The sequence below is a fragment of the Miscanthus floridulus genome, chromosome 3 (genome assembly GCF_019320115.1).
Source record: "Miscanthus floridulus cultivar M001 chromosome 3, ASM1932011v1, whole genome shotgun sequence".
NCBI lineage: Eukaryota > Viridiplantae > Streptophyta > Magnoliopsida > Poales > Poaceae > Miscanthus > Miscanthus floridulus.
In genome coordinates, this window is record NC_089582.1 from 147048704 (window position 1) to 147188679 (window position 139976).

General features: G+C 49.1%; 9 protein-coding genes and 5 pseudogenes across 14 annotated transcripts; 6 read left to right on the forward strand and 8 right to left on the reverse strand.

The window, feature by feature from the left end:
- Nucleotides 1–1308: 1308 nt before the first annotated feature.
- LOC136544658 (uncharacterized) lies at nt 1309–19679 on the reverse strand (annotated as a pseudogene).
- A 2881-nt stretch (nt 19680–22560) lies between these two features.
- Nucleotides 22561–27127, forward strand: LOC136542784 (probable serine/threonine-protein kinase At1g54610). Its single transcript, XM_066535381.1, has 7 exons — nt 22561–23111; nt 23231–23515; nt 23606–23923; nt 24648–24875; nt 25591–25691; nt 26218–26335; nt 26449–27127. Exons 1-7 carry the CDS (start codon nt 22710–22712, stop codon nt 26704–26706), a joined length of 1710 nt encoding a protein of 569 aa, XP_066391478.1. The 5' UTR covers nt 22561–22709; the 3' UTR covers nt 26707–27127.
- A 1923-nt stretch (nt 27128–29050) lies between these two features.
- Nucleotides 29051–33956, reverse strand: LOC136544659 (uncharacterized; annotated as a pseudogene).
- A 589-nt stretch (nt 33957–34545) lies between these two features.
- On the reverse strand, nt 34546–41323 carry LOC136547431 (uncharacterized). The gene is made up of 11 exons (XM_066539380.1): nt 41020–41323; nt 40231–40344; nt 39516–39667; nt 38906–38999; nt 37973–38043; nt 37790–37896; nt 37280–37401; nt 36875–36963; nt 36508–36567; nt 36080–36184; nt 34546–35573 (listed from the first exon to the last, which is right to left on the reverse strand). The coding sequence occupies exons 1-11, from the start codon at nt 41225–41227 to the stop codon at nt 35454–35456; spliced, it is 1242 nt and encodes a 413-aa protein (XP_066395477.1). The 5' UTR covers nt 41228–41323; the 3' UTR covers nt 34546–35453.
- Nucleotides 41324–41540: 217 nt separating this feature from the next.
- LOC136547432 (GDSL esterase/lipase At2g23540-like) lies at nt 41541–43254 on the reverse strand (annotated as a pseudogene).
- Nucleotides 43255–46155: 2901 nt separating this feature from the next.
- On the reverse strand, nt 46156–49441 carry LOC136544660 (cysteine-rich receptor-like protein kinase 19). Its single transcript, XM_066536740.1, has 7 exons — nt 48580–49441; nt 48097–48198; nt 47800–47981; nt 47445–47658; nt 46931–47168; nt 46647–46800; nt 46156–46516 (listed from the first exon to the last, which is right to left on the reverse strand). Exons 1-7 carry the CDS (start codon nt 49439–49441, stop codon nt 46226–46228), a joined length of 2043 nt encoding a protein of 680 aa, XP_066392837.1. The 3' UTR covers nt 46156–46225.
- A 3580-nt stretch (nt 49442–53021) lies between these two features.
- LOC136547433 (desmethyl-deoxy-podophyllotoxin synthase-like) lies at nt 53022–54646 on the forward strand. The gene is made up of 2 exons (XM_066539381.1): nt 53022–53948; nt 54020–54646. The coding sequence occupies exons 1-2, from the start codon at nt 53022–53024 to the stop codon at nt 54644–54646; spliced, it is 1554 nt and encodes a 517-aa protein (XP_066395478.1).
- Nucleotides 54647–54659: 13 nt separating this feature from the next.
- Nucleotides 54660–69187, forward strand: LOC136544661 (zinc finger CCCH domain-containing protein 2-like; annotated as a pseudogene).
- Nucleotides 69188–69513: 326 nt separating this feature from the next.
- On the reverse strand, nt 69514–70488 carry LOC136547434 (zinc finger CCCH domain-containing protein 2-like). The gene has a single exon (XM_066539382.1). The coding sequence runs from the start codon at nt 70486–70488 to the stop codon at nt 69514–69516; it is 975 nt and encodes a 324-aa protein (XP_066395479.1).
- Nucleotides 70489–93967: 23479 nt separating this feature from the next.
- Nucleotides 93968–95046, reverse strand: LOC136544662 (protein ENHANCED PSEUDOMONAS SUSCEPTIBILITY 1-like; annotated as a pseudogene).
- A 13877-nt stretch (nt 95047–108923) lies between these two features.
- On the forward strand, nt 108924–112979 carry LOC136542785 (secreted mono- and diacylglycerol lipase 1-like). 4 transcript variants are annotated; one of them, XM_066535383.1, is made up of 7 exons: nt 108924–109317; nt 109592–109706; nt 110368–110447; nt 110570–110635; nt 111930–112124; nt 112259–112335; nt 112425–112979. In XM_066535383.1, exons 2-7 carry the CDS (start codon nt 109634–109636, stop codon nt 112642–112644), a joined length of 711 nt encoding a protein of 236 aa, XP_066391480.1. In that variant the 5' UTR covers nt 108924–109317; nt 109592–109633; the 3' UTR covers nt 112645–112979. The 4 variants fall into 4 exon arrangements, with proteins under 4 accessions (XP_066391480.1, XP_066391479.1, XP_066391482.1 ...); XM_066535382.1 differs by having other exon boundaries at nt 108925–109317; nt 109624–109706; XM_066535385.1 differs by lacking the exon at nt 108924–109317 and adding an exon at nt 109328–109385 and having other exon boundaries at nt 109624–109706.
- A 769-nt stretch (nt 112980–113748) lies between these two features.
- Nucleotides 113749–118891, reverse strand: LOC136547435 (probable serine/threonine-protein kinase PBL7). The gene is made up of 5 exons (XM_066539384.1): nt 118580–118891; nt 116123–116316; nt 115777–115966; nt 115105–115493; nt 113749–114999 (listed from the first exon to the last, which is right to left on the reverse strand). The coding sequence occupies exons 1-5, from the start codon at nt 118674–118676 to the stop codon at nt 114484–114486; spliced, it is 1386 nt and encodes a 461-aa protein (XP_066395481.1). The 5' UTR covers nt 118677–118891; the 3' UTR covers nt 113749–114483.
- A 7173-nt stretch (nt 118892–126064) lies between these two features.
- Nucleotides 126065–130706, forward strand: LOC136547436 (probable E3 ubiquitin-protein ligase BAH1-like 1). 3 transcript variants are annotated; one of them, XM_066539385.1, is made up of 5 exons: nt 126065–126257; nt 126362–126444; nt 129672–129809; nt 130132–130190; nt 130297–130706. In XM_066539385.1, exons 1-5 carry the CDS (start codon nt 126122–126124, stop codon nt 130328–130330), a joined length of 450 nt encoding a protein of 149 aa, XP_066395482.1. In that variant the 5' UTR covers nt 126065–126121; the 3' UTR covers nt 130331–130706. The 3 variants fall into 3 exon arrangements, 1 of the variants encoding a protein (XP_066395482.1); XR_010781563.1 differs by lacking the exons at nt 126065–126257; nt 126362–126444 and adding exons at nt 126625–126714; nt 127113–127170; XR_010781564.1 differs by lacking the exons at nt 126065–126257; nt 126362–126444 and adding an exon at nt 126625–126714.
- Nucleotides 130707–132343: 1637 nt separating this feature from the next.
- On the forward strand, nt 132344–136155 carry LOC136547437 (probable GTP-binding protein OBGC1, chloroplastic). Its single transcript, XM_066539386.1, has 7 exons — nt 132344–133734; nt 134112–134385; nt 134523–134814; nt 134946–135105; nt 135182–135290; nt 135419–135552; nt 135763–136155. Exons 1-6 carry the CDS (start codon nt 132410–132412, stop codon nt 135512–135514), a joined length of 2256 nt encoding a protein of 751 aa, XP_066395483.1. The 5' UTR covers nt 132344–132409; the 3' UTR covers nt 135515–135552; nt 135763–136155.
- The last annotated feature ends 3821 nt before the right edge of the window (nt 136156–139976 follow it).

Sequence of the window (139976 nt, forward strand, 5' to 3'; positions counted from 1 at the left end):
GTATGGGCTTATTTGAAAATATAGGGCGCGTTTGTTTTTGTGCAGCCCACGGGCCACTGCATCATGCGGGCCAACTTCTGCTGTTTGTTTACTGGATAGAGATATGGATCAGGCCCGCAAACCCTAAAGCACCCAAAAAGCTAGTTCCAAGGAAACGAAATTCGACTCTGTTTCTCCTCAGCCAGGCTTGCATCCTGCAGCCCTGGCCCATGTGAGATAACTGTTGTGAGAGTAAAAAGGCTAGGACCCACCTCTAGTGCAACGGGAAAGGTTGCACCTATTGGCCATGTCTCCATCTAACCAGATCCATCTTAGATGAATGAGCTTCCCCTCTGCAGGGAAATGAGCGTGTTCATATAGACACAATGTAGGGGTGAAGTATAAGATGCTGGATTGCAATAAAGAATTCAGTCTCGCGAACTAAGTCTAGCTTAGCTGGTTAGGTTCTTTACGGTGGAACATACCCACCCGGATTTAAGTCCTCGACTTGGCACGGGTGCTCGTATTTTTCTAGATTTATTCAGGATTTAACGGAGTTATGCTTTCAGTGGTAGGCGACGTTCCCGTCGACAGCGATGCGTCTATGGTGACTTCGTCAATCCCGAGATGTGCTGGCACAGTCTTTTGAAGGTGCTCATATGAGTAGAGTTTGCGTATGTGTGTTCATAGGAGTGAGTGTGCGTGCGTGTTGAACGTCTGTGTTTGTACCTGTGTAATTCGCAAAAAAAAAAGAATTCAGTCTCATCCAGAGATAAATTGTAAAATCTATCGGCTGAAGTCTACTGTTAGTCAAAAACTCCAAACCACAGCCTTGTATGCTTATGTTCTTTTTTACAGTACTAGATCTTGCTATCAATGGTAAATGGTTTCTGCGATCTTTAAAGTCTTGTATAATACGTATATGAGTGTTTGTAGGAGCCTCTCTCTTAATTTCGTTTCAAAGCGATTTTTAAGTTTTGAGGGAACGACTGAACGAACAAAATAACTAATTCGTTCTCGATGTACTCTTATTGTTTATAGAAATTGTTTTGTGTTGGGTTATCCCTTTATACTCTCTCCGTTTCAAATTATAAGTTGTTTTAATTTTTTTTTTACATTCATCGATATATATATAGAGAGAGAGGTAGAGGTAGAGAGAGAGAGGACGAGCTAGCGTGGCGCCCAGTCGTCGGAATAGAATTTTTCTCTCACACAAACCAGTCAGCGGTACTTCTTCACGAACCAGCAACGATACGAACCAGCCAACCGAACAGGCCGAGAATTTTCTTCCCGCCCTCGCCCTCGCCCTGATTCCTCCTCCCATATATGCTAGCGTGGCGGCCAGTGCAGCCGGCCTTCTAGAGCCACGGGCGTCGTCCTCAACGAGTTAGCTGTGTTTAGTTAGGTGAAATTTGGGAATTTGGCTACTGTAGCACTTTCGTTTTTATTTGACAATCAGTATTCAATCATGGACTAATTAGGCTCAAAACGTTTGTCTTGCGATTTCCAACCAAACTGTGCAATTAGTTTTTTTCGTCTACATTTAATGCTCCATGCACGTATCGCAAGATTCGATGTGATAACTACTGTAACACTTTTTGGAAAAAGTTTTTGGAACTAAACAAGGCCTTGGTTATCCCCATCGTCTCGGGAAGGTCGGCGTGCAGGTCCACCTCCCGAGCTCGGCGGCGCCCGGTGGAGAGGATGAACCACGTGTAAAATGTGAGGGAACGAGATGACCTTTTGGGTCTCTCGGCTGCATGTTAATATATGTGAGGAACCGCCACTCACGTGGCTTACAAGATTAGATTACAAATGAGTCAAGGTTGTTGCAACTAACCGGCTATACATGCTCTAACTTAACAACAACATGCTAACAACCTTGAGGATACACCATGTGTCTAGATACAAGGTAGCATCACAAGCCGAGTCAATCTACATCTTTAACACTTCCCCTCAATCTTAGCCACTAACAAGGCCAAGATTGCTTCTAAATTGCTTCAACTTGACAGCAGGTACTGCTTTGGTGAAACCATCAACAAGTTGATCAACAGAATTTATAAATCGAATATCGAGCAACTTGTTTGTCACCCGTTCACGAACAAAATGAAAATCAATCTCTATATGTTTTGTTCGAGCATGAAAGATAGGGTTTGCTGACAAGTACTTTGCACCAAGGTTGTCGCACCATAATCTTGCTGCTGAAGGATGCTGAATCCGCAACTCTGTCAGCAATTTTTGCACCCACATCATCTCAACAGTTGCATTTGCTAATGCCTTGTACTCGGCCTCAGTGCTGGACCGTGAGACAGTCGCTTGCTTCCTTGCCATCCATGAGATGAGGTTGCCACCCAAGAAGACAGCAAAGCCACCTGTAGACCGGCGGTCATCCACACACCCCGCCCAATCGGCATCAGAGAATGCACTGACCAGTGTAGAGTTGGAGCGCTTAATCTTGAGTCCAAGCTTAATGGTACCACTCACATACCGCAAGATTCTTTTGACAGCACTCCAATGAACTGTGGTCGGGGCATGAAGATATTGGCACACTTTATTGACAGCAAAGGAGATATCAGGCCGGGTAAGAGTGAGGTACTGCAAAGCACCAACCACACTTCTATACCGTGTTGAATCATCAGGACCAAGTGGGTCACCAGCAGTAAGGCTAAGCTTCTCTATAGAGGAAAGAGGCGTGTCAACTGCCTTAGCTTTATCCATACCTGAACGGGACAAAACATCAGCTGCATAGCGCCCTTGAGAGAGAACAAGTCCATCCAATACTTGCTTGACCTCAATTCCCAAAAAATAGTGCAAATTGCCCAAGTCCTTGAGAGCAAAGTCTCGCTGCAGATCCTTGAGAAGCGCCTCGGTTGCTTGAGAAGAGGAGCTAGCAACAATAATATCGTCAACATAGACAAGAACAAACATACTGTATCCACCACGATTATAGAAAATAGTGAGGTGTCTGCCTTGGATGCCACAAAACCAAGTGATTCCAATCTTTGACACAACCTAGCATACCAAGCTCGTGGAGCCTGTTTTAAACCATAGAGTGCTTTATCAAGTTTGCAAACATATGTAGGATGACTAGAATCTGCATACCCTGGGGGCTGTTGCAGGTAGACTTCCTCCTCCAAGAGACCATGGAGGAAAGCATTTTGTACATCGAGTTGTCGAAGTGACCATCCCTTGGACACGACAATAGAGAGGATAAGTCGAATGGTTGTAGCTTTGACAACTGGACTAAACGTCTCTTCATAGTCTATGCCATATTGTTGCTTGAACCCCTTTGCTACTAACCATGCCTTGTAATGATCAACAGTCCCATCTGCCTTGCGCTTGATCTTATAGACCCACTTGCAACCGACAATATTTTTCCCTTTGGGACATGGTACAAGATGCCACGTTTTATTTTTCATCAACGCTTGGTATTCTGCATCCATAGCCGTGACCCAATGCTTGTGACTTAGTGCCTCATCTACAGTTGTTGGTTCACCTGTTGGGACCTTGGCATGCATACACCATCGAACAGTTCCATCAGTACGTGATTTAGGTTTTGAAATACCTTGAGAAAGGCGTGTAGACGGACGCTCAGAAACGGTCTTAGGAGCAGCAGCCGCAGCGGATCCCGTGGAGAGGATCTCGGTCAGTGCAGCTGTCCCCCCGGTGGGATCCGTCTATGGCTTGACATGTGGTAGTGGAGAGACGCGTGGCGCGGAAGAAGGCGCAGATGATCTGGAGCTACTTCCGGAGGATAGAGAATGCGACGGCGGATTGGTGGACTCCGATCCTAGAGACGATGCGTCGGGGCCAGTTGACGTGGAATCCAACGCATGCAGATCATTCTCGAGGCGAGCGCTAACTCCTGCCGGGGAACACATGAAATGGCCCGGTAATATGGTGGTGATACGCTACGTGTCTTCACGATTGGAGCTAGGATTTTCACCTGCAGATTCTGCAGCATCAAGAGAACTTGAAGATTTGTTAGTGGAGGCAGGAGAAGGCGTATGTTGGTGTAGCAAAGTTACGTTCCTGAGGCTAGTAGATGATGAAGAAAAAAGATCGGGTAAAAGCTCAATCTCTTTGCGGAGTCTTGCACCGGCATTAGGGTGAAGAGATGCAAAAGGGAAAACATGCTCATCAAACACCACATCGTGAGAGATGTACACACGGCCATCCTTGGGATCAAGGCATTTATAGCCTTTGTGAAGGAAACTATAGCCAATGAAAACACACTGCTTGGAACGAAAGGCTAATTTTCAAGAGTTGTAGGGCCTGAGATTCGGCCATACAGCGCACCCAAAAGTGCGAAGAAAATTGTAGTCAGGTTTTTGTTTGAACAACCATGAAAAAGGAGATTCATCCTCAATAACCTTAGAGGGTGGTCTATTAATGAGATAGACTACAGTGGAAACCACCTCATCCTAGAATTTTAGTGGCATAGATGCATGAGCAAGAAGAGTGAGGGCCATTTCGACTATGTGACGGTGTTTGCGCTCAGCAGAGCCATTTTGTTGGTGAGCATGGGGGCAATATACTTGGTGAGTGATGCCTACATGCTTGAAAAAGGAGTGCAAAGCTTGATACTCCCCACCCCAATCAGTTTGGATGGTTTGTATCTGGCGGCCAAATTGCCTTTCGACAAGGCTTTGAAATTCATGAAAAATAGAGAAAACTTCAAATTTGTGCCGCAATAAATAAAGCCAAGTAAATTTACTATGGTCATCAATGAAACTAACATAGTATGAATATCATCCAACAGAACTAGGAGTAGGCCCCCATACATCTGAAAAGACTAGGTCCATAGGACTAGCCGACACACTTTTGGACTTGGGATAAGGCAACTGATGACTCTTGCCTTGTTGGCAAGCATCACACACTCTATCATTATTGGAATCATGAAAAAAGGACAGCTTATGGCAATCTAGGATTTGCTTGACAACGCGTGAAGAAGCATGACCCAAGCGATGATGCCATAGGGACACTGGGGACTTGGAGATGCCAGGAGCTTGTTTATTGGGTGGAGACGATGATGATGATTGCAACGGGTAGAGCCCTCCTCTACATCTGCCTCTGTGGAGGGTTCTCCTCGTCCCCTGTTCCTTAATCAAGAAATGATCCGGATGAAACTCAAGATATACATTATTGTCTTTGGCAAGGCGATTAACGGAACAAAGACTTGTATGCGCTTGAGGAACATGAAGGATATTATTAAGATGGAGAGATCTACTAGGGGAACATAAAATGCCATGACCAACATTAGCGATCTCCATACCTGTGCCATCGGCAGCATGAATCTGGTCACCGCCGTGGTACTTGTTGCGCATAGTCAGGTGTTCCAGCTCGCCTGTAATATGATCAGTAGCACTAGAGTCCATATACCAGTTCATATCTACACCGTACGAACTAGAGGTAGCAGAGGACGCACTTTTCTATGGTGGACTGTTGTAGTTGGAGTCGAACCGCTTGAAGCAGCGATGAGCAGGATGCCCCTCCTTGCCATAGATCTGGCAGTAGACGCCTGGCTGGAAGTTGCGGCCATGACCGCTCCCCCCATTGTTGTTGCCACCACGACCACGGCCTCCACCGCCATGGCCACGGGAGTTGTTGAAGGAGGAACTGGGGAGGCCGTTCTTGGTGGCAGAGTTGGCGGAGTGGCCACCGGTCGTCATGTTGAGCCCCTTGCGCTGCTCATGAGCAATGAGTTGCGCGTAAAGCTCTGGGATGGTGATGGGTTCCACCCTGGTGGCGATGGACGTGACAACGTTCTCAAGGTCTTCATCGAGGCCGGTGAGAATGTAGGTGGTGAGGTCGTCATCGTCCAGCTTCTTGCCCACCGCAGCCATGTCGTCCGCCAGCCCTTTCATCTTGCCGAAGTACTCGGCGACAGAGGAGGCCCCCTTGGACGCCGTAGCAAGGGCCATGCGGGTGGAGATGATCCGGGCGCGGGACTGGCTAGCATGGTGCTCCTAGATCGCCACCCAAAGCTCGGAGGCGGTGATGGCCGATGAGACTTGGGAGAACACCTCCTTGGACAGCGACAAGAAGAGGTAGCTAAGGACCTACTGGTCCTGGGTGACCCACGTCTCATATGTGGGATTGGGCTAGGGCTCGCCCTTCTTACCAGAGGTGGCATCGATAGCGCCCTCAATGTATGCCACCGGAGGAGTAGCATCAGGGCGGATGTACTTGCCGAACTGCGCGCCTTTGATGGTGGAGGAGACCTGGGCGAACCACATGTTGTAGTTGCCGTGGGTTAGCTTCTTAGAAACTGGAGGGAGGAAGCCAAAGGTGAAGGCTGGCGAGCCGGCGATGGTAGCACTGGAAGTGGCCATTTGGATCTACTCCATGAGGGAAAAAAAGCTCTGGTACCATGTAAAATGTGAGGGAATGAGATGACCTTTTGGGTCTCTCGGCTGCATGTTAATATATGTGAAGAACCGCCCCTCACGTGGCTTACAAGATTAGATTACAAATGAGTCAAGGTTGTTGCAACTAACCGGCTATACATGCTCTAACTTAACAACAACATGCTAACAACCTTGAGGATACACCATGTGTCTAGATACAAGGTAGCAACACAAGCCGAGTCAATCTACATCTTTAACACCATGAACTGCGCTGACGGCGCAACAGGAGCCGGTACCCACCGGATGGTTCATGGTAGTAGAAGGCGTACTCATCAATATAATCGAAGACAAACTTAGGAGCCTGAGGAAGTCGTGGGAACTCAGCCCACTGCCTCATCATGAGGTTGTAGAGGAGGTAGGTATAGTCAGAGATAGCAGAAGATTTAAAACCTTGGTCACACGACGTGTGGAACAGCAACACGCCGTTGCATGAGGCAAGCAGGAGGAAGGCGACCTCCTTGTCCTTGGGTAGCGCATGAGGCGCTACCGGGCCGCCTCGTCGTCGGAGGAGGTCCAACGCTAGCTCGTCCTTGAAGTACCCTTGCCGGAGGTCTTTGCACCGTGGCGAGAACTTATATGTGTATAGGACAACATCGGTCGGCTGAAGGCACGCGTGCTCGGTGAGAAAGCTGGTGTTGGTGGTGATGCGGTGCCATGCCTTACAGACGGCGCCGGCACAGAGGATGAATTTGGCCGGCAAGCGGAGGAGGATGTTTGTTATGTTGGCGTTGGAAAGGCGACTAATGGACGTCGCTTCTGTTCCTGTCTCTGTTCGTTTCCTGCCTCATCCATCCTAGTTCATATCCCTATTCGGCTATTAAAAAATGGGAAATGCCTCTCATTCATCAACCTTCCATATTCTTGTCCCTCGTTTCTTCTTAACAAACAAATATCTCAACCTATAAATGTTCCAAGCGAAAATTGTTATTGCTACTAAGGAATGCCTTGTGTCTCAAACTCTATAGAGTTTACCATTCAAAAAGAGAGGACAAAGAATTGAAGTTCTACAAAAATCCCAAAACTACTACTCATTCTTATAAACTTCTAAAACTCTTTCTCCTTGTTTTCTGTCTCACATTGAATTTCATCTTCCTTATTTGCTTATCAAGGTGCTTAACCACATATAGCTTGATGATCCACACCACCCTTCTTCTCCAATCTCCAGCGGCTTCTACCACCAGATCCATGACATCACCTTACCGCCACGCTAGTTCCTCTTGGACCGATGCCCCTGCTTGATCTTGCCACTAGTCATGCTTTGCTACTTTACCCAGTCGAGTCGTCCCATCGATCAACGACCTCTACCACCACACCAAGCTCCCCCTTTTTATCTCTAACAACTCCTATCACCATATCCATAACATCACCTAGCCGCCAAACTAATCCCTCTTAGCTTGGATTGATGCTCCCACACTGATCTTGCTACTAGTTGTCCTCTGCTATTCTAACCGGCGCCGTCTTCTCACCCGCCTTTAGCCGCTACCATGCACCCCATCCCTCTTTCATCTTTGACAACCCCATCACCCCCGTCACCATGCTAATCCATCTTGGATTGATGCCCCCTAGGGTGGGTCGCCTCACCTACAACCTCTAGCACCATGCTCATCCTCCATACCTGGCCCATCCTCGTAGATTTCCTTATTTGGATAGATTTATTTGAAATTCCAAGCCCCCAAACCACAAGCCCAAATCCCTATCCCTAGCCCAAATTGTGAGAGAATAGGGAGGCCAAAGAAATTTGTGTGTTGTAGGGTGTAGAAATACTTGATTTGAGGATGCAACCCCCCTAGAAAATAGAACAATTAGAACTTGAGTTTGACTTACCTCCTTCCTTCTGGCAATTGTCCCGTTCGGCTGGTAGAATTTTGGCTGAAACTGGCTGAAAAACACTTTTCTGGCTGAATTGTTGTAAGAGAAAAACACTGTTCTGACTGAAAAAGAAGTCGAATAAGCCAAATATGGGGTAAGCCGAATATGGGGTAAGCCGAATAGTGCTACAACCCATCCCTTTTGTGGCAACAAAAATGGAGCTTCAGGAGATCTAGAGGCTTTAGATGAGCTTGCCTCGGAATCGAGGTATATGAATCAGATAAGGAGATGGGGAGTGGGATAGGAAAGGGACTTAGAGCCCAATCTATAGCATTAGTGAGAAGAAGGGTGTTCACTAGAAATTAATTGATGCCAGCTATTTCATATCATATAAGTCACACAAGGTTCCATGCATGACATCAGGGAAGGCGTGGGGCCCATTGCAACTCAATTCCTGACAGTGGTCTTCAGTGGAGTGTGCAACAAAGGTGAACTTTTTGGTACATCAAATCTGCTATGTATCTAGACATAACTTATGTCTAGATTCATAGCAAATTCGATGTACAAAAAAGTCAAAGTGACTTATAATTTGGAACAAAGGGAGTACATTTTATCTTTAGGGGCATGGTAACTACCTAGTGAAAGGATCTAATTGATGGTTACTGAATCTATCAAAACCAGCCCTAGATTTCCTATAGACACTACATAAATTGGCCTAGATAGTTTCCACAATTGTTCTGGTGTTTTTTTTCAGAAAAACCTAAACAAAGAGTTACAATTCCCCATGCTTCTTCTATCATGAGCCAAACTTGATATGTTGCTTCTTTAGGTGTTCCTTTAATAGGTTCATAAAGCCCTTGTAGTTACAAATAAACACAAACAAGTAGACCTAAATGGAAGCTCAAATATGTACCAGTGAACCAACTAACAAGTACTTGTAACATAGGTACCATCATCAACATCCAAACACAACTTCCAAGAAGATTAAAACCCTACCCAACTTATATCAATTAGATAGGGGCCTAGGGGTTAAACACATCGGGTGCACTCTGGCAGGCTAAGGACCTCCCATATGACTGGTTGGAAGGCGCTCTAACTAGAAAGTCATTCTCAATCACAGGATCTGGCCCCTTGACCATGCAATGCCTCGCGAAAGGGTTTGACCGGATAGCCGTGTGGTCTAGCACACCTGTTGCTTCCTAAGGCAACGAAAGCATGAGTCAAAGTCGTACATAGCAGAACAAGGAACAAGGTGTGCCATACCTCGAACCGTGACTATACCCTATACAAAATAGGTGACAATAATGACAATTGTTGGTGCATGTGGTGGTTCTACTCTGTCACCTCAACGTGGGGTGGACCATTGTGGCGGATCCCTCCTTGCATCAGTGGATCTAGCGTGATAGGAATGGACCCGCATAGGATGATTATAATGGTGGCTAAAGTGGTGGGCAGTGGCGGAGCCAAACAAGTTAGAGAAGGGGTGGTGGACTAGAGAAGGGATGCTGAATTGATTGAAAATCAGATTCAATTGTAAGTTCTAGACTCATTTTCTCTAGAATTGGTTTTTTTGACATATATGTCTCTTATAGATCTACTGGCAAGGTTGGTGCTACAGCCCGAGCAACATCGACCCTTCCTTCTCCCCTAGCGGTGGGTATCGCCAAATAATGTCAACAGGTCGATTGACATGTGGGACCCAACACTACTTGTAATCCCTCCCTTCTGGCTATATAAGGTGAGGTAGAGGGCCCTCTCTCTGGTTGGAATATCTAGCATTCCACTCGAACCCTTATACATGTTTCACCTTCTTCCACCTCATGAACCTTATTTCCTCTCTCTAGTTCCATCTTGATTGTAATTACCCCCTACAGACTTTGATCTTCGATGCTTAGGAACACAACCAACCCATAATGGACATAGGGTGCACTGCATAAACCAATTTAGACCTAGAATATCTAAATGCTAGTCCATCTAATCGTACGTGTAGCGCTAAATTCACTTTTTGGTGACACAAAATACTGATAGAATGTGAGGCAAACCAAATCAAGAGATGTAATGATTTGTTTTCTAAAGTTTAGGTCCTCCACTTGGACCCTATGCGTCCATTGAGGAGCCATTGGGTGCCCCCAAAGGTTAAGCTCATGTCGGGTCTCTTTTGACCACTTCCTTTGATTCCACTATTTGATTTTTTTCTCTTAACGAAGCAAGATCGTAGCCCTCACATATAGTCCCATGACACTTGAAAGGTCCTAAATGGCTAGAGGGGGTGAATAGCCTAATAAAATTTCTACAAAACCACTAGAGCAGCTAATTAGTCAATTAGAAAGCGAAGCTTTTTGCTCTAGCTCTACAAAGAGTTACAAGCCACCTATCCCAACAATTCTAGTTAATTAATGTCTCTAGATCAATCAATGGCTAAGTCACTACTCACTAAAAGCTCTCAAACACGCTACACTAAAGAGCTTTACTAAATGAGCTACTCAACTAACAAGCACGCTCTCAAACTAGCTACACTAAAGAGCTTGCTATACAATTATATATCAATGTAAATACAAGAGAGTGAGAAGGATGATTATACCGCCATGGGAAGAGAGATGAACCAATCACAATATGAATACCAAGTGAATCACTGGGAGAATTCCAATCATAATAGACACAAGATTTTTCTCCCGAGATTCACATGCTTACCGGCACGCTAGTTCCCGTTGTGTCGACCAACACTTGGTGGTTTGACGGCTAATAGATATTTCACAAACCTAGCCCAACAAATGGGCGCCGTAAGAACCTACCCATAAGTGAGATAACTCAATGATACGAGCAATTTACTAGAGTGGCTTTTGGCACTTCGCTAGGGAATAAGCCCAAGAACCCCTCACAAATAATCCTTGATTGGGGGTGGACACAATCACCAAATCTCCTCACCAATCAACAAATCACCATCCATCTAGGTGACGACAATCACCAAGAGTAACAAGAATTCCACAATCACAATCACCACCTAGTGCCACCAAATGCGATCTCAAATGCACACACTAGGGTTTCCCCCAAATCCTCTCAAGAATGAGCACCAAGCTTAGGAAAGGAGAGGAGAGGGAGGAGATGCTCTTGAAGCTCTCAAGGTTAACACTAGAGCTCGATCTCTCACTTGAATGGAGCACAAATCCTTGGGAGTGAGAGAGGAAAGAGGAGAGAGCTTTGTTCTTCTCTTAGGGTTCTTGCAAGAATGAGGAATGGTTAGAGGAGGAAGAAAGGGAGGGGAGAGACCCTGCCTTATCCCTAGCTAGCTAGCCTCTTGATCGTTCTGTGCAGGTGCCCATTCTCGCACTGGAAATTCTAGGTAGTGGCCCGGAATTTCTCGGCCGACGCTCCTCTCCAAATCATTGGCCTCCCACACTAGAAATTCCAATTCAGGCAGGAAAAATTCCCAGGCGAACGCGCTTTTGACAGTTGGCGTGGGAGGACTCCAGCATTGGAAATTCTAGCTCGGGCGCAATGAATTTCTAGTTAATTACACCAAACAAACAGAGCACCTCTAACTGGAATAATTAGCACTATGAGCAAGAAATTCCAGTTAGACTTCACAACATACCCAAAATAAGTGTTATCTCTTCCCAAAAAGCACCAAACCAAATTTAGCACTTGAGATAGCTTTTCACGAAGAAAATTTTTGGGCTTTCTCATGCATCTCACCACGTTACTAAGTGCAATGTATATGCAAATGAGACTCACACTTAGTGGCACTAGATAACCATTGCAATTAAAGATTTCCCATGGGTTTGTGCTCCGTCTCGCCCGACCCCGAGGCCCCGGGCTCCGTCTCGCTCGACGGAGACCCATACCATCGCCAACCACTCTAGGTCCAAGCATATGGGTCTGGGTCAAAACTCTGACACCAAGGAAGAGACCGGCAAGCCCTGATGTAACCCGTGGCCATGACGGGCCATACCTAAGGATTCACATCAAGAATAGCGTTGGACGTGCCAGTGTTGTTCTGCCTAACTCTTGTACGAACGCTGACAGGTGCGTCAGTTCACCACGACGCCCGTCGGGACGGAATGGGGCGCCATGACCGACAGACGATGCCTGCGCATGGCGTCTGTAACGAATAGGACCACGACGTGAAGCCGTCCCTGTTGACGTCTACAGGATCGGTGGGATCCGCATGAAGGAGAAGAAGGATCTGGCGGTCCTGGCAACCTTATTCTCTCTCTCGTTCCTCTTCTTTTCCTCTGTTGTAACCCGTAATTTCCCTTGGCCTATAAAAGGGAAAGCAGGGCGTCCCATAAAGGAGATCGACTGATCAAACCATCGAGACCCGATCAGATCCAGATCCGCACAAGAGCACACACGAGCACACGGCTGAGCAGCGATTGAGCTCTTAGCACCCATCTACTTCTTCCATCAGAGACTTAGGATCCGTTCTCTCTCTTACCTGTTTGTAACCCCTACTACAAACTTTTAGTGCTAGTAACACGAGCAGCAGTGATGGACTCGACGTAGGGACTTTCTGCTCGAACCAGTATAAACTTCGTGTCCTCTAAGCACACCTTCGAGCCAGACGTGCAATAATACAAATTTACTCGTCGGTGGTAACTCGAAACACCAACATTAGTATACTTAGGTTTTATCAATTAATCAAAACCAAACTAGGGCTTTCAACACTCTACAACCTTAGTTGCTCGCTGGTGACGCCTAGTTGTATAAGAGCAAAGCTCCAAGAGTAACAAATGCTTCAAAGATTACTTAATAAAGCAACAAAGTGATAACAAAATATTGGTTTACCTCCCAGCCTCCTTTCAACCCTAATATGAGTGGCAATGGTGTTTGATGCCACCCTAGACGGTGGCCACCCAGATTGGTCATCGGACTAAGCAACGTGGCACTACCACAAAAATGATTTTTAGCACACAACCTCTCTAACAGTTGCGGTCACATCTATATACCACCTTCATAAATGGCCAGATGGCCTCCATACAAAAGTCTATCTCTGTTAATCATTTACAGATGTAGACATCCGCATGTGTTAATCATTGATTTACAAAGGCGATTATCTTCAAATGTACGCCTTTGTAGATCGATTTTCAGAGACAGACATCTTAATAAGCCCGCCTTGAAAACCCCTATTAATAGAGGTGATCATTATAAGTGTCTGTCTCTAAAAAATCGATTATAAAGGCGACCACCTTAAGATACCCGTCTTTAGAAATAGTTGCATAAAAAACCATATTTTTTTCTTATGAAGTCGGATGGGAACAACTTTAAAAGTTTTTATGTTTAAAACTATGTAGAGTCCCAAAATATTAATTTAAGTTCATAGATTTTGAAATTTAAAATTTAAATATCTCAAATAGCCTCAGATGTTGACATGGCGTATATCAAAGTTGTAGTTCTCAGTAGAATCTACTACCTTGTAGTTGAAATTTGTTGCTTCATCAAGCAATCCAGTGACCAAAACTCGATTGCCCGTAGCTCTTCACTGGACTACCAGTTTACCTCCCAGTGAGAGTATTCATAGTTTGTAAGATTGAATGGCCTTAAGGGTACGTACAACGCCTGTTTCGGCATCATCTGTTGTAAAATTTGCAAAAAGAACTTTAACGGATGCGTGAAACCGTAAGAAGGTCATCGTCTCACGAAAGGATGGCCCTCCTCGTCCTCCTACACCTACAGACATCGATCTTCATCACGCCTTATATGAGAACCGTAAACCACGCGCGCACCCCACGGATCCACTGTGCGCGTGCGTCGGAGTCCTACGCGCGCCAGCGCGGTCACGGCGCTGCGGCCAGCCATAGTGGCCGCCAATTTCATCTAATTTGTTCCAGCATACAAAACGAAGTGGAGGGTTCTAGCTGAAAAAATGTAATAAAATATAAGAGAAATAAATAGTGAGGGTTTAGAGTTCCCAAAACAAAGTGGTTTATTAGATTTTTTTTTCAAAAAAGGACAAATCGACTGGAACTTTTAAAAGTAAAACCCATATATTGAAATCAAATCTAAAAATTATGATTCATATTTTGTTAGGCTCCTTTCAACTATAAATGATAAAACACATGTTACACTTTGAATGTACATTGTATATTTTATTTTGTGGAACATTTAGTGTATTTATGTAGAAAATTGTTGTGCTCAATAAATCCTGTAAAATTTACTGTAAGTTATATCAATGTGACATTAAAGTAAAAGTTTCACCACCAACAAAGTTTCTGTTAGGGAGTTAAAAGTGACTTAGTGTTTATGCCGTGACATTTTTGTAGGTTGTGTATGAGCTCCAAAAATTATGAAATTTTGTATAGTAAGCTGACGTAGTACATGATTTCTTGCATCATCTCTGATGTTCCATAATAAAGTATGCATGATGCAAAATCAGAGACCCGACCCCATCTCTATCTCTATATAGGAATCCTGCTTCTAAAAGCGTGTCAGTGGATCGGGCCACATCGCCCGATAACCTGTAAACCGTTCGATACGGCGACAAAGCCATGTGAGCCGTCTGATTGCGGGTCTGTGCGGGTGTCGAACCGACAGCTCGCGAACCATCCCGAGGGGTTACCCGTCGTGCAGAGGAGAGAGAGCCGCCCAAGACCGCGCGGCGCAACCGCGCTCGACCTAGCTGCCCTCGCACCTCCCTCCTCCTCCCTGCACGTCGTTCCCGACCATCCCTGCGTGGGTGGGGTGCGGACGCGGCGACCCCGGCCGCTCCGATCTCGGACATCCCGGCACGGGCAGGGCCCCTGCGACCCTAGCACGGCCAGCGGTGCGGGCGTGGCCGCTCCGGCCACCCCAAAGCGGGCGCAGGCACGGTGATTGCGGCCAACCCGGCGTAGGCGTGAAGGTCAAGCGCTGCAGCCCCGGGCGATGGAGTGCTCGGCCCTCGCAATGAAGATCTCGCCATCTGTTCACATGCATCATGGAACACGGCGGAGGAATTTCTACACTCCTCTCGAACCGCTGCGCACTCGCACTAGCTCAGAAAAACATCGTGCTCCTCCGTGCTCGCTTTCGGATGCCCGAGCTCTTCCCTCTCACGGCGCCACGGCAGCGTCTAGGGCCGGAGCAGAGCACATTGCCGAAAGGCAACCATGCTGATATGGTTGCGGGCTTGGCCGCCTCCAAGTCGCTAGCGCATCCGCGTGCATGGCAGCTACCCCCATCCTCTCTCCTCGTTCCTGTGTGCCACTTGCATCGGCTCGAGACGGAAGATGAGATACATCAGAGGCCCGATGGGAATAGCAGAAGACCCGGCGGTGGCGTGCTATCCCTAGCTCCCCTATGCCATCGCCGCTATTCTATCTAGCTAAGCTCTCTCATGTCAACTATCATAGCAGAGGAGAGCATGCAGGCAAGGTGCATGACGAAATGTCACTGTAGGTGCAGCAGCTGACTGCTAGACTAAGGGCGGCCTCAAGGTTGCTGCTACGAGAAAGAAGATTACATTGCAACAAAACTGCATGTCTTGAGCATTAATCTACTGCCTTTCTCCTTTGATTTATTATGACAGTAAGCACTCAAAGGTTTGCATCCTTATATTGCTTCAAAATTCTTCACAAAGAAATTAATGGCTTGATCACCTAAGTACTTATTTTCATAAGTGAATCGTGTCTTGTTGCTAATATGTTGCATTTCAGCTTCATAGGTACAATAAGTTCAATTATGCCATCTGCCCAACCCATAGCCATATACTAATGAAAATTTCTTTGACACTTTACTGATCTTAATATAGAGGAGGCATCATTTAATATTTGAATTATCATTATGGAGTTCAAGAGCTCTGAATTTGATGGAGAATCGTAATTTGAGATTGCTCAAACAAACTATATTATCCCCGTATCAGTTTCTAAGTGGTACAGGATTGTTTTTGGTACATCAACTTTTATATCATTCCTGAATCAGAGCTTTTCAAGAGAAGTGAACAAAAAAAACAAGAAGTTGGACAAATCGGTTTGCGTCGGCAACTCCATAGCCATCAGAAGGTTAGAACTAGAATAAAAAAATGCACCATACGCTTGTATATTACTCCATATCTTCTATCAGTACTTCACTAATGGGTGTGGTAACCAAGCCGTGGAACATGGAGTGGTCAGAGAACATATGTATGAGATGGAAACTGAATCATCAGAGAACATTCCCATGAGTCATGTTGCTCAGCCAAAAAAATGGAAGAGGATTTTTCGTATTAAATTGGTACCTCGCAGGTTTCGTCTCCCATAGAAATATTATAATGGTCTCTCTCATGCCCCTTGATACATACCACAAACATGATTTCCTTGCTGCTCAACTACATACTATGCTTTTCCTGGTACCGATATAGTGCATTCAATCGAGAAAAGGATCAACTTGCATCATCTTCAAATGTTTAGCATTAGCGATTTAGTTTCTCCCTCTATATCCATTTCACATGTTGAATTATTTTAATCATTTACTTTCATATATTCATACTCCCAATCTCAGTTAGCATCTGTATAATATTTGACAAACTAGATCAAGCAATGCCACCGGTTAAATCCAGGCATGTGCTTGTAGTCTTAAATAACCACGTCTATGACTGTTGTTGCCCATTTTCAAAATTTCAAATAAACTATATGAAACTTGGAGATTCTGGAGTTTATATGATATTGTTTATATGACTAACACAATACCATGGAATTACCTTGCCTTTCTGCTGATTGTATACTCATGTTAATTTTTGTTTGCAACATACGAAAGCTTTGCTAAATCATCACTTTCACTATATGCCATCTCATATTTTATTGGGTCACCTTTGTATGTTCCTATAGTACTAATGCTGAGATCAGTACTTTTGTGTTTCTCTAGAAGGATATCTTAAATTTTATCAAATTATGATGGTGTTTACCTTTTTGTTATTTCCCAATTTTGACTATGCAGGTAATTCGGTTGATTGTTCCAGACTCCAGAGGCACGGTAGAATTAAAACTGGGTTTTGATGGCAAGCTAAATTACAATATGACTACTACAACGATACTAATTATTAGAACATAGTACTATCTTTGCTGAATATATTCTCTAATTGTTAGAACATAGTAATGTCTTTGCTCAATATATCCTCCTGTCTTATTTTTTCATGATTTTTCTTGGGCCAATAGTTGTTTTACAGGGAGACTATGTTTCACATGTGATTTCTCATATTATAACTTCATGTTTTGTGGACCTTCTTTTGTTTGAATCATGATCTGTGAATGGCTAGCAACCTAGCTAAGGCCATAAGTTTGCTTTTACATAGAAATTACTCAACGTTGATAATGGAAAATGATTTAACTATGCCTGAATATGAGTAATTAATGTAAATGAATCTTATATCTTCTTATTATTGAACAAACTGCTATCATACTTTCGATCTTGGTTTCATGCAAGTATGCGCCAAACAAGATATCATCAGCTTATTTCGAACGTGACAAATATCCATGGGTCAGTTTGCTCCAACTCGTTGAGGCATGAGGCTAGGCAACACACTGATCATGTTCAGATGGACTCACATATCACAGGCTGGCCTGACACAGGGAGGCGCGCGGCAACGCCGTGCCTGTTTTCTAGTGGGAAATTATAAAGTAGTTATGGTCAACTTCAATCTGATGAACTTTAAGTTCAACCTATCCAATCAGAGGTGCACCTGATCCACACACTAAAAAATGTTGCCCGGTGGCTGGATCATACAGCAAGTCAAACGGGACATCAAGCATGCATGACCGATACTAATCCATGATAGCCTACTGCACCTGAATACTCCTACTAGATCTTTCAGTCTTAGCAGTTGAGCACTGCAACTACTCCATGATGCAATCCTACTCCTACAATAACCTGCGCTTGGGCTTTGATTGATTTGTCTTGCTGTGCTAGCTTGTCAACGTGTGCGTACGTGCCAAGAACAGTTAGCCTGACAGAGCCCTTTTGTTGTAGTAGTTGGCCTGAAAGGAAGCCCAAGGAAATGAAAATTCCCAGGGAAAGAAGAAGAAGAGTAGTCAACCGTAGGATCAAGGTTGCCAATGAAAGGTGCTGCTGGGGCACATCGTCAGAGCCTCATAGTGAGTGGTAGGAGCAGCATGCTAGCACGTGCCACGTTTGTGAGTGCGTGTGTGCGCACGTGCCACGTTTGTGAGTGCGTGTGTGCGTGGGACCAGCATGTCAGTCACTGTGCTGGTAGTTCACAGTTCACACCTTGGCAAGATTGGCTGAAGGCGCCATAGAATATACCCGAGGGAAGAAAGGGATAGAGAAGAGGACGACGAACAGCACTAACGCACTATCATTCACTCATACTCCGTGGCAGGAAAAATTTATACTGCTGATAATACCAGTGAATCCATCTTCAATCATGCACAGACGCAGAAGGATGACACGACACAATATTTATCCCCTCACCAGTTTTTTTATTAATTATCAAAACCGAACTTTGTAATTGGAAACTGTTACAAACTTTGTAACCAAGGAATTTCTAGAGGATCTGGAATTTTACATAAAAAAATTTCTATGAAGTCATTTGGAACAAAGGATTTGGTCGTTACAAATCTTACGGGGTTACTATAGGATGGTTTGGAGGAATTCTACAAGAGGTTGAACCTTGTAGAAAGTTTCCTTTGGATTTGTTTGGCACCGCTCCGAGTGGCTTTGGCTCATGCGCATGCATGCTGTAGCCATGTACCGCGAAACAAAATGGCTCTGGCTTCGACAAAATATATATAATTGGTAAAGGGGAGAAACAAGAGGAGCCAATGTTTTGGATTTGGACAGCTCCGCTGCTCCAGTGGTGGAACTAGAACCCGCTAGAGCCCCTCCAAATTGAGCCTGTGTATCATCTTCTCTTATCGAAATCTTGTGCTTTTACCCCACTCTATCTTCTCATCGAAATCTTGTGCTTTTACCGCACTCCATCTGTGTATCACCTTTTCTCATCGAAATCTTGTGCTTTTACCGTGCTTCATCTATCCATAGGATTTAAAAGGATGTCAGAGCATCTCCAAAAATTCCCTAAACATCCTTCTAATCCTTATGTTTTAGAAAGATGGGAAAAAAAAATCTTATCCAACAACTCATAATATTTACTCCTAATCTTTTAGGACTTGGGAAATTCCTCCCCCTTTCGCGTAACTTTACGCGGACGAAGCCACGCTCGGAAACGCCGTTCGAGTAGTCGTCCAGGTCGTACTCGAGGAACTCCCGGCTCGGCACCCGGTGGCCCGACGAGCCCATGGTCACCGCGAAGACGAAGACGTCGAGGCAGGCCAGCGCCACGACGACGACAAACATGGTCACGAGGTCGGCGAGGAGCCACGGCAGGCGCCAGAAGGCGGCCACGAAGCCCGCGAGGACAGCCACGCCGAGGGCAATCACTGGCCACTGGAGGATCTGGACGCAGGCGTTGTCGGCCTGCGTCGACAGCCAGATGCCGGCGGCGATCACGGGGATGGACAGCAGCGCGGGCACGACGTTGATGGCGGCGACGCCCATGTAGTTGAGCCCCATGGCTTAGCTACCGCTCCTAGTCCTAGCAGCTCAGAATGAAATATGACAATACATACATACATACTACAAAGTGTGGCCGGCCGGCCAGCCTCCTTTGCGGACGGTACCAACACATACATACAGGGCCTATACATGCCCGTTGCCGTGTGGTAACACTTGTTCACCACGCCATAAATCGATCAAGTAGAACGTGCCAATCAAGCTTCACAGCAACATACTGTTGGAAACCAGAATCCTCATCCAAGTCCATCAAGGTCTTGTTTAGATGCCATCTAAATTCCAAGTTTTTTCACTCTCTCTCCATCACATCAATATTTAGCCGCTTGTATGGAGTATTAAATGTAGATAAAAAAATAACTAATTACACAGTTTAGTTGAAAATCACGAGATGAATCTTTTGAGCCTAGTTGGTCCACGATTGGACAATATTTGCCAAATAAGACGAAAGTGGTACTATTCATCGAGTTGAAATTTTTTCGCAATCTAAACGAGGCCCAAATCAAAATGCACACCTGGGACTGGGAGGCGGCGGCGGCGGCGTGCCGCAGCGGAAGAGTAGGAGCGAAGGGAAGAAGAGCAGCAGTAGGCGGCGGCGGCGTGAGTATGTGCGGCGATGAAGAGGTTTGCGTGGAAAAAAAAGAAGACTGAAGAAAAAAAAGTCAAATAGGACCTGCATTTGATTTTTTAGAAGTCAAATATTAGGAACTATTGGAGATTAACTTTTTTTTTTCCTAAAATCTTTTTAGGAGTTGGTAAACGTAGATTTTTTAGGAGAAATATTTATGGAACTCTTGGAGATGCTCTTATTAAGCTGTTCATACTTAAAACATTTCTTCTACCAAGAAGAAGAAGAAGAAAAAATCACGACACATGCATCTAGGCCGGGCCAGGGCCAGGCCATTCCTTGGATTCAGGCGCCGTGTTCCTCTACCACCTCCTGTGCAAATGCAGTGTACTGTACGTGCAACGCAGTAACTCCGAGAGGTGGGCAGGTGGCGCCGTACGGCCGGTACGGGTATGGGCGAGGGCGAGGAGCAGCACGCAGCAGCCCGGCGGACGGGTGGGTGGGTGTCCCCCGGCGTAGTGCAGACATGTCCGTCTCTTCCAAGGCATCTCCACATCCCCTCTCCTCCTCGGGATTCACCCATGACAAAGTTTCAGTCTTTCAGAGATGGATACTGGACTGAAAGAAAGAGAGACATCACGGACACGGTGAGTTGGTGACCTTCTGCTGCTCGTCGTTTTCTCTTGGATCTTTCTGGCAAGTAGTAGCCACAGGGCGCTAGTAGTACTAAACATTTGCCCAGTTCGCTTCAACTTATCAGCCATATTTATTAATTATGGTACCGTATTTTTCTTTCACAGTAAAACAACATTAGTCAGCTTATGAGCCGCAGAAACCATGAGTCGAACATGCTAATGAATTTTTTGTTGTCGTCGAGTCAATTCGCATCCTCTTTTGTTGTCGTCAATAAACAATATTGTGTCGAGAGCGACTGTTGCGTGTCAAAGGGAGATTAGCATTGCTTCCAGGCTTTCATTCAGCTGTCCTCCATTATTTAGCAAGAAATGATACAGCAGAGTAGCACACATACACACACAACGTAAGGAAGATGGTGAAATTCTTTCTTTTACGTGGAAAAGGGCTTTGATTCCAATTTTCTGTTGAAAAGAGGGCATGTGCATGATTGAAAGCACATACATACATAACCCTGCTTGTTATTGCCCTTTTGTTTGTTCCCTTTTGCAGTTGATAATCCCATGCATGCATAATAATGCATTATAGGCACCCTGTCTGCCTGTGTCTCCTTCCCCATGAGACAAAAACCCCAAGGGCCCTCCGGTGCCTGCCCCTCAGCTTTTATTCTTTTCATGGCTGTGGTCATATCCCTAGGGAAAATATAAATAAAACGCCTCTCAAGAGCCCAACATGCATATATAGAAAGAAAAGAAAAAAAAAGAGTGCACAAAAGCTACCAAAACAAATCATCACTTCCTCTGGATAAGCAAAACATCAAACGAAAAAAAGGCACTGTTTTTTCTAGATGCTCAATTAGCATACAAGCTCTTTTTGTTTCTCAACTCTGAATTTATTTACCATCATACATTTATATATACTCCCTCGAGTCTCGACTCTCGAATACTCAAGCTTAAAGACAAACTTGACAGTTGGACCTTCATAATTAGCGAACGCCGAACTCAGGGGATATATAATATACTTGACAGTCTCGAGATTGTACCTAATGTCTCTTGGCTACTAATAACAATGTAATTCCCTAATTTGCTGGGACAGCAGGGCCACAAAAAGCAATATATTTGGAGGTGGGGATCCTCCCTCCCCTAGCAATTTATCAAAGGAAAAAAGAGTACTTACTACTTCGTAGGATTGCACTTCGGTGTGTGAGTGATAAAATACTAAGAACAAATACATTTACACTTCTCTTTTAGTTATACAAATACATTTACACTTCTCTTTTAGTTATTTAGGAAATATATAATTTTATAATTGTTTGACTATAAAAAAATATAAAATCCCTTATGCATTATTTTTTAATTATACTAGTTAGCTGTTTAATATTATTGTTCAAAAATTCAGCCACCTAGAAAACAGCAAGCCTCGTGAATTAATTTTCAGTTTCTGCTCCCTGCTACTAGTAAATTACCCTCCTGTCCTTGGTGAATTTGTGCATAGGGCTTGGTCGTCCTCCTACCGGCGTAGGCACATCGAAGAGGAAGAGGACAGCATGGTGGTGCAGATCCATCAGAGTCAAAGCGTTACGTCCCGTTCCGTTCCGTTCCACTGGCCACCAGCCCCGTGCCCGTGCCGTTCCCTCACTCGCCCAAGCTTTACTTTACTCGCCCCCACCACCACCACCACCTCCAACCCCGCCTTCCGCTTCCCACCCGCCCGCCTGCCTCCCCGCGCCGCCGCCTCCGGATCGCGACCGGACCTCCCTCCTGCGGCGAAGCTTCGCGCGCTAGCCCCGGCCCATGCCCGGCCGTCGGTGACCAGCGCCCCCACGGCCGGCCATGGGCTGCGTGCACGGCCGCCCCACCACCTCCAGCCCCGCGCCCGTCGCCACCTCCTCCCGCCGCCGGGACCATCCCGCGGTCACCCAGCCGCAGCAGGAAGGGGTCGATTCCTCCGACGCCGCCGCAACGGTGCCGCCGGCGGACGCCGCGGCGCCGGACCAGCAGGCGGCCGAGAAGCCCGAGAAGGTCAAGCGGGAGCGGCGGTCGCGGTCGTCACGCTCCGCAGCCGCCGCCGCGGCAGCGGCGCACGCCGAGGTGCGCCTGGGAGGGAGCTTCGCCAACAAGGCGCGCGGCGAGCAGGTCGCCGCCGGCTGGCCTGCCTGGCTCTCCGCCGTCGCCGGCGAGGCCATCGGTGGCTGGACCCCTCGCCGCGCCGACTCCTTCGAGAAGATCGACAAGGTGCGCCCTTTCCTCCGCCTCCCTAGCTCCGTGATCCGTGCAGCGCGAACGCCGAGGTGAAAAAATTGCATTTTTTTTTTCTCCCCCTCACCCTCTCCCTCTCTTCCTGTCTCTCTCAGATCGGCCAGGGCACGTACAGCAATGTGTACAAGGCGCGGGACTCGCTGAGCGGCAAGATCGTGGCGCTCAAGAAGGTGCGCTTCGACAACCTGGAGCCCGAGAGCGTGCGGTTCATGGCGCGCGAGATCCTCATCCTGCGCCGCCTCGACCACCCCAATGTCATCAAGCTCGACGGGCTCGTCACCTCCCGCATGTCGTGCAGCCTCTACCTCGTCTTCGACTACATGGTCCACGATCTCGCCGGCCTCGCCGCCAGCCCCGACATCAAGTTCACGCTGCCCCAGGTCAAGATCCCATTCCACTGACAGCCTGACACAGCATCGCGCTCAATTATGTGAAATGCGACTGATTGAGAGGTGTTTATATGGGGGCAGGTCAAGTGCTATGTGCATCAGCTGTTGTCAGGGCTCGAGCACTGCCACAACCTGGGAGTGCTACATCGCGACATCAAGGGATCAAATCTGCTTTTGGACAACAACGGTGTGCTGAAGATTGGTGATTTCGGTCTGGCGTCCTTCTTCGACCCCAACCATAAACAGCCAATGACGAGTCGGGTGGTGACACTCTGGTACCGCCCTCCAGAGTTGCTGCTGGGTGCGACGGATTATGGAGTTGGCGTCGACTTGTGGAGTGCAGGATGTATACTGGCTGAATTGCTGGCTGGAAAGCCTATTATGCCTGGACGGACTGAGGTTAGCTACAGAATGCTTCACTGTTGCATTATATTGTCCCTGAAATACCGTCTGGCTATTACTAGCACTCGCCATTTAAGGATTCTGTTTACCAAGGCTGTGAAATTTTCGTTACCAAGAGAATCGTAGTGTATTTTATTTAGTTGTGATCCTGCTGCAGTACTGCACTACTTCTCATGTGGAAGCAAACCTCCGAATTTTCAATTTCTTACCCAATCTATATTAGTTTTGTTATCTTGTTAGATAATTGAGCAATAGCTTAACCTATTCTAACTCTGGGTGTCATACAAAATGTCCTTGTTGATGAAAATCATATTTCATTTTTTTAGCAAAATCATATAAAAAAATGACCTTTCTGATGATTAAAAAGGACATGTTTTCATCAGGGTTAATAGTTTTACTACAAATGTACTTTCTTGACAATGCAGACCTGTACCTGATTTATTGGAATAAAGAACATATCAGTCATCTGAAAATCTTTATCTGCTTAGTGTCTCTTGCCACCTTTGTTACACGGTAGACCCTGAATCACATGCCTTTCTTCAGAGCTCTGATGCTGAATTATTGTTCGCACCAAACAATTCAATGAAATAATTTGGAAATGCAACTGTTTTTTTTTTAAATTCAGACAGTTTAGTGATGGTCATATGTTCAGTCACAATTTTTATTTTCATCCATTGCTTTCCATGATATTTCCTTTTTTGATTGGGTGTCTGTCTTTCAGGTGGAACAGCTGCATAAAATTTTTAAGCTATGTGGCTCTCCGACGGAAGAATATTGGAAAAAATCAAAGTTGCCTCATGCAACTATATTTAAGCCTCAACAGCCATATAAAAGGCGAATAGCGGATACATTCAAAGATTTCCCTCAAACAGCAATTCGACTGATTGAGACACTACTTGCAATTGATCCAGCTGATCGGTTAACAGCAACTTCTGCATTAAACAGTGACGTAAGTTGTCTGAGTTCTTATCATTCTGTTCTTATTTTCTTTACCAGAGAAAACACCGACTTTGCTTTATGGATTAATTACCTTCCCTGATGTCATTAACGACAGCATACTAGTTCACCAGGAATATTAGCACCCAATGGTTGACGGTAATAACCACTTTGGTTTCTCAAATCGATTTTCAGAAGAGATTAGATAGAAGCTAGTTTAGTGCTCCATGTTAGTCCTTGAAAAAAATGTTCCTTTTTCCAGATTTTCATAGGGTTATCGATAGTTCAATTTTTACTGGACATAGAAGTATACGACTTGTTGACCACTTTGGTTTCTCAAATCGAATTTTGGAACGGATTATAGACAAGCTAGTTAACAGGTCATTACTTTATGATAGTCCTTGAAAAAAAGGTGTTCATTGTTTCCAGATTTCTAGAGGACAACAATAGTTCAATTTTTACGGGACATGGAAGTATAATGACTTGTAGCCATAACAACTTAAAATTGTTACCTATGTATTGATCAAGATATTTCTGTTTAGTTAAACCACCTTGATTCTTAAAATTTAGTTCAGATTTATGAAGGCCCCTTGGTACCTGAGTCCAAATGTTATTCCTTTTAAATACAATATTACTGGTCTTATTTGAATTTATGTCAGTAATTTATGCGTTGTTACTGTGAACAATTCTTTTCAAAAGCAAGACCCTTACTTTCACTATACATGCAGTTCTTTGCAACAGAGCCTTATGCGTGTGAACCATCAAGTCTGCCCCAATACCCACCAAGCAAAGAGATGGATGCGAAACGAAGAGACGAACAAGCTAGACGGTTTGTTGCCCTAACACACAATTTTCCATCTATGTTTTGCATTTGTTGTTCTGGATGCTCTATATTGTCATCTATGCAAAACAATGCGTAGTGATATGAAATCTGTAGTTGATACTTTGCCTACATCCGCATCTTCCATGTGCGATAAAACTTGTGGCAACAGTGCTCATGCTGATGACCGGAAGACAAAACATGACAAAAATGTGTTCAGCTTACGAAAATTTTATTTCTTGTCTCAAAAGTAACTTTGGTCCACTGCTAGGACATGTTCCGATCTAGGAGTATACTAAAGTGGGAGTCTTGGCTGTCGTGCCAAGATTCCAGGATTTCTTGGAACTTGTTGAGAATAATGCTTAGACATCATCATGGAATACTGGTTACACATCATGATGAGTCATGAAACAATTTGTCCTCCCGTCTTTTCTGTTGTATATTGTCCTTGTTAGATGCAGTTGTCTTACTACACTTTATCTTAACATTCTGGTTGCTCTTTGGCTGACTGGCTTATTTATTGGACGGACAACAGCTTAAGGGCTGCTGGTGGTAGAGCTAATGGAGATGGAACAAGGAAAACAAGGACACGGGATCGGCCTAGGGCTGTTCCAGCTCCAGAGGCAAACGCCGAACTGCAAGCAAATATTGATGTATGTTAATTCCTTATTTTTTGAGGGTTCATTGGCATGAACCTGTTTGCATAGCATCTGGAAGGGTGCCAAATTTAGTCTGATGGCTAACATAATTCTCTTTTTATCTACAGAAAAGAAGGTTAATAACTCATGCAAATGCGAAGAGCAAGAGTGAGAAGTTCCCACCACCGCACCAGGATGGTGCGCTTGGATTTCCCTTGGGCTGTTCGAATCACATGGAACCTTCATTTGAGCCCCCAGACCCTTCTTCCTTCAGCACCATATTTCCTTATGACAAAAGTGCAGTGCCTACCTGGTCCGGACCATTGGCAGACTCTGCAGCTAGCAACCAGAAGCGGAAACACCCAGCAACTGCCCGTGCTAGATGATACATCATGTCATGCTTAGTGCAGATGAAGTCTTCAATACCCCCAAAAAGGAAAAATACTTTGCAGTGGTTCCAACAAACTGGGATATCTTATTCGGAATGAGCTACAACAATGAATTGTTTTTTTTTTCTCGGATCCATTCATGTAAGGATTTTTTTTTCCGAACATCGGTCAATGTATAGGCTGGAGAGGGAGCTGGATTAGTCAATTATGTACATTAGGTTCTCTTTTCCATTCTTACAAGCAGCAACATGTCATGTTAGATTAATTAGTTTGAGTGAGGAATGGAACTGTTAGGTCAACTTAGCAAGTCATCACTCTACATAGATTACTTCCAATCAATTGAATATTTTTTTACCTGCTATTTTGTCAGTAAGTTACATCATCAGTTTTCCTTTGTTTCATCTACAAGATCTTCAAACAGAATCAAAAGCGTCGCAAAACTCAAATGCTTTCTGCTGTTATGTTCTACAGCCCAGATCTGACATTTGACAAGTTCTATGCCAGAAATGTTGTAATCTGTGTGCTACAAGCGCGGCCTAATGCGTGGCCGAAGGTTGTATGTATCTCCTTGAGTCTTCTAATATGGTGATGGAAAATTTTCGCAGCTTTCTTGCAGCAAGACGCCGTTTTGGGGGCGAATTCCTTGGGGCCGCACAAAGTCCGGGTCGATCCTGCTGTCCAGTTCGTCCTGCAGCTCGTGGAAGACCCAGGAGTAGCTGCCAAGGCTTCCGTCACCCTCTGAACTGTATGGATCACACAACACGCCATGTCTCCTGGACCAGGGAAGCTCGGTCAGATCTGTACCGGTATGTGACAGTTACACAGTGCTTAGTTGCAAAACACACATGAAATGAAAAGGTTAGGATAATTTGGTCAATTTGTGTACTAGTCATTTGGTCAAGTAAGAATTACATTCAGGCCCCCTTTGGAACAAAGAAAAAAAATGGAGGAATTAGAGGATTGGAATACTATAGGAAAATTTCCTATGAACCCTTTTGAAACAAAAGATTTGGTTCCTAGGAATCCTATGGAATTGGCTTGTTTCATAGGAATTTTGGAATTTCCTTTGTGTCACTCTCTCTCATCGAATTCTTGTGTTTTTCTTGCACTCCATCCAAACGTCTTATGTTTTCCTATGTTTTCTCAATACATAGTATTCAAAATGTCAGGGCATTCTATTCCTAGTTTTTTGTATTATTGTGTTTTTAGAATCCTGTGTTCTAAAGAGGCCGAAATTTTGACTTGTCGGGAATTGAGAATTATTTTTTTAGGATGGGAAGTAATTAATGCACGTCACACTCTGCAGTGTGGCATGCGCAGGTTCCCCAATGCGTGGAGTAATTGATTGCGAAAGAATGTAATTTGTTTCATGAGTAATCAATAAAGCTCTCTCCTTTTTCTCAAAAAAAACTATCTGTTATCCCTATTAGTCAGTCTTTTTGGATCCCAATTAAACAATTTTAGCTGATCATTAATTATTGTAATCCCAATAGGATCCAAACAGACCCTTACAATGGGCAGGTGGAGCTTTGTTAACACTACCTCCGTCCTAAAAAAAATGCAACTATAAGTTACGTGCCACGAAAAGCAGTTTACGTTTGACCAAGTTTTTAATAAATAATATTTACAGTTATATCTTTAAATTAATTTATTATGAAAATACATTTCATAATTAATTTGATATTATAAACATAATACTTTTTTATTTATAATTGGTCAGACTTACCAAAACGTGACGATGCGTTAGAATTGCGTTCTTTTGGGTAGGAAGGTAGTTGAACTGTTGGGCCGGGCGTTCGTTCATTGACAGTTGGTCGTGTAGTTAATTGGGTGGCGCGTCCGTTGGGTAGGTTCCGCAGGCTGCCTCGATGGCTCGATCGTGGGCCAAAGCAGTTGGGAACGTACGGCTGCCATGCGCGTTCCCGGCAAGGAAGGAGACGGAGCGACGACGGTCCTAGTCCTAGCTTCTGCTTCGTCTTCGGTTGAGGCCACCGGGGACCGGGGTGCTATCCCGGCGGGCAGGCCCACCTGCCACGGACTCAAGTGCAGGAGGAAACCAACTACAGAGGCTGGCGGATGCGTTCTCACCGCCCTAGAGGCTGGAAGGCTGGAGAGACGCCGCCGGTTCGCCATAGGGCATTCACGCGTCGCCGGCAGGCAAACACGCGGTAGGAGGAAGCTTAGTATTCTTTTTTCCGTTCTCATATGTTCTGTCCCTCTCTCTCTGAGCTCTCCGTTCATATGTATACAGGTCTTGGGCCACGGCGTGAATCACACAGGCGCAACTGTGTCTGCCTATGATTCACGCCCACTCACGCTCACTGAGCCGCACGCTGGCGCGTTAGACCCGATTGCTTTTCCTTGGCTCAGGCCCGGTCTGGTCCGTGGCGCCCGTGACGCTCCCAGGTTCCTCGTTTTCCTCTTGGTTGGTGGCTGACTGAGGTCCGGCTCCTCTGGCGACGCTGACATCCTCTCCCCAACGAAGACCTGCTTGTCCCCAAGCAGGAGCGCGAGGAAATCTTTGCCGGAGAGCTTCAGTGTCTTCCCAGGTTGCCAGTGATCTTGGTAGATTGGACCATTGCACCAGCACCTGGGGTACGACGTCGTGGTCAGTGGTGTGGATGCGCCGCTGAAGGATCTTGAGTGGAATTTGCAGCCCGTCGAGAGTGTGGGGAAGATCAGCGACGGAGTGAGACGTAGGGACCGCCGTCTTGAGCTGGGACACATGGAAGATGGGATGAATAGTTGAATTCTCTGGAAGCTTGAGCTTGTACGCGACGTCACCCACACGTCTGATGACCTGAAACAGGGCCAAAGAATTTGAAAGCTAGCTTTTGATTAGCGCGCGGAGCCAAAGAGGTTTGGACATAAGGCTGCAGTTTGAGGTACACACAGTCGCCAACTGTAAATTGGCGTTCGGAGCGAGACTTGTCAGCTTGTGTCTTCATGCGCTTCTGAGCCCGAATAAGGTGCTGCTGAATGAGTGTGTTCATCATGGACTTTTCCTTCATCCAATCATCAAGATGAACTGAGGAGACTGAACTGTCAGCAGAGATGCCCAAAGTGTTGAGGGTGATGACCATAGAGCACAAAAAATGGTGAATGGCGCAGTGAAGAATGCCATGTGGTGTTGTACCAATACTCAGCCTAGAAAAATCCAATCGAGCCACTTAGCTGGACAGGAACTGACAAAGCAGCGCAAGAATGTCTCCAAGCATTGATTCACGCGCTCCGGTTTGGCCGTCGGTTTGAGGATGGTAAGCTAACGACATCTGGAGAGTGACTTCCGGCCAAACGGAAAAAGCTCTTGCCATAGCTGACTGGTGAAGATCTTGTCTCGATCGGATACAATCGACAATGGCAGACCGTGCAGGCGGTATACATTGGTGATAAATGTCTTGGCCACTGTAAGAGCAGTAAATGGATGAGCCATTGGAATGAAGTGTGCATACTTGAAAAAACGATCCACAATCACCATGATACAATTTTTGCCGCCAGATAGTGGAAGGCCCTCCACAAAGTCCATTGAAATGCTTTGCCAGGCCATACTGGGAACCGGTAAAGGCTGAAGTAGACCTGGGTACTTGGCGCGATCGGGCTTGGCTTGCTGACAAGTAGGACAAGCAGTGACAAACTGATGATTTCAGACCCGTCCAGGCAAAGAGATGCGGCAAAGAGATGCTTTGATTCGTCTGTAGGTGGCAGGAAATCCCGAATGACCACCCACTGGTGAAGAATGGAAAGCCGTGATAATCATTTGTTGAAGAATGACATCGGGACCTACCCAAATATGACCCTTGTATCGAAGGAGCCCTTGGTGCAGAGAGAAGTTTGGTTCAGAGGTGGCAGAGACAGCTAACTTAGTCATCAGTTCTTGAGCCCGAGCATCAGAAGCATAACTGTGGATGATGGCATCGAGCCAGGAAGGTACTGGTGCTGAAACGGCAGACAGCTCCTCTGGGTGGCCTATGCGAGACAGTGCATCTGCAACTCGATTGTCAGTGCCCGGTTTATAAACTATTCTGTATTGCAAGCCCAACAACTTAGTGAAAACCTTCTGTTGCCATGCAGTGTGAAGGCGCTGATCACTCAGATGAATGAGGCTTTTGTGATCGGTGAAAATGACAAACTCACCCAGCTGCAGATATGAACGCCACTGATCAACAAGCAATGATGATAGCCATGTACTCTTTCTCGTAGGCTGACAACCCTTGATTCTTGGGTCCCAGAGCTCGACTGAGGAACGCAAGGGGATGCCCCTCCTGAAGGAGTACCGCACCGACCCCATAGTGAGAAGCATCTGTCTCAATATAGAATTGCCGCTTGAAATCAGGTAGTGCCAGCACTAGAGCAGAACTCAAACATTTCTTCAGAGATTGGAATGCTGTCTCATGTTCAGTCGACCATACAAACAGCGAATGCTTCTTCAACAACGTTGTCAGCGGCTTGGAAATGACTGCATAATGTCGGACGAAACGGCGGTAGAAACCGGCGAATCCAAGAAAGCTACGAAGTTCCTTGACCGTAGTCAGCATTGGCCAAGAAACCACTGCCTCAATTTTAGCCGGGTCTGTAGCTACACCGTTAGCACGGATGGCATGGCCCAAATAAGAAATCTCAGTTTGCGCAAACTTGCATTTGGATAGCTTGATGTGCCACTGATCTTGGGCTAGCAAGGAAAAAAACAGACGCAGATGGTTGAGATGCTCCTCAAAAGACTTGCTGTAAATGAGTACATCATCAAAGAAAACAATAGCACACCGGCGGAGGCAAGGTTTCAAAGTACTGTTCATGGCGCCTTGGAAAGTGCCTGGCGCACCAGAAAGTCCAAAGGCGACAACCTTGAATTCATAATGACCCACATGAGTGGAGAACGCTGTTTTATGCTCTTCACCTTCACGTAACCGTATCTGGTGATAGCTTGACAGGAGGTCCAGAGTAGAGAAATACCGAGCACCGACAAGCTCATCCATGAGTTGCTCAAACATTGGAATAGGAAATGCAGTCTTGACAGTAAGTGCATTGAGGTAGCGATAGTCCACACAGAATCTCCAGGAACCATCTTTTTTGCGTACCAGCAATACATGTGAATTGAATGGTGAAGTACTAGGTTGGATTATGCCCTGTTGCAGCATAGAGTCAACCTGAGCTTCAATTTCATCCTTGAGGGCTGGTGGGTAACAGTATGGCCGAACTGTGATAGGCCTAGCCCCTTCAATCAACGGTATCACATGATCACATGCTCTCTTAGGTGGTAGTTGGTCAGGTGGAGAAACAACTGAATGAAATTCATTCAGTAAGACACTGATGGCTGGAGGTAACTGAACCTCTATGGCAGTGGGTTGTGGAGTGATACTGAATATCTGTACCAACAACTCATCATCCCTAGGAGCCTCTAATAATGGATTGCCTTGTAACCTGACAGTTGTACCTTTATAAGGAATGACCAACCAGGGATGCAACCAATCCACCTTCATTGGACTGAAGAGTTGTAGCCAATCCATGCCAAGGATCATGTCATAGTGTGTGATGGGCAAAACCTTGAAATCATGAGTAAACTGGTAATGTTGAATACTCCATACTACTGCTGGCAATTGTGCAGAACACTGCATGAACTCTCCATTGGCTACTTTAACAGCTAGTGAAGGACACTTAACTAGAACGACGGACAGCTGAGATAGTAAATTCTGGCTGATAAATGATGTGGAGCTACCTGAGTCCAGGAGGATCAGGACCGGCTGCTGCTGAAACATGCCTTGGAATTGCAAGGTCTTTACCCCCGGTTGTGCTATAGTGTCAGAAGATAGGCAGTAATAGGTTTCTTCTGGCTCTGGTCCTTCATTGCTCTCTATTGTCGGAACAATCTACTGGTTCTTCGGAGAAAAGAGCGTAGAGCTCGTCCAAGACATGGAGTCCCACTTGCTGCGCACACTTGTGTTCACGATTCCACTTCTCTCCGCAGTGATCACACAAACCACGGGCACGCCGGTAAGCCTTGAGATCGACCAGCTTCTTGTCCAGTGGTTTCTGATTCAACAAAGGCTTGTCCACTGTGCCAACTTGCAAACTGTCTTGTCGAGGAGGAAGGGGATAGCCGGCCTTCTGATGCCATGGCTTGAACTCACGTTTCCGTGATGACTCCACAACCTCTTCCTGCAACAACGCCAAAGTATACGCAGTATCCTAGGGAATCGGGGCGCTGAACAAGAATGACAGTACGAATGTCTGAATGTAAGCCATCTAGGAAACGAGTGATGTAATGTAGAGCATTTGTGGAGGAATCATAGGCTGTGAGCTGGTCAACAAGTTCAGAGAAACTGATCAACATAATCTTGCACAGAAGAAGTTTGGCGAATGCGGTTCATCTTGCGAAGGAGGTATTCATGTTGATCGCGATCAAAGCGGGTATGCAAGGCTTGACAAAATTCAGACCAGGTCATGGTTTTCAGTTTGTCAGTAACTGATTGGATCCAACGTTTGGCAGGGCCAAGGAATTGCATGCGTGAGCACTGAATCCAGACTAAAGGATCAACAGAGTACATGTCAAAGTAATCTTCAGCGCAAGTTATCCAGAGTTTGAGGTCAGTGCCATCAAAGGTTGGGAAGGACATTTTGGAAGCTTGCCGGTGGGGTTACGGTGGGTCTCAGGTGGGTGATTGTGGGATAACACTAAGTCATATGCAGTGCCATGAAACTTAGGGGGATTTGCAGAGTTGTCCATACCCGTGACCGGGGAATGAGTATAGGTTGTGACAACCCCAAACTCATTCTCCCGGTGGTGAGGATCGACGCCGTGCCCGTTGGGCCGAGCAGCCTTGTAGCCAGCAGATGCAGATGCGGCGTGCTGCTCTCACTTGACTGGTGGCTCAGTGAAGATAGCCGGCTCGAGGTGAGCGGCGGCGGACTCAATCACAGATCGGTTCCAGTACTTGTCGAGTTTGCCGATGCGAAGACGGAGGTCGTCGACGATGCCTTCGTGTTCCTGGCGCCATGAGGTGAGATCTGAAGCGGTCTTCTCAATGGAGCTGAGGCGTGCGTCCTGGCGAAGCTCGGAGTCGATGATCTGCTGCTCGACCGCCGCATCAGCCTCCCGGAAGCGCTTGTCCAGGACTTCATCCGCTTCGCTGAATCGTCGCTCGAGGAGATCCGTCTGCTCGGCGATTTGCTTCTAGGTGACGGCTTGCGCGGTGGCGAGTTTTTGGAACTCCGCCAACAGTAGCTGGATATCCGGATTCATGGCGCCCCGACGTTTGGTGGAACGAGTATAGTGGAATCGAATCGGAGGCTTTGGTGGTGGTGGCGGTGGTGATGGATCCAGGTCGCATGTTCTCGGCTCGATTCGCGGATCCGGGGATTTGCAGGAAATCAATTGCACTACAGCAGGTAACTGCGACGCGATGAAATCTACTAACCACGGCAAATTGCGAATCAGAGTAGAGAAAGAGAACGCGAAGGAGAATCGGAAGGCTCTGGATACCAATTGTTAGCATTAGAGAAGGGAAGGATTTGAAATGAAGAGAGGAAGGAAGGAGAACACGCCAGATGACGGTAGGAGGAAGCTTAGTATTCCGTTTTCCTGTTCTCATATCTTCTGTCCCCTCTCTCTGAGCTCTCCGTTCATATGTATACAGGCCTTGGGCCACGGCGTGAATCACACGGCGCATCTGTGTCTGCCTATGATTCACGCCCACTCACGCTCACTGAGCCGCACGCTAGGCGCGTCGGACCCGACTGCTTCTCCTTGGCTCAGGCCCGGTCAGGTCCGTGGCGCCCGTGATGCGCCCAGGTTCCTCGTTTTCCTCTTGGTTGGTGGCTGACTGAGGTCCGGCTCCTCTGGCGACGCTGACAGCGCGTTCCCGGCAAGGAAGGAGACGGAGCGACGACGGTTAGTCCTAGCTTCTGCTTCGTCTTCGGTTGAGGCCACCGGGGACCGGGGTGCTGTGCCGGCGGGCAGGCCCACCTGCCACGGACTCAAGTGCAGGAGGAAACCAACTACAGAGGACTAGAGGAGAGTCATGTGTCGGGTCGGGCGGATGCGTTCTCACCGCCCTAGAGGCTGGAAGGCTGGAGAGACGCCGCCGGTTCGCCATAGGGCATTCACGCGTCGCCGGCAGGCATGGCCATCAGGCCATGGTTTGCCAGCTCGTCGCCCCTGCCTGCGCTTCTCTTCTCGCATGGAGGTCACAACTCACAACTCATGTCTGAGTGGCCAACGGCTGGCCGCAATGCCCTGCAGGCCTGCATGCTCGTCAGGCAACGCGCAACCGTAGGACTGCACTGCACAGGCGTTGGTTTGGTTCTACTACTACTGACAAGTGACAACTGCACTTTTGAATATCATCACCTCAAGTATGTAGTGCTGTTGATTAGCACGTACAAATTCAAAGTAATCAGTGCGGTAACAACACAATGCCAGGATACGACGGCATTTCCTTCTCAGAAACAAATAAAAAAAACATGTTATTATATCTATCACAAATCCTCAACGGCCAACGCACAACAGAAACAGGGCACGCCAACTAGGACGGCACGGGCATACACATGTTACATGTTATTATCTCCACTCCAGAAGCTGAGCGAACGCTACAACTACGCTTATACCAATCAAAACAAATGGGATCAAAATGGCTGCGCGCTCAATCTGCGCTGCCTGCCTGCATCAGGGCCAAAATGCATGCTGTTCCTCGAGACGAAGTCTGTTCCAGTTGTAACATCATCTGGCGAGCCGTGCGGGTCTTCTTTTACTAAGCCACTTGGAGCTGTGGGGTGGCAAGCTTGTCCAGAACCACAGGGATGTCGAGGCCGGACTTTGTCAGGCAGTCGACCATCGTAGGGATGTCCTTGATCAAAGCTTCCTCCAACGCCTGATAGATGGAGAGATATTTTGTTACTAGACAGGTTCGTATATAACAAACAGATACGAGGAACACGGAGTGCAGCAGTATTGTACACTTTGAAGGACCCTGCTCAGAGATCGTGGTGATTTAGCGTATAGTCTGGATGTTTGCTGTCTTTGATAGGGCGCGTTGGACAATAGGCTTGGTAATGCGTAGTTTTTTCTTGTAATCTGAAGGGCTCAGTCAGTTTTCTTTCTTTAAAACTGGAAACCCCAGTATGTACAACTGTTATTGGCTTTCTTAAAAGCCGAGGTAATCTCCTTTCAAAAAAAAGTGCAGCAGTATTGATTCTTGAAAAGCAGCAAAAGTTGCTCAACATAATAAATAATGAAAAAGGCACTCCCCACTCCCCAGTCAAATTAATACCAAGACGTAGTGTCACAAGGAGAAAGTGTAATTCTGCCGGGCTGGGGAATACAAGACTAACAAATGCTTGATTGTGTAGGAACCAAACCAAAGATCAAGTATCTCACCTTCCTATTATCTTTCTTCTGCCTTTTTACCACCTCCGTAGGCCATTCAGCAATAAGTTTCTCGAGTTCATCTTTCACAAATGGTTTCTTCTGATCAGGCAAATGCTGTGCCCAACCATAAATTCTCATCAGGTGAACACGCCAATTCAAGGTTTTATATGTAAAAATCATCTCTATCAAACTATTTTAGCTTAAGGACTCTGTAAAATAGTGAAATGTATCATTTTAACATTCAAAATGCCAAACAAAAAAAAATAGCTTGAGTTTGATATGCTTGAGCAGCATGGCCAGCAAAGATGCAGCAGGATATTCAGAGTAAGGAAAAAATATCTGTTATCCAGAAATATTTTGGAATATGCTGCTGGCATGAAGCAAATCCAGTATTTTAGTAATACAGGTCTGATGGCAATAATAATCCTGTGCCAAACCTTGTAAAGGAGTTTAATCATGGCAGCGGCATTTTCTGGCTTCCGATCAAGCAGAGACCCCTGCAACAAGACAAATAACAAGCCTGAGAACAGAAACCTGAAGGAGTGCACACAACTGAACAAATCACCAACAGTGCCTATGTAGCTATGTTTCACAAAAAGGCCAAAGTGCTAACTACAGACTATGGATCATGAATTAGTATGATATGCTACAGAACCACTTAATGTACTATTGCAACTTAACATGGCACGTTGGAGAATAGATTTAGATTGGTTAGTTCAATTTGACACAAAAATAAAACAAAAAGGAAGAAATACTGTAATTTATTGCTTCTTGTGTAATAATGTCCATGCCAGGTACAATTACCTTTGCACATGCAAAACCTGATGCAAGAGTATAATGTTTGACAGACCTGCCTCTTAGACTATTAATGTTCCAAATAGATTGAGAATCCCCTGCAGAAGCATGGTTTAATACATTAACAACAATGTTATAGAGAAACTAAGATTTAACTACCAAACAAAAAAACTACTATTTCATAAATAAAATGAACATCACAAACCCTCCTGGATTTCATCATGCAGGTAAGGTAAGTAGGTAACTGCCCCTGGTCCGAACCCATACCGCTTGAAACGAGCAATGAAAGATGTTCAGTTCATCCATAACTAATTTGGCTGCAGTTGCAATGGCAATGCACCTCCAATGCTGGCTTTAGGTTCAGGTCAGCTGTCATATTTAGCTGAGATCAGTAAGAAGAATCAAACTGCTTACCAACTTTGGCAGCAAAGTCCATCCAAATGTCAAATGCAGCACGGTGCAGTTTGACACCTGCCTTAACAAATCTCTCCGCGTATTTTGAGAGTAAATCCCATCTATCAGCATTATAGCAGATGCTGCACAAGACAATATAAATCCATGAAATCAATAATTGAAAAGAGCATGAAATCTTGGAAGGAAAGAACGAGTCAAGAAAAAATAAAATACAAATCAACCACAACAAATTCTCGAGGTTACCATTTCTGCTAAATTCACATAATTGCTAATTAGACATATCACGGAAATGTTGACTTATTAAGATACCTAATTAGTAGTGTATCATAATAATATTTCGAGTCTTTATTTTGTTACAAGGCTAATGTGAGTCCGAACTATATTGCAAAAAGATAGGACTAATATGATGCAATGAAACATTGAAATCAATTTTATAGAGGCTAGGTCATGGTGTACAGTAATATGAAAACAACAAATGAAAATAACAACTGAGAACAGACAATGACATACCTGAAGACTATATCAGCTGTGCCTGGTTGCAGCAGTAAGAAATTTCTCAATAGGACATGAATTACGTTTTCCATTAGTTTGGTGTCATTTTGCTCTTTAGCATGTTGCTGCAAAAGGAGAGAATCATAACCAAGTAACTAGGAAAAATGGATACCAGAAGACTTTTTCTCTTGAACAGAATACCAGTAGATAATGAACAGAACCAATTGTTGGTGTTATTCCATAGACATTATGCTTCCATAAAGCCTTCAACCCTGCATTCATCACATTACCGTAACCAAACGGAATTACTGAATTATTTTTGTCATGATTTGTTGTGGGTGGGTGGGGGTGGTGTGTGTGTGTGTGGGGGGGGGGGGGGGGGGGGTGTCTAATTTAGTAAGGGGCCGTTTGGATCCCTTCATTTTGGAGGAATTGAAATCTACATAATGGATTAGGCTATTTGGCTTGGAATTTGACATTCCATAACATTCCTAAGCTCATAAATAAGCCTATCTCAAATTCATAGGGTGGGAGATGGAAATGGATTCTATAGATCACTATGCTATAATTCTATTCTCCAACTTATAGCACACTCTTCAACTCACTTCCCTACAATAGAAATGCAACATATAAGTATGTCCCTTGTATGCCTAACAATAAATATACAAATATATTCCATATATAACTATATTACCTTAATTAATCTATGCCTAAATTGTAATTATTAGAATGAATTCAATTCCAAGGATCCAAACGGGCCCTAATAGTTATTATAGAATACACAAAACTGAGAAGTGACACGACATCAAAGTTAATGCCTTTATGAACCAGAATAGATGTCCCTTTACCATTTCAACCTTATCTAATATTATCATCTTAAATAATGAACTTGATAACTCATGCAAAGATTATTAAAAAAAGTAATGTCTTCAATATATCATATCATTAGCAGAAAAAATAGATGCAGCATTCTTTTCATTAAGATGCAAGGCACAAGTTTCTCTCAGGAAATCCTAAATCTATACATAGAAAATCCATTAGAAACCAGATTGAACAGAAATGGTTAAAAAATGGAAACATGCACTCAGCCTGTATCAGATAAAAAATCTCGTTGGTGTTTAAAAGGGACTTTACCATAATCGATGGCGCCTACACGAGCACAAGCCTCAGTTACTTTCCTGCAGAGATTCTCATTGAAGTTTGCGCTGATTCGAAGATTTGATAGTCTCTGGATCGATAATAAGTGTCAATTTAAGATAGCTTATAGTAGTAACAGAACAAAATTTAGGGAAAAAAACAACATACTTTCTCATCTATGTCCAGATTCCAGAGAACAACAATTACATTGAAAGAAAGCTACTAAGTCCAAAGTTCAAGGAATAAAAAAGACAGACATAGAAACCATTTATCTTTCTTATCCTGCGTCACCAATTTAAAAGGACCATGATGATTCAGTCAACATCACAATTCCAGACCACATACCCTTATTCCATACGTGTGTTGAAATTTATCAATACGGCTAAATGTAATAGAAACTCTGTTAACTCAGCTGAATGAACACTTCTTTGCAAATAAATAAAGAAAATAACTCTAGAGATCAAGATTAGATATCTGTAGCCGTCACCACAAGAGGGATGATGATACCAACAAATTCACATATGCACTCATAATTGGTACTGAAACTTGGTAGACAAAATATACAATGAACCATTCTACATGTATGAGGAATATGAAGGAGACTTACAAATACTCTGAGTTTCTGCAAAATTTGAAAAAGAAGTTTGATGTCCTCCTTAATGGAGCAGCTATCAATCATCGACCACAACCAGGCATTTGGAGGCATGGTCTTAGCTTCAACAGATTTCAACATTTTCTGGTACATCTCCTCTACAGCTTCTGTGGTGAACCATGACATGGACAAATGGTAGTATCGAACTTCAGGAAATCCATTCTATGAATAATTATAGAAATCATGCAGAAAAATGTACATGAAAAGAAATACATAATAAAATTCAACCGAATATCTCAAAGATTTAATAACTCTGTATTTGTTGGATTTATCTGCAACAATGTAACTTTACACAAATGAAAACATCTAGAAACAAAAACAAAATGTCACTTCATGGATCTAGCAAGAGCCAACTGGGGCAAATTAGAAGATCATACATAAACTTCAATTAGCATTAGGGTCAGAAAAAAAAAACACTGCATTTTCTGGATTACAATAATGTATGACTGCATGAGAAAATCTTGATTCAAAGATATTACAAAGATAACAAGCAAGATGGTAAAGTAGATTGATGAGTCTACATCTAAACGTCCAGTTAGCAGATGGTTGCTGGTTAGATAATTCCTATGCAAGGGATCTTTTGTTGCTAACTTAGCAATGGTATGGAAAAGCTGCTACTTATCTCGATAGTGGACCTTCTTTGAATAAACTGAATAAGTTAATAGATAACCTGTAGGGTGGTCCTTGTCACTTGCTTCCGTTGAGAAGCGTGCTGTTGTCATGTGATAGTTTACTGATTTCTCACTCAACCATCGAGAAGCTATGGTCGGCGATAGGAGGTTACCTAAATTAATTAAAAAAATAGTCAGCATGGTTTAATGAATCAAAACTAATCTAATCATGGACAAAAAATGGTCATTAGTGAAACATTTCACTGCAATAGCTAAAGTCACTTAAAGGTTCAGATGCTTTGCAGAGTGTTTGCAACACCCTCTTTTCTTTAAGGAAAGTTCAATGTAATCCAAAGCAAGCAAAATGGACAAGAGACCACGGAACGTTAGAAGTGAAGGGACAGAAGCATATATCAGTACAAGGAAATGAAGCAAATTAGAGTGCCATATAAGGCAATAGCCGACTCATGCTCGTTCCATCAAAAAACTTAACTCTCATCAAACCCAGACTTCAACTGCAAACCACAAACACATCAGCTAATCCCCAAGGAACCTACTAATGGATCACACGCATCTAAAACTATCACATAGTCACAAGCGCTAGCAGAATGATGCTCTGCCGAACATCTCCGCTGCTCAAAACCTTGACCATTCCCACTCGGGACATGAAAAATTAAATCCAAGCGAAAGCGAGAGCCCTTCGAGATTCGAGGCCGTACGGTGGGCATGCCACTCCGCGCGCCCACCACCAGTTTGACGAAATGCAGCGCCAGGCAAACCCGCGAGCAGCTCACTGGGAAGCAAAGCGCAGAGCACACATTCGATAGGTATGAGATAAGGAAGCTCACATGGCGACCGGGAGGCGAAGCAGGAGGAGGAGAAGCCCCTGGCATGATGCGGAGAGGACGGCGAGGCGGGGGCGCCATCGAGACGGTGAAGGAGAACGCCCTCGGCGTAGGATGCGCGCCCTGGGGTCGGTCCGGAGAGTATTCCGGGGATCCCCGAGGCCGCCGGGGACGCGAGGAGGCGGCGTGCGCGCGCGGCGGCGGCCTGCATGGCTTCTGCTTCTCCGTGCGGCGGTCGGAGGGTAGAAACTGGGCAAGTCCGAACCGAAGTCAGCCGAGGGCGAGGAGAGGAGTTGGGCTGTCAGTTTAATTGGGTTCGTGTCATTTTGGTAATTGGGCTCAACTTAATGGGCCGTAGGTTCATTTTTTAAGTGGGCAATGATCCATTTGTAAGAAAGCACATTTGATGGTTTGATTGAATTATATATTTTCTGGAGATGTTCGATTGGTTTTTGCTATATTTTCTCCAAAACTTGTTTCATGTCCTTCGATGTCTTTAAAAGTAAATATTAGTTTGGCTACATTACAAATTACATACACTCGAAAACCACATGATAAATTAATTTCCTCGCACCAAAAAAATTACAGGTCGCAATTGAGCGCTTGTCCAAGATCAACAATATACCACTGCACACAGTTGCATCATTGCACGCAGGAAATGCAAATGAAAGCTGGCTAGACGCGTCGACGGCGGCCAAATGAAATGGTCGGTGAGCGAGGGGCTGGGCAATTAGATCAGAGGGAGTAGAGCTTCCTGAGGTTGATGGGCGAGATGTACTTGGTGTCGCCGTCGACGATGTACTTGGCGAGCAGCACGTTGGCGGCATCGCTGGGGTGGTAGGGGTCCCAGAACACGTGCTTGTCCCGGTCGTCGCACAGGCTCGTCGTCGGCCCGCACGGCACCAGCCCGTCGTACGACCCGCCGTTGCCGCAGCACGCCACGCTGGCCGTCTCGAACCCTGCAACATGCATGTGATGGATTCATTCATGCATCCATGTCCTGCTCTGCTTGCTGAATAATGAAATGCATGCTCACGGCGGCGGCTCACCGTAGTTGGGGTAGTTTGTGATGAGCTCCATGACGAGGTCGTAGACGTTGGCGAGGCAGAACCTGGCGCCGGGGAGGTTGCCGTTGAGCTCGATGATGAGCTCCCTGAGCCGTGCGTTGTACTGCGCCGCCAGCTGGTTGGGCAGCTTCACGCACTCGTCCTCGCCCACCCGGTTGATGGTCTTCTGGTACGGGATGCAACCCAGCGGCCCCACGTTGGCCACCACGAACTTGCGCGCGTCCAGCGTGTGCAGCCTCTGCATCCATCATCCATGCAAGCAAGCGTTCAGGATCAGGATCATCCTGGCAGCCGGCCATTGCTGCTGCCACTTACATGCCATTGCCATGCTTGGTGAACGCACGTACCGTGAGCTGGTCCCGGAGGTGGAAGATGAGGTCGTCGACGAAGGCGTCAGGCGACTCACGGATCCTCGTGCCAGTAGACAGCACGGGCATGAGGTAGTTGTTGAGGAAGTCATTAGACCCAACAGTGACGGAGAAGATAGCCTTCTTCCTCAGAAACTCCCTGGCCTTGTCCCTCCCCAGCAGCGCGTCCAGCTGCTGCCTGGTGATGTTGAAGTAGTCCACCTGCAGGTCCATCCCGATCCGGTTCACGAACACCTTCCCCGTGCCGTTCAGGATCCCGCCGCCGCCCGACGCGTAGTTGACGCCGTTCAGGATCGCGCCAGCCGCTCGTGTTGGGCGCCAGGAACGGCGGCGAGTAGTCCGCCTGCCCCAGCATCTCGCCGATGATGTCCGCGATCGTCCGCCCGTTCGTGAACCGACCCGTGGGCGTCCCGCCCGTCGCCGCGAAGTCGATGCCGTTGGGCGTCATGTTGGCCCTGGATAGCGTCGGGATGTAGTTGTTGTTGCCGGCGTCTACTAGTGAGTCCCCGAAGATGAAGGACGCCCCGCCCCCGAACTCGTCCACCACCTCCGCTCCTACTCCCAACGCCGCAGCGCACAGCAGCAGCGCCGCCACGGCAGCCATCGCCGCCGCCCGACGACCCATGCTAGCTAGCTAGCTTCTGGTGGACACAGCTCCTTGCAGGCAGGTACAGGAGGCAGGGTGAGCGCGGTGTATATAGCTAGGCAGCCGAGCCGACGATGGGAGTAAATGTATGTAGGTGATGTCACGAGGCTAGTCCGAGCTCAAGATCTCCACGGAACGAGGAGGAAGGAGACAGACAGCTCGCCGGACAATGCAGGAACTGTTCTCGGTTGGATTCCTTGCCGTGGCTGGGTTGATATGGGAGGGGGAGACTGAGGGAGTGTGCGGGTGCAGGTGTTTGGTCGTCTGACGGTGGTTGTGGTCTCTAGTAACATCTAATTAAGTCAGTCAGTCAGTCAGCTAGATTGAGGGTAGCTAAACCAACAGGGGTCTCCTCACTACTCTCTCCAGTTTTTTTTCACCTTGTCCGGCATTCGTCCGTCCGTGTACCGTGTGTACGCAAGCAAAGCTAAGCTAGCTATGGATGGCTGGACGTGGGTCAGCAAGGTCGCTGAGAATTGGCGCCCAAAAAAACGGCTTCCTGTTCGGGTGGTTAGGTGGCGGTTAGTTTAGGTGGCCTGAAAGGCTGAAACAACCCAATAGAACAGCCTCCAGGCTCCAGCGGTGTGTGCTGACTGGAGAGGTCTCTGTTTCCTTGGAACAGAGCCTGTCTGTCTTTCGTCGTTCCTCAAGGTTACGAGATGCGCGTCGTCAGTTGCGATAGATCTCGATTCTGGAGCCTTTTGGCGGTAATTTTTTATAAAAAAAACAGAGGGACGGTTATCATGACATGAGCACCTCATGAGTATTCATGGCATACGTACAACGCGTCGTCACAGCCCGTCTCTATCTTCGTTTTTTTTTAAAAAAAAAATCCTCGGCTTGGCTTGGAGACGGTTGCCCCGTCGTCTCAGGAGACGACGGCGAGGGCCCGTGCTCCGAGGCCCGAGCGCCGCGAGGAGCAGCGTTGTATGTCTCGTCTTCTTGTCTCGACGACGCGCGCGGATCCATCTGCGCTCACGGATCTCGCGTATCCCGTGACCCCGAGTGCCCGCCGCGGCTGGCGGTGAGGCACAACCCGGCCACCCGCTGCCCTTCACCGGCGGTGCGCCGGTGCCACACGGAGAGGGCCAAGCAGGCCCAGGCTCTTCGTCGCCACGGCGGCGGCTCGCTGCGGATCCAGGAAAGCTGAGGGGGACTTCTGATGTTGTTTTCCCTTCCTGATTGCTCGCTACTCTGTTTCCTGCAAGCGCGGCGAGCTGTTGACTAGGCGTTGAGCAGGCACAAGCTTGTCTCTGAATTGCTATGATTATATTCCATTTAGTTCATCTATCTTTGTCTACCCAATCCTCAAAACAGCTTGTTCGGTTGGCTGGTTCGTATCGTCGATGGTTTGTGAAGAAGTACTGCTGGCTAGTTTGGATAGGAGAAAAATACTGTTTTAGTTGAAAATTTACGCAAAGAACTGTGTAGCTAGAGGAGTCGAGGTTGCTCTCTGCATCCGACTCTGACTTTCCACAATTCACACTTGAATAGCTGAGAACCCAACAGGGAATGGCCAGATTATCCATTCGCATTTTTAGTATAAAGTAGCTGATGAGTACAGTTGATAATGTTTTGTCAGCGTGGGTTACTCCCATTTCTTTCTTTTTTGTTTTGCGAAATAGGTTACTCCCATTTCTGGATTAAGAAGAGTTTTTTTTTTTGTGCTGCTGATTTGTCTTTTATATGTTACTTCATAAGCAGTGATGTTTTCCTGTTTTACATCGACAGTTGTAATTTGCTTGCATTGATCAATTATTTTGGTTGTCTGTGGATCAGACTGGATTTCATGGTGTGATGTTCCAACCCGCTGCGAATAACTGATAACACAATTTAGTCTATGTATTTTACTGAAATCTGGATTTTCTTGGCCTCATTTGATATGGCATTCATGTCAGCAGAATGATTTGTTCTCAGCTCCCTGTCTCCCTACTGGTGCTACTAGTTCCACTGCTGAATGCTTCAACTGATTATTGTTAAGAGACTTCTCTGTATCTACCAACTAAAGATTTGTCACTGTAAACTATCTTCTAGTTCTAAGGTGAACATGTGCATACATAAGCTTACTTACCTCTGATCGTTGATGTTGTGGCTAGTTTTTGAGGTGGAATGGAGGACTTGGGCAGCGTTGTTCGTAGTAGTGCCACCAAGCATCTGAAGAGTTGTATTCAGAAATGAAGCCTATACATCTGTTCTTATGTAATGTTAATTAGGATAAGTGCTGTCTCTGGATATGATTGGGGTTCTTGTTTAGGATAAGCAGGTGGATCTAAAAAGTGTAGCTTCCACCATCTCCCTCTCTCAGATCTATTATGAGAATTTGTTCTACTAAACAGTATCAACTCTGCCATTAAAGATGCCTGTGGACCTGGAAAAAACTGATCTACACTAAACGGGGCCTCCTGTTCGGCTGGTATTAAAGCCGGCTGATAAGCCAGCTGAAGCTGATTTGTTGTGGGAGAAAAATACTGTAGATTCTAGCTGATAAGCCGGCTGATAAGTTCAAGCGAACAACTGAACTGCACTGCAAGTCTGCAATGCTCTATTCTGAACAAGAACCCACGATGCCGTCAGTCTGCGGGCGCATGCTGTACTAGCTCACAGATCGTCCAATTGAATCTGAGCTTCACTACAAGAGGCTTCAGACAAAACAAAACAGAAAAATACAGAGCGACCAAATCCAAAGCATTTGAGTCGCGATGATATTCACACAACCACGTCGCCGATCGCTAGGAACGAAGCATGAATCAAATGACCAGATCTAATCACACCAAAATAATTTCAACAGAATCTAACCCAAATCCTTCTGCGCGCACACCTTGAGTGGTACCAGACATTCAGTGTGAGCAGGGTCAGAATGGCTAGCCATCAGCATTTCTTAAAAAAAAAAGAAACAGCATTTTGCCAGCCTGCAGCACGTATCTCAACATTTCATTCAGGATTTCAGGGTGTACAATTTGTATCTCCCATGCATATTTTGGCATCCTGAGTCATAATATTTTGTCAGATCATGCATGGTAAGCAATAAGCATGCTTGTGAATAGAACTGTTAGGATAGCTCTCTAAAGTCTACACTCTACACACAATACAGTCGCTTAAGTGCATGGGTGCATCCATGACAACTACTGCTATCTCGACAAGGTTATGCTGATGGTCATGTCGCAGGACGCCGACATCTCCGTGCCGACGGGGCGCACGTTGAAGTACGCCGGCTGCTTCGGCTCCGGGAGGGCCGCGCCGACCTCGCCGCTGCTCAGCATCCTGACGACCTCGTCCATGGCGGGGCGGTCGTCCGCGCTCTCCTGCACGCACAGGAGCGCCACGTGGATGTGCCTCTCCATGGTGTAGTCATACGTTCTACTCCCTAAGCTGCGGTCCACCAGCTCCGGCCATTGCCCGGCTCTCCACAGCAGCCATGCCTGTGCAAGAAAAGTAGAGCAGATAGCTATCACAAATTTAATGTGCCTTGTCTCTGACGAACATATGTAATCATCTTCAGCAGACAATTGATAAGATTTATATCTAGTAGAATGTATATATATTACTAACATATGCGATTAGCTTGTACAGTTTCCCATCGAATCTGTAGGAGCCAGTGGTCATGGTGCCGCTGATAATCTCCAGGAGCAGCACACCGAAGCTGAAGACGTCAGACTTGACCGAGCAAACTCCATCCGAGGCATACTCCGGAGCTATGTACCCACTTGATGATAATATATACAACACAATCACTGAAGTTAATGTTAATGGAGAATTGGAGATATTCTAATGCAATAAACTAAACTGTACATACAAGTCAACTTCGGATTTGTCTTTGGATCGACTCTACTTACTGTGTGCCCACAATTCGAGTGGTGTTTGACTCGGCCACGCTAGAGCTGAATATCCTGGCCATCCCAAAATCTGAGATTTTAGGGTTCATCTCGCTGTCCAAGAGAATGTTGCTGGCTTTGAGATCCCTGTGGACCACGCAGAGGCGCGAGTGGATGTGAAGGTAGAGAAGCCCCTGGGCTATCCCGTCGATTATATTCAGACGTTTAGGCCAATCTAATGATGCTCCTTTTTTACTGTCTGAAGAAGACATGCAATGCAAATAAAATGTGCGTGGTCAGAGTTAAGACTGATGAGAAAATAAAATTTCACAAATTACACTGGGATAAGATTTTGGTGTGTATTAGACGACGACTGTGTCATCAAGGAAAACATTTTTTTCCCCATCAGAAGAGATTTAATTTCAATGGAAGCATGTCATTTCATTTCTCGAGAATTTCTTATTTCTCAAGGAGAAGAACTTCTTGGGACAAGTTTTCAAGGAAATCTTTTGGCACACTATATATATATACATACCGAAGATGATGAGATCTAGGCTTTTGTTTGGCATGTACTCATAGACCAGAATCTTCTCGTGCTCCCCTTCAATACAGCAGCCCAGCAGCCTGACTAGATTCCTGTGCTGAAGCTTTGCAATGAGCTGGATCTCATTCTTGAACTCTAGCAAGCCTTGCAAAGAACATGGGCCAAGTCTTTTCACTCCTATTTCAAGTCCATCAGGCAGCACTCCCTGACAACACCAAACACACACACACACACACACATATATATATATATATATATATATATATATATATACTACTTAATTTGAAGATAGAGCAAAGGACTTATTGTGAATGTCTGAATATCACTGCAAATGACATAAATATACCTTGTAGACAGCACCGAAACCACCTTGTCCGAGTTTGTTTTCAATCGAAAATCCATTGGTAGCGCCTTTCATCTGAGAGAAGTCGTAGAGCGAAAACCCTGAGTTGCCTTCTTCCAATCTCCAGAGGTTGATCACATTTTTAACAGCTATGGACAACCTCCGTAATTCCGACCGAGCAAGTTCTGATCACAACAGGTTGGTAGAAATTCGACGATCCAGGTTCAGACAAAGGAAAAGGGGATTTTTTTTTGAAGTTTTTTGTGAGTTTATATAAGCGCGAGAAAAAAATATATATACCTCGCTTTTGCCGTATTTTGATCCATCTATGGAGAAGAAAACTAGCAGACAACAAAAGTAGAGAAACAACGGCTATGGTGGTCCAGAGCCAAGCCTTGCTCGCTGCGTTAAAACCAAGCCGGAATTAGAATTCAAATGAACTGTGAAAGGTGCTCATGTTTAATTCATTTGTAAAAAAAGATCTGTTTGTCCCCTATATGTACTCTACCATTCTCAAAATAAATATCATCCAGAGTCTTGTAGTCCACTTTTGAAACATTTTGTTTGCTAATTTACACAATATAAATATCTTTTGTCATGGATAGACATGATATGATCAGTAGAGTTTGTCATGAAAGCCACTTTATATATCTGTATTTTCAAGTCATCTTTGCTAATCTACATTTAGAAAACAAATAGTTTGATAATGTCGTTTAATTCCATTATGTGAAAACGGAAAAAAAATGTTAGTGCGTTTTGGATGAAAAAAAAAGGATTACATACGTTTGGCCTGTTTTTGCTTGTGCAGGTCGACTGATAAGTCGGCGGTGTTAAAGAAGGTGTCGTCCGTCTCGTACCGCACGGTGCACCGCGGCACAAGGATTCTCCCGCCATGCTGCCCGCTGGGAAACGTGGCCGGGAACGCCGAGATGAGGCCGTCGAGGCACGCGCGGCACCGGTCCGGCGACATGTCGACGGTGCACTGCACCAGGGCGAACAACGTGAGGCGCTGCTCCTCGAACCACGACCGCCCCGTGGCGTACCTGCCGGGCTTGCCCGCGGCGATGCCGGCAATGGTGGTGACCAGCTCGCGGACGAGCGCGTCGAACCGGCTCGCCGCGTCGGCGGGGGTCACGAAGTTGGTGTTGTTCCCAGCCCACCTGGGCGCGTTGCCACCGTCGGTGCCGGAGAGGAAGTCGGCGCCGGAGAGCCGCAGCTGGTAGCGGTCGTAGAAGAGAGTGATGTCTCTCAGGCGCGGGCCGCAGCCGAAAGCGTTCTCGGAGTCGTTGATGGCGCTGGATAGGGCATCGCGGAGCCCCCGCGCGCAGGCGTCGCCCCTGAAGTCCCCCCGGCAGAGCACGAGACCATAGGCGGCGTCGGGCGACGACGATGACGCGCCGGACGCGCCGACGGCTGAACCGTTGGCCCGCGCGCCCGCGATGAGGGTGGCGGCCAGTGCGTTGAGGTTGGACCTGTAGGCGGCGTCGCTGCTGTTGCCTGCCCCCGCAGCCGCAGCCACAGGCATGCCGCACTTGTGGCCCAGGATGGTGTCCTCCGCGGCGGCCGGCGCAGCCTGCATCGTCGCCGCGGCGAAAGCAACCAGGGCAACGGCGAGGAGGCGGCGGCGGACGACGTGAGCCGACATGCTGGCGCCGCACGACGAACGTGTATTGATCGAAGAGGCAAAGACGCGTGTCTAGTGTGTGTGCCTTGGTAGCTGAAGGTAGTCCCAAGGTACGTAGTTGGCTATGGAGTGGAGGTCGTCGTCCATGGAGCTCTTTTAAGCACGGATCGGAGGTTGCTGTTGCTGTTGATATATTTTATATTGGCTGCTGCTCTAAGCTCTATCATCGTCGATCCAGAAATGTAACAATCCAGCATCATCAGCATGGACCAAGGCATAGTTGACCAAGATAATTTGGTAGAAAAACCTCGACCGATCCCGGCCGCCTCTGTTGAAAACAATGAAACCGTGAGTTTTCTTGTTGTTTATCTCATATTAACAAGCATTAATTACTTGAAGAAACTGCTTAGTAGCTGCATACCTAGCTATCACACGAAGACTAAAAATTCAAAAACACTGTATATGCAGTTTGCACAGCAGGGCCATTTTAAATTTTAATTGCTTGGTGCATGCATCTCCATACATCAGTATGCTGTATGCTGTATGCAGGCGTCTTCTGTCTTGTCTCTTGAGTCTGAGCCCAGACCCTGAGCCTGACTGACTGCCTGAGGCAGTGGTTATCAAGATGAGCACGGTGTTGCATTGAGGGTTGGCGACTAGCCAACAAGGTATTTGACTTCAATAAACTGTATCACTTGGAACCGTCAGTGATGAGGAAATATGCGATGACTGTCACTGGCATTTATCAGGAAGTTAACGCGTATTCTCTCCATCCTAAAATATTTATCGTTTTCGGTCCCAAGAAACATATTTGACAAAATATATATTCAAAAACATTAATATTCATGGTATATAATCGGTATCATTGAAAAAACCTTTAAATCTAGTTTTTATGGGAAAATTGTGATCTCGCCCCTATCCAGTGCTCCAATTGTGATTTTATCTCTGCTTTCTCAATTTTATGATTTTACCCCTGCTATTTTGAAATGAACGATCCGTTTGCCCCTACTTTGGATGTCCTTAGACGGACAGGGAATAAATGGTTTTAAAAAATTCCAAATCTAAAAAGGAAAGGCGAAATGACCACACTGCCCTTTATTCTTATCTCTAGGATCTTCCTCATCCGACCCAGGCTACATCAGGCACGGGCGCATCTAGCGCGGGGTCGCGGGCGTGCAGCCGTCCTCAGCGGCGGCTTCTGCACGAGAGGTAGGGGGCGCGGTGCGGCGGCGCCTCCCGGCCTCGGGCCTCCTGCGCAGTGCGGCTGCTGTTCCGGGGCGCGGGGGCGGCCGCGGCCTTTCGTCTTGCGCGCGCTGGGCGGCGGCGGTGCCCAGCCGCGAGTCTCGTTCGGGTCCGGCTCAGGGGCGCACGCCGCAGTCTCGTTCTTCCCGCACCACGAGTTCGCCGAGGGATGACGACGACGACGGGGACGGCGACGGGGACGAGGACGACTCGGACTCCCCGCTCCTGCACCCAGCACCGCTCGTTCCGGTTCACGCCTGCGTCCATCGCGCGCGTCAAGGCGGCAGTGGCGCTGGAGGGCCGTGTGTGCACCACGTTCGAGGCACTGGCTGGCTAGGTGTGGAGTGGGCACTGGGGATACGCCCATCGCGGCGGAGCAAGCTGCTGTTCGCGGGTGGATGGGCGACCTCGGTTCCGCTCCCCGCGGGGTACTTTGCCAACACCCAACGCTATCGTGCTGACCAGCGCCGCGTGCCCCGCGGGGGAGCTGGCATCGTCTCTGGCTCTCTACCGTGCAGTTGGTGCGCGGCGCCACAGGGCCGTGACGGACGCCTACATGCGGTCCGCGTTGGACTATTTCGAGATGAATCCGCATGCTTGCATGGATACGGCAGTGCTGCGTGTTATGGATTTGTGTTTCTTTTTCGAAAACTAGTTTGTGTTGAGTTGATGGCGTCTATGTTCCAGTGAACTCCTCCTTGTTAAAGATTATACAATATTGCTAATGCGCTGCCAAAATTTTGAATATTTTTTCAATATTAAATTTGAATCGAAATAATTGCAAGTTGTGCCAAATATATTTGACCAAATGTAATCATTTTTGTCAACATTACAATATAAGCCCGTGTTTAGTTGTCAGACCAAATTCCAAAAAAGTGCTACAGTACCCCATCCCATCGAATCTTGCGATACGTGCATGGAGCATTAAATGTAGGTGAAAAAAAACTAATTGCACAGTTTGGTTGGAAATCGTGAGTCGAACGTTTTGAGCCTAATTAGACCATGATTGAACACTAATTGCCAAATAAAAACGAAAGTGCTACAGTAGCCCAAAATCCAAAATTCACCCAACTAAACACCCTCTAAATGTCTAATTCCAAATTAGGGGTAAAATCATAAATAGACATAACAAACCGGGGCAAAATCATATGGGCATTTCTGTCATTTTGTACAAAAGTTAACACCGTTAGGGGAGGATGACGGAATAGGGGCAAAGTAGTGCTTCGTTTTGAAAACGCAGGGACAAATTCACAAAGTAAAAAAAACAGGGATAAAGTCACAATTTCGATACAAAACAGAGGTAAAAATGCAAGTGCCAATTTATTTGGAGATACAAATGTTGCGCGTATTTTTTACAAATCAAGTTAAACTTGCGGCACATAAATAAAAAACGACCGATAATCTGGGACACAGGGAGTATTTTACACTGGCATTGTATCTGACGTCTGATAACCAAGATAAATCTGGCGACTTTGTTGTAGACTGAAACAGGCCAGATGCAGCCATGGGTCACAATTCAATCTTAACACAAAGTGAGGTAACACAGTGGCTGCAAGAAATTGCCAAGAAAACAAGTCATGTGCTGTTCAAAGTCTGCTACCTTGAACGAAGTCATGTGAGAATGAGATCGACGCAGCAGTGATCCGGACGACGTCCACACCATTGACTTGACCTAGGTACTAGTAGTATATTAATGTATATACTGCCGTATTTTCATTTATATATATGTTCTATATTCCCCATTGGCTCTGACTACGACATCCTCTAAACAATTCCATGTGCCCAGCCCATCCCAGTAGAAACAAGGAGGCTATGCGCCTCAGCGCCTGTGCCTCGATCTTGCATAGAGGACGGCCGGAGCTAGGAACAAGGACGGCATACTCAAGAAAAGAACAGAGCGATCTAGAACGGATCGACAGGCGATGGGATCCATGGAAACATGGTATTGGTATGGTACACTCACCTGTTGAGTCTGTGACAGCACCAACGAGGAAGAAGGCCAGGAGGACCACCGTGGGCCTTTTCCTGCCAAGTTGGGGTTCCTTTGTTGGCCCAACCCAACCCGAGGCGAAGCAACAAGACTGCGGCCCACCACGGCTTCTGCAAGTCTGCATGCGGTAGCGGCGAGGCCGGCACGGCGCGGGGCGCCGCCGTGCCGGGTGGGTCCGGGTCCTGGTCCTGCAGACGGGCCCGCTCCTTTGGTTTCCTCGCTCGCGCTCGTTATATGCACTGCTCCATTTGCAGAGACAGTGCGGTGCGCATGGCGCTGGCGCACCCCAGAGCAGAGCACGTACAAGCGGCTGATGATCTCGTGAACCTCTCCTTCTCAACCTCAGCTAAAACGCAGGCAATGACGCAGATGGCCATGGCCGAGCTCCCACTCCACTACTGCTACTACCTCCTCCTTATCTTGATTCCTCTGCTCGCCGCCATCCCACTCCTCGCGCTCCACCGTTCGTCGGCCCGGCACCCGCGCAGCGGCGCGGCGCCGCTCCCTCCTCCGTCTCCGTGGGCGCTCCCGGTGATCGGCCACCTCCACCACCTGGCCCTCGCGGGCGCGCTCCCGCACCGCGCCATGCGGGACCTGGCGAGGCGCCTCGGCCCGCTCATGCTGCTCCGCCTCGGCGAGCTCCGCGTCGTGGTGGCCTCCTCGGCCGACGCCGCGCGCGAGGTGATGCGGACCCACGACCTCGCCTTCGCGACGCGGCCTGTCAGCCACACGGCCAGGGCCCTGCTCGGCGACGGCAGCCTCGGCCTCGTGTTCGCACCCTACGGCGACGGGTGGAGGCAGCTCCGCAGGATCTGCACCACGGAGCTGCTCAGCGCGCGCCGCGTACGGTCGTTCAGGGCCGTGCGCGAGGACGAGGTCCGCCGGCTCCTCCGCTCCGTGGCGGCGGCGCCGGCGCCGGTCGACCTGAGCGAGATGATGTCGGCGTACGTGGCCGACGCGTCCGTGCGCGCCATCATCGGCAGCAAGTTCAGGGACAGGGACACGTTCCTGCGCCTGCTGGAGCGCCGCCTCCGGAACGTGCCCGCGCAGAGCCTTCCGGACCTCTTCCCGTCCTCGCGCTTGGCGACGCTCGTCAGCCCGACGCTGCGGCTCTTGAAGCGCGAGCGCCAGGACATGATGGCGTTCATCGACACCATCATCCAGGACCACCAAGACAGCAGAGGCGCCGCCGACACCGATGACGACGACGACTTGCTCGACGTGCTACTGAGGATCCAGAGGGAGGACGAGCTCGATCCACCCCTCACCACCGATAACATCAAGGCAGTCATCATCGTAAGATTTCCAGTTCTAATATAATCAGAAAATCATGAGCTGTGAATAATGATGCTACGGTATACTGTCAGGACATATTTGGAGCGAGCAGCGAGACGTCGGCGACCACGCTGCAGTGGACCATGGCGGAGCTGATGAGGAACCCAAGCGTAATGCGCAAGGCGCAGGGCGAGGTCCGGCGAGTCCTCGCCGGGCAGGAGACCATCACGGAGGACAGCTTGAGCGGTCTGCGTTACCTGCCGCTCGTCATCAAGGAGGCGCTTCGGCTGCACCCTCCGGCGCCACTGCTGATCCCACGGGAGTGCCGGACGCGGTGCCGGGTCCTGGGATTCGACGTGCCGGCGGGGGCGATGGTCCTCGTCAACGCGTGGGCGATCGGCAGGGACCCCAGGCACTGGGACGCGCCGGAGGAGTTCTCGCCGGAGCGGTTCGAGGGCGGCGGCGCCGTCGACTTCAAAGGGACGGACTTCGAGTTCATCCCGTTTGGGGCCGGGCGGCGGATGTGCCCCGGCATAGCGTTCGGGTTGGCCAACATGGACCTCGCGCTCGCCTCCCTCCTCTACCACTTCGACTGGGCGCTGCCGGACGGGGTGCAGCCCGGCGAGCTGGACATGACGGAGGCGCCGGGGATCACGACCCGCCGCCTCTCCCGACTCCTGCTCGTTCCTACACTCCGCGTGCCGCTGCAAGGGGAGTAGACTGGAGTCTCGCATGAGTTTGTTGCTGCTCCCTTGTGATGATCCTGATCCAATGATCCCTGTACCCCCTGCAGGCTGCACGCGCCCTGGCCTTGTGATCATGTAGCCTAATCTAAACCAGTGACCGTGTAGTTAGCGCACTAGCTCTACCTAGTGTGTTAGCATAAGAGATCGATTAATTCGTGATGGCCTCCAATCCTCCTTGGCACTGGTCACGACTGGGCTCTCCGCCGTCCGCCGTCAACGACGTCGAGGGACGGGCATGGCGGCACACGCTCGAACGGCGGCGGCCGGAACGAGGACCCCTTGAACTGGTGCGCGTGGGCACCGCCTGTGGGTGGGCATGCCAGACTCGTTCTGGGTCTACGGAGCGGTGCCCGTTCCCGGGCAACCACGTGTGGACGACGTGCACGTACGCGCACAGGGGGGGGAGCGCGCGCGCCGCCCCGACCCCAGCCGCTTCACGTACGCCGCCGCGTCGTGCCCCAAGTACGCCGAGTCGAAGAGGTGGCTCCAGCTAGCCGGGTCCAACGCAAGGTTCTGGGATTCATTTTGGAAAAAATTTCGATCCCAGCAGAAATGGAAGAATTTCGGGAAATTTTGGTTCAATTTCGGACTCAATTCAGTGAATTTTCGAGATTTGAAGCACAAAATTCGTTTCGGACCTAACCGAAATGGACAAATTTCGCCGAAATTCGGACTATCTCGGTCAAAATCCCGTATCCTTGTTCCAACGTGGCGCCCACCTACTCGCCCGGCGTCCGCTGCGGCTACGCGCACGGCATCTTCGAGACGTGGCTGCACCCCCACCAGGTTCCGCACCGCCACGTGCGACGGCGGCGCCGACTGCCTGCGCAGGATCTACTTCTTCGCTCAATGCCTCGCGCAGCGCATGCGCGAGGAAGACGAGGTGCCACTCGTCGTCTTCCCCTCCACGCCGCCGCCCCCGGCCTTCGTCCCGCGCCCGCCCGCGTCAGCATCCTCCCGCTCCCAGGGTTGACCGCGCCACGCAGGCCATGCAGCAGGGCGCAGCGTGCGCCTGCTTACGCGCCGCTCCGATGCCGCCGACACTTCGTAGTCGTCCTCCTCCCGTGCCGCTGTCCTTACTACTGCTGCCGGCGCCACAGCGCCGGTGCCGCCATCAGCGCTGCTGCAGGCCTCGTCGTCGCCGGTCGACGATGAGTGTCGACGAAATATGGTCGGCAGTCTACCTAGGGGTATGCCCAAGGTAGTAGATTATCGGCAGACAGATGCGCAAGTCCCAAACAAGACGGTGACGCAAGACAGACACGAGGTTTTATCCAGGTTCGGCCGCCAAGAAGGCGTAATACCTACGTCCTGCGTCTGATTTGTATTGCTGTATGTCAATGAGAGATGTTTTTTAGAGGGGTCCCCTGCCCGCCTTATATAGTCCGGGGGGCAGGGTTACAGATCTGGAAACTAATCCTAGTCAGTTACAATTGCCATATGTGGCCGGACAAGGATTCCTATTCTAATCGACCAGGATCCTGCTTGGTCGCCAAATCCGTCTTGATTCCTTGTGCGGGACTCCGATTAGGTGGACCGAGCCGCACGTCGTTTTTCGGGTGGACTGAACCCATCGATCCGGGCCAGCCCAAGCTTAGCCGTAAGGGTATAGGGGTTAATACCCCCACAGCTAGTCCCCGAGCATCATGTATTATGCTGCGACACGCCATTTTCACCTTCTCCGACAAGCGAGGCTTGGAACCTTGACGCCTCCGACCACCGTCATCACCGGAGAAGTAGGTTGTCCGAAGAATGTATGGTGCTCTTATAAAAAGAAAAGATTTCTGTCCTGAGAAGTGTGCCCACTTGTATTTCTGAAAAGAAATGTAAGTGGTCTTGAAGCATAGCATTCTTGAACATCAGAAGCGTAGGGGTCGAAAAACAAACACATTCACCGCAAGATGAAGTGTGCCCACTTAGTCCCCGAGCCTGGTAGGAGGTGACGTAGGCACGTGGTGCCAGGGTCTAAAAAGAATTCATAGTTTAGTTGAGAACCCAATCGTCGTACAGGCGATACGAGATGCACCGGCAGGTGCATCGTACCGATGCAGTCCCCGAGCTTGCTGGAAGGCGAGGTATGAGCCTTGTAGCAAGGTCTAAAGAAATGTCTCTTAACTGTATGTGAGTACAAATCACATGTAGCCAAGGAAAAACACTATTCAAGCAGTGGTCGGGGCAGTCCCCGAGCATATTAATAATCCTTATAACCATTCAAAGCACAAACACATTCACCGCAAGGTGAAGTGTGCCCACTTAGTCCCCGAGCCTGGTAGTAGGTGACTCAAGCACGTGGTGCCAGGGTCTAAAAAAGAAATTCTGCTGAAGTTAAGAATCCAATTGCCGTACAGGCCAAACAAAATACACCGGCAGGTGCATCGTACCGATGTAGTCCCCGAGCTTGCTGGAAAGCGAAATATGAGTCTTGTAGCAAGGTCCAAATAAATGTCTTTCAACTGTATGTGAGTATAAATCACATGTAGCCGAAGAGAGCAAAACTCCAAAAAGTGGTCGGGAGGGTCTCCGAACACAGCGGTGGTCATAGCAGTTCCTGAATATAGTAATGGTCGGAGCAGTCCCCGGGCACAACCGTGGTCGGAGCAGCCTTCGAGCAAAAAAGGTGGTCTGGACAGTACCCGAGCACCGTAGTGGTCTGGGCAGTCCCCGAGCACCGTAGTGGTCTGGGCAGTCCCCGAGCACAGTAGTGGTCAAGGCAAATCCACGATCACGTGCGCTGCTTGTACTATTATTTGGTGTATTTATTTTTCTCTACTCTCTGCCAAGTCTAGTCTGTCCAGTCTGACACGTCTGGTCAAAAAAACAAATAGGTATAGTACGTCATTCTGTCTTCTTATTGTTTTCTGACAAACAGTCGGTTGACACCTGTATTGAGGTGTGTCAGTGTGGGCCCTCTTACACCATCAACGAAGAGGCGCGTACACTGTTATCGAAGGAGCGCGTTTATTGGCGCAGATTTCGGGGTTGTGTGAACAACCGTCTGCGGCGCGTGCACACGACTCCCAATATTCTCGGGCGGACGAAACGACGGTGCCCTTTTGCTTTATATAATGTAGGTCTGGTAAGTTACCCTCACCATTCCCCATTGTCATCCGCCGCCGCAACCTTCTTCTTCCTCCTGCCAAACCCTATTCCCCAAAGATCATCACCAATCCCCTCGGTCTCCCGCATCCACCCACTTAGTAAGGACGAACAAATGGCGAAGAGAGACGCCCAGAAGAAAGGCGGGGTCATGGCGAAGGAATGGTGGAAGTCGCGGAGCAACGAGCAAACCATCGAGGACCTCGTCGCCATGGGAGTGCTCCACAACAAGGCACTTGCGGGATGGCGTGCACCCGAAGGAGAAAGCTTCCCCGATCCACAACCAGGTGAAATTGTGATCTTTGAAGATTTTTTCAAACGGGGTTTTGGGATTCCAGTGCACCCTTTCCTTCAGGGGCTCTGTTTGTACTACGAGATTGGGATTTGCAATCTGCATCCCAACTCGATTCTTCTCGTCTCTACCTTCATCCATCTCTGCGAGGCGTATGGTGGCTTCCAGCCCCATTTCGACCTCTTTCGCCACCTGTTTTGCCTTCGGAAAAAGGGAAGCGGTGGCTCGAAGATCGCCGGAGGCGTCTACCTGAACCTTCGGGACGGCATGAAGGCTCAATACCTGCACTGCCCCTGGAACACCTCTTTGGACGAGTGGTACAAGAAGTGGTTCTACATCCGTGAAGAGCCAAACTCCATCACTCTGTGCGATGTGGGACTGATTCCAGAGAAGAAAAGCAGCTGGTCGGAGAAGCCCGACAACTTGGAGCAGATCGCCGAACTACTCGGGTTGATTCCGTGGGGAAGGCTTGACGGCCCGAGCGTTGTCGGCAACTTCATCAGCCGTAGAATTCAGCCGTGCCAGAAAAGGATTCACCCCGGCTTCGAGTACCAAGGAGGCGCTGATCCGACGAGGACCAGAAAGGAGCCGCTGGACAAGCTGGAGATCAAAGCCAGGATTGGAGAGCTATTCAACCTGGCCGATCCCAACTATGTTGCATTGAACGCCATTGAACACGCCTTCAAGCTGGCTCGCCCTCCCCCAAAGGTAAATGACGCCTCCTTTTAACTGTAAAGTCATGTTGCATCAAGAAAATAACTGTTTTTTCCTTCATTTTGCGTCTCAGTATAATGGCCGTGACCGGGCAGGAGTGTTTGTGTCGCCTCCCCCCGGTGTAGAGTGGCCGCAAGTTACTGGACCAACCGCCCAGACCAGCGCCAGGACCGACGGCGTTCACTGGGCGGTACTCGAGACCGTTGAAGACGCCTCGACCAGAGCCGCCGGCAAGCGTCCGGCTACCAGCAAACGACGCCAAGCCATCATCTCCCAGTCGGACGACGAAGCAGAGGATGCGGACATCTTCCGGCTCATCCCCCGAAAGAGGAGAAGGCAGGTGGGGCCGTCGGAGCAGGGTGGCTCCTCTGTGCCAGCAGTGGTCACAGCACCGACCACGGCAACACAGAGCACAGACGAAGGGAACATGCCGCATCATCCTCCGACGCCCGTACCGGAGGTTGAACAAGTCCCGGTGGAAACTGCCGAGCAAGCAGAGCAGGGGCGGTCGAGGAGACGTTCCTTCGCCACATCCTTCCGCAAGTCAAAACTGTAAGTATATATAATTTGGATGTAAGCTTGTCATTTTGCATTGGATGCTATTGTCTTATGAATTTGTCTCTGAATGTATTAGATCGGCGTCCACCGAAAGCCCCGACCAGCTAGCTGGGTGCGGGACGTCCTTTCCAAAAACGGCGGGACAAACTGCACAGAAACAAGCCGTGGAGGAGCCCATGGAAGGGACTCTGCCTGGGCCTCGGCAGGCGTACGACCAGACGCCAGTCCCCGAGCAGAACACAAGTGTTCCGAGCACAAACCCCGATGAGGAGGATACCACAGCACCACAGGAGCTGGATCTAGCCGAGGGGCAGCAGCCAGAAGTTGCCCAGGACAAGGGTGCCGACGCGACGGCTCGCGGGAAAGCCTTGGTGGTCGTGGAGTCTGCGAACTCCGGACCACTGCCGCCTCCCGAACAGGAGGCTGAAGAGGATGAAGTGGAAGAAGTCCTGGGCCGTCCCCAAGATAGACGACAACATGTATATGTGTCGCGCTATCGGAACGATGAATGGGTCATGCACGAGGAGATCCCAGAGGCCGAGGAAACCTTAAGAGTTGAGCGAGCAGCCAAACGCCTGGTGACTGAAGTCCAGGTATATTTGGCTTTAGTCCTTAAACCTGTTGTGTAGTCAAGCTGTCTGACGTAGCTTGTCTGTATGCAGGACGTGATGAAAACTGCGAGGTACCGAAAAAGGTGCTTCGACCAGATAGAAGTAGTCATGAAGACCAATAAGGAGCTGACGGCTGAAGTTGAACGCCTACGGCGCCAACTTGAAGCCACCGACCAGGAGAGGACAAACTAAGAAGCACAGAACCAAAACCTGGTCGGCCAGCTCAAAAACAAAGAGCAGGAGAAAACATGTAAGTGTTCACCGTATCATAGCAAGTCCTGGACTTGTGTTTTTTTTTTTTTTTTTGTTCTTGACAGTAATAGCTGTAATGCAGGTTTAGAAGCTAAAGTGACCCGCCTCCAGGGGGAGAACAGCCGCGCGCTTGCAGAATGTGGTCGCCTGAAGGAGGACAACGAGAAATTGGAACGCCGCCAGTCGGAACTCCAAGACCACACTAACAGAATGAAGGACGACCTGAAAAGTAAGCACTCCAGACCGCCTTGCTCATTCAACTGCCCACATTGCCTTGTCGTGTCATCACGTTTGATGTCTTGTAATATTTTCAGTTTTGAAAGTAAATGCCAAGAGGCACCTTGAGGCCGTGATCAAGGAGCGTGACGACTGGAAAGCACAATGCCTTAAGGCCGTCGAGGAGCGGGACACGTGGAGCAAGCGGTGCCAAGAAATGGCAACTGGCATTGTGCCCGTCCTCGACCTCATCGACCCGGCGCTCACAGAGGAAGAGCTAAGGACGCCTCAGCTCGGACTGGTCGAGAGATGCAAGCAAGCATGGGGATGGTTCCAAGACTTCGTGAAGGAGGCAGGTGAGTACACGGGCGCCCATGTGCTAAGCATGGTGCGTGCTCACTACCCCCTGATCGATCTCAAACGCTTGGAGGCTGGGTACCCGAAGGAGATAGACCCAGACAAGGCCGAAGAGCTTCGGACGGCCCAGCTGGACTTGTCGTCAAGGATAATTGGCGATATTAACCTGTGCGGAGGTGGGACAGCACCTGTGCAGGGTATGCCATCGACAAGCCAGCTGGAAATGCCATCACCTTCAAGCCAACCAACGAAGCCTGCGGTCTCGACCAGCCAGGCACCGGCGGGGCCATCCCCTTCAGCTTGACTAGCTCTAGAGTCCCCTAGAATCGAGTAGGGTATCGGAGGCGGCGAGCAGTAAATGCCATGCGCCCCGACCAGCCAATGTAATAGGCTTAGAGCTGTAGAAGGAGGACATAGTTGTGTTATTGTAAACTTGAGCCTTTTCAGGCAAGCTTGTAATAACGTAACTGTATATCATTATAAGCTTATTTGTTTTATACAAAACGCACTTTAAGCTTGAATTTTTTTTTTTTTTTGTCGGTGTAACTAAGTGGGAACGTGTTAACGCTCTGTTTTAGTTGTACCGTTTTGCTCGACACGTCATCCTGAAAAGTTTGTGCGGCCCCAGTCTGGCATGTGGTCGGAGTATGAGGTACTATGACCTGTGCATACGTGGACGCAGACAAGTCAAACCAGAGGGGACCTGCCGATCACCCGCAACGCAGAGAGCAGATCCCGTGCACGTGTTGGGAGGAACCGGAGACAGGGCCTGCTCCGAAAACCGTAGAAGGAGTGGTGGTCGGCTTGTACTGCCTTAGGTTAAAATAACCATAAAATTCGGAGTGACACATTAGAGTGGTCGGAGAAATCATAATTGCTTTATTAAAGTAAATCGAAAATGTAAGTAGAGTACATATCTCAGTAGTTAAGCATAGAAACGTCTAAGCTTGTCGATGTGCCACGAGTTTGGTACGTCCGTGCCGTCCAGGTGAGCTAACCTGTAAGACGTTGGACGTGTGACTTCCTTGATCATGAAGGGTCCCTCCCATGGGGTTGCGAGTTTGTGGACGCCAGCCTGGTTCGTCTTCCACTTCAGGACTAAGTCCCCGACCACGAAGAAACGCTCTTTAACGTTCTTGTTGTAGTACCTGCGCAAAACAGCAAGGTATTTGGCCGTGCGTACGCAGGAATCAAGCCTTTTCTCTTCTGCGCTGTTGACTTCTAGCTCCCGTATTTCATTGACCCTGCCTTCATCGAAGTTCTCTACCCGTGCTGATCTGAAAGCTATATCTGGTGGGAGGACTGCCTCAGCGCCGTAAACCATAAAGTATGGTGAGACGCCGGTGTTACGACTGGGCTGAGTTCGGAGGCCCCAGACCACGGCTGGTAACTCTTTGAGCCATCTTCCAGGAGCTTTATCATTTTCTCTGTACATCCTCTTCTTCAATGCGTCCAAGATCATGCCATTTGCCCGCTCGACTTGTCCATTAGCTCTAGGATGCGCCACCGAGACGTATTTTACAACTATGCTCCTTTCATCGCAGAAGTCCCAAAAAGCGTTCCCGGTGAACTGAGTACCTAGATCAGTAATGATGCTGTTGGGCACGCCGAAACGGTGGATGACCTGGTCGAGGAATGTGACAGCTTTCTCTGAGGATGCCTGTACCAGAGGCATGTATTCTATCCACTTAGAAAACTTATCAATTAGCACGAAGACACATGTAAATTTCCCAGGAGCTGGTTTGAAAGGCCCAATCATGTCCAGTCCCCAGCAGGCGAAGGGCCAAGAGGCTGGAATCGTCTGGATCTCATGTGCTGGTACATGGATTCTCTTGGAGAAGAACTGACAACCCTCACAGCGGCGAACTAGCTTCTCTGCGTCGGCCACTGCTGACGGCCAATAGAACCCTGCTCGGAAAGCCTTACCGACCAGTGTTCTTGAGGCCGCGTGGTTGCCGCAGGAGCCAGAGTGGATTTGGTCTAGGAGATGCTCGCCTTCCTCCTAGGTTATACACTTCATCAAGATTTCCTCCTTAGCGTTTTTGCGCCATAACTTGCCATCGGCGAGCAGATACTGCTTACTACGACGCATCAGTCGCTCATTTTCTGTTCGATCGATATAACCGCTACCATCTGTCAAGTACTTGATGAAAGGTGTTCTCCAGTCCGGCTCATGAGTGGTTGGAAGCGGCTCGGCTGTGCTCGGCGCCGGAACCGTAGCCACTAATTGCTGGTCTGAAATTTTGTTGGTCGTTGAATCTTCGTCTTCAATGGAAGGCGTGAGCAGGTCCTGGACGAATACGCCATGTGGGATTTTGGCTCGGGATGATCCTAACTTTGACAACGCATCCGCTGCTTGGTTCTTGTCCCGGACCACGTGTATGTACTCGATGCCATAGAACCTGCCTTCCAGCTTTCTTATTGATTTGCAATATGCGTCCATCTTTTCACTGGTCGTGTCCCAGTCCTTGTTGAGCTGGTTGATGACCAGAGCCGAATCTCCGTAGACATAGAGACGTTTAACCCCAAGCTCAATCGCAATGCGTAGACCATGCAGGCATGCTTCATACTCGGCGGCATTATTAGATGCTGGGAAATAAATCCTGAGGACGTACCGGAGCTGCTCCTTGGATGGTGACACGAAAAGAACTCCTGCTCCCGCACCGTCAATGTTGAGAGAACCATCGAAGTACATCGTCCAATATTCGTCGGATCCCGGAGAGGCAGGCGTGCTTAAGTCTATCCACTCGACGATGAAATCGACGAGTGCCTGAGACTTGATTGTAGTACGGCTTGCAAATTCCAAGGAAAGGGGGCATAACTCCATTGCCCATTTGACGATGCGCCCGTTCGCATCCTTATTGCGAATGATGTCCCCCAAAGGATACTCGGTCATGACTACCACACGATATCCGTCGAAGTAATGTCTCAACTTTCGGGATGTTATCAGTATGGCGTAGAGCAGTTTCTGAATCTGTGGGTACCTGGTTTTGGATTCGTTGAGTACCTCACTAATGAAATAAATTGGCCGCTGTACCTTGTAGGCGTGGCCTGGCTCGTCGCGCTCGACCACCAGTGTAGTGGAAACCACCCGATCGGTTGCCGCAATGTAAAGTAGGAGAGTTTCGTCTTCTCTGGGAGCAGTAAGTACCGGAGGTGACGTGAGGTATTGCTTCAGCTGCGTGAAGGCAGCGTCTGCTTCCTCCGACCACTCAAACTTCTCGGACGCTTTGAGCAGTTTGAAGAACGGTAGTCCTTTTTCTCCTAACCTTGATATGAAACGGCTTAGAGCAGCCATGCAGCCGGTAAGCTTCTGGACATCCTTCACCTTTCTCGGGGGCTTCATGTCTAAGACAGCTTTGACTTTCTCCGGGTTAGGGCGTATGCCGTCGTAACTGACGACGTTGCCAAGCAATATGCCAGAAGGGACACCAAAGATGCACTTCTTTGGGTTTAATTTCCATTGGAACGTATTAAGGGCTGCGAAGGTGCGTTCTAGATTGTCAACAAGGGTATGAGCTTCCTTGGTTTTGACAACTACGTCGTCGACATAAGCCTCGACGAGGCCGTCTTTTATCTCGTCATTGAGGCAGGCCTGTACAGCGCGTTGGTAGGTAGCACCGGCGTTTTTGAGCCCGAACGACATAGTCGTGTAGCAGTAGGCGCCGAAAGGCGTGATGAAAGATGTCTTGATCTGGTCGTCTTTTTTGAGAGCGATCTGGTGATAACCAGAGTAGCAATCGAGAAAGGAAAGCAGCTCGCAACCGGCGGTTGAATCTACGACCTCGTCTATGCGAGGTAAACCAAAGGGGTCCTTAGGGCAGTGTTTGTTGAGATCAGTGTAATCAACGCACATTCTCCATTCATTATTCTTTTTGCGTACAAGAACCGGGTTGGCTAACCATTCCGGATGATACACTTCTTTGATAAATCCGGCTGCCAAAAGCCGCGTAACTTCTACCCTAATCGCCTCCTTTTTGTCGCGAGCGAACCGTCGTAGCTTCTGCTTGATTGGTTTGGCCTTGCTGTTGACATTTAAGGAGTGCTCGATCAAGTCCCGAGGTACACCGGGCATGTCGGAAGGTTTCCATGCAAACACATCCACGTTGCCCCTCAAGAACCTGACGAGCGCGTCTTCCTATTTGGGATCCAGGTCGGCCCCGATAAGGGCCGTTTTGCTGGGATCGCCTTCGACCAGCTGGATCGTCTTGTGCTCCTTGGATCTGATGTTCTTGCGCGGAGCCTCGAGCTCTGGGATCTCCAGGTGGTCGGCCGGGGTCTTCTTAGCGTCGAGCATGGTCTCGGCCATGCGAATAGAGAGGTCGTGGGCCTCTGCGATTTTGAAGCTGTCGTCCTCGCAGGTATAAGCTGCGTATACGTTGCCCCTGAGGGTTAAAACTCCTTTCTCAGTAGGCATCTTGAGCACCAGATACCTGTAATGAGGTATGGCCATGAACTTGGTGAGCGACGGTCGACCAAGAATAGCATGGTAGGTGCCGTCGAAGTCAGCGACCACGAAGTTGACGTAGTCGGTGTGGAAGTGGTCCGGAGTCCCAAACTGCACAGGTAGCGTGATCTGCCCGAGAGGTGTGGAGCTCTGTCCGGGGAGAACGCCCCAGAACTGTGCCTCGTACGGCTTCAGGTCTGCCTGGGCTATTTTCAGAGCGGGCAGGCTGTTCTTGAACAGTATATCAATGGAGCTGCCGCCGTCGATCAGTACCCTGTCGAATTGAACCTTGTTGATACAAGGATCGAGGACCAGGGGAAAACGCCCTGGCTCGGGTATGGCGGCCCATTGGTCCTTCCTGCTGAAGTAGATTTCACGGTGAGACCACGGAGGAAGCCGTGGATCGGTGAGAAGGTTGTCGGTGTTTGCCACGTTCATGCAAGCGCGGGCGAGCAGCTTGCGTTCTCGTTTGGTTTCGATGGACACCTTGCCGCCGATGATGGTGTGTACGCGATCAGTCGGCTTGACGTATTTGTGACGAGGGTCTGCATCGTCGTCGTCGTTGTCCTCGTTGCGCTGTTCCCCCGCGTCGTTAGGCTTGTCGGACGTATCCGGAGCCTGTTGACGCGTGTAGATAGTCTTGAGGACGCGGCAATTCTCCATGGTGTGGTTCGACTTAGGGTGGAGCTGGCAGGGCCCCTTCAATGCTTTGGCGTAGTCGTCCTCGTAGTTACGACGTCCGCCGCCCTTTTTCACGGTATTGACCTCGCCGTCGTCTTCCCGAGCGCGCTTGTTTCTGTAATCGCCACGGCGGTTGCGCCGCTGATTACGTTGATCACGGTGGTCGCGGGAGTCGTTGCGCTGGTTGCGGCGGTCAAAATTGTCGTTCCGACCACGATTACTGCGGTAATCGTCGCGGTGTGGAGGGTGGTCGGAGCGTGGAACCCTTGCTGCTTCTTCAACGATTATCTTTTTAGCGTCGTCAGCGTCCGCATATTTCTTAGCGGTGGCCAAAAGCGCTGTGACCGATTCGGGTCTCTTCCGGAGGAGCTTGTCTCTTAGGGCGTCGTGGAAACGGAGGCCGGTGACGAAAGCCTCGATTGCTTCGTTGTCGGATATTGATGGGACCTTGATGCGCATCTCCGAGAAACGCCGAACGTACTCGCGCAGTGGTTCATCCTTTCGATCTCGGATCCGCTGCAGATCGTACTTGTTGCCGGGTTGTTCACAAGTAGCGATGAAGTTGTCGATGAAGGCCTGCCTGAGCTCCTGCCAAGAGTCAAAATAGTTCGCTGGCAAGCTAACCAGCCATTGGTGACCTGCATGACCAACAGCGACTGGGAAGTAGTTAGACATGACGTGCTCGTCGGCCATGGCTGAGCGGCACGCAGTTTCGTAGAGCATGACCCATAATTCGGGGTTTTCCTTGCCGTCGTACTTCTGAAGCTTCTCGAGCTTGAAATTCTTGGGCCATATGACTTGGCGCAGGTGTGGAGTGAACTGCTTCAGGCCCGGCGGACCGTGGGCGGTGTCATACTCCATACGGCGATAGCTTTCATGGGATGCACGATCGTCGGCTCTCTGGTTGATGCGAGCACGTAGATCACGTCCACCGAGGTGATGGCGGAGATCGTTATTGCCATCGCGGCGATCTCGATTGCCATCTGGGTTGGCCCTGCGACCGTGGTTATCACGGCGATTGTCGCGGTTATCTCGGCGGTTGTCGCCTCGAACGTCGTGGCGGTTATCCTCCCGGCGGCGGTTGTCGTCCCGACCACCATCACGACCACTGTTTCCGCCTTGACGGTTGTCTGATGGGTCGTTATTGCGCGAGCCACGTTGGTTGAGTGGCTGTGAGCGACTTGAGTATTGGCGGCTGTGGCTTGATTCGACAGAAACGGATGGAGCCCGGGCTTGGTTCATCTCTGCGGTCTGAGCCATAGCAGCCGTCAGATAAGCTTGTATGTCATCGCGGATTACTTGAGTCTCGGGAGTGTTGGGCAGCCGCTGCATTGTCGCCATGGCGACGGCTACGTTGGCGCTTGGGGTCTTGAAGACTTGTTTGTCCCCCACCCTGTCGAAAGCATTGTTGAGGTCACGTGGCTGGACCCTTATGCGTCGTGCCTCCTGGTCTGCTCCAGCTTCGGTTTGCCGGCGATTAAACCGGTCAATATTGCGTGCTTCGCGTGCAGTCTTTTCTTGTTCTGTTTCGCCAACCGCTGGCGGCTCGTCGTTGCTGACAACATGGATTAAATCCCCTCGTCTTGGCGGGAAAGACGGAAATTGGGGGAAACCCGGGGCGTGGTCTGGTAGATCCAGATCGTATTTGACGCCTTCATCTTCGTGACGCTGAAGCTCGGTGTGGACCGATGCGTTGGAAGCAATGCCAGATGAGGAGCTGGAATCACCCTCTCGGACTGTGTGGACGGATCCTTCTTGATAATCTTCGATCCGGACCATGTTGACGATGTTGCATGGCTTCGGCCGAGATCGATGTATAGGACACAGATCCGAGCGGCGTCGTAGGTTGTACGCGTAGCTGGAGGCAGCGTTTCGCAGGCCGTAGGGCTGGACCTGGTGGTTCTCCTTCGGGACCTCGTACTCGCAGAGTCGGAGACCCGTCGCGAAGGCTGGCTGGCGACGAGCGGAGCGCCCCTCAGGGGTAGATACGACCACAAGATCTGTTCCAAGTCGTGCAGGACGACTGGTCCGAGCTGGTCGGATAGATCTGTTGCGGGGAGATGTTACCTGCTCATTAGGTTGACTTTGAATCGTACTTACCAGAGCTAGGGTTTCAGCGAGTTTGATGCCGACCCGATCGATGGAGTCGAGCAAGTCGGTGTCGTCGATCTGCTTTCCTTTGCAGCGGGGAAGCGGACGACGGGTTGTCGGCGTGGCTGTAATCGTGGTCGGAGCCAGATGTACCGTGGTCGGAGCCAGATCCATCGTGGTCGGAGCCACGTTCGTCGTGGTCGGAGCCGTGTCCACCGTGGTCGGAGCCAGATCCATCGTGGTCGGAGCCACGTTCGTCGTGGTCGGAGCCGTGTCCACCGTGGTCGGAGCCGTAGCCGATGCAGGTGAAGTAGTCGTCGGCGCGGGTTGAATCCACGCCTCCTCCGCGGTCATGGCGATGGAAACGTCGGGGCCGGTGGTCCAGGTGATCTGGCCGACGGTGAACGTGAGGCCGTTGGGCGTAGCCATGGAGCCGGAGATGATGACCATCTTGTTTGCTTGGAGAGCAGTACGCACACCCCCTACCTGGCGCGCCACTGTCGACGAAATATGGTCGGCAGTCTACCTAGGGGTATGCCCAAGGTAGTAGATTATCGGCAGACAGATGCGCAAGTCCCAAACAAGACGGTGACGCAAGACAGACACGAGGTTTTATCCAGGTTCGGCCGCCAAGAAGGCGTAATACCTACGTCCTGCGTCTGATTTGTATTGCTGTATGTCAATGAGAGATGTTTTTTAGAGGGGTCCCCTGCCCGCCTTATATAGTCCGGGGGGCAGGGTTACAGATCTGGAAACTAATCCTAGTCAGTTACAATTGCCATATGTGGCCGGACAAGGATTCCTATTCTAATCGACCAGGATCCTGCTTGGTCGCCAAATCCGTCTTGATTCCTTGTGCGGGACTCCGATTAGGTGGACCGAGCCGCACGTCGTTTTTCGGGTGGACTGAACCCATCGATCCGGGCCAGCCCAAACTTAGCCGTAAGGGTATAGGGGTTAATACCCCCACAATGAGGATATCTGACTTCGTCGCCATTGCCATCGGCTGCTGCCTCGCGTCGGAGGAAGACTCTAAGGCTAAAGGCAACGACTACTGCCCGCACTTCGAGCTCATTATGGACATCATCAGGAGCAAGAAAAGCTATGTAAGGATCCATCGATCACACAGTAACTACCGCGAGAACCCGTGCATGCGTCCACAAACACGCGCGCGCACACACACTATAGTTTTTTATTAGCGTTTGTTTCTGCCCGCCTTACGTTACATGTGACGACGGCGCAATGCATAGCGTCGATGCGTGCGTTTGGCACGGGCCTTGTGGCGATGCTGCTGCTGCTGCTGGCGCCCCTACTTTCGCCGTCCAGACCACCTCCACATGGCGAGGCGCCGATCCATCCAAACGCATGCATGGACGCCATGCACTGCGCCGCATGACGCCGTCACATCTAACGTAGCAACGTAGAGGACAGAAACAACGTCAAAAGCTATAGTAAGTGTTTGTGTGCGTGTGGACGAATGCGCGGGCGGTAATTACTTGCAATCGATCGATCCTTACCTAGCTTTCTACCTCCTCAAGATGTCCATGAAGAGGTCGAAGTGCGAGTAGCCACTGCCCTCAGCCTTAGAGTCTGCCTCGGAGGCGAGGCAGCAGTTGGTCACAATGGCGACGAAGTCGATATCCTCGTCGTCGACGGGCGACGGCGAGGCCTGCAGCAGCGGCGCCGACAGCGGCACCAGCGCCGTGGGGGCAGCAGCAGTAGTAGAAACAGCGGCAAGGGAGGAGGAGGACGACGAAGCGCCGGCGACATCGGAGTGCCGCGTAAGCAGGTGCACGCTGTGGCCCTGCTGCATGGCCTGCGTCACGCGGTCAACCGGACGAGAGACGATCGAGACCGACTGGGAGCGGGAGCGGGAGGATGAGGACGCCGACGCAGCCAGACGTGGGGCGCGCGGGACGAAGACCGGGGGCGGCTGCGTCACGGGGAAGACGACGAGGGGCACTTCCTCGTCCTCACGCCTACGTTGCGCGAGGCAGTGCGCGAAGAAGCAGATCCTGCGCGTGCACTCGGCGCCGCGCTGGCACATGACGGTGCGGAATCTGGTGGGGTGCAGCCACGTCTCGAAGATTCCGTGCGCGTAGCCGCAGTGGAGGCCACGCGCGCAGGTGGGCGTCGCGCTGGACCCGGCGAGCCGGAGCTGCCTCTTGGACTCCTCGTACTCCGGGCACGGCGCGGCGGCGTACCGAAAGCTTCTGGGGTCGCGGCGGCGCGCTCGCTCGCCCCTGTGCGCATACGGGCACGACATCCAAACGTGGTTGCCCGGGAACGGGCACCGTTCCACCTTGTACGTGAACACCCAGAACGAGTCTGGCATGCCCACCCACAGGCGGTGCCCTTGGTGCGCCCACGCGCACCAATTCAGAGAGTCCTCGTTCCGCCGGCCACCACCGTTGGGGCGCGTGCCTCCGTGGCCGTCGCCGGACGTCGATGGCGGACAGCGGAGTTCAGTCGGGACCAGCGGCAAGGAGGAAGCCATCATGAATTGATCAATCTCTCTTATGCTAACACACACTAGCCAGAGCTAGCTAGTAATACGTGCGCTAATAACTAACTACACAGTCACTGGTGTAGATTAGTTTCTGGCTGTGCAAATCTGCATGCGAGGAGATTATGCCCACATGAGCTTGCCGAGGAAGACGAAGTATATCAGGAAAGCATGGTGGCGGTGGTGGTGAGGTTTATTCACTAGTTTCTAGTAATGTGTGTGTTGCGAATGAAGGTTTGTTTGTGAGTTGATGATGGTTTCGAGGCCCCCAGGCATGTATTTATAGGGGCTCAAGTGCTTGCAGTGGCGCTTGTCTCGTACTCGATATATCCCAACGTAGCTTCAAGATGGTGCTGCAGGATACTTTTCTATGTATGGATCATATATCTCCAGTGACATGTCCATGACAGATAGATTCCTCGGCTGCTTCTCCCAGAAGACGCTGTGTGTAAAGATGCCTTGTATCTCTATCCCTGTCACTAGGGGTGCAGCCGTGCATGCCATGCATGAGGAGCGATTTGTCCCATGCCAATGTGATAGGGATCAACCAGAGTGATGTGTACACCCTGTCGCACGCACTTGTGTCATGTGTACAGCATGATGAGAGTGAAACTGCCTGTTAGTAAAGCAACCCATTGTGGGTATATGTGTTTACGTGGTGTGGTGAAGTGTTCTTGTGATTCCGACATGTAAAAAGTGAAGATGACTTTCACTTAGTTAGTTGGGCAAAAAGCCCTGTTGTTGTTTTTTTCCTACTCCGAGCTATTTCCTTTTTGAGAGGAAGATGTTTTCGGGTTTCCCCAGTATACCGTCTCTATATAAGATATATATACATATAAAATAATAATACAATAACACATATATAATTATTTTATGAACTATAAGTTTGGATATATAGTAAATATCTATAACACAAAAAATCATAATAGTAGATTATACCACAACGCAGTATATATGCATGATGTTGTTGTAAACATATATAAGCTGGTAAAAAAATAAGCACTTATATATTTGTGTTGCAGTTGTAAGGTTTATTTCCTTACATTTGATCCTATATTTTGGCCACTTTTCGTGTATCAAAAATCACATTATTTTCACTTACACAACAACAGTTTTAAATCAATCCATGTAAAGTTGTAATTAATATGTAAGAATATTTGCCCCACATCCAAACTATTGTGATTTTAGGGGAATTTTAACATTAATATCACCATGCACCAAATAGCCACAACATGAGCATGATTCGTGCCAAACGAAAGAGGAAAATCAAAGTATAAAAGACAAATAAATACGGGAAATATTAAAAATATGATAGATCTGACTTGGTAGGAGAAGGCCGATTAAAAATAGATGCCGCAATGGACGAGCACTACACCACGACCTTTAAACAACAACTGATTTGGAGTTGCTAAAAGGGGTGTACAGCGATGGACAGTCAGTTGCTAAAGGTTATAGCAACAGACCCTTGCAGTTGCTAATGAAGCCGTCGTTATATGTATACAGCGACGGACATCATCTTTAGCAACGGACAGTTCAACAGTCCAACTTTTAGCGACCGACAACATGATCCAACGCAAAAGCAAAATATTTATAGCAACGGATCATCTATCGCAGTATTTGATATTAGCAATTGACGATTCGAGGACAGGCTTTAGCGACTCACCGTTCAACGCTAATGTCAACATTTAGCAACAGACGTTAGATGCTATTGTAGTGTTGTGGTGTAGTGGAGCTTCAGGCATGACCTAGGAAAAGAATGGATTAAGCATAGTAAGCTTGAAATTCGAAAACCCTTGAAACTTAACCGGTCGCAATAATACCTGGGGGGGGGGGGGGGGGGGGCTGTACAACAAGATTGGCATCAGACAGAGAACACAAGCGAGAGCCATGGCTACATCGCCTTAAGAGCATTGCGATATCAAGTTTGGCGATGGATGTCTACACAAGAACGGTCTGCGAGGGGGGGGGGGGGGGGGGGGGGGGGCGATCGTTGGACCCGCACTATTTATAGCCACGGGCGAGCGGCGAGATGCCCGCATCACCACCGCACACCGACGTGTCGGTGTGTGTCGTTACTGAGAGAAAAGTTTGCGTGCGATAATTTCCGCGGTGCTCATTGTTGTATACGCAGTATTAATATAAAGATAGCGATAGGTGGAATCCTATGGGCGGCGAAATAATGTACCTATTTGCAATTCATCTTTTTTTGGCCATATTTTAATGCAAACATCTCTTTGCCATAATACCATTGTAAATTTTCCGGATGAAATTTTTATCTAGTTTTGATATATGCTAAAATAATATTTTTTTATACATTTCCTTTTCTAGATTTTCTTTTTTCTATATTTTGAAAAATATTATTTATCTACTGTTAGTGGCTATGAATTTCCTTTATTTATGGGTGCTAAATTACGTATACGACTGTGCGTGGTAAATTAAACTAACCACTGTAATAATACCACACGCGTGTAACTGTGTATAGTAGCATGCATGCCAACACTTGCATACATGGAAAAAGCACGTACGGCCATGGCCATGCAATCGTGACAGTGACTATTGTCTGTGCCACGTCGACACAGGTGAGGCCGGACCGCTGTTGTATTCCTTCCGTCGTGTCACCCACGAAACTAAAACCGGTGTGCCGACTCCGGAGAGTAGTGACGTAGCACCCTGGTTATTATTATTATATTCATTAATTATTATCCTTCTAATAAAAAGGGTACTTTTCCATCATATCCCAAACGACAAGTTACACCAACAACAACGTACTGCCTTGCACTAAAATCCACTGGCTTACCATGCACAACCAACAGTCACGCGTGTGGTTACCTAGGCCTAGTCTTGTGGTGTACGTACCATGCACACGGTGTCTATCTTCATCTACAAGATCATCATCATCTATATATCTCTATCGTTTTTTATTATTATATCTTGTTATACGTTGCTAAACACAGCAAGCCATGTATATATAGCCAACCGTTTTTCGATCTATCTCTATATATGTACATCTGCTAATCAGCGAAAAGCAAAGGGAAAAAAAGAAGTACTAAAAAGCCAGTAGCAGCTTTATCTAATAGTATAATATAATTGCATGCATCTGTTAATTAGCTTTCGATCCAAGCGATAGATGCTCTAGCCGCAGACGACGACGACCACGCGCTCGGGCCGGCCGGCGAGCGTTTCTGTGAAACGGCCAGCGACATCGCCGGGAGGACACACGGCAGCGTCCGCAGCATGCAGGCCGGCCCGCGTCCGGCCACCTCATCTCGCAAGGCGACGACGACGCCAAGTCAGATCATATCCATGCCATGCGTGGCGAGTGACGGCGTCCGTCAGCACGCAAGTCAGACAGATAGCAGCAACTAACAGCAGGCGGCGGCGCACAACACGTCTCCTCCCCTGCGTACCTCATCGTTGGATCTGATCAGTAGTTTTTAAGTTATATAGGTTGATAAGGGGCGAAGCTACAGCTTGCCGTTGGGGTCCGCCGACCTCAATAAATTTCTGAAACTTTAATGGAACATTACTATATACAGTGTTGATTAGTTTCTAATAGCCACGCTATCTTTAAAGAAGACACCGATGGTTATCTAGCTTAGATTCGTCCTGGAATGATTGGTTTGCACATGATACGTTGCGGTTTTTGTTGGAGAAGCCGACAGGGAGATCCCACACTAGCGATCGGAACCATGCATGCATCCGTCATCCGTGGACTGCAGCAGATACATGCTGGCGTGTTTGGTTAGGAGCGGTGTGCCCCACTCACTCGTTTTTTTTTTTTTTTTGAGATTGATTGAGAAAGTGCCCCACTCACTCAGAGACCGGACATTCGTATTGTTGGGCTGTTCAGTCTGGGCCTTCACGACGACTACATCTCTCGGCCTAGCCCAGTAGGCTGACTGGGCCTCCTGACCGGCTGTCACGTTTACCGGTGATGTGAAGCCATTGCTCCACCTGCAAGAAGATTTCGGGCTAGGGTAGTCCTAAGTCCTATCGGACTACCCTAGCCCGAAATCTTCTTGCAGGTGGAGCAATGTCCTCGTACCGTTACTACATACAAGTGAAAAAAACAACTTTAGAAGCGGTACTGCTGGTATAGGGCGTCCATCCACCCGAACGATGCCGATGGTGAGCCGCGACATAGCCCAACGACCGCTCATCCACTCGCCCTCACCCTAACCGTTCTAAAAAAAGAAATAACCTTTTTATCCCTTCTGTCCCCTCATCTCCACCGTAGCGGCTTGCGGCTACCACTCTGTTCGTCCCGTCCTGAACGCAGATGCCACTCTACCTCGCTGTTGCTGCGCCCCCCATCCGGCGTCGCTGGCTCGCCCTCGTCGGAAGAGCTTCTCGCCCCCTCCGTCGCACGCGCTGGTGCTGGTGGTGCTCACTTCGCCCGTTGCGTGCGTCGCCTACCCGACCGAGCCAAGATCGATGCTAGTGGCACTGGTGGTGCTGGTGGCGGTGGTGTGAGTGCGCGCCATTGGCGCTGGTGCGCCCGCCGGGCTGAGCCAAGCCTAGTGTTGGTGGCAGTGGTGCTTGCACGCCGTCGCTCGCTGCCAGCTCCGATCCCGGCGGCTGGAATCAACCGGCCCTGACCTTCCCCTCCAATATGTTGCATATGTATGTTTCAATTATTTCAGACGTTTCATATGTATGTTGAAATTGCTTCATTTTGATGTCGCAAAAGTAAATCGGGGGATGTTGCACATGTTGCAAGTGTTCCAGATGCATGATGCAAGCGTTTATTCAAAATGTTTCGTCTGTTTCCAGACGTATGTTGCAATCGTTTTTGATCTAGATGTTGCATATGTTTCACACATATGTTTCAATAGTATTGTCACTACCTGGTCCTAACACCCTTGTGAGCATCAGCATCATGAGCATATTTGCATTTGAAATCATCTAGTTAGAAATTGAATGCTGCATTAAATTGCTCACTGTTGGATTGACGGAGAATTCGCCAGCACCACCGGCTTATCTGCTAGTTCACTAGCACGCTGTCAGTCAGTAACCTGACACCACCGGAGAGTCCGCCATCACGACGGATTGTCCGATACGATCATCCCATGCAGAAATGTGAGGTGTCACTTTGTGAATCACTTGGTCCCACACTTCACCACAGTTGTCGATCTCATGGACACACCAAGGCAGATAGTCCACCAGCTCACTCTTACACTCCGACTCTCTCTCTAGTTCATCTCTCTACTCTCTCTCACACTCAAGCAAGGAGGAGAAGGAAAGGAGGAGAAAGGAGAAGGGATTGAAGCTTGGAAGCAGCAAGAGATGGCCGTGGAGATCACCTAGAGGTTATCGTCCACAAGAGGTAGGGATTGTGTCTTTAGAAGCCAAAACGTAGAAAACATCGATTTGTGGCCTAGAGTTAGTTTGCACCCAATGTAGTTAGAATTAGCCAGCTAGATATATTCTATAGAACCCTAGTAGTCTACCCTAAAGATGGTTTATACATGCAAGCACCATGGGTGAAGATTTGGATCTCGAGTTACTATAAGGTGTTCACTATCAGTGTCGACGGAGGGTCCGACATCACCAGCGGAGTATCCATCAGTATTGAATGCCTCACTGCTCACCTGCACAGAACACGTCTATAACCCACCGGAGTGTCCGTCACTACATCGGAGCATCTGATGAGTCATACGCCCAAGACAGAAGAGTGTCCAGAGAACCTAGATCACAGTTTTGGTACAACGGAGTGCTCGTCGATATTCCAGAGTGTCCGCTGAATTATAGACTAGAAACTAGAGAGCAGTCGGTTCCTAAAGATGATCCGTCACTCGCACGAAGTATCCGATGGAGCCTGAACCCTTAGTAGCCCACAACACCTACAGACCTGATCTGACGGATGGTCCGCCACAGTTGACAGAACTTTTCAATAGGATCACCTTTTACACCGAGAGATTTTCGAGAGCACATACTTCATACCGGAGAGTCTGATCCTAGTTCAGAGAGTCCGATGGATCTAGAGAGCCAATATCCCACTAAGTCCCAATAACCACCGGACCGTCCGACATCCACACCGGACTACCCGATAGTTATCAGTCAATAGATAACCAGTGCCTAGCTACGCACTCACTCATGTGTCACTAAAGCATAAACAACTAAGAATCGTTGCATAGCATGAGCATGTACTTTACGTAGTTCACTCATCAAGCATCATGCATGTATAGGTGACCTGATTTCCGAAGAACCTGTTGAGGTGGAGCCTCAGGAGGAAGAAGCCATTGATCCTAGCAACGACGTTCAAGGCAGGCCCTTATGCATCCCTATGCTTTACAAATGCATAATGAACTATGTTTATCTACTGCATTGCTATGTTACTATATGACTAGTGAACCAGGAATGTAATTACCTATGTCAAGCCTTATCCATATACTGTCACACCAATCAACCATACATGTCTTGTTTGACAACCATGCTTAGTATGCTTAGATCTTAGAAGTCGAGCTAATGATGTGTTTTTCATTACTCGCGCGATGATAGGATGATAATCCACTAAGCAAGACCTTGGGAAGGGATCAACACTAGTTTCACTTGGGAATGGTATGAACATTGGTCGGCAGGGGGTATGGTCATGGCAAGATGGGGATTTTTGGATGACATAGCTTGCTTACCAGTTAAGGACCGTGTATCCGTGGTAGTGAGTATGAACTTAAAATTGTATAGACCACTTGTTGCCAATGGGGGTGACAAGACAAGTAACTGATTGCGACCATCTTATTAAGACAGGAAGGTAAATTAAATAATTTTGAGAATTGAGGAGGTGGGTAAAATGTCCGGTTTTGGAGTTCCAGTAGGAATGCTGGACTACAAGTCTACAATAGTTCCATGGTTGTGCGCTTGTGCATATGTTCAACTGGGTCTATCCTATATTTCTATACAGAATTGAGCGACTAAAAAAAATAAGTCTTTTTAGTCAGTAAGTATGTGGTTGAACTTTAATCTAGAAATGCGAACAATCCCTTGTTCTAGCAGAAGAAAATTTCAAGATGTGGAAATGGTATCCTAGTTCTAGCAGAAGAAAATCTCAGTTCCATGCATGCTTGTTGCTTGATGGCAGGCAACATACAAGTACAAATATTCACGGCGTGGACTCGGCGTGTCCCGTTGCGGATTCTTACAGGTAACTCTCACAGTTGCATGCAGATTTCTTCTTCTTGGTTCCCCGCCCAGCCGCCCTGCTGCGCTGCTCCCGAAGCCGCCACGTGCATCAACCCCGGTGCCGCTAGACCTGCACGGATGGAATGGAAATGGATAGCACGCCGCCGGAGCGAATTTTTTTTTAATATTTTTTTAAAACTAATTTTAAATCTAACACTGTTGTGGGTGTTTCGGACCGGGGGGGTCCTCAACCGACTAGTGAATTTGTTCTGCGTGCTCCCGATTCCGGATGGTGATGCAAAGAGACACAAGATTTATACTGGTTCGGGCAATCGGTGCCCTACGTCCGGTCTGAGAGATCGAACTTGTATTCCTTGCACCAAAGTGTTCGTAGTAGGGGGTTACAAGCTAAGGGAGAGAGGAAACTAGTCCCAGGTCTCGGCAAGGTGCCGTGTGGGCCGTCTGAGACGTTGCTCTCAAGCGGCTGGAATGTGTGCGCGTGTGTGTTATCAAGTGTTCTCCTCCCCCTCTAAGTGGCCCAAGTCTTCTCCTTTTATAGTTGAAGGGAGGACAAGGACAGTACATGTATTACTATGCGGCGTCATGCCAACAGGGGCGGCATGTCCGAACCCTATGGCCTGTTCCTATGGCGGCGTGGTCATCAGAGTGGTCCATCCTTGGAGTACTGGGGCGGCGTGGTCGTCCCATCATATCCTGTGCGTCGTGGGAGCCCCGGGAATGCCTCGGAGTGGACGCGGCGGCGAACGTGCAAGCCACTGTGGACAGACTGTGCGTGAGGCCGAGACTTGGTCGGTGCCGAGGCTTGTACTGCGGTGGGGGGGGGGGGGTCTCGGCAGGCACGAACCCCAAGATCACCAAGGCCCTGGTGTACAGTGCCGAGGTCTTGAGCGAGCGGCTGATCATGGGTACAGCGTTAGGACACAGTGGCCGGTAATCCCCATCGTACCCTGTCCCAGCCGGTATGGCGCTGATCATGGACACATTGTTAGGACATAGTGGCCGGTAATCCCCGCCGTGCCCTGTCCCGGTCGGTATGGCGCTGATGCGACCTCGGGTCGCGTCGGCCATTCTGTGGCGTTAAGCCACCGTCCGGCTGAGATTGTGCGAGTGGTTGAAGCATTAATGAGACATGACGCGCTGTCGGGAGGGTCGACCGAGGCGGGGGGCGACGGACCGTGGACAAGCCAGCCTCGAGCGACACGGAGAATGAGGCCTCGCGCGAGATGGAGATCAGGCTCCTTGCTGAGGCCTCGCGCAAGAGGCCTCGCACGATACGGAGAACGCGCCTCGTGCCGAGGCCTTCCGTGGAGAGCCTCGGGCGAGGCGGAGACGGCGTTCCCTGCCGAGGCCTTCCCTGGGGAGCCTCGCACGAAGCGGAGTTTACGTCAGGATGCCGAGGCCTCCTGCTCGAGGCTCGAGGTGAGGAGGGGGAGGACCCAGTGGGCTTGATCATGGCGGGTGAGGGGCCCACGACTTACCTTCTAGCTTTTATTATTTTTTTAGATGGGACTTTAGCGACCCATTTGATGTTTTGCTTAGGGTACCCCATTCTAAGGTACCCGACAGTAGCCCCCGAGCCTCGGGGGGAGTGCGTGCACTCCCCTTGAGGTTTTGCCGAGGCTTGGTTCATTCCTGCCCCGTAGGAATTGGGGTTTGTACTTTGAGGTTCCGGTGGGTGCGCGCGAGTGCACCCGCCGGGTGTAGCCCCCGAGCCCCTGGAGGAGTGGAGTTACTCCTCTAGGGGCTTTCTTCGTTTCCGTGTCTGAATGAGTAGTTCTTATTGCATTTGCCGAGCCCCCAAGCGCAAGTTCGGGTTGCGGAGGTCTCGGCGAGGCTGCAGGAAAAAAGCCCTCTAGCCTCCGCATGGAGCGAGAGGTTCGTCAGGAGTCCCCTGACTTTGGGTATGATCCTCATGCTTCCTTTTGCTCGGAAGGAGGGGTGGAATGTGCCAGGCTACCCTCGATGGGCATGAGCGTGGACACTTCCGGTGAGCTGTTAGCGGGTAGTCCGAGTGGAGGCCCAAGCCCCATTCGCTGGAGGACGGCTAGCGGTCTAGAGACGCACTCCAAGAGTACCAGGGGGTTTCTCTAGTGGGTGCCGAGGCCATTCGCGGGCCTCGGTGGCTCGGTGCCTCCCTACGGTGGGATCCCATTCGGATACTTCCCCGCCGGTCTCGGACATGACTTAGGACGCCCCGAGCGACCGTTTGCTCGGGCCTGGGCCATTCGTAGGCTCGCCCCGATGTCGTCCCTAACTCTGTTGCCCTGGGACATCTGTCAAAACCTTTTGGAGGCCCAGCCTTCGAACCCCTGGACCGTAACGGGCTTGGTGCCCTTTATCGTGTTTATAGCAAAACCTCTAGCGCGGTTTTTGGATCGTTTGTCTTTGTCTTGGGTGTTCTGGCCCTTTCATCTGATCTTCACATGTCCTTTTCGTTCGGACGGAGGGTTAGTTTGTCAAGCCCATTCTGGTCTCGGCAAGGTTGCAGGAAGAGCCCCTAGCCTCTGCGTGAGAGGGCCGTCGGGAGTTCTCCTGACTTTTTATACGCCCCTCGCGCGTGAGGGTTTGTTTGCTGAGGCCCCTTTGGGCGTGAGCCCAGGTCATGGGGTCTCGGCATATTTGTAGGAGGAGCCCCCTAGCCTCTGCATAGGGCGAGAAGGCCGTCGGGGGTTCCCCTGACTTTTTATGCGACCCTCGCGTTTCCTTTTCGCTCAGAAGGAGGGGTGGAATGTGCCTCGCCACCCTCAATGGGCACGAGCGGTGGCACTTCTGGTGAGCTGTTATCGGGTAGTCCGAGTGGAGGCCTGAACCCCGTTCGTTAGGGGACGGCTAGCGGTCCAGAGACACACTCCAAGAGTACCAGAGGATTTTTCTAGTGGGTGCCGAGGTCGTTCGTTGGGCCTCGGTGGCTCGGTGCCTCCCTACGGTGGGATCCCATTCTGATACTTTCCTGCCGGTCTCGGACATGACTTTGGGCGTCCCAAGCGTTTCGCTCGCTTGGGCCTCGGCCCCGTATAGGCTCGCCCACAGTCGCCCCTGACTCTATTATCCTAGGGCGGCTGTCGAAACCCTTTGGCGTCCAGCCTTCGAACCCCTAGATCGTAATAGGCTCAGAGCCCGGTTCCTTCCTATGAAAGGAACAGGCCGTGGGGAATATCTCCCCTATTGGCTCGGCAACGAGTGGCGCGCCTTTTGAGGTGGTTTTATGGGGAGGCGAAACAACGCTTGCTGCCATAGTGGTCGAGTGTGACATGATGGACAGGACGTAACTGTCCTCGCATTTAATGCGGGAGACATGGGCACGTGGGCCGCCGAAATTGGCTCATGGTTAACCACGCCGGACGGGGGAAAACCTCCCCGATTTCATCGCCCGTTCGTTTTGCCTCCTCCCTGCATAAATACCCGAGGACTCTCGTCCCTCCTCGTCTTACCTTGCCCGTATTAGCATCGCCTCCGTCGAGCCATCGCCAGAGCAGCGAGTGCCAGGGAGGAGAGGAGAGGAGAGTGAGCCTAGGGAGAAAGCAAGAAAAAGCGAGAGCATAGGAGGGAGAGAGAGAAAAAAACTCACCGCCGCACCTGATTCCTCCGTCGCACCCATGGCCGGCAACGTCGTCGTTGTCGAGGCAGACCCTTGGGATCCGTCAGACGTCACCGAGGAGATGCTCCAGTCGCTTGTCGATGGTGGACTCCTCTGCCCGGTGACAGACCCTAGTAGGCCAGAGTGGATTGCTCCATACGGTGAGCTGGAGCCGAGGCCCCACGACGGCTACGTCGTGAGCTTCGTTTCCTTCCATGAGCGCGGCCTCGGTGTCCCAGCGGACTGGTTCATGCTGGCGCTCCCGCACTACTATGGTGTGGAGCTCCACAATTTTAATCCCAACTCCATCGCTCAGGCGGCTATCTTTGTTGCCGTCTATGAGGGGTATTTGGGGATCGCTGCCCATTGGGAGTTGTGGCTCCACCTATTCCAGGCGGGGCACACTACCAAGCCGACGGGCACGTCGGGTAAGAGGAAGGCGTCGAGGGCCGGAGGCTACACCCTCCAAGTGCGTCAGGACCACCTACACCTCTACATCCTGGCCCAACTCGCGTCCTCCAACCGCCGGTGGTACACGAGTTGGTTTTACCTCCACAACGACGATGGAGGACTCCCTCCCTATACTGGGTGGATTGTGGAGAGTTGCTCGGAGAAGTGGAAGTGGGGTGTCCTGAAGGTCGACCAGTCCAAGCTGGAGCCGCTCCTAGAGGGGCTGGCGAGGCTGCGGGGCCATGGCCTCACCGTCGCTGTGGTCGTGGCCGCCTTCCACCGCCGGAGAGTGCTGCCGCTGATGGCTCGGTAGCGGTGGCTGTTCGAGATGAGGCCGGGTGAGCCCGTGGAAGGCACCCGGATGTCTTCCTCCACCCTCTCCGATAAGGAAATTCTCCGTCGGGTGGGGGAGACGGTAGATGCGAAGTTGAGGGGCGGCAACCTGACCCTCTTCACGATGCAACCGTCGTGGGGGTTCCTTTCTCTGGTAAGTCGAGTGCCGCTGTAGCCTCTGAGCCTCCTCAATCTTCCCTTATCCCTTGTTTCCTTATGCGCGTTTGTCATTCCTTCAGGGGATGAGGGATGTGCGCTCCTCTCCGTCGCCCGTTCCCAAGGACACGGGGCGGCGGGCAACCAACTACGCTTACGCCGATGTGTAGAAGAAGCGAAAGGACGCTAAGGCGGCGAGGCGCACGAAGCACATCCTTACGCGCGAGGCATTGGATAAGCACCGCCGTCAGCAACGGAAGGATGGTCTCCCGTTGGAGGAATCCCCATCGACATCGTTGTCGACGGAGGCCTCAGACGGGAACGACAAGGGCGAGGGAGGGTGAGGTCCCCTGGACCACCTTCCTGATGTTGTGGAGGTGGCGCCCAGGGCGTCGGCAAGCAGCCTGGCACCCCCAAGAAGGGGAGGAGAAGCGGACCCGGGGCCGGTGGTTGCCCGCTCTAGGGCCGAGGTCGATACGCCCGTGGCGCGGGCGTTAGGCAAACGCGCCGTCAGCCTGGTAGGCTCGGTGGCTATGGCGGAGCAGGTGGCGGTGGAGGCAATGCCCCCGCCCCCGCAGAGGACCGAAGGGGCGCCGGGGTTCGCTGAGGACCGACGGCGCCGATGGATACAGACGCGACGGCACTACCGCCGCCTCCGCCGTTGCGGATGAGGTTTGTTGTGGCGAAGCGGGGGCCGCCCCGTTCTAAGTAAGTGTATTTTTGGCAGGGTCATAGTGTCTTCTGTTCGCTTTTTTGGTCTCGCACTGACCCTGTAGGTTAATTTTCTTTAGTCGGAAGCGGCCTGCGGATGACCTCCCCTTGGCGCCCCTCAAGGCGCTTAAGGCGGGCCCCGGCTCCTCCGCCCACTGGGTGGCGAAGGCATAAGCTGCCATCCAATGTGGCGTGGCGTTGGCGAGGGTCGACCCAAAGGAACCGGCCGCCCAAGGAGGGGTTGCCAAGGCGGCCCCTACATGGTCGGATGGGGCCATCGTGCCCTTTGTTGTCGAGGCTCCCGGGGCCTCCGAGGCTGAGGCGATGGAGGCCCCGGTGCCCACGACCGCCGAGACTGCAGTGTCCACGGTCGGTGTTTCTGCGTCTGCCGAGGCCATAATGGCGGAGGCCGGAGCCCCTGAGACCGCCGAGGCCATGATTGCAGAGGCTGGAGCCCCCGAGGTCACCAAGGCTGTCGTGATGGCGGCGAGGCCGTCTGTGCAGGAGGTGCAGGCGGTGGAGGCCTCGGCCGTGCCCTTGGCTTAGGGCCCGCTGTTGTTGCGAGAGAGCGCCCGGGAGACGGAGGTCTATCCGATCTCCTCCGACGATACTTCTCGGGCGTGGGAGGTGGTTGATGCCGAGGAGACCGATGCCATGGGGCAACCGGTGCCGCTCTTGGACGAGGGAAGCTCGACCCTCATACTTCCGGTGAGCTCTTGGACGAACTGCCTGGAGTCGCCCAGGTTTGTGTTTTCCTTTCTCGCGTGACGTTGTTCTTTTCTCGGTTTTGTCGCAATCAAAGACCTCTGCTCTGCCTCCTCAGGAGCTCGAGACCCAGTCCCTCAGGAAGTCAGTCTTCCTCCGGTGGGAGAGGGGAGTCTGGGACCAGCTTCAGCGGTAGAGGGGCCTTCTTGCCGATGCTAACGAGCTTCTGTCGGCATGAAGCGCAGAGGTGGAGGACCTCCGCCTTCGCTGTGCCGACACAAAGGTCGAGGTGGCCACAGCCCAGACACAGCTCGCCCCCTTGGTGGCGCGGATCAAGGAGCTGGAGGAGGAGCTTACCCGCGCCGTCAGCGATCGGGATGCCTTCAGATCCCGGGCTGAAGAAGCGACGGCCTCGGGCAAGGCCCTCGCTGGGCAGCTGGGGGCAGAGGAGAGCGTGCACCGGCTGACCAAAGGCGCTTTGAATGAGGCCCTTGCTTCGGTTGAGGCCTCGCAAATTGAGGCTATGGTTTTGAGGGGGGCGGTCGAGGGTGAGTTCTAGTCCCCTTGTTTCGTTTCCTTCTCCTTATGTTCGCTCCCTAACTTCTTTGTATGACGCAGAGCTGGGGAGTGAAGCTTCCAGGGCGGCGGCCGGGACCCGACGCTGGGAGCAGAATGCCAAGGGTGAGTTCCGTGGGCTTCCGTCCCTAACTTGGGTTGTTTTTTCTCTGGCTCGACCTCATTCCATTTTCTGCGGTGTAGAGTCAGAGGCAGATTTCGCTCGAGCCGTCGAGGCTTCCAGCGCGGTGCAGACAGTGCTCGACAACGAGATTGAGGAGCATGAGGCACTAAAACATGCCGCCCTTTCCACCTACGAGGCCTTGGAGGTCGAGGGGGTTCAGTCAGGCAGCTCCCTTGGGAGTCGCTTGATTGCACTGAGCAGCCAGGTGCGCGAGCGACTCCGAGGGGCGCTGCACACGGGTGTCAAGCGGGCGATGGCCGTCATCTCCTCTCACTACCTTGGCGTCGACCTCCTGGCCATCAGTGATGGCTATGTTCTGCCTGATGATGATGAGGAGGCCAACGCGGCGGTTGCGAAGCTGATGGAGGCGGTGGAGGGCCCTGGCACGGCACTAGCGACGCTCTTCGAAGAGGTGGTGGTTCCTCCCCTACCATCTGCCGGTGCTGAAGGCCCCGAGCCTTAATCTGGGCCCTAGGGGCTATGTAAAGATAAAACAGGGGTTATTTTTGTATCATAATGTTTATGGCCGTCGAGGCCCCTATTTCTAAAGTATTTGTGTTTCTTAGTTGTTTTTCTCATGCTTTCGAGCCTTTGTCCTCTGTTGCTTCTGATCAGATTTCGTTTGCAAAATACCCCTTTGGGGCCTAAGCTGTCCCTTGAGCGAGAGGTAGTGAGGGAGTGCCGTAGCCTGGGGGTGTAGGCCATCTCATGACTCTACCGGCCTCTTGCTTAGGAAATAGACCTTGGTCCGAGGAGTCTTTACAAATGATTCGTCAGAGCCCGCTAGAGTCTTGGCGTAGGAATTTTTGTGAAAAACAACTAAAGAATGGTGCGTGGGACCTAGGGGGAGTCCCCCATCTAGCCCCTGAGGGAGGCTTGGTTCTTCCAAGGCAGAGCCAAGTCTCCCTTGTCGTGTTGATTGTGTTGCCGAGACCTACGATGGGCTCGGGGGGTTTCTCAAAAAATAAGACCAACTAAAGAACGCTTTTTAATTGTATTTCGGGAAATGACATATACAATGCTTGGAAATTTAGGGATAAAAGCGACGTAGCTATTCTATGTTCCAAGCGTTGGTGAAGATTTCGCCCTTCTCGTTGGCCAGCTTGTAGGTCCCGGGCTTTAGTACTTGGGCGATGATGTATGGTCCTTCCCATGGTGGGGTCAGCTTGTGGCGACCCTTGTTGCTCTGTGCTAGCCTCAACACTAGGTCACCTACCTTCAAGTCTTGGCCTCGGATGTGTCAGGCCTGATAGCGCCATAGGCTCTGCTGGTATTTGGCCGAGTGTAGTAGCGCGACGTCTTGGGCTTCCTCCAGCTGATCAAGGGCGTCCTCTTGGGTGGTGCGGTTACTTTGTTCGTTATAGGCTTGCAGCCTCGAGAAACCATATTCTAGGTCGGTGGGGAGGATGGCCTCGGCCCCATAGACTAGGAAGAAAGGCGTGAATCCCGTGGCTTGGCTTGGAGTGTTCCTCAGGCTCCAGATGACCGACGGGAGTTCGGCGAGCCATTTCTTGCCAAACTTTTTCAACCAGTTGTGAATCCTTGGCTTGAGGCCTTGTAGGATCATGCCGTTGGCACGCTCCACTTGGCCATTGGTCCTTGGGTGTCCTACGGCCAACCAGGCCACTCGAATGTGGTGGTCATCGCAAAACGTCAGGAACTTTTTGCTGGTGAACTGTGTCCCGTTGTCGGTGATGATAGTGTTGGGGACCCCAAACCTGTGGATAATGTCAGTGAAGAATAGCACCACCTGCTCAGATTTGATTCGATTGATTGGATGAGCCTTGATCCATTTGGAGAACTTGTCGATTGATACCAGTAGATGGGTGTAGCCCCCGGGGGCCTTTTGTAGAGGCCCGACCATGTCGAGCCCCCACACGGTGAACGGCCATGTGATGGGGATGGTTTGCAAGGCCAGGGATAGGAGATGTGTCTGCTGGGCGTAGTACTGGCATCCCTCGTAGGAGCGTACTAGTTTGGTAGCATCGACGACTGCCGTTGGCTAGTAGAATCCTTGGCGGAAAGCATTCCCTACGAGCGTCCGAGGCGCCTCATGGTGCCCGCAAGCGCCTGCGTGTAAGTCCCAAAGTAGGGCTTGGCCCACCTCGGTACTGATACACCATTGGAGGACACCTGAGGGACTTCGCCTGTACAGTTCATCATTGTAGAGGGCATAGGTCTTGGCTCGGCGCGCAAGCCATCGCGCCTCGGTTCTATCGTCAGGGAGCTCCCCTCGATCAAGCCAATCGAGGAACGGGACTCGCCAATCCGAGTTCTGATCAGTCTACGGAGGCTCGGTGTTGACTTCCATGACCTCGGGCTCGGTCGAGGGGGTCTCGGCAGTAGAGGGAGCGTTGAGCTTTGCCGTGGGTTCTAGAGGTGGACCCTCCTCTATTGCCGAGGTGTAGCCAATGGATGGTTTGTGGAGGTCTCTAGCGAAGATGTTCGGGGGGACCGGGGCTCGTGTCGAGGCCATCTTTGCCAGCTCGTCGGTGGCCTCGTTGTACTTTTGCGTGACGTGATTTAGTTCGAGACCGTCGAACTTGTCTTTTAGGCGTCGTACCATCTTGCAGTAAGCCTCCATTTTGGGGTCGAGGCAGTTTGACTCCTTCATCACTTGATCTATGATGAGCCACGAGTCGCCTCGGACGTCGAGGTGCCGTGCCCCAAGCTCGATGGTGACTTGCAAGCCATTGATGAAGGCCTCGTATTCGGCCACATTGTTGGAGGCGGTGAAGTGGAGCCGCACCATGTAGCACATGTGTACTTCGAGGGGCGAAATGAAGAGCAGGCCCGTGCCTACCCCGGTCTTCATCAGGGATCCGTCGAAGTACAGGGTCCAGCACTCCGTCTGAATTTGAGCAGGTGGCAGTTGGGTATATGTCCATTCAGCCACGAAATCGGCCAAGACCTGAGACTTGATCGCTTTTTGAGGCGCAAAGGTCAAGGTTTCCCCCATAAGCTCGATAGCCCACTTGGCTATCCTGCCCGAGGCCTCCCGGTTATGAACTATCTCGCCTAGGGGGAAGGATGATACCACAGTCACTGGGTGTGACTCAAAGTAGTGGCGTAGTTTGCGCCGGGCCAGGACCACGGTGTAGACCAGCTTTTGGATGTGGGGGTAGCGTGCTTTGGTCTTGGAGAGCACCTCGCTGATGAAATAAATAGGTTGTTGGGTGGGCAGAGTATGCCCTTCTTCCTGCCTTTCTACCACTACGGCGGCGCTGACCACTTGGGTCGTTGCGGCGACGTAGAGTAAGAGGGCCTCGTCCATGGCCGGGGGGATCAGGACGGGAGGATTGGTGAGCAGCCTCTTGAGTTTGTTGAGGGCTTCCTCGGCCTCGGGGGTCCAAGAAAAACGCTCGGACTTTCTCAAGAGTCGGTACAGAGGCAACCCTTTTTCGCTGAGGTGTGAGATGAAGCGGCTTAGGGCCGCAAGGCATCCCATGACCCTCTGCACTCCCTTGAGGTCTCTGATTGGTCCCATGCTGGTTATGGCCGAGATCTTCTCTGGGTTGGCTTCAATGCCGCGTTCCGAGACTATGAATCCTAGGAGCATGCCTCGGGGGACCCCGAACACATACTTCTCGGGATTGAGCTTGATGCCCTTCTCTCTAAGGCATTTGAAGGTTATTCTTAAGTCATCGACGAGACCCTCGGCTTTTCTGGTCTTGACCATGATGTCGTCTACGTAGGCCTCGACAGTCCACCCAATGTTGTCACCAAAGACCTGGGTCATGCATCGTTGGTACGTGGCACCTGTGTTTCTGAGGCCGAAGGGCATCATCACGTAGCAATACATGCCGAAGGGTGTGATGAAAGAAGTCACGAGCTGGTCAGACTCTTTCAACTTGATCTGATGGTAACCAGAATACGCATCGAGGAAAGACAAGGTCTCGCACCCTGTGGTGGAATCAACAGTTTGATCGATTCGAGGTAATGGGAAAGGGACCTTTGGACAGGCTTTGTTCAAACCGGTGTAGTCTACGCACATCCTCCATTTCCCATTTTTCTTCTTGACTAGCATGGGGTTAGCCAACCACTCTGGGTGGGACACTTCTTTGATGAACCTGGCCACCAAGAGTTTCTATATCTCCTCACCGATGGCCCTACGCTTTTCCTCGTCGAAGCGGCACAGGCGTTGCCTCACCGGTTTAGATCTAGCCCGAATGTCCAGGGCGTGCTCGGCGACCTCCCTTGGTATGCCGAGCATGTCCGAGGGACTCCATGCGAATATGTCGGCGTTCACATGGAGAAAGTCGATGAGCACGGCTTCCTATTTGATGTCGAGGGTGGCGCTGACCCTCAGCACTCGGTCGTCGGGGCAGGCGGGGTCAACCGGGATGAGTTTGATGGTTTCTGTAGGCTCGAATGCCCTCGCGCGATGCTTGGAGTCAGGTACCTCGCCACTGAGTTGGTCGAGGTGGGCGATGAGGGTCTCGGCCTCTGTAAGAGCCTCGGCGTACTCGATGCATTCGACGTCGTAGTCGTACGCATGTTCGTACGTGGACTCGACCGTGATGACACTGCTAGGGCCTGGCATTTTGAGCTTGAGGTAGGTATAGTTGGGCACTGCCATGAACTTGGCGTAGCACGGCCGCCCCAGAATGGCGTGGTAGGCTCCCTCGAACCCGACTACCTCGAAGGTGAGGACTTCCTTGCGGTAGTTGGAGGGGGTGCCGAAGCAGACAGGAAGGTCCATGCACTCGAGGGGTCACGTGTGCTTCCCTAGCACGATGCCGTGGAAGGGTGCGACGTCGCCTTGGAGACTCAACCGGTCGATCTCCAAGAGCTCCAGGGTGTTGGCGTAGAGGATGTTGAGGCCGCTGCCTCCGTCCATCAACACTTTGGAGAGTCGGGTGTTACCAATGATCGGGTCGATGACCAGTGGGTATTGCCCGGGATTCGGAATATGGTCAGGGTGGTCATCTTGATCGAAGGTGATCGCTCTCGAGACCAATTGAGGTACTGGGGGGTGGCCACCTTGACCGAGAAGACTTCTCGGCGTTCCCTCTTGCACTGCCATGCTGTAAGGCGGGCCTAGGGCCCATCGAAGATCATGAAGGCATTGCGTACCTCGGGGAACCCGTCGTCCTTGTCTTCGTCCTGGCCGCCGGCGCCCTTCTGCTTGGCATCATCGTTGGGGAGCCTGAGCTTGGCGTAGTAACGCCGCAGCATGGTGCAATCCTCGAGAGCGTGCTTGACCGGGCCCTGGTGGTAAGGGCAGGGTTTCTTGAGCATGTCGTCGAAGGGCCTGGGGCCTTTGAAGCCTTGGGGGTTCTTGCATTCCACGGCTGCGACCAGATCAGCCTCTAGGACCTCCTGCTTCCTCAGGCGCCCCTTTTTCTTTCTCTTAGGGAGGTGGGAGGCTGAGGCCTCGGGGGCCTCATCCCTCCGCTTACCCTTGGTGTCGGTGTCGGGGAAGATGGCTCCGACAGCCTCTTCACCTGAGGCGAAGCTGGTGGCGATGTCGAGAAGCGCGGCAGCAGAGCGCGGCACATTCCGACCTAATTCTCGGACCAAGTCCCGACAAGTGGTGCCGGAGAGGAAAGCTTGGATGATCTCCGAATCGCCGACGCTGGGCAACTCGGTGCACTGTTTGGAGAAGCACCGGATGAAGTCTCAGAGAGACTCGTCTGGCTTCTGGCGACAGTTCTTAAGGTCCCAGGAGTTTCTAGGGCGCACATATGTGCCCTGGAAGTTCCCGACAAAGATCCTAACCAAGTCATGTCAGTCGTGGATTTGCGAGGGAGGAAGGTGCTCAAGCCAGGCTCGCGCCGAGTCCGACAGGAGCAAGGGGAGATTGCGGATGATGAGCAGGTCATCGTCCACGCCACCCAGCTAGCAGGCCAGGCAGTAATCAGTAAGCCAGAGCTCCGGGTTGGTCTCGCCGCTGTACTTCGCGAGATTGGCCGGCTGCCGAAACCGGGTGGGAAAAAGAGCAGCGCGGATGGCCCTGCTGAAGACCCGAGGGCCTGGCGATTCAGGGGAAGGACTGCGGTCCTCCCCGCTGTCGTAGCAACCACCTCGTTGTGGGTGGTAGCCCCGAGCGGGCCCCTCATTATCGTGGCATCGTCGCCTGCTGACCACCTCATGGTCTCCCCGCACCTTGCGTCGATTGCCGAGGCGGTCTAGAAGCATGGGTACCCTATGGGCTATTGGCGCTCGGTCGAGCTCGGGACAAGCCGGGGCTTCCCTCTCCTGCCGAGGCGGCGCCGTGGGCAGGTTCGAGGCACCCCCGTGCCGTCGAGAGGCAGAACTCTCGGCCTGCTAAACCGCAGCGGTCTCTAGGAGATCGTGGAGCTCACCGTGGACCCGCCGCCCCTCCGTGGTAGAAGGCTCAGGCATTGTGCGGACCAGCATTGCTGTAGCCGCGACGTTCTGGCTAGCGCGATTGAAGACTGGGGGTTGCTCACTCCCTTCGTCATTGTGGATGCGGTGATGCACATCGCGGGCCCTCCATCGAGCTCCCCCGCCTTCCCCACGGCCTCGCTGTTCTTGTTCGAGAGAGTCTCGAAGCTGCTGCAGAAGGAGTTGGTCTTGTTCGACCTTGGCCTGGAGCTCATGGAGCTGCTCTAGGTCTGGGTGCTAAGGTCATGCAAGAGCGACATTCTCATTTCGTATGGCCGGTAGGGCAATGCATGGGGGCGTGGCGGCGCTCGCCCCTAGACGAAGCGGGGAACGGCTACCTGCCCCCTCATCCTCGTTGCCGGCCCTCGGCATCCTGAGCCCGACGTGAAAACACTCACGAGTGGGGTCATAAGTGCCTTCGTCGTCGGAGTCGGAGTAGCCGAGGCAGTAGTCGCTTGCGGCCAAGAACTGGCGCAAAGCCCTAGGGTCATGGAGTGTGGAGAAATCCACTCCGAGCCATGCCTCGTCCTCATCCGGGGGGTCGGCGTGGGTACTCAGGTCGAGAGCGAAGCGCCGGCGACGTTCCGAGGGATCCTCGTGAGCAGCAGCGTAAGCATAGGCGTAAGACGCGGCGGCATTTCTCAACCCAAAGGGGTATGGGGATGGTGCCATCGCCCGATTTTGCTCCGCCGGGGTCGGTTCTTCAGGGAGTGGTGGAGCGGAGCTTGATGACTGGGCATCGCCACGCGTCACCGGCAATTTTCCTTTGTCCAAGCTTAGGCTAGACAGGTCCCTAGCTAGGGACTCTATGCCAACAGCTGGTCATAGGATATCGGCGGGGAGTGGCGCGCCGCCCCGGGTTCGCGTAGCGCCGGGGTGGCCTTCCTCGCGTCGTGCCTGGTGAGCGCGGCGAGAGCGGCCGCCTGGGTGCCGCCTGCGCATGGGCTGCCGGTGCATAACTTCACCGTCGGACGGTGGAGCTTGAGGTGTGAGGAGTACCATGTCGTACTCATGCCCTAGAGACATGAACTCTAGGCTCCTGAGCCAAACTACGGTACCGAGACGCAATGGTCGTACGGGGTCTACCATCCGGAACCTGCTAGGATGATGAAACTGACATGCAGAGCCCCCTACCTGGCACGCCAACTATCGGTGTTTTAGATCGGGGGGTCCTCAACCGACTAGTGAATTTGTTCTGCGTGCTCCCGATTCTAGATGGTGATGTAAAGAGACACAAGATTTATACTGGTTCGGGCAATCGGTGCCCTACGTCCGGTCTGAGAGATCAAACTTGTATTTCTTGCACCGAAGTGTTCATAGTAGGGGGTTACAAGCTAAGGGAGAGAGGGAACTAGTCCCAGGTCTCGGCAAGGTGCCATGTGGGCCGTCTGAGATGTTGCTCTCAAGCGGCTGGAATGTGTGCGCGTGTGTGTGTTATCAGGTGTTCTCCTCCCCCTCTAAGTGGCCCAAGCCTTCTCCTTTTATAGTTGAAGGGAGGACAAGGACAGTACATGTATTACTATGCGGCGTCATGCCAATAGGGGCGGCATGTCCGAACCCTATGGCCTGTTCCTATGGCAGCGTGGTCGTCGGAGTGGTCCGTGCTTGGAGTACTGGGGCGGCGTGGTCGTCCCATCATATCCTGTGCATCGTGGGAGCCTCAGGAATGCCTCGGAGTGGACGCGGCGGCAAACGTGCAAGCCGCTATGGACGGACTGTGCGCAAGGCCGAGACTTGGTCGGTGCCAAGGCTTGTACTGCGGTGGGGAGGTCTCGGTAGGCATGAACCCCAAGATCGCCGAGGCCCTGGTGTATAGCACCGAGGTCTTGAGCAGGCGGCTGATCATGGGTACAGCGTTAGGACACAGTGGCCGGTAATCCCCGTCGTACCTTGTCCCAGCCGGTATGGCGCTGATCGTGGACACAGTGTTAGAACACAGTGGCCGGTAATCCCCGCCGTGCCCTGTCCCGGCCGGTATGGCGCTGATGCGACCTCGGGTCGCGTCGGCCATTCTGTGGCGTTAAGCCACTGTCCGGCTGAGATTGTGGGAGTGGTTGAAGCATTAATGAGACATGACGCGCTGTCAGGAGGGTCGGCCAAGGCGGGGGGCGACGGACCGCGGACGAGCCGGCCTCGAGCGACACGGAGAATGAGGCCTCGCGCGAGACAGAGATCAGGCTCCTTGCCGAGGCCTCGCGCGAGAGGCCTCTCGCGATACGGAGAATGCGCCTCCTACCGAGGCCTTCCGTGGAGAGCCTCGGGCGAGGCGGAGACGGCGTTTCCTGCCGAGGCCTTCCCTAGGGAGCCTCGCACGAAGCGGAGTTTGCGTTAGGATGCCTAGGCCTCCTGCTCGAGGCTCGAGGCGAGGAGGGGGAGGACCCAGTGGGCTCGATCGTGGCGGGTGAGGGGCCCACGACTTACCTTCTAGCTTTTATTATTTTTTAGATGGGACTTTAGCGACCCATTTGATGTTTTGCTTGGGGTACCCCATTCTAAGGTACCCGACAACTGTTTTTTTCCAAGACTAATACTTTTGGCCGCGTCTATTTTCTTGGCGCGGCGAAATGCCTGTGTCGCACCATGCATGGTGGCGCGGCAAGAGGGATGACGTGATGATGACTGGGGCGCTGACCGGTGACATGGCAAGGTATGTCGCGCCACCGATCTTGGCGCGGCGCCGCCACGCCATCCCTCACAGCACGCAGGAGAGGCCAAGAGAAGTCGACGCCTAGGAGGCCAAGAGAGGACGACACACCGTCTGGACTCTAGAGACTACAGACGCTCCTCGTGAGCACCCCATGGTTGGGTCCACGTGTCAGATCCCGTGTACGTATCGCCATAAAGAAAGACAACGTTCGGTCAGATTCCCTGGTGACCATAAATAAAACAACATGGACCACGATGCCTCCTCAACCATATGGCCACAACTACCAGCGCTTGCTGCAGCTCTGACGAGACGACACCTCCCTCGTGAATCATGATGGTGGTCATCCGTGTACACATAGAGACGCTCGCTTGTGATGCACATGACCTGACCATCTGTGTCCATCCCGTATGTGAGCACAAACGACCACTGCTCATATATAGTTGCTCCTCCTGTGATCCTATTCTCTACTGCTTATAATATAATATAATATGTCATTCACTGCTCCTCCAACGGGGGCTCATCAGTGCTTGGGCCAAGCAATGCTAGACCATCACATGGATTCATGACTATTATATTATATTATATTATATTATATTATATTATATTATATTATATTATATTATATTATATTATATTATATTATATTATATTATATTATATTATATTATGAGCCGTGGAAGATAGAATCACAGGAGGAGCAACTATACATGAGCAGTGATCGTTCGTGCTCACATACAAGATTGACATAGATGGCTAGGTCATGTGCATCACGAGAGAGGGTCTCTGTGTGTGTACACGGATGATCACTATCACGATTCACGAGGAGGCACGTGCGGTTGTTGATGGCGGCGCGACAAAATGTTGTTTGGTTGGGCGGCAGGCGGCGCACGCGGGTGACACAGCGCCACACCAGCGAGCTGAGTGCCTGGAACTTGGTAATGGCCACCGTGCCGGGCGCGTCCCCGGCCTGCACGAGCTCCTCCCGCGCCCGGTCCTTGAGCGCCTCCAGCGTGTGGGCCGAGAACTGCGGCGGGGGCAGCCTCTCGATGCGCCCCGTGAGGTCGGGGATTGGGACCACGACCGACGGCGGCGGTGTCAGGCCGTTGGGGTCTAGCGCTCCAGCAAGGGTGGCGGAGCTGGAGCGTGCTTGTGTTCCTCCGGCCTCGAGGGCGAGGGGGAGGCAGAGAGGCTGTCGTGCGCGATGCCCATCCATACGTTGATGAATCTCCATAAGGCGGTGCCGTCGGAGAGCACGTGGTTGTAGGCGAAGCTGAGGAAGACGCCGTCGGTGAGTTCGGTGACTTGGACGACGAACAGCGGGAGGTGGTGGCCATCGTGGTTGACGGCGCCATCGAGGGGAAAGAGGGACTGGATGAGGCGCGAAACATCGGTGTTAGGCGGGATGACATCGGCGACGGCGTGGATGATGTCGACGCCCTGGCCATCGCAGTCGATGGAGACCGAGTAGCCGAGGATGTTGCCATGGGTGTCACAGTGCTGGTCCATGGCGAAGTGGCCGGCGATGGGGTAGTAGGCGTGGAGCGCCTGGGCGAGCGCAGTCTAGAGGTGGTCGAGGAGGCAGGCCATGGAGAAGGGCGGCGTGGTGTAGAGGCCTTTCTAGATGTAGTCAGCAGAGAGAAAGGAGACATCCCACGTGGTGAGCGGGATGCGTGGGAGCAGGCGTGGTGGTGGCTTGACGGTGCGCCTGGACAGCACCCGCAGCTGCGGCGACAGGGACGGCATGGTGGCTGGTTGCAAGCTAGCTACTTGTTGTGACTACACTAGAACTGGATTGGCTCCATAGCCCTAGCCCCTGCCTGCCTGCCTTTGCCTATATATACTGGTACGACACGCAAGTAGAGGTGAAGTGGTTGACCGACCCTCCATTGATCGTTTCCTCTCCAATGCAACAATACGAGCAGCGACTGTGTGAACCTTCTTCCCTCTTCCTCCCCGTCAGTATAGTCAGTATAGTCAGTATAGTCAGCCTTGCCAGCCATTGACTATAATGTAGTGCTGACTAATGTGTACTGTTACCTTAAAATTTGGGATTTATCGATTACTCCCTCCTGTTGATTACTCCCTCTGGTTTTCTAAAGAATGTCATTTTAAGGTCGTCTTAAGTTAAATATTTTAAACTTTAATTACAAATAATGTTTTTTTAGGTTGAGTTTGAAAATATGAAAGTGATGTAAGTAGATTCATCTCGAAATGTAGTTTCATAAAAGTATATTGTCGGTGCAGAAAATGACCAACAAGTAAATATTTATAGTTTTGTCGCACGTTGTGATCGGAGGTGGCCTAGCACTTAATGACATAGGGTTTATACTGGTTCAGGCAATGTGCCCTACGTCCAGTTTGAGTCGATTGGTGACTTTATTCCTGAGCCCAGATGCTCGAAGTTTGCGGTGAGGTTATAAACGAGAAGGAGAAAGATGGGGTGTATGAGAGGTCCGGTCAGCTCCGGTCGAAAGGGACGAAGAGACAGGAGCTCCGCTATGAGCTATGTGTTCAAGCGAGTGCTTGAGGTCCGAACCTGGTGGTTCTGTGGTTGTGAACTAGTGAACTTGGTCGATCTAGTGAATCTGGAATGACTTGTATCAACTTAGATTAACTCTGAATCTCTTGAGAGAGAGCGCATCCCCTTTTATAGATGAACGGAATGACCTTACAAGTGAGAGGGTGAGAGTTCGTATGCTTCTAAGTCTTATTGCCCATGCGCAGTAGGTATAAGATGATGGTAGGCGCCCACAACACTGTTGAATATTAGATGCACGTGGGAGGTTACGTCGTCTTTGTTCGGATATGCCAGATGTCGGTACCTGCATATACTATTGATGCCTAGAGGCATGTGAGGAGTTTCACCATGTTCACTCGGTACGGTAAATTCCGGCATCTACAACACTATCGATGCCTAGAGGCATGTGGGGGGCCTTACCGTATGGGAGTTAATGGCGCCCACAATACTGTAGGTAAAATATCAACGCCTACAACACTGTTCATGTTAGGGCGGTTGTAGAGTACTATTCCTACAGGTGTACAGGGTATGGTCCCCGGTTTCATGTTTTGACTTGTGCACCTTGCCTTGCTTTCTCCGTTCGTTCCCTGGTCCTTTCCGAGTGGGCGTCCCTGGTCGGTTGGTTCTAGTTGGCTCTGGTTGCGCCAGTCGGAGAAGAGTAGTGAGCAGGGCTTCTGCGTACCCCGGTCAGAGACGTGGGGTTGGAGTTGGAAGTAGTGCTCTGGCTAGGCCTTCCGGTCGAAGAGGTTGTCCGGAGGCAGCTAGAGTCGGAGCGAGCACTCCAGTTGCAGAGGTGGGCTAGAGTCAAAAAAAATGGGTGCTCCTCCTCCTCGGCCAGACCTCCCGGTCGGTGATTGAATCGCCCTTCTGGCCTGTTGTCTGGATACTTGGGCTGGCCCATGAGTTACTCGCTGTCTGCTTAGGCTGAGCCTTTGTTGAGAAACCGGCCCACGAGGGACCCCGGGTTTATGAACCTGACATATATATTAACTATATTTTATAAAATACTTTATATCAAAAAGTAATGGTCAAAATTGTTGTTTTAGATCGTGTCGCTGTTCAAAATGGCATCCTTTAGGAAACCAGAGGGAGTATTTATTTGCACTCTCACAAAATCTCATATTTTAGTTTACAAGTATATTTGTTATATTTATGATTTTCTTATTTGACAAACTTTTCATTTATTCTTTTCCGATTTGGCACCATGGACTTCTACTACAAACAAGAACATTTATGTCATTTTACAGGCCACTTAACATCATTACCGGTGAAAATAGACGGTAGTGCTATTTACGGAAGAAAATTTCAACTTGGTGCCAGATAAGAAAGTTCAAAAGTTTTAGTGCAAAATACGAAAGACTGATTTATTTCATTGCCAAATAGATAATTCTCTCTTGATTGATATGAAAACAGAATGCGTAGGTTTCCCGTCCATAGATCCAACCCAGATGTAGATGCCAACGCGCTTGTAGCGCAGTGGTGAGCGCTCCCGTCGTGGAGGCTACCCACCCGCGTTCGAATCCCAGTTGTGGATTGGTCGGGCACGGCACTGGGGTTTTTTCTCCCCATATTTGTTTGGTGTAGGTCCTAGACACTCGCGTGGCGCTACAATGGGACTACGACATGTCCGTCGTGTACGAGGCTCATCTGGCTTCGGTGATCTCTAGAAGGACATTTGAGGTGTATAGGTTGTAGTTTCTAGAGGTGTGCGTGTGTGGTGATGTGAGCGTATTGTGTAGAGTACAGATACTACAACCTGTACACTCAAAGGCCAGGCTAAAAAAACCTGATGCAGATGCCGCCATGCCGGTGCAACTATGGAACATTGCAACTATGCAAGAGCAACTCAGATAGATGCTGGGCACCACGGTGAGATTCCTCTGGATGATTCCACCAATCCTCATTAACTAATCCAACAAATCCTCGAGAAAAGGACGTCCTTTTCTATGAAGGGTAGGAGCAAGGCAAATTCTCTCATCAGTGCCCACTGCCCAGCGTCCCTGGCGGCCTAGCCTACCGCCTTCAAGTTCTTGGCACAACCAACCCGACCGGAGGAGAGGGAGGGGAGGAGCCAGCCAGCCGAGCATATTCTCTCTTGAGTTCCCCCTCTGGTGCTCCCTCCAGCGGTCCAGCCGGAGTGCCCTAAAAGCGACCGCCAACCGCAGGTGAGGGAGGCGCCCACTCTTCTTCTTCTTCTTCCTTGCCGAGCACCCGCCGTACGTCTCTTGCACCTTCTTCTAGTTTCTCCCATTTTGGTTTGTCCAGCCCCTCTCTTTCCTGCCACCCCTCGACGTCCCCAGAAGGTCAAATCCTTTGCCCCTAACCTTTTTATTCTGATCATGCGTTTGGTTCTGGAATCGCTGCCTGCTGCTGCACATTCTCCTCACATTGATTCTGAAGGAGGCTCCGTGCCATGGAATTGCTCCGCTCGCTTTCTTTCAAAAAAGAAAAAGAAAGAATTGCTCTACTCGCTTTCGATTTGTGTGATTGATGTTCCTCTGGTGCTTTAGCCGATTGAGATTTAGCTTAGAGGCGTCTGCAGGTTTAGGTTCATGGAGAGATGGAACCTGGGCACCAGTGTGGTGGCTCTCCTACTCTTGTTGTCTGTTGCTTCTCATGGAAGAGGTAGTTCTGTGTGATTCTCTTATGCTTGTTGGGTTGCTGTTGTATATAAATTGGTATGAAAATGATTTCGATAGCAAGCTAGCTTTAATAGTTCGTAACAAACAAGATAATTGTCTTATTTTCATTGATTGTGCTATGAGTGGAATAAGCATGTCATTGCATTTGCAAACATCTCTGGTTGCGCCAGTTGGAGAAGAACAGTTAGCAGGGCTTCTACGTACCTCGATCTGAGATGCGGGGTTAGAGTCGAAAGTATTGCTCTGGCTAGGCCTTCCAGTCAGAGAGGCTGTCCGGAGGTGGCTGGAGTCAGAGCGAGCGCTCCAGTCAAAGAGGTGGGCTAGAGTCAAAAAACGGGTGCCGCTCCTCCTCGACCAGACCTCCCAGTCGGTGATTGGATCGCCCTTCTGGCCTGTTGTCCGGATACTTGGGCCAGCCCATGAGTTGCTCGTTGTCTGTTTGGGTAGAGCCTTAGTTTGGAAACTAGTCCACAAGGAACCCTAGGTTTATAAACCTGACAGGAGCCCCCGAGCCCTCAGGCGATTCCAGCAGAATTGTCTTAGAGATTTTTGTCTTAACGGCGGGTGCGCGTGAGCGCACCCATGGGTGTAGCCCCTGACCCCTTGGGTGGTTCAGGCAGAACCATCTGGGGGGTTTTCCATGTTGTCAGTCGGTGCGCGTGAGCGCACTCGTGGGTGTAGCCCTTGAGCTCCTAGGAGGTTCGGGTAGAACCGTCTGGGGGGTGTTGTTAGCGGGCGTGTGTGCATGTGTTTCAATCGAGATGGAGTTGTTTAACCAAGGCGTCGTTGCGCAGCTACGGCATTTAGTTTTTTAGGGATCGGGGGAGATAGAGCTCATGGATCCTGGTGTCGGTGCGCGCCGTGGGGTCAGCCGAGTCAGAGTTGCGGATGGGTCCTGGCGTCGGTGCGCACCATGGGACCAAGATAGTTAGTTTTTTAGGGTTTGGACGAGATGGAGCACGTGGGTCCTGGTGTCGGCTCACGAGTCAGAGTCGTGGATCCTAGCCTCGGCGTAGCCTGTGTAGCCGAGGTAGTTAGTTTAGTTAGTTTAGGAATCGGGCGAGCCAGAGCTCGTGGATCCTGATGAGGCGAGTTCGGTGTCACAGACCTAGGTGTTTGGTGTGCAGTCAAAGCATAGCCGGATGGGGCGAGTTTGGGGTCACAAACCTAGGTGTTTTTGGAGTGTAGTCGAAGCATAGCCGGATAGGGCGAGATTAGGGTCGCAAACCCAGGTAGTTTTTGGAGCACAGTCGAAGCATAGCTGGATGGGGTGAGATCAGGGTCGCAGACCTAGGTAGTTTTTAGAGTGTAGTTGGAGCATAGCCGAATGGAGCAAGTTTGGGGTCGTAGACCTAGGCGTTTTGTGTCTTGAGCCCCCGAGCCCTGTTGGGCCTTAGTAGGGGTCGGTATGAGTTGTGTGCATTACCCCGTCCTTGGTTCCTCACAACTAGAGGGGCTGAGTTTTGTCGCTTGTCCTGATCGCTCGGGCTCGAGTGACACGCTCGGTGAGTTCGCTAACGGGTATGATCGAGTGGAATCTGGGTTCGTCGTTCATGATGGGGTCGATATAGCCCTCTTGTGATATTCCACTACTCCTTTACCTGCAACCCCATAGATGCCTAGGTCATTCCAGAGAATGACCCGGGTGGCGTAATGGCCTCCCCTCGATGGAGATTCTATGGGCTTGGCAAGAGGTTCAGGATCGAACAAGAAGATTGAGATGACCCTATCTGCCAGACTGGGCGAGGGCCGCATGGGGCTCATCTATGTTTTTCTCCCCTAGCTTAGTTGGTTGCTCATGTCGAATGAGGGAACCACTGCTTCATGACGCAACACGGAGCGTTGTGATGCATTTCGTTGCACATGCGATGCTTAGTTCCCGAGCCCCCAGGTGGTTCAGGGCCTGAATCATCCAGGAGGTACGGACGTATGGAATGAATGCGCATATGGAAGTATGAAATGATTTATAAAGAAATAGAGGGGGTTTGGTAGTGTTACCTTGCTGACTCGAGTGACGGGGTTTGGAGAGCTCCAGTCAAAAATGTCCGATCGGGACCCGTGTTCGGCATTCGTGACGGAGTCAGCATGGCCTACATGGGGCATCCCTTCGCTCCCTATCTATCTCTCGGTGTGTTTTTCTGAGCCGTTTGATCGACTTAGGAAGCCCGACGGTCTTTCCTAGCGGAGATCTCATTTTTGGGTTTTTTGTAAGTCCTGCCTAAGGATGCGGAAAGCCGCCTATGTGCGGTGACACTTTGGTTCTTGTGCTTAGCGTGCGGTAGTGGCTAGCATGCGGTAGTGGTGGGCCATACCCAGGCCATGTCCCATCTAATCAGGAGCCGTTCCATCGGGCAGGGCACGTCTCATCGGTCAGGGTGCGTCTCATTTGCATTAAATGAGAAAGAGAGAGAGTTTTTCGCTCTGCCGTTTCATCTTTCCTGATCGGTGCGCCCTCCCCTAAATGTTGTACCCTTTCCCTTAAGTAGGAGAAGGGAGAAAGTTTTTGCCCTGTTCTTTCGCCTTTTCCTCATCTGCCGCCTCCTTTCCTTTTCCTTCTTGCCGTGAGCGTTCTTGAGAGCCGCGGTGGTTTCTAGGAAAGAAAAGGGAGAGAGCGAGAGAGAAAAGAAAAAACTCACCAATCCTTTTGTGATCCTAGATTGAAATGTCAGATTGGAGGTCGTCCACTATGAGGGAGTCAGTGTTGAAGGCCTTCGTCACGAAGGGGTTCCTGCCGCCGAAGGAGGTGGCGCACTGGAGGGCTCTTAGGAGGGAGGAATTCCGATAACCTCGGCCTAATGAGGTGGTGTCCTTTCTTAGCTTCCATGAGCATGGGTTAGGGTACCCCACGCATTGGTTCCTATGTGGGCTCCTCAATGAGTGGGTTCTGGAGTTGCAGCACCTTAATCCGACGAGGGTGCTGCACATCGCTGGCTTCATCACCATCTGTGAGGCTTTCCTCGGGATGGAGCCGCACGTGGACTTCTTCCGGTGGCTGTTCTCTAGGAGAGCCTTGATGGTGAGGAATCCGGCCAAGATCACGCCGGTGGGGGGTTTTGCCCTACAGAGGAAACTGAGTGCAGGTGGCTCATATCCCACGTACATCCCCTACCACTTCAACTGGGGGTGGCATGGGGAGTGGTTTTACATCAGGAATCTGGTGGAGGCGTCGTTCCCAGCATTCACCGATGAGAGGCTAGAGAAGCAGGATAGTTGGTCGTGGGGTTGTGCCCGTAAGGAGAAGAAGAAGGTAGAGGTCATCGAGGAGGAGCTTCGAAAGATCATGCCACGCGGGCTTGATGGGGTGCGGGTGTTCCACACTCTCTACCACCACCGAGTTGCGCCGTTGGTGGAGTGGATGTGGCCGATGTGGATGTACAGTGGCCCATCAGACCCGAACCATGTGTCGTCGGAGGAGCTGTCGGACGATGAGGTCTGGAGTCACCTTGGCCAGGTGCTGCAGCTAAAGCCCAAAGAGAGGGTCGAAGGGAAGCCCACACCTTTCAACTCCACGATTGTGTCCAGACTAGTATGCTCCCTTCTATTTCGTCCGTGCTTCTTCCTCTGCTTTTCCTATTTTTTAATTTTGGGCCATCCGTTTCATAGGGGCTTGGAGTTTATAAGTCCTGGCCGCACCTTCCAAAGGGACCGAAGGGCGTGGCCTAACAGGCCTCCTAGAAGGAGGTGGCAGATGCCAAGAAAAAGAAGAGAACCAGGGAGGTTCAGCGGAAGCAAGAGAAGGAGCAGGCGATCACCCGATGCGTGAAGGCCGAGGAACGTAGGACTGATGTTGAGTTGGATCTCACGTCAGAGGATCCCATGGATGTGGATGACATTGTTTTCTCCAAGGAGGAGGAAAGTTGGGAGGTCGTTGTGACCTCGGTGGAGCGTCGTGACCCTACAGCGACGTCCGCTGGTGATAAGCAGGAGGCGGAGCGGCGCGCGGTGGTTCCAGTGCCGAGGAAGTGTGCGGTGAGCGTGGATATCGTCGGCAAACGGGAGGCAAAGCGGACATGATCATCGCACCCCTTGGTGGCATTGCTGGTCCCATCATCGCCTACCGTGGATGCGGCCAAGCAAGACGGGTGGTCCGAGGAGCGGACTAGAACTTGTGCGTCGCTGGTACCGGTGCCAACGTGAGACTCGTAGCTAGAGGAAGCTTCACCTACCGTAGACGCGGTCGAGCAAGCTGGGTGGTCTGAGGAGCGGACTGGCACCCATGCGTCGCGTGACTCACAGCTAGAGGAAGCCCTGCCTATTGCTCCGGTCGGGAAGTCCTAAGCCGAGGGTCACAGTGACCCATAGGCTGGGCAGGAGGTGGTTGGGACGACTCCATCCCCGGCTAAAGTGAGTTGGCATGGGTCGCAACCCGGGAGCGGTCCTTGCCCTATAGGCCCATCGACGCCAGGTCTTGCCTTCAGAGTCATACCGCTCACCTCCCGATATGTTTTTCTTTGTTTCTTTTTGATCTTTTGTTATTGAGTCTTTTTGGAGTGTGACTTATCTGTACTTTTTGTCAGTGGCCGGGCGATGATGGGATTGAGCATCACCCCAACTCCCATGCAGGAGGCTTGGAGGCCCACCCTGTAGCGTGTCGCAGTGAACAACGGGGGGAATAGGGTGGTGGCAGTGAACCCTTCCCTTCTAGGGGTGGTGCCCCCCGGGTCAGTTGCTGGTATGGTGGCAGCGATGGCATTAGCATTGGTGGTGATCCTGGTGCTAATGGTGGAGGTCGCGTCGGAGGTAACTCTTGTGGCCCCTCCTCCACCAGCCGTGGTGGATGAGGAGAGGGAGACCGAGCTCCTTGCCTTGCCGGGTGGAGGGTTGCACGGCTCACCCTCACGGTCAGAGACAAAGGCGTCGGGGGGAGACATGGCCGAGATGGGGTTGGAACGCCTAGCGGTGGCCTATGCAACCGAGGTGGTGGATATCCCATCTGACGATGAGACGGATGTAGTGGCAGAGCTATCGACGTCATCGCAGGAGCTGGCGGTGATTCAGTCGGAGGCGGGGCCCTCTGGTGGGTTGTCGGAGGGTGACCTAGAATGGCCTTGCCCCAAGGACCTAGCAAAGGTGCGGTTCATCCTTTAGGATTCGCAGGAGCGTCAGCTCTAGGACATCCTTTGGGAGCAAGGACTTGCCATAGTGTCCAAACTCGTCGACCTATCCGTGAAGCTTGGAGACACCTAGGAGCGGGTTAAGTCCACCTAGTAGTTAGTCGAGGTTGACCTGCAGCTTGTTGTGGAGGTGAGTTTCCCGTACTTGTCCTTAACCTCTGAATCTTTTGTTGGTTGTCTTAGCATGCTTGTTTTTCATAGAGTTTGAAGGGGATGGCGTCCTGCAAGTCCCGCTTCCTCTGAATGGAGCACGCTCGGGTGGCTGAGCTTGAGCGTTAGCTAGAGTTTGCTTGCCACGAGTCTCAGGACTGAGCAGCCGAGGCGACCATGGTGTGGGCGGAGGGGCAGCGTGCAGTAGAGCGTGCGATCGCCGCTAAGCAAGGTCTCGAGGCTATGAAGGCCTGCTAGGCAGAGACCGAGGCAAGGCTGTGGACATCCCTGGGGGAACTTGACCAGATCTGCAATGTTGCCTAGCTCGTCGTCTCAAAGGTCTTCGGGTCGGCGCCAAGCACTAGCACACCTGCCATCCAGCTGGCGAAGGTCCCAGATGAGGTCCAGGACCTTATCACAAGTGGGCTATTCTACGAAGCGTCAGGGGTGTTGACTTCGGTGGTGACACACCATCCAAACCTAGACTTCGCCACTATCTGCAGTGGGTACAATGAAGGCTTGAGCATGGAGGACATCCAATCGATCGGGGAGAGCTTGCTACTGCACGCAAGGTCGGTGGCAGAGCAAGTCTCTGCTCAATGGGTGATGGATGTTTGCTATGAAGACATGGCCAGAAGCGTGCGTCGGGAGGACGTTGCCTAGCCTACAGATGGCACAGAGCCTAGGTTAGAGGTGGACATCGCCCTAGCTTCGACCGAGCCAAATGTTGTGCCACCGGGGAGTGAGTAGCCCGCACCTTCGGCGGTCGCACCGACAGTAGATGCCATCGAGCCGGCCCAATAGCTTATAAAATATGAGTAGTTCAGTAAACATAAAGAGTTTAAGTTTGTGGGGGGGCCTGTGTAAATGTTCTTGTATTCTTAATGACTACAATTGGTTTTGTTTTTATGATGGAGTCACTCCGTTCGAGAAAGCTTGTCCCTTTTGTTCCTTAGTTTTTCCTTAGCATAATTCTGTTTTTTATTCTTTCTTTCTCTTACCTACCCTTTTGTCCCATAGGCTACAACCTTGGGAGCCTGGGGCATGGCCCTCTAGGCTCAGCTGCTCATAACTGTAGGTGAAGGCGGGGTGTGATCGGTCGGAATGTTTTAAAGCAAAGCTACGTAAGGCAAATTAATGGAATGAACTACCCTTTTGATTAGGTAGGAAGGAATTTCACCATATGATAGTAAACAAAACAAAGAGGTAGTAGTGCATCCTCGTGAAGCCCCTCGAGCGACCCAAGCCAAAAAGTGTTTGGGTCAGGGTGCTCTTATCGAAGCAAACGCTAAGAAAATAATGGTAAGACTGAATTTTAGGGGAAGACAAATGACATAGTTGTTCCAAGCGTTCGGTGAAAATGTCATTGTCGTTGTACTTCAATCGGTAGGCGTCCGGTCGGATCACTTTAACCTTCAGTCGTCCGGATCCCTACCTGCTACGCCTCCTTTCTCGGTTGCTGCTTCTTTGCCTTTTTCTTCCTTTGGCCCACCGGCCTGCCATAGAAGGCGCTTGAGGAGCTGACAGTCCTTGTAGAGGTGCTTGACGGGGTAGTCGTGGTTGGTGCATGGGATCTCCATGAGCTCATGGAAGTGGCCCGAAGGGTCCTGCTAGGGCTGCGTGCCCACATGATCAGCTATGGCGACCAACGCGGAGTTGGCCGATCGGCGACGATCATTTCTGTTTTCCCCCTCTGTGTGGAGGGGCCCTCGTCCTGATCCTAGCACTTGGCCTTGCCTTTGCCTTGGCCTTCGTTGGAGCGCGGCGGGAGCGGTGCTTGCTGAAGGTGTTGGACAAAGGTCCACGGTCCTGGGCCATCAGGGCTGGGACTCCGGTCGCTGCTACGTGTGTCTCGGTTTGACCCAAGCCACGTGTAGACAGGCAGTCGGTGCGGAGCGGTCGTCAAGTCAAGATGAGGTGCCAATGCGGCCTCCTGTGTCGCGTTCGGTGGTTGTAGTGGTGATCGGGTAGGGTGACCCATCTACTGTGTCCCCATTCCCTTGGTGGGGAGTGAGGCCGTGAGTCAGCATCATGATACGGAGCTCTCTGCTTGTTGTATGGCGGCGGTCTCCACTAGTGCTTGGAGGTTCTAGTGGATCGTCTGTTCATAAGGGTCCTTCGGCTCGAACAGGCCGCGCAGAAGCATTGCCGCAGCGGCGATGTTCTGACTGGCCTGAGCAAACTTGCGGGATAGTTCCCTCTATCCATGGTGTTGTGCTGGACCCGACGGGCGTGACCCTGGGCGTCACTCGTTGGTCTATGCGCACGGGGCATAGTGTGGTGCGTCGAGCGTGCTGGCACAGTTAGTGGTTGATGTAGCCACTGTTGTCATAGTGCCTCGCCGTGCTTCCGTGTGAGCTTGGGGGTCTCCACACGAGAGTTCAGAGGGGTTTGAGTCTGTGAGGACTCTGCTTCCACAGATGGGTGTCCCAGAGCGTACGCCATAGCGCACTCTCAGGACGGACGGTGGCTAGGCACCATATCGTCGATGCTGGAGCCATCACTCTCATCCTCATCATCCATGAGGTCAAGGAAATAGGTAGGAGCATAGCTCGCCATTCCCATGAATTCAGACATGAGATCGAGGGGCGCCGGCACCCTTCGGAGCACCAGGGCATACACATCCATGGGGGACACGAGGCCATAGGGTAATCGGTGGCGTGGCGGTCGCAGCGGAGACAATGGGGTCCCACCGGATAATTGGTGGAAGATAGAGAATATCAAGTAAATAACAGTATGTATGTTACTTACAGCAGAGTTTGAGCAGAGAGTTTGCTCAGAATGAAGCGCGGATGCCACGTTGTTGAAGTCGTCGTGCGTCCCGGAGCCGATGGAGTGCGCCCCTCTAATGGGCGTCGAAATGAGAGCCTCCTCATGGAGGTGTAGTACGCTGAGCCAGTCGGTGACGAAGTCCAGGCTTTCAAAGAGAAAGGCCTGGGATGGCTCAAAGACTGGTGGAACCCACATCCCAACATGTGAGAGTACGGGAAACTCCAGTGAGCTGAAGCGAATCGTATCGCCTGAGCCCGTCACGGCGAGGGTGGCGGAAAAGTGGGCCATCCGATGACCAAAAAGTGTTGAACGTACAACGTCTTCTCCACGGACGGCGCCAACTGTCGGTGCAGAAAGTGACCAACAAGTAAATATTTATAGTTTTGTCATACGTTGTGATCGGAGGTGGCCTAGCACTCAATGACACAGGGTTTATACTGGTTCAGGCAACATGCCCTACGTACAGTTTGAGTCGGTTGGTGACTTTATTCCTAAGCCCAGGTGCTCGAAGTTTGCAGTGGGGTTACAAACGAGAAGGAGAAAGATGGGGTGTACGAGATGTCTGGTCGGCTCCAGTCGAAAGAGCCGAGAGCGACAGGAGCTCCGCTATGAGCTATGTGTTCAAGCGAGTGCTTGAGGTCCGAACCTGGCAGTTCTGTGGTTGTGAACTAGTGAACTTGGTCGATCTAGCGAATCTGGAATGACTTGTATCAACTTGGATTAACTCTGAATCTCTTGAGAGAGAGCACATCCTCTTTTATAGATGAATGGGATGACTTTACAAGTGAAAGGGAGAGAGTTCGTATGCTTCTAAGTCTTGTTGCCCATGCCGGTGGGTACAAGATGATGGTAGGCGCCCACAACACTATTGGATGTCAGATACACGTGGGAGGTTACGTCGTCTTTGTTCGAGTATGACAGATGTCGGTACCTGCATATACTGTTGATGCCTAGAGGCATGTGAGGAGTTTCACCATGTTCACTCGGTACGGTAAATTCCGGCGCCCACAACACTGTCGATGCCCAGAAACATGTGGGGGGCCTTACCGTATGGGAGTTAATGGTGCCCAAAATACTGTAGGTAAAATGTCGACACCTACAACACTATTCGTGTCAGGGCGGTTGTAGAGTACTATTTCTGTAGGTGTACAGGGTACGGTCCCTAGTATCGTGTTTTGACTTGTGCACCTTGCCTCGCTTTTTCCGTTCGTTCCCTAGTCCTTTCCGAGCAGACGTCCTCGGTCGGTTGGTTCAGTCAGCTCTGGTTGCGCCAGTCGGAGAAAAGCAGTGAGCAGAGCTTCTGCGTACCCTGGTCGGAGACGCGGAGTTGGAGTCGAAAGTAGTGCTCTGGCCAGGCCTTTCGATCGGAGAGGCTGTCCGGAGGTGGCCGGAGTCGGAGCGAGCGCTCTAGTCAGAGAGGTGGGCCGAAGTCAAAAAAACGGGTGCCGCTCCTCCTCGGCCAGACCTCCCGGTCGATGATTGGATCGTCCTTCTGGCCTGTTGTCCAGATACTTGGACCGGCCCATGAGTTGCTCGCTGTCTGCTTGGACCGAGCCTTTGTAGGAAAATCGGTTCGCGAGGGACCCCGGGTTTATGAACCCAATATATATATTAACTATATTTTATAAATACTTTATATCAAAAAGTAATGGTCAAAATTGTTTTTTAGATCGTGTCGCTGTTCAAAATGGCATCCTTTAGGAAATTGGAGGGAGTATTTATTTGCACTCTCACAAAATCTCATATTTTAGTTTACAAGTATATTTGTAATTTTTTTTATTTGACAAACTTTTTATTTATTCTTTTCCTATTTAGCACCATTGACTTCTACTACAAACAAGAATATTTATGTCATTTTGCAAGCCACTTAACATCGTTACTAGTGAAAATAGACGGTAGTGTTATTTACGAAAGAAAATTTCAACTTGGTGCCAGATAAGAAAGTTTAAATTTTTTAGTGCAAAATATGAAAGACTGATTTGTTTCATTGCCAAATAGATAATTCTCTCTTGATTGATACGAAAACAGAATGCGTAGGTTTCCCGTCCATAGATCCAACCCAGATGCAGATGCCAACGTGCTTGTAGCGCAATGGTGAGCGCTCCCGTCGTGGAGGCCACCCACCCGCGTTCGAATCCTAGTTGTGGATCGGCCGGGCGTGGCACCGGGGTTTTTTCTCCTCATATTTGTCTGGTGCAGGTCCTGGACACTCGCGTGGCGTTACAATGGGACTACGACGTGCCCGTCGTCTACGAGACTTGTGTGACTTCGGTGATCTCCAGAAGGACGTTTGAGGAGTATATGTTGTAGTTTCTAAAGATGCGCGTGTATAGTGATATGAGTGTGTTAGATACTATAACTTGAGAAGTCCAGGCTAAAAAAAACAGATGCAGATGCCGCCATGCCGGTGCAACTGTGCAACTGTGCAACTGTGCAAGAGCAACTCAGATAGATGCTGGGCACCACGGCGAGATTCCTCTGGATGATGCCACCAATCCTCATTAACTAATCCAACAAATCCTCGAGAAAAGGACGTCCTTTTCTGTGAAGGGTAGGAGCAAGATCAAATTCTCTCATCAGTGCCCACTGCCCAGCGCCCCCGGCGGCCTGGCCTACCGCCTTCAAGTTCTTGGCACAACCAACCCGGCCGGAGGAGAGGGAGGGGAGGAGCCGGCCAGCCGGGCATATTCTCTCTTGAGTTCCCCCTCCGGTGCTCCCTCCAGCGGTCCAGCCGCAGCGCCCTGAAAGCGACCGCCAACCGCAGGCGAGGGAGGCGCCCACTCTTCTTCTTCTTCTTCTTCCTTGCCGAGCACCCGCCGTACGTCTCTTGCACCTTCTTCCAGTTTTTCCCATTTCGGTTTGTCCAGCCCCTCGACGTCCCGGAAGGTCAAATCCTTCGCCCCTAAGCTTTTTATCCTGATCGTGCGTTTGGTTCTGGAATCGCTGCCTGCTGCTGCACATTCTCCTCTCATTGATTCTGAGGAGGCTCCGTGCCGTGGAATTGCTCTGCTCGCTTTCTTTCAAAAAAGAAAAAGAAAGAATTGCTCTGCTCGCTTTCTGTTTGTGTGATTGATGTTCCTCTGGTGCTTCAGCCGATCGAGATTCAGCTTGGATGCGTCTGCAGGTTCAGGTTCATGGAGAGATGGAACCTGGGCGCCAGCGTGGTGGCTCTCCTACTATTGCTGTCTGCTGCTTCTCATGGAAGAGGTAGTTCCGTGTGATTCTCTTATGCTTGTTGGGTTGCTGTTGTATATAAATTGGCATCAAAATGATTTCGACAGCAAGCTAGCTTTAATAGTCCGTAACAAACAAGATAATTATGTTATTTTCATCGATTGTGCTATGAGTGGAATAAGCGTGTCATTGCATTTGCAAACATCTCAAATGTTGTAGTTTTACATAGGGCCATTGACAAAAGGGACACCTACCAACTATCTGATGGAATTGCCAGGTAGTGGTTGTCCGTTAGGGGGCCATCAGCCATGCCAGCAGCTGGGCTAATTTAACGCGCTAATTGACTGTCATAATTGGGGCATATAGTACAAACATGAAACATCTAGCAAAAGCTCTAGCACTGTGGAGAAGGGAGGGACAGGTGATTAGGTGTGTATCAGTGGCTGCCATCTGTTAGTTCCTGCTACAGGACCGTGTTGTTCATATAGTGGAGTCCTGATTGCTGCAAAGGAAGCCATTATTGGTGGCCCTACAAAACAAAAAGAAGTTAGGAAATTGCTAAAGTAGATGGTTGATGAACTGTTACTGCATAGAATCGTTACAGATTGTTTAAGTTGACATTGCACTCAGGAATCTAGTAGCTGGTTGCATTCTTATATCCAGTCTGTCATTTTTTTAATTTCCTTTATCACAGAGTTGCCTGTCAAGCATAGTGATCACAGTTTTATCTACAATCATACTCTCGCAAAGACTCTTGTGGAATATGCATCAGCGGTAAGTTACGACTTTCCCTAGTTTTTTTTGGCAGACTTTGTTTTCCACTGATTATTCACAATTTCCAAGTCCTTCCACCTTTTGTGTCAAAGGTTAATCTCATGATTCTCTGTTGTCTCTAGGTGTATATGACAGATTTAACTGCGCTGTTTACGTGGACATGCTCAAGATGCAATGACTTGACTCAAGTAAGAGGCTGTCAAGTTTGTTCTTGTTATGTGGCTGCTAGGATTGAGAGGAGAGAGTCGAGGGGAGCGACGGCGGCTGAAGCGCTACAGTACCCGCGGCGCTACAGCACCGTGGGTTGTTCACGGATGTCACGCTACAGTACCCGCGGGTACTGTTCACGGCTAGGCTGCGAGGGCGAGAGAGAGAGCCGGCCGCGGGGCGTTTGCCCACGGCCGGGCAAGAGGGAAGGGTTTTCCTTCTTAATTCTTGCTTGATTAGATTGATACATCTCATCTCCTTATATAGAGAGGTTTACTTGACTCCTAAGTAAGCGACTCTTATCTCTAATTAACCTTAACAATAATGGGCTATACATCTAGCCCAGGCCCAATAGGCCCCTGCCATACTCTAACACTAACAGTTCTCTTCTTCTTACTGAAATACTTTAAAACATAAAAGTTGTTTTTAAAAATGGCTATGGGTCAGGATAAGCTGGCTTCTAGTTTTGATATGGTTTCGTATTGCTGAAATAGGGCTTCGAGATGAGATCTCTAATTGTTGATGTGGAGAACCTCCACATTTTGAATTAAGTTCTTATAACTTTTCTGTGAAATTGTATGTCTCTGTGCTATCAAACCCATCGAGCTTTTCAAGACATACCCTTCCCTTTACCTACCGTTCTTTGGATGAATAATGTAACATGCATTTGTTGGTGTAGCTCATAATCTGAATTCAATAATTGTTGCAATCAGGGGAACTCAAGAGAATAGGTACTGAGCTATTTGCTATTGCTTCCACTGTTCTCTGTTTAAACAAAGTTTGCTTTGCGTTTACTGTTTCCAATTCAACTGTGATTTATGCTTAGATTTGATTAACCAGTGTACAGAATTGGATAAAAAGACTTGATATGGAAGCAGCTTGATCTAAGTTATCCAAACATGCCAAATGCGAAGGTTAATGCCAATGAAGTTTCTATTGTATTCTCTTCTAAAAGAAAAAGAAACTGAAAGTGTGATTCATTTGTTTGTATTCCTCTGGTTAAAGGTGCACAGTGGATTTTTCTCCTTATATAACAATACAATTTTGCGTCTAGCTATCACAAGTGCTGTGAACAAGGCAAGAAAATCATATGGAGATATCAATGTCATAGTGACAGGCCACTCGATGGGAGGAGCTATGGCTTCTTTTTGCGTGCTCGATCTTGCTCTAAGTATCCCAAGGCCCAAGGGGCTTCAGAGATACTTACTGTGCTGTCTTAGATACTTTTGAACTTGTAATCCTGGAACCAAGTTTAAACAGAACATTTCTCCATAGATGAAGCTTGGAAGTGACAGTGTGCAACTCATGACTTTCGGGCAGCCTCATGTTGGCAATGCTGCATTTACCTCATGCTTTGCCAAATATGTACCCAACACAATTCGAGTGACACACGGACATGATATTGTGCCACATTTGCCACCGTATTTCTCCTTTCTTCCCAAGCTGACATACCACCACTTCCCCAGAGAGGTATACTATACCTTGCACTGCTGCACATGAAATTTACAAAGCTACTTTCTTTTAATGCCAAAAAACAAAGCTACTTTCTTTTTTGCATTTTTTCATCCTGTAAAATGTATGAATGGCATGTTGTGAAATTTCAGGTATGGGTCCAGGATTCTGATGGCAACATAACTGAAAAGATTTGTGACGACAGCGGTGAAGACCCAGATTGTTGCAGGTTTGTCTGCTGATAGCATCATGGGAAGTGGGAGATCTAGGTTGGTTTCTCGTCAGCTTTTGTTCTAACATTTGCCTCCATGATACTAGGTGCCTCTCCATGTTCAGCTTGAGGATTCAGGACCATTTCACTTACCTAGGAGTCGATATGGAAGCGGACGATTGGAGCACCTGTAGAATCATCACAGCTCAAAGCGTTCGGCAATTCCGACAGGAGCTAGCAGCCAGCAACATCATCATGACAGAGCACGATATCTATGTCTCCATTGTCGAACCTAGTGTACAAACAGATTGGAGCAGTTCTAGATAGCCGGAGCATTCCTTTTGTCCAGATTCAGAGAAGCAGCAGCCTCTTATTAGTGTAATGGAAATTGTTCAGTGAAGAAGGCGAGCCTTGTTTTCTCTATTATAGTCCAGCCAGATTGGGATGTTTTTTTAGATAAAGGAAATAAATCCAGCTTCATCTCTTGTAACAAAGAGAATCAGACCATGATGTAAACATGTGGACTGTAGGTGTACATAAGAAAGAACGGAAGATCATAGGCACGGTTTATGTTGTTGGATGATAGGGATTGCTTCTGTAAATATATATACACGATGTATGTAAACTTGCAATGCAATAACATAGAATGAGCACATTCTATACTTGGTATCTACAGAATGAGTATATATTTGCAGCAACATAAGCACCAAGCTAACGGAAAGATATCAATCAACCGACTGAGGCGTATCTATATATGCACGATGTAAACTTGCAATGAGCACATTCTATACTTGGTATCTACAGAATGAGTATATATGTACAGGTAGATATCCAGACGGACCTGATCAAGAACTTGACAAGAAGGCGTGGCAGTGGTACGACGAGGCCAACGCGCTCTGCGATGCGCATGAGGTGGCCATAGTTGATTTGATTCGATCGTTGCACTGCCGTTGTGGGAGCAAATCCATCGTATCTTATGGCGACATTGTGCAGTCCAGATAAAAGGACTGCCCCTGGTACTACCAATTAGGCACTTAACATCTCTATTAGTGATACCCGTTTGAATACTTTGGATTCTGAGAACCCGGATAGAAAAAAATCCATAATCCCACTATCTTATCCAAACGGTTCAGATTTTATAGGGATTTTGTCTCACAGATTTTTAGAATCTCAAAATCCAATAAACCTGTTGTGATTTTAGATAGATAGCTTGATTGGTTTCGAACTGCTCACAGCCTGTGCTGTAAGATGGCAGATATTTCTTGCTGTAAGATGGCAGATATTTCTGCTTGATATGTGAGCAGCCAGTTCAGATAGAAGAAATTCTCCGAGGGGGTTTCCCCCTCGCTTCTTCCTTGTGCCATTCCAATTCACTCCAGTTAAGTTTAAAAAAAAATCACTGCAATTAATTAAAACCAAAGAGAAGCGGCATCCTACCACAAGGATCAGTGTTCTTTCCCATTTGTACAATAATAGTATATGATGAGTCAATGTTACAATACCAAGCGAACAAAAATCGAACAACCTTTTTTTTCCTGTACAGACTAAAGAGCTACGCCTGACATGTCTGCAAATCACCCCATTACATCATACCGACGAAGGAAAAAAAATCTATGGACAGCTCTACTTACAAACAACCCATTTACATGTACAGGCACAGTCCGGGATGCAACTCTGTCAGCACATTGTCACACAAATCGTGCTTCCTACAAGAACAAACAAGAAAACTCACCGGCACCAAAAAAAAGAAAAAAAGAAAAGAAAAGAAAACTCCCCCATATTCCTGAATGACGCATACTGACATTCAGAATGTACTCGATTCTCATCAAAATGCACACTCTAAGAGTCTAAGGTCCGAATCTCAGCGACAGAATAGTTCTTCCTTTCATCAGCCTGCATCTTCGTGTAAAACCTGGAAGATTTGTAAAACTGTTCCATGGAGGCAATTAAAACCCAACCGTGGAGCATGAGGCTATCCGGGTCTGCAAAACCAAGCCTGTTGCAGTAGTATTACTCAACTCTCGACAATTGTCCCTTTCCAAAAAGACTCACGCCAAAGCGATGAAGTTTCCTGGCAAAACTGATAGCAAACATGGAAATAATGGTCTAATCCATCCATAGAATGTGCTATCAAAGCTGCCCACAGTATTTGCCCGGCTCTGCATTCTAGTTCTCACGGGCACCAACCTTAACAGTGGACTTCTGAATGTTATCACCTTCACTGCAAGCTTTGCCGTTAGGAATGGCCAGAAGTTGCGGGACATCCAGGCCATCGTTCCTTCCAGAGCTACTGCTGCTGCCAGAACCTTCAGTACTATCCTTCTCGAATTTCCCTCCTCTGACGGTCTCCTTCCTCAAGTCTGGGAAGTTCAACATAAGCGACTCAGCAGCATGTTGAGCATCAGGAACACTGGTGGTTCGTCTGTGTGTTTTTGCCCTTGGGGTAGATGGGCAGGTCCTAGAATCCTTTGTCGAAGGCACATTTGGATCATAAGGATGCGCAGCTAGATAAGATAGTGCAGTGACAACATCTCCTATCAGTGGCCGAGATGCTGCTTGCTCCTGCAAACACATAGCTGCAATAGCTAAAGCCTGGTACAAACCCCTTTTGGGGTACCGACCTTGCAGTGATGGATCAGCAAGTTGGCAGAACTTCCTTCGGTCTCTGAAAAGTGGACGAGCCTGCAAATTTTGTAGACATCAGACACTTGGGACATGTGAAGAAATAACAGATCATTCCCCTCCCTAAACCAAATGAATGGAATAACTTGGTGCAGGTAAACCTACCCATGCAACAAGATTTTGCTCCCCTGAAGGCTGGGTGTGATCGATTGCTTTGCGGCCTGTAATAAGTTCAAGGAACACAACACCAAAGCTGTAAACATCAGACTTTAATGTCAACTGTCCTGTCATGGCATATTCAGGAGCGCAATATCCATATGTTCCCATAACTCGTGTTGATACATGAGTTTTGTCACCAACTGGACCAAGTTTTGCCAGCCCAAAATCAGACAGCTTAGGGTAGTAGTCTTCACCCAGAAGAATATTTGATGATTTGAAATCTCTGTATATGACAGGTGGATTTGCCTTATCATGAAGATACTCCAGACCCTTCGCTGCACCAGCAGCAATCTTCATCCTTGTATTCCAGTCAAGAGGTTCCTTATCTGGTGGGCCTACCAAGAAATTGATGTCATGAGTTACAAAAGAAGAAATATGGATGGCAGTATCTAAGATATTGCTATGGATGGTGTTAGCAGCAAGGATGTCGTCAGCAGTAACAAAACACTGATGGTAGACAATACTGTAGCTAGGATCTTTCACGTTTGAATTTAGCAACTTACAAATCATTTTTTAAAAAAAATAACTGAAGTCAAGAGAAATATTAGCATTTTGGATCCTAGGGAAATCTTCAATTCACGATCTATTTAGTAATTGCTATAATATAGTACAACTTACCAAACAGATGATTTTCTAGTGATCCCAACAACATATATTCGTAAACTAGGAGGCGCTGGTCACCATCTGCGCAATAGCCAATTAATCTGACCAGATTAGGATGGTGCAAGAGACTTAGCATGAGAACCTCCACAAGAAATTCACGATTTCCTTGAAAACCGTTTCTATCAAGTTGCTTCACAGCAATGACCTGGGCAAGATTGAAGATGAAAAATGAAGGTGTCAGGCAGACAACCGATTAGAACAGTCAGGGGACTTCTCCCTTTCTTCTTGAAAAAATAATGAGAGTTATAACCAAATTTGCAGTGTACAGAAATTAAAACACAATTAGCAAATGCTAGCAAACCTGTCCATTTTCCATGCGTCCTTTATACACACGACCAAAGCCACCTTCTCCCAATAGGCAATCTTTCCTGAAATTCTTGGTAGCGATAGCCAACTCCCGGAAAGTGAAAATCTGTGCCGGGCCATGTGCAGTGTTTCCTCCTCTGCGAACAGAATCTTCCTTCCTGGAGCCCGAAGCACGTGAATTTGATCGAACTGATTCATTGGAAAGATAAAAGTTAGCGTATAAATCCTCACTAATGATGCTTATGCTTTCATCAATACAGATAAATCATACAGCTCAGACATACAGAAAAATAGTGACAAAGAAATGGATCATGATGCTAATTGCGAGATTCCTAGACCTATCACAGCATTCAACAATCTGTTATTGGTTACTCCACTGTTGCATCCACGCATTCTGTGTGGTATTAACACACTGTATAGTGAAGTTGGTGGAGAAGGCATGGTACTACTACAGGGTTGCACCCACACATTCAGTGTGGTATTAATAACACTCCTAACATATTCCAATTATCCTACCTAGCTTTAAATTGCTAAATACTTCAACCAGACAAGAAATTATTGTAAATAAAGATATGTATGGTTAGAGATAATTGGAGATTTGGAGATGGAAACAAACTCTAGAATTCTTTCCAACAGAAATGTCAGGCAGCTCACATCAACATAAGTCTGTTGCCTTATGCCTTGATTTGTAATATGAGTAGCCATGTGTATGATAAAAACTTGAAAGCTAATAATATAATCACTTATAGGAATTTGACTAGCATCTTCATTACTTCTGCATTTCAATGCGACTGAGAAAAATTAACCCAAGTGGACCATCATGTGCTCTTGGCATTAAAAACTTCCATCGATTTTTCTGACAGTTATTTAATGTAAGAGATATCTCGGTCTGCAGATGGGTAACAAAATGCAGCAGCCACACAACAAACAAATGAACAATAGCTTGCCTTGAAATCAAGGATAAGACTTGCAAGTCCAGCAACTAAGAACTAAACTTTGATACGTGTGTGGAACTCGTCACTAGGGCTGGACAAAATACTCGCGGCTCGCCAACTCGCTCGACTCGTGGCCAGATCAGCTCGGCTCGTTTTAATTTTTTCACAAGTTAAGCTGTAAGTCTAGCTCGCTATTTTAACGAGCCAGCTGCTCACGAGCTGAAACAAGCTGAGGCCTATAAGCCCACGAGCATGAATCCAGAAGACGATGATGCTGACCTAGAAGTGTACACCTATTCTATTGGTATGTAATCCTTATTTTCAGCTATTTCATATGAATTTTGATTTTATAATTGTTGTGGTACTTAAATGTTGATTTTATGGATTGTTTTCCAGGGAGAAGATGATGATGATGCTGACATTGAATCTGTGGACTTTCCTAAGTTTGTGGTGGCAAGCAACTAATTAGTATGCTGGAACTGCATGATCATGGATGGACCAGCTATGTTGCATGGTTGATACTTTTGATGAACCTGATATGTATTAATCATATATGGCTGCATAATGGTGGACGTCACCTTCTGGAATTAATGTAGCATAAACATTATAAACATGTATGTCCTTTTTTTTTTTGTAGTAGTAGCCCACGAGCTAAACGAGGCAGTTCAAGCTCGGCAACGAGCCGAGCCGAGCTGCCCCTTTAGCTCGTAATATTAACAAGTCGAGCCGACCTAACGAGCCGAGCCGAGCTTGCTCGATATCCAGCCCTACTCGTCACTCGCTCCACCAGCCACACAGAGAGTGAACCGGACTTGAAGCAAGCTCAAAGCAAGAAAATTGACACAGCCATATTCAGCCAGACAACACGTGTACAGAACACATGGATCATTGGTGTTTGGTTTGCTCGAGACAGAATTCCTTAAACGAAACTATTGTAACTGCAGGCTTCGCCACGGAAATTTCCTTCCCTTCCACTCCACCTCATGAGAAAAAGTCAAAAGTCAAATTTATAAGAAGTGGTGCTTTTATGTCCCCTTCATCACTATCTGAGCAAACAATGGAAGTAACATAGTAACATTCGCATATGTAAAGCCATGAATTACTTATAACGATCAATTAACAATCGTACTAATATTCTGCTAGCAAAATTGTCCATAAAATAAAATAAAACAAAATAAGCAATACACAACTAATGCAGTGAATCCTTGCTGCTAAGATCGATAAATCAAAACCGCGAGAAGCAACTATTACACTCAATTCCTTGTTTACTTCGTTGATCAACAGCTCCAGTTGCGTATTACTAGTAAGCAGCTACACCTCTGCTGCAAACAAAAAGCAAAAATCCAGCCTTTATCCCTCCCATAAAAAAAAATCCATCCTTCGTCGCACACAACTACATGCCTAGAGCAGCGAATCAGTCACCGCGAGTTGCAAACATCTGTAGTTGACCGAACAGAGCAAGAAGCGGGATCACAACCAACATCGGGCAAGCGCGCAGCACAAAACACGGGTTTTACCTGGTGCCTCCTTCGCCGCAGGCCGGGGGGTCGGCGAGAGCGCCGCCAAGCTCTTGGACTCCTTCCCCGACGAACCGGAGCACGGTAAGCAGCTCATATCCACGTTCCTGAACACAGACACACAGTTCCTGCGAATGCCAGCCAATCCGCCAAGAAATCCAGATCAAGACTCGTCCTTTCCCCTCCACCGGCCGATCTCTCCCGTGAAACCAGCTGAATTTGGGGAGAATTCCGGCCGCCCCGCCGGAGAGAGAGAGAAAGGGGGAGCGGAAGTCAATACTGGGGATGCGTAATAAACAAAAGCGGGACTTTGGGCTGGTGGCGGAGGTCCAAACTATTGGTTGGCAAATTTGGGTGTTTTATAATGCGGTTGAAATGTTCCTTGGGGAAATAATTTAGGTATTTCGTAACCCCAGTTGAGTTGAGGTGGTTGCGTTGTCAATCAAAGGTGTTGGGCTCGAGAAAACAACTGTAATTAGTACAGAGATATATATCTGCCTTTTTTTCTTTCCTAATAACAGAACCTCACTTTTCTATTTTGCCTTTCTATTTTGCCTCTTTATAGATATTTTGTACTACTCCGTTCCAAATTATAGTTCGTTTGTTTTTTTTTTACCCTAAGTTTGACCACTTGTTTTAGTCAAAAAAATTATGCCAACATAGCCAAATTTAAGTTATTTTTGAAGAACTTTAATAAAGCAAGCCACAACGAAAGAAGTGATATTTTGCACAAATTTTTGAATAAGACGAGTGATCAAACTTGAGATAAAAAAAGTCAAACAAACTATAATTTGGAACGGATTTAGTACTACTGTATATGTTTATTGAGCAAATAGTTTAAGGATTTGTTTGGTTAATCCCCAATCTAAAGAGGTTGAGAAGATGATTTTACAGGAGAAATTTAGTAATTTTATTCTAAAAAGGAGATGACATTAGTAACCATATGCATGTTGCTCTGAATAATATAAAGTTCATATTTTTGGATTGGGTTGTGTTCTCTCCCTTTCCTTTTTTTTTACAAAATATCAACCTAAATTAAAGTAAACGAGGCTGACATGAACAAGATTATGCTCAAACACTATTTCCTCTGTATCATTTATGTGGTACGACTGCAGAGTTGATTTTCGATCAGTTGAAAATGTCGATGTCACATTGTCACTCTTTCTTTTCTGTTTATAACTGTGATAGGCATGTGTGATTTAGGACACATGCAAAAGGTCAAACTAACGTGTTCGTATATGGTTGTTTGATTAAGTTTGATATATAGTGTTCTATATATATCGATGGGCTATGCGTACATGCAGATGCTACGTATGTATTCTCTGTTGTATAATAGGGGAGCACTATTATTGGAAATTAAATAATGGGAACACAGGTGGCCACTATATCGACTCTATTAAGAACTTTAAGATCCTAGTTTTAAAAAAAAGAACTTAAGATCCTTGGGTCAATCTGGTTTTGTATATTACGTGCTCGCATCGGTTATTTTAGCTTTTCTGAGTATTTGTGATGTATTTAGAAACACGCTATGTCTACCTATATATATTTTTTGAATTTGCTGCTCGGTTAACTTTTCTATTTTAAACCAACATCGTATAAAACGATGTGGGATTTCTTGATTTTTACACTATCGGAACCATAAAGCGAGAAGTCGGTTTGCAAGGAGCTTACGGGCCTTCTTTCTTATCCCACGCTTTCTCTTTCTCACCGCACTTCATTTTCCATGAGGATGTGCCTTCCTCCTCGCCATTCGTGCCTCCCAGAAGCTTCGCCTATCACTTCTCCTCCGCCTCTGGCCATCGCCCTCCCTTCTGCCTGACCTCCCCCGCGTTGTCGCTCTCGAGCTCTCTTCCATATATGTCGTCGCCCTCTCATCCGCCTCTGCCTCCCCATGGAGTGGCACCTTCTAGCCATATGTTGCCTCGTCGTCAGGTCCAAGGAGCATCACCCGTTAATTCCGGTGGATGAGCTCTTGTAACTCCAGACGCTCCCTCTTCCCGGGTAAAAACTATTGTATATCGTATAAAAACTAAAAAAAGTGAAAATGACTTTAAATTTGGAACCAAGTGAAGTGCGTAACTAGCTAGCTAGATCATCAGTGTAAAGTAGGGCATGCTTGGAACTCTTACCAGGTTCGCCTTGCCTCGCCAAAATAGCCTCGCTTTGCGCTCGGTTTGATGGTTTAGATCCTGGATTCGATTACGGCAAGGTTGCTCCTAGTGCCGAGGACTTCATATTATATTTAGGTTGTCAAGAACATACTAATTCAAATAAGCTAACATTGATGGGATTCTAGGCATAGCGCTATACTCTTGGAAGAGATGAGCGCGAGCAAATAAACCTTGCCCGCACAGGAGAGCTAATTTGCCTCGCCCACACGAGCAAGGATTTCCTTGTCGACGGCTAGTCTTGCTTGGCGATGTGAAACAGTATCTAGCAAAAACAACTAAGCACGCCCGTAGCCGGCCGTAATGTGGTGACGCCTGTGATGCTGAAGAGGTCTGAGGCCGATTTTCGGGACGTGACATGACCAGCTAGGCGAGAGCTTCCAGACTTCCAGTTCCAGTAGAGTAGATAGCCGGCCACCCGTCGTCCCTTTGTAAAGGCTCTGACTATAGGAGTGGTGGAGCAGGTCGGGCAACCACTAGTGTTTGGCTGGCTCGGTCTCGATCATGTGCCTGCCCTGCCCCTGCCGGCTGCCTCCCAGGATCATCATATCTTGCATGCAGGTGCAGGGGCCCGCGGGATATGCTCAGCAGCTGATGACCTGCTAATCACGACGCCATGATTATTACTACGTCCTCCTAGCTACTATACTATACGTAGTTTTCATAATTATTCGTTATACTTTATACGTATATATACCGGCCGGCCAGTAGCTAGCTAGCTTGGAACCCTGATGTACACTTGTACGTGTCTGCTGGATATATATATATATATATATATATATATATATATATATATATATATATATATATATATATATATATATATATATATATAGAACTACTATCCTATAGCTGGCTGCAGAATAACTTATTCTGTAGCCACTTTGAGTTATGATAATTACTATGTTAATTTATAAGATTATAGTAACTCCTTACTAAGTGGTTTAATATAATGTTATGGTAAATATCCCTATGTGTTATAGTAACCCAACTATCGTAAATATGTATTGACATTATGGTAAATTAGTATATAAAATTATAGTAAATAGAAGTGGCTACAGAATAACTTATTTTGTAGCCGGCTATTGAATAGCCTCTCCCTATATATATATATATATATATATATATAATATATATATATATATAGTGTGTGTGTGTGTGGATGGATGGTTGGAGAAGAAAGTTAATAATTGGCGCAGTGCATGTATCATGCATGTCGTCCGTTCCCATGCGCGATCGAGAGAATAAACTACAGTATGTGTGTATTTCAAATAAAATAAAAGGCCCACAGAGCAGATGTGTGCTTTCGTTTGGCATCGGAATTGAACACACGTACGGTTAGTAATATGGGTGCGTGCGACCGACGACGACGTGTAACAGTCGGTGAGTACTTGATAAGGGTAGCGGTCGTTGTCGTCGCTCTCGAACGTAACCTCGAGCGAGTTCGTTCGATCGAGAAAGAAGAACGCCTTGCTCACGCGTAAATATATTTATTTATCTCCTCGACCGATCGCGCTAGCTGTACATGTGACAAGTGACATACAGACAGCAGTCAGCTGGTTGATTACTTGAAGAAACAGTGCACCGATGAGCCAGTGACGCGTGCCATGAATCACAGAGTGTTCGGCTGGGATGAAATCTGGCACTGTTCATGCTGGAAACACTGTTCATATCGAAATTTTGTGAGCGAAAAACACTGCTCCAGCTGGAAAAAACAGGCAACCAGCCAGCTGTTCTTTTCCAGCCGAACAAGCTCCGAGACTTCGGCCCTGTTTGGTTACCCCTCCTAAAAACTTTAGGAGATAAAATTTGTCTAAAGAACCAAACACCCCTCCTAAAAGCTCCTAAAACTTTAGAAGGGGCCAAAAACTTTAGGAGTTCCACCCCCTCCTAAAAGCTTCTAAAGTCCATCCTGGACCCCCACTACCCCTCCCAACCGCACGCATCCTACCCCCGCGCCTCTCTTTCGACCCTGCGCGCCCCCAGCGCCTACCCTTTCCACCCCGCGCACCCCCATCGCCCCCATCCCCGCCGCCGCTAGATCCGCCCTCCTCGCCGGCGTCCGAGGCCACACAGCGCCGTCCGCGCCCTCCCCCTCCGGTCCGCCGCCGGATCCGCCGTCGTCGCTGTTTTCCGCGCCCAAGAACCAGCGGACGGACGCTCCCCCGCCGCAACATCGACGCCGCCCGTGCCCTCCCCCGCCGCCCAGCACGATTCACTCCGCATCTGCATTGGCAGCGCGATTCACACCGCCCAGCGGCGCCCAAGCGGAGGAAGGCAGCACGCTAGCAACACCAGAGGTGAGGCTCCGGATCCTTCGCCTCCCGATCTCTTGGTTTGCCGCCTGCCCGATGCCAGCTCCGTATCCATCTGTCTCGCTGCCAGGTTCATGTCGTTTGCATATTCACCTCATCTATTTTTGTGCGCAGGTTCCTTCCCCGTGCCATTCCCCACCGCCGGTCGTGCCCTCCCCCAACCCGGCCACGCGCATGCCCATGGACAAGTACAATTGCAGGGACTTCCTATCCCAAGGTTCTTCCTCCAGTGCAGGTAGTATCCGCTCATCTCCGGAAGATGCGGACGAAGACTGACTTCGGCCCGTTTTTTTCGTAGCCGGCCCCCTCTCTGTCCGCTCCCCGCCGCCACATGGAGCATTTGGATCTCAATTCATAGGCTGACGTCTTCCCCAACATTGAGTCCTACCAAGCCATTCTATAGGGTGATGAGCATCCACTACCTCCTCGGGCCCCTGGAGGCAGAGTCCGAGCACCTGATGGCAGAGGTCGTGGTACAGGCAAAGGTTTGCTTGGAGGCAAAGTTGGTTTTGGACGTGGACGAGGCAAAGGTTTGCTTCAAGGGAGTATTGGCAGTCGTGGTCAGTAGGACATTTGGGAGGAGGACGTGGTGCATCTTCCTCTGCAGGCCATGGCTTTCACAATCCAGTGGATGTAGATGCCGGTGACGAAGAAGACGACGTGCCATCTGAAACACAGTCTCAGGTAATTGCCTATACATGGTCAATGCTTCTCTTCTTATGTATGCAATGTATGGTTGCCATATGGAAGTGAAATGTATGCTAGGTACTTGTGGATGTAGATAGTGAGTTGTGATAATTAGTGATGTACTTGTGCATGCATTGACTCTCTTTTTTGTCACTATCCTGGGTATTTGTATTCATGGTTCTAGCGTATTGATAACTGAAAAAAATAAAGTCCTAGTTTGCCCAGGTATATGTTTGTGTTACCACTCTGAAGGATGAAGTAAAAATTTGATGATATTGCTTAATACTTTATAAACTCAAGACAAATGTAAGTTTCCAGTACGATATTTGTTTCTGTGGATAAATATGAACACTCTAACGATAGCATTTGAGAGATGTGGAATGTAGTATATGTTCCTTTCTTAAAAATAAGAAAGTGTATAAGTTTTTACCAGCACAGTACCACTTCTCATCTTGGTTCAACTCTTCATTCCCACGATGTATGCGCCACTGGTACCTAAAACAGCAGTGTGAAAAGGATATCTTTCACGATCAGAACAAAAGAAAAAAGATAAAGAAGCTCTTGTGTCGAATTAAATTTTGGTTTGTCTCAGATTTTCTGATAGGCCTTCTATTTGTTTCACTTTCAAATGCTAACTATCTCAAGCGATCTGATGACAGATTCTAATCTTGCTAGCAATCTCTTCAAACACTTGGCTGCAATGTTTTTCTCCATTTATAGTGGCAGCAGTATCTAGGAGAAGTATTTGTATTTTTCCCCATTTATCATCAAACACTTGTCATCCTGTGACTGTCTTCTTGAAGGGTCTTATCCTCAGTTGCTTTTCATCATACTCCACTTCTGCCTCACATGTTCTCATTATTACAACACTTGTTCTATGACTTAAATAATCCATGTTTTTATAATTGTGCAGGCAAGTACTACATTGTTGACTCGGGTTACCCGAACCGACCGGGATATTTTGCACCGTACAAAGGAATCAAGTACCATCTGCCGGAGTTTAGACAAGGAGTAATGCCAAGAGGTAAAAAAGAACGGTTTAATTACTCACATTCTTTACTTCGTAATGTCATTGAACGGTCGTTTGGAGTTCTAAAGATGAAGTGGAGGATTTTGCTTGACCTTCCTAGCTATCCAATGCAAAAGCAAAGCCATATAATTATTGCGTGCATGGCAATGCATAATTTTATTAGGGATAGTTTTTTGAGAGATGTGGACTTTGATTTGGTTGATCATGATGAGAACTATGTTCCATTCGCCGAAGGATCCTCTTCTGATGGTAATGTGTCAAATGTACGTCATGGAGACGAAGATATAAACATGAATGAGTTCCGTGATTGGATAGCCGATGGGTTGTTTAGTAGATCGTAGATGTCAACTTGTAATGGTGATTTTATTGATGTGTTGAATTGTTTGTATGGATGATGTATGGACACTTCCTTCCAATTGTATGAGTGTAAACATTTGTATGGACTTTTTTTATTGAATGCCTTTGATTTGGTTGATCATGATGAGAACTATGTTCCATTCGCCGAAGGATCCTCTTCTGATGGTAATGTGTCAAATGTACGTCATGGAGACGAAGATGTAAACATGAATGAGTTCCGTGATTGGATAGCCGATGGGTTGTTTAGTAGATCGTAGATGTCAACTTGTAATGGTGATTTTATTGATGTGTTGAATTGTTTGTATGGATGATGTATGGACACTTCCTTCCAATTGTATGAGTGTAAACATTTGTATGGACTTTTTTTTATTGAATGGAATAAACATATTTGGCCGCCAGCAACAAAAAAAATCGGCGCCAACAAGAGGAGGTGGCACGCCAGCAATACAAGGACGTGACCAGGGGCGCGCCATGCAGGCGCATGTAGAGAAGGAGGAGGGGTAGGAGGAGGGCTGCATGGTCTTTTTGCCGGTATATTTATTGCTTTTAGTCAGTTTTAGAAGGTAGAATCAAATACTCTTTTAGAAGGTTTTAGAAGGCTGCCTAAAACTTTTAGTAGCTAAAGTTTTAGGAGCTCGGACCAAACGGGGCCTTCACTACTAGTATTTGACTCCCTCTCTCGGTGACCTTTTTGTTTGGACTGACCCGCAGGCCCAGTACTAGTACATGCAATCCGATACATGGGCCAAAAGCGAGGGCCCTACTAGTCCAAGCACCAGCGCGCGCTGGCAGGACCCGCAGCCTACTCAATCCGCCAGCTCAGCCCAGACCAAGCCCACAGAGAGATCCGCGGTCCAGTTCAGTCCAGTCCAGCATGTGCTGCGGAAGGAGCCTCTTCGCGTCGCCTCGCCTCGTTCGAGTCAGCCCACTGACCGCACCGCTCCCGCAACGCAAAGCACACGCGGCCCCCCGCGCCCCGGCGGCCATGTCGTCCTCGCAGTCGCCGGAGCCCTGCACGCCGGGGACGCCCTCCCCGGTCCTCAGCGTCCGCATCGTCTCGCTCGACTACTACATGGCGCCGCCCCTCCCGGGCTTCGGCTTCTCCCGCAGCCCCTTCCACGGTGCGCTCCCCCTTCCCTCACCGCCCCCCACCCTTCCTCTCCTTCCTCCTCCGTCGGCGACCTGCCTCGCGCTGAATTTCACTCGCTGCGTGCCTATCCCGCAGGAGAGGAGGTGGAGGAGGTGCCGGTGGTCAGGATCTACGGCTCCACCCCCGCGGGCCAGAAGGCTTGCCTTCACATCCACCGGGTGCGTAACTGCGTACCACCCAGCTTCTTCTCTCCCAACGTCCTGTCTCTGTCTGCACCTTTTTTTTTTGTTGCCCCCGAGCCTTTCGGTGCTCGTCTTCCATCGCGGGGCATGTGTGGCACGGTTCGGGCGTGTGATTCCCCTGTCTGGATTTGAATTTGAAAATTTGGAGGGAACTTGCTCTCTGTACCGACCGCACCAAACTGGACTGCCTAGGATGCTGTTGCTTGGGTCCATCAGTAGCCCGTGGTCATTCCATTGTTGATTTAGGTTGGTGGCTTGTTCGTTACCTGTACTAACTTAAGAATTCCAGCTCAATGCCCTTGCATTCCCTGCTAACTTTTTCACTGAATGGCCGGCCTGGGCTGAAATTCAGGAATAACTTCAGTTTTGTTCTCCCAAGTTCATGTGCATGGAGGCATGGAGTAGTTTCTTTATATTTGACGATTACTGTATGTTGCTATTTTCCTTTGCAATCAGATTTTCCTGACTGTCAGACGATGATCTGTTCTCACCTCTAGTATTTTGAATCCCTAATGTGTGAAGTATATATACATATACTTCAGCTGTCCACCTACAGTTTCCCTATGATTTCATCGTAAGCTATTTCATCAGTGCCTGATTGTTTCAACTAGTTTGTAAATATCTACTCTCTCTTTGGTGTTCAGGTGCTGCCATATTTTTATATACCTTGTCCAGAGGAGCTGCTCTGTAATCTAGAAAAAGGTGATTTGCAGCTTGTTACATATGCACCCCTTGTGCAGATTGGAGACCGCTTATGCTTTTTAATGTTTTCATGCCACTTGTTATATTATTTCTTGTTGTATTCTACGTGCTGTTTATAAATTTATTAGATAGGGTACATGAATCTTGCGATTGTATCCATTTGCATGCAGATTCTTACTGAGAGTTTCTTATGGCCTAGTCATGAGATTTTAAGTAGTGTTTTTTTTTGATAATTTTTGTTAGGGGCTCTTACGTTTTTACCCTTGTTTTGTATCGAAATTGTGATTTTGCCCCAGTTTTTTTTTGACTTTGTGAATTTACCCCTATGATTTCAAAACGAAGCACCAGTTTGCCCCTGCTCCGTCATCCACCCCTAACGGTGTTAAACTTTGTACAAAAAGACATGAATGCCCATGCGATTTTGCCCCTGTTTGTTATGCCTAATTGTGATTTTACCCTAATTTGGAATTAGACTTTTTTATTGTATGCCTAATTGCAATTATTTGAACTCAGATTTAATATTGATAAATATTCAAAATTTTGGCAGCACCTTTGCTATATTTTGCTAGCATCATGACAACAATATGAAGCACATATAAAACACATAAGAAAATCATGAAGAACCACAACATTTCAAAGTCTACCATACAGCATGTCAACATGTCCACAAAAGTTGTGAAAAAAAACATGTCCACAAAAGCTATAGGTCAGCACCATATCACATGTCCACAAAAGCAACTGCGCCATGTCAACATATCCACAAAAGAAACAAATCTGCACCATGTAAACATGTGCACAAAAGCTACATCCATCTCATTCAAGGACCACCTAGAGACCTAACAAACTAGCTAGCCTTCCTCCTGTTCACCCTCCTCTTCCCCTCCCTCTGAAAAGCATTGAACAGGTTGGTTAGTAATGATTACATCAACAAATAAGTACACCAATACAAGTATGACTTACATTGGCTCACTGCTGCCCTCCCCTGATTCTCTTCCTCTTCCCCTTTCCCTTCCCCTTCCTCTTCCTCTTCCCCTTCCCCTTCCCCTATCAGTAGCACTTGCACTAAAAAGAGAGGAAACATGATTTCAATATTATCAGATTATGCCACGAGTAGAAGTGAGCACCAATAGAACCATGACTTACATTAGGTCATTGTTGTCATCTTGTGATCCATGTTGTGAAGAATTGAGCCTTCTCTTTTGACAAGCAGCGAGACCTCCTTGGCAAGTCTTGGCTAAATGCCCTGGTTCATGGCACTCAGAACACAATCTTCTTTTCTTGCTACTGCTGACCTCATCATATGCCTTGAACCTAGACTTTTTAGGTCTCCCAGGTTTCCTTCTCAATTTAGGCTTATGGATTTTGTAGCATAAGTCAACACGTGCCCAAAGATCTTTGGATGTCATTGGAATGAAAGTACCTGCATATGCCTTTCTTAACCTTTCAACAGAGAAGTATTCATGGACAAAGTCATCCATTTGAACCTCTCTACTAAGCTTTGCAATGAAAGCTAGAGCATGGCTGCAAGGCTTTCCAGTCACTTGCCAAGCCCTATAGGTACATGTCTTTAATTCCAAGTTAACTGCATGTCTAAATCAGTTGACTGTCACTTCTGCTTTTCCAGGCCCACAAATTAAGACATCATGGTCCTTAATGGCCTTCGATTTAGCATTTAGATCTTTGATGATATCTTGGATTATTTTTTCAGACATCTTTCTAGCATTCTTTGATCTCAAGACAAATTTCTCAATGATCATTTGTCTTATCTTGTCATGCATTTCCACAATTTGATGTTCCTTTGTTTTTGACACTCAACTATTGAAACTCTCAGAAATGTTATCGTTGATGTAATCTACCTTGCAATCTTCTGAGAATTTGCACAAGTTGTAGGGCAATAACTATAACTGCATTCTCTGCAATCAGAATGTTGAGGAAACTGCTTTCCACCTAAGCAGCACGGATACGGGATACGGATACGCGGATACACCATTTTTTTTAGAAAACCTGATACGTGGATACGTTTTATTATTTTTTTATAAAAAATAATAATAAAGGGCATTAAAATTATTGGCAGCGTATGTATGATGCTCTACTACAATCATTTCACAGCTTCTAGTTGCTACTTCTACCTGTGCCTCCAGTTGGAGGGGTATTTTTGGCATATAAATGTACATCATGTCTTCCCTGCCTGTGCTTAGCTGGGCCCAAGATCAGATTTTTTAATCTTCTTTCTCTCCCCCAACATTCTTTCCCACACGGTGCCCCTTCAATCAGATGTCTACGCGACTGCGCTCCTGCTGGCCTACTCCTCGCAGCTCCTCCTCCATCGGCGCCATGCCTTCCTCCTCCCATGCCGGTGACCGAGGTCCCTCTCGACGCAGGCGGCCGAGCGACCATGGCTGCGTCCCACTCCACCCCAAGCGTGTGGCCGTTTGCTTGAATATATGTGTGCTGATTTTAACGTCCATTTGTGATGATTTTTCCACTTACAATGTGTACAGGACACTTTGTTCAACCCTTACGCACTTAGCTGTGGGCATCTGTTCTGTAAAGCCTGTGCATGTGGTGCTGCTTCTGTGTACATCTTCCAGGGTGTCAAGTCGGCACCTCCAGAGGCCAAGTGCCCTGTATGCCGAGCGGTATGTGAGCAATCCTACTTGCTGCCACACATCATTCTTGTTCGGTCTCCTTGTTGCCGTGAAACGTATCTTCTATTAGTGGTATCTTCCATTTGTGACATGTTTTCTTTGATCACCTTTGCTAAATCGTCGAGGCAAATATAGTTCCTGTTTTCTTCTCAAAACAATGAATTGGTTTAGTTTTTTCTTTTACATCACCATAAATTACCTTGGCATTCATGCTACGTTCTAAACAATGATTTGTCCCGTAAATACATGACGAAGTTGTATCCGTACACTGTTTCATCTTCCATGGTGATGATTTGGATTTGACGATCTTTAGGTTGGTGTGTTTGGTCGCGCCGTGCATATGACTGAACTTGAATTACTCCTCAAGAGAAGGTATTGGAATCTAACCTGCACCTTTTGTGAGAAAGAATTATGTGTGTTCTTTTGAAAACATAATTAAGTGTGTTCTAGATCTAACTTGCATCTCTTGTCTAACCAGGGACAAAGATTACTTTCCGCAGAGACTGCGCTAAGAGCTGGTGAAGCAGTCCAAAGAATACTGGGACTCACAGGCAAGGCAGTGCTATCGATGGGGATTTGAAAGCTACAATGTTTTTTACTGTTGTAACATTAATGTTATCAATAGTCACCAAGATGGCCATCAAAGCTGAAGGTTATCTGGCTAATTATATCTGAAGGTTCTCTGGCTAATTACAAACAGAAATTGACATAACAGAAGCCGATCCCATCGAAGAAGCAAGCAAAAGCAGTTGCATCCTATCATTCTCCACCTGGTTCAGATTTCAAGGATTTAAAGGCCTCTTCTGCTGATATTAAAGCTGACTGATAAGTCGGCTGAAGTTGTTTTGTTGTGAGAGAAAAATATCGTAGATTCTAACTGATAAGCCGGCTGATTTAATTCCTTTGTTCCATCCATTCTACTAGTTTGAATGATGGAACTGTTATGTATATACCAATGATGTCAGCTATTGTATTTACAACTTACCTATGTACTGATTATTGGTGTTTTTTTTTTGCCTGTAAGAGTGAAGTCAAATGTTGTGCTGCCCTTAACTCCGTTTTAAGTACCAGAACACATCATGTAACAAACAGCACTTGAACTCGATCGGATACATCCAAAATTCCAAATGGTTGCTGGCTCATACACGAAAGAACCGTCAGACGTGAACAAGCAAAGGAGTAGTGCGCGAAATGTTAAGTTGCTTACCTGTACTAGTTGTCGCGCGAAATGTTAAGTTGCTTACCTGTACTAGTTGTCTGGATCTGTTATTCACAGGCAATTTCAGTATATTTCGGTACTGCTCCTATATAGCTACCTCAAGCTTTCAAGCGTCAAACATCTAGATGAGGAATTTCACAAAAAAAAACAGAAACTTCAACCAACAGATCCGTATGTGTACATATACTCAGATTGTTGCAAGGGAATCAAATTGCACAGGTAGCATAGGTTCTGTGAGATTTTTTTTTTTCGGCTAAGATACCCAGCTACCTAGTGTATCAGATTTCAGTCACAAGTTGAGCTTAAGTGCTTGTTTAGTTTCCAAAAACTTTCCCAAAAAATGTTACAGTAGCCATCACATCGAATCTTACGATACGTGTATGGAGCATTAAATGTAGACGAAAAAAACTAATTGCACAGTTTGGTTGAAAATTGCGAGATGAACGTTTTGAGCCTAATCAGTCCATGATTGAACAATAATTGTCAAATAAAAACGAAAGTACTACAGTAACCAAATTCCCAAAATTCGCAAACTAAACACAACCTAAAGATAAGTGCCATGCAAACAGCGTACCTGTACTGGTTCCACCTGCCATTTCAAGGCTTTGGATGCATCAGTATCCACGCAAATTGAGGTGGATAGAACGTATCCAAACACACCCTCAGCCCTTCAGATCAGGAATTTTACACAAATTCCCGATTGAACAGATTGGGCAGTCCAACAAATCTGAACATGTACAAGCATAAGCAGACTTGGTTTGAATACAACATTTTTTCACAAAAGTTTGGAGTTTGGACCTGTAAGCTCATCAGCCTGGATTCAGGTATTCAGGAGTCTGAAGTCACTCTGATGAGGTCTGAACACTGAAGCAACCTCCCCCGCCGCCGTAGGATTCGAACACCAACGGTCCAGATCTCGCTGGACTGTAACACTAAGGCCCCGTTTAGGTGCGAAAACCTTTTGGCTACTGTAGCATTTTCGTTTGTATTTGAAAAAAATTGTTCAATTATGGACTATTTAGACTTAAAAGATTCGTCTCGCCAATTACGAATAAACTGTGCAATTAGTTATTCTTTTTACCTACATTTAATGTTTCATGCATGTGCCGCAAGATTTAATATGACGAGAAATCTTGAAATTTTTTAGGTTTTGGATGGTATCTAGACAGGGTACGAATCCCCCTCTCCGTCGGCCTGTTCGCTTCTCATAAACGATTCTAAATTTCCAACCGATAACAGCGTTTTCCTCTCGTAACCCATCAGCCCGCGCTAAATAATTTACGACCTCGCGAACAGCCTGCTTATCCGCTCTCGACGAGCTGGAAAATCCGTGAGCTCAGCAGAGAGAGACGCCGGCAGCCAACAGCCAGCGATGGCGCCGCCCGCCGTCGCCGCGTCGGCGTTCCCATTCCGTCTCTTCTCCGCGGAGGCGCGCCGCAACACCAGGAGCGGCCGAGGCAAGCAGAGCGCCGCCAGGCCGCTCAAGTCCTCGCCCCCACCTCGCCCTCCCCCCTCCTCCTCCGTCAGCGGTGGCGGCGTCGCGGCCACCACGTTCACGCGGCTCCCGCTCCGCGACGCGCCTGAGTCGGCCGAAGTCACGCTCGACCGCTTCCCCACCGCCCCTGCCAACTCGGGGGCGCCCGCTCTCACGCGCGGGAGTGTCCAGCGGCTTGACGAGGAGTTCGAGGTGGGGTTGGGGCCCAACTCTGTCGCGCGGATTCCTCTGCGGGACTCGACGGATGGGGTGGAGCTCACCATTGGCCAGTTCGAGGCCCGCGCGGCCGGGAGGAAGAGCACTGGCGGTCCCGGGTTTACGCGGCAAATGGTCGAACGCCTTGACGACGGCGGCGAGGGGGAGGAGCTCGTCGTCAGCAGCCTCGACGTGTTCGAGGTCAAAAGGGGCAGGAGAGCTCGGGCTCTTGTTCCCGAAGTGCTCGACGACGATGACGACGTCGTGGTGTTCGACCCGGACTACGGCGTCGACAGCGACGAGGAGGAGGAGGAGTTCGAGATGTTCCCGTTCGACCAAAGTCATCATGAAGAAGCTGGTGCCGTTTCACTTGCGGAGCTCGGAGAGGTAGAGTACGGCGACGGGGAAGAGGATGACGACGACGGTGACGAGGTTGTAGTGTTCCACCCAGACTACCACGACGACGAGGACGAGGAGGACTTTGAGGACGACGGCTACGGGGATGAGAACTCGGAGGGAGGGGATGGGGAGGCGAAGGAGAAGGGCTTGCCGGCGGTGATGCGGTGCTTCGACACGGCCAAGATATTCGCCAAGGCCGGGGACGGCAGGAACGGCGTGGTGGCGTTCCGCCGCGAGAAGTATGTGCCGTACGGGGGCCCGTCGGGCGGCGACGGCGGCCGCGGCGGCGACGTGTACGTGCAGGTGGACGGGGAGATGAACTCGCTGCTGCCGTTCCGCAAGTCCGTGCACTTCCGCGCCGGCCGCGGCGCGCACGGCATGGGCCAGCAACAGGCCGGGGCCAAGGGCGAGGACGTCGTGGTGAAGGTGCCGCCGGGGACGGTGGTGCGGACCTCGGATGGAGGCCTGGAGCTCCTGGAGCTGATGAAGCCCGGGCAGCGCGCGCTGCTCCTCCCCGGTGGCCGCGGCGGCCGTGGCAATGCGGCGTTCAAGTCCGGGACGAATAAGGTGCCCAGGATCGCAGAGAAGGGGGAGAAAGGCCCAGAAATGTATGTTCTCTCTACTATGAACTTGACATCATGAGTATTTTTTCTAGATAATCTCATCATGAATGATTGGAAAGATCAGTTAATGTGCAACTTGTTTTTATTCCTAATGCACTGCATCTGGCATTGCTTAGTTCGTGGAATTTCCCAGCTGCTTGGATTGTTTTGTGATTCGCATTGTTAGATGTTGGAGGAATTTCTTGTGCTTATAAATTTCCGACTGATAATATTGATGAGTCATTTGTGTAGCATACAGCTTCTCACAAAGAGCTGAATGCCATTGAACTGAAATACATGAATGACTACAACAGTTATCCACAAATAATCCATCTCTATGTTTCGCTAACATACAACTTTTTGGGGATGCTGGTGTTTGGCAGGTGGTTAGAGTTGGAGCTAAAGTTGGTCGCTGATGTAGGGATTGTAGGTGCTCCTAATGCTGGGAAGAGCACTCTCTTGAGTGTTATTAGTGCTGCCAAGCCAGCTATAGCCAATTATCCTTTTACCACATTGCTACCAAACCTTGGTGTGGTCTCATTAGATTTTGATGCTACAATGGTAGTTGCTGACCTTCCTGGCTTATTGGAAGGAGCTCATCGTGGTTATGGTTTGGGTCATGAGTTCCTAAGGCATAGTGAGCGATGTTCTGTCTTGGTATGTTCCCTTTTCCCTTCTTTACTCTAATCTTAATATTTGCGTCAAGTTCCATATGGTTATGACAACATAAGTCACGAGATTATATCTTGGCATGGCTGTGCTGATAATTGTTTTATTGCTTGTTGGAGCATTAGGTACATGTCGTCGATGGTTCTTCACAACAACCAGAATATGAGTTTGAGGCAGTTCGCTTGGAGCTGGAGTTATTTAGCCCATCTTTGGTTGACAAACCCTATGTGGTGGTGTTCAACAAGATGGACCTTCTAGAGGCATCTGAAAGATGGAATACATTTAGGGAAAAGCTACAGTCTGAAGGCATTGAACCTTTCTGCATTAGTGCAATAAACAGGCAAGGCACACAGGATGTCATTCATGCTGCTTACAAGCTTCTGCAGAAAGAGCGGCAGAGGATGAAGGAAACTGAAGGTGCTTACTTATCCTCTCAGTTTAGCTATAGCTGTGGACAGCCACAATAACTTACTCAAGGCTGAAGCTGGTTTTACACTGTGCTTCATTTCTTTTTGAGATTTTCATCTTGAAACTATATACTGCTGCAGGATGGAGTGGGCCAGAAAATCTGAACCACGTGTCTGATGCGATTAAAAAGGAAAGACGTGCACCCATGAATGAGTTTGAGGTTTTCCATGACAAGGGTACAAATACATGGAATGTTGTTGGAGCTGGAATCGAGCGTTTCGTTCAGATGACTAACTGGCAGTAAGTAGTTTTTTTCGCAGCGCTAATTGTTGGTGCCACTACACTACACATCTTGTAACGTCGTCTCCTGATGAAGGTACTCGGATTCCTTGAAAAGATTTCAGCATGCCCTAGAGGCATGTGGTGTCAACAGAGCTCTTAGCAAACAGGGAATTAAGGAGGGCGATACGGTGATGATTGGTGAGGTATATATGCACACTAATCAGAGCACAATGGATCGCTGAACTAGAAGAACCACAAAAGGCCAGCTGTCGCATTTCGTCACAGCACGCAAATGAGTTATCACTTTCAATAAGAATTGCTTTCTCTGCAGATGGAAATGGTTTGGAACAACGAAACGGATAGAGCACGTCCGTCAAAGACGATGAGCACACAAGATGATGCTGTCCGGTGGCCTGAATTTGGCTAGAGCAGTTATAGTTCTTGAGGTTGTTTGTACCTGTAGAGGTAAGTCTTAGTGAAAAGCTTGGCACTGGCCTTACTGGAGCATCGGTTCGCATAATAAAAACAAAAACTTCACTGAAGCACCGAAGAGCTGAAACCGTCTGCAACGTGTTTGTGAACCCATACGCATGCACTTTGTGATCCTCTTTGTTTGTTATTAGTCTGGGATTTTGGGTACATTACCTCATTATCCACTCGCTTGACGTTTGGCAGGAAGATGCCAGTAGTTGACGTGCAGGAAGCAGGATGCAGGTCTTCGTGCAGTCTGCAGTCTGCACGCATTTGGCATGGTTTTGAGAGGAAGAGGAGAAATGTTTCAGGTCAGTGCGCGCTCTGTAGCGCTAAGATGCTGTTGTTGTGATACGCGCAACGCGCTCCAGGGAAGAGGGTTAGACGACGGTGACAGGATCCGATGGTCGGCAGAAGTTGTAGGGGAAGATGAGCAAGCTCGATGCGGCGATTTACACGCAACCCGAGTCCGTGAGAGTAGATATGCAAATACTCCGTATGTAATAACTTATCAAGAAATGGAAATATCTTCTTTTGCAATATGACGATGTTTAGTGCACAAACAGGACAATGATAGATTCAATACACTTAGGTCTTTCTTATTAAAAAATGCAGTCATTGACATCTTAGGGAGATCGGAAATGCTCACACCTGGGCATCCGTTCGTCCGGATGCTTGCTTAGTGGGCCTGTGGACTGGCCCAGGCAATCGGCCTCTGGCCTCCCCAACTCTTGTGCGTAGTCCAGAGCATTTCCCCACTCCTGACCATAGCGGCCGCTTCCACCGCGCTGTCTATGTGCAGCGGCTGCCTCCACCACGCCGTCCGCCCGCGTCCACTCTGCCTCGCCGCCACGGCCATCCCCCGCCACGCCACATCCAATGCCACGACACCACCCCGCGTTGTGCTCCCATAGTCCCATCCCACCTCGCTTGTCGCGGCTACTGTGTTCACCGTGCCACCACCACCCTGGCCCCACCAGGAGGTCGCCGCCGGTGCTCCTGCACTAGGGTGTACGTTGGGCTGTGTTCTCGACGTTCCCCTGACCCCAACTTGCTAGCTATCGCAGTTCTCCACCAGGTAGGTCGTGGCTGCCGGCGGCGTCGTGTTTCATGTGTTTGAAACGTTTCAGACAGATGTTTTAAGTGTTTCATTCGGATGTTGCAAAAGTAGATTTGGGATGTGCATATGTTGCAATGTCAATATACACATGTTGCAAGTGTATCTTTCGAGTGTTTCAGGTGTTTCAGACCCATGTTTCAAGTGTTTCATCTAGATGTTGCATAACATGTTGCAAGCATTTGTTTCAGGTGTTTCATACATATGTTGCTAAGTGTTTTATCTGGATGTTGCATATGTTTTATAATGGCTACACATGCGTTTTCAAATGTTTCAGGGTTTTTTTGCAAGTGTTTCAGACGTATGTTGTAAGCGTTTCAACTGTTTTCCGAGATATATTCCAAGTGTTTCATCTGGACGTTACAAAAGTGTTGCACATATTGCAATGTGACCCACCTGCCATAGCCATCTGTTGCAGCTGCTAGTGCACCATGCATGCGCGTGGGAAGCGGAGGGGATAGCGGCAGGGGCGCAGGCGGTCACTGCATGGAGGGGAGCGGCGTAACAGCGTGGGGAGCACCTGGGAGGAGAGGGGCGCGGGAAGCAGGAAAGCGCGGGCGGTCCCTGCCTGTACGTGCAGTAGGCACTGGCGTGGGTGTGTAGCAGGCGCGGGCGTTCGGCGCTTTCATCCGGACGTCCGGGCGCTAGCACTGCCGTAGGGAGATAGACTTAAATTCACTTGGGCAAATTCAATTCCTAACCTAACATATGAGAAATTTGATAGGACTCTTATGTCAACAGAATATGAGCTTAAATATCCTTTGATATTTATACATGTCAACAACATGTGAGTTTAAATATCCTTTGATATCTATACTTGCCTTGGACAGGGGAATTTCAGATTACACTCCATTGCTTTTAGATATGGGTAATTCCACTTTCACGTGGAATAGCAGTTCAAACTAGATCTGAGTTGGTTCACCCATGAAGACTTTCGTGACCGTGTCATTGAAGTCTGGAATAAACCAGTTAGGGGTCAAAATTCGGTTCAACGTTGGAACGACAAACTGCGTGCTTTACACAGGTACCTTCGCGTGTGGGCTTCCCACAAAAGCGGGGTTTGTAAGCAACAACAAGCTGAAGTTTAATCCACTATTAATACCTCAGACATTGCTGCTGAGGTTAGAGATTTGACTGATACTGAGCATGATCTTTTAGCTCAATCTCTGGATCATCTGATCAAACTCCTTAGAGAGGAGGAGATAAATATTTTCAGCGTGAGAAAGTAAAGGATGTGCTACTGAGAGACAGTAATACTAGATATTTTCAAATGATTGTCAATGGCGTAATTTTCTCTCTAGAGCGTGAGAATGAACAAAATTGAGGATCAAGCCAATCTGAAGACTTATATGGTTATATCACCATATCTTACAAACAATTATTTGGGGAACCTGAGGAGAATTCCTTCCTAGTCTAGGAATGATATATCTCATGTCATGCGCAAACAGAAAATGATTTTCTCACACCCCTGTTTACTTTGAGAGATATTAGAGTGGCAGCTATTTTGTATGGAATGTAACAAGGCGCTAGGTCCATATGATTTTCCAGCTGAATTCTATTAGGCCCCATTTGAATCCTTGGAATTGGATTTATTTTAATAATTATAGTTTAGACATAGATTAATTAAGCTAATATAGTTATATATGGGATATATTTATACATTATTGTGGGCCATACGAGAGAGACTTATGTGTTGCATTTCTACTGTAGAAGGGCGAGTTAAGGAGCATGTTATAAGTTGCAAAGTAAAAACATAGCATAATAATCTATAAAATCAATTTCTTATCTCTCACTCTATGAATTTGAGATAGGCTTATATGCGAATTTTGAAAAGTTACGGAATATCAAATTCCAAGCAAAATAGCTTAGTCTATTAAGTAGATTTCAATTCTCCAAAATAAAATGATCCAAATGTCCCCTTAGTATTTTTTGATACCATTAAAGGGGATTTGATGCAAATGTTCTCTTACCTCTACATAGGTGACCTACCACTCTTTAGTTTAAATTTTGTTGTAATTACCATCTCGCAACCCTCTGACACTAACACTTTGGCCCCGTTCGCTGGTCTGAAACTTGGCTGAAAAACACTGTTCCGGCTGAATTGTTTTGAGAGAAAAACACTGTTCCGGCTGAAAAAAGAAGCCGAACAAGCCATTTTTAAGACAAGCGAACGGGGCCTTTATCTCTTTTTGGAGGTTGTATCATTTAATATTTTACACTTATAATACGCAATTAGCCAAAACTTATTGATTTGAGCTAACCTTCACAGAGAACTAATCCCCTTTACAAACAATACTACAAGTCATACTTATACCTTGCAGGTTCTTGAATGGCAGACTTTACTAGCCATCGCAAGCTATAACCGTCTCGATTGATAGCATTACTGTCTATGTGCACAGTTTATCTTCTGCACAAGCACAACTATCATTTTTTGCAGGGTGCATGATATGCTACCCCTTTAAATATTTTCATGCAAATGCATTCATTAGCATCATCACATACATACATTACATAAGTGCATTGCAATGCATAGCCTGGGCCACCTGGAAAAAGTCCCGAGCATACGTGGGCACCCGGACTCAACAAAAACTTGAAAGAAGTCACAAAAATACACGGGCACCAGGACTCAACAAACACCAAGAGAAAGTCTTGAGCATACGCGGGCACCAAGACTCAACAAAAACCTTAAAAAAGTATCGAGCATATACAAGCACCAAGACTCAAAAAATACCTAGAAGAAGTACCGAACTTACAAGGCACCACGACGCGAAGCTAAACCCTTCACACTACATGTCGGTGCATAAAGTGACCAACACGTAAATATTTATAGTTTTGCCATACGTTGTGATCGGAGATGGCCTAGCACTCAATGACACAGGGTTTATACTGGTTTAGGCAACGTGCCCTACGTCCAGTTTGAGTCGGTCGGTGACTTTATTCCTGAGCCCAGGTGCTCGAAGTTTGCAGTGGGGTTACAAACAAGAAGGAGAAAGATGGGGAGTACAAGAGGTCCGGTCGAACTCTGGTCAGAGGAGCCGAGAGTGACGGGAGCTTCGCTATGTGCTATGTGTTCGAGCGTGTGCTCGAGGTTTGAACCTGGTGGTTTTGTTGTTGTGTGCTAGTGAACTTGATCGATCTGAATCTACTTGTCTTTTGGGAGAGAGCGTATCCCTTTTTATAGATGAAAGGGATGGCCTTACAAGTGAGAGGGGGAGAGTACGTATGCTGCTAAGTCTTGCTGCCAATGCCAGCGGGTATAAGATGATGGTAGGCGCCCACAATACTGTTTTAATGTCAGATG

Coding starts and splice junctions, on each gene's coding strand:
- LOC136547433 (XM_066539381.1), top strand. CDS start 53,022: ATGGCCATGGCCGAGCTCCCACTCCACTACTGCTACTACCTCCTCCTT. Junction 53,949..54,019: donor ACATCAAGGCAGTCATCATC/GTAAGATTTCCA, acceptor GTATACTGTCAG/GACATATTTGGAGCGAGCAG.
- LOC136547434 (XM_066539382.1), bottom strand. CDS start 70,488: ATGATGGCTTCCTCCTTGCCGCTGGTCCCGACTGAACTCCGCTGTCCG.
- LOC136547431 (XM_066539380.1), bottom strand. CDS start 41,227: ATGCAGGCCGCCGCCGCGCGCGCACGCCGCCTCCTCGCGTCCCCGGCG. Junction 38,044..38,905: donor TGTAGGCGCCATCGATTATG/GTAAAGTCCCTT, acceptor TGATGAATGCAG/GGTTGAAGGCTTTATGGAAG. Junction 36,185..36,507: donor TGATTAAACTCCTTTACAAG/GTTTGGCACAGG, acceptor GGTTGGGCACAG/CATTTGCCTGATCAGAAGAA.
- LOC136542785 (XM_066535383.1), top strand. CDS start 109,634: ATGGAGAGATGGAACCTGGGCGCCAGCGTGGTGGCTCTCCTACTATTG. Junction 112,125..112,258: donor ACCACCACTTCCCCAGAGAG/GTATACTATACC, acceptor GTGAAATTTCAG/GTATGGGTCCAGGATTCTGA. Junction 112,336..112,424: donor GAAGACCCAGATTGTTGCAG/GTTTGTCTGCTG, acceptor CCATGATACTAG/GTGCCTCTCCATGTTCAGCT.
- LOC136547436 (XM_066539385.1), top strand. CDS start 126,122: ATGTCGTCCTCGCAGTCGCCGGAGCCCTGCACGCCGGGGACGCCCTCC. Junction 126,258..126,361: donor CTCCCGCAGCCCCTTCCACG/GTGCGCTCCCCC, acceptor CCTATCCCGCAG/GAGAGGAGGTGGAGGAGGTG. Junction 130,191..130,296: donor GAATTACTCCTCAAGAGAAG/GTATTGGAATCT, acceptor TTGTCTAACCAG/GGACAAAGATTACTTTCCGC.
- LOC136547435 (XM_066539384.1), bottom strand. CDS start 118,676: ATGAGCTGCTTACCGTGCTCCGGTTCGTCGGGGAAGGAGTCCAAGAGC. Junction 115,967..116,122: donor GACGCATGGAAAATGGACAG/GTTTGCTAGCAT, acceptor AATCTTGCCCAG/GTCATTGCTGTGAAGCAACT. Junction 115,494..115,776: donor ACTAGAAAATCATCTGTTTG/GTAAGTTGTACT, acceptor ATTTCTTGGTAG/GCCCACCAGATAAGGAACCT.
- LOC136547437 (XM_066539386.1), top strand. CDS start 132,410: ATGGCGCCGCCCGCCGTCGCCGCGTCGGCGTTCCCATTCCGTCTCTTC. Junction 134,815..134,945: donor GAGGATGAAGGAAACTGAAG/GTGCTTACTTAT, acceptor ATACTGCTGCAG/GATGGAGTGGGCCAGAAAAT. Junction 135,291..135,418: donor ATACGGTGATGATTGGTGAG/GTATATATGCAC, acceptor CTTTCTCTGCAG/ATGGAAATGGTTTGGAACAA.
- LOC136544660 (XM_066536740.1), bottom strand. CDS start 49,441: ATGTCGGCTCACGTCGTCCGCCGCCGCCTCCTCGCCGTTGCCCTGGTT. Junction 48,199..48,579: donor CAAGCAAAAACAGGCCAAAC/GTATGTAATCCT, acceptor GTTTTAACGCAG/CGAGCAAGGCTTGGCTCTGG. Junction 47,659..47,799: donor GTTTCGGTGCTGTCTACAAG/GTATATTTATGT, acceptor TGGTGTTGTCAG/GGAGTGCTGCCTGATGGACT.
- LOC136542784 (XM_066535381.1), top strand. CDS start 22,710: ATGGGCTGCGTGCACGGCCGCCCCACCACCTCCAGCCCCGCGCCCGTC. Junction 23,924..24,647: donor TTATGCCTGGACGGACTGAG/GTTAGCTACAGA, acceptor TCTGTCTTTCAG/GTGGAACAGCTGCATAAAAT. Junction 25,692..26,217: donor AGAGACGAACAAGCTAGACG/GTTTGTTGCCCT, acceptor GACGGACAACAG/CTTAAGGGCTGCTGGTGGTA.